This window comes from Lytechinus pictus, chromosome 15 (assembly GCF_037042905.1).
Source record: "Lytechinus pictus isolate F3 Inbred chromosome 15, Lp3.0, whole genome shotgun sequence".
NCBI lineage: Eukaryota > Metazoa > Echinodermata > Echinoidea > Temnopleuroida > Toxopneustidae > Lytechinus > Lytechinus pictus.
Window position 1 is genome coordinate 11,220,364 of NC_087259.1, and position 114,174 is coordinate 11,334,537.

The 114,174-nt window shown below is 36.0% G+C and overlaps 5 protein-coding genes and 1 long non-coding RNA gene across 14 annotated transcripts; 3 read left to right on the forward strand and 3 right to left on the reverse strand.

Annotated features, from left to right (window-relative positions):
* The first annotated feature begins 10,071 nt into the window (after positions 1-10,071).
* On the forward strand, positions 10,072-18,574 carry LOC135156787 (uncharacterized). Its single transcript, XR_010295815.1, has 4 exons — positions 10,072-10,164; positions 13,961-14,054; positions 15,248-15,328; positions 15,574-18,574. It is a non-coding gene; the product is annotated as an uncharacterized LOC135156787 (long non-coding RNA).
* Positions 18,575-18,578: 4 nt separating this feature from the next.
* On the reverse strand, positions 18,579-39,344 carry LOC129277747 (uncharacterized). Of its 2 annotated transcripts, none has more exons than XM_054913904.2 (8): positions 39,294-39,344; positions 33,576-33,756; positions 30,231-30,413; positions 29,014-29,126; positions 28,274-28,474; positions 27,084-27,186; positions 23,257-23,352; positions 18,579-22,836 (listed from the first exon to the last, which is right to left on the reverse strand). In XM_054913904.2, the coding sequence occupies exons 1-8, from the start codon at positions 39,324-39,326 to the stop codon at positions 20,717-20,719; spliced, it is 3,030 nt and encodes a 1,009-aa protein (XP_054769879.2). In that variant the 5' UTR covers positions 39,327-39,344; the 3' UTR covers positions 18,579-20,716. The 2 variants fall into 2 exon arrangements, with proteins under 2 accessions (XP_054769879.2, XP_054769878.2); XM_054913903.2 differs by lacking the exon at positions 39,294-39,344 and adding an exon at positions 35,777-35,926 and having other exon boundaries at positions 19,664-22,836.
* A 1,383-nt stretch (positions 39,345-40,727) lies between these two features.
* LOC129277748 (neuronal calcium sensor 1-like) lies at positions 40,728-59,072 on the reverse strand. Of its 5 annotated transcripts, XR_010295916.1 has the most exons (10): positions 58,979-59,059; positions 55,867-56,580; positions 51,220-51,297; positions 50,553-50,577; positions 50,011-50,059; positions 49,086-49,175; positions 47,203-47,281; positions 46,256-46,422; positions 41,289-44,250; positions 40,728-41,182 (listed from the first exon to the last, which is right to left on the reverse strand). XR_010295916.1 is itself a non-coding variant. In XM_064110627.1 (9 exons), exons 3-9 carry the CDS (start codon positions 51,281-51,283, stop codon positions 44,152-44,154), a joined length of 573 nt encoding a protein of 190 aa, XP_063966697.1. In that variant the 5' UTR covers positions 51,284-51,297; positions 55,867-56,580; positions 58,979-59,072; the 3' UTR covers positions 40,728-44,151. The 5 variants fall into 5 exon arrangements, 3 of the variants coding, with proteins under 3 accessions (XP_063966697.1, XP_063966695.1, XP_063966696.1); XR_010295917.1 differs by lacking the exons at positions 55,867-56,580; positions 58,979-59,059 and adding an exon at positions 51,843-52,136; XM_064110627.1 differs by having other exon boundaries at positions 40,728-44,250; positions 58,979-59,072.
* A 4,200-nt stretch (positions 59,073-63,272) lies between these two features.
* Positions 63,273-74,634, forward strand: LOC129278337 (sulfotransferase 1B1-like). Its single transcript, XM_064110353.1, has 7 exons — positions 63,273-63,542; positions 68,839-68,992; positions 69,328-69,584; positions 70,364-70,481; positions 71,241-71,338; positions 72,036-72,219; positions 73,082-74,634. The coding sequence occupies exons 2-7, from the start codon at positions 68,839-68,841 to the stop codon at positions 73,189-73,191; spliced, it is 921 nt and encodes a 306-aa protein (XP_063966423.1). The 5' UTR covers positions 63,273-63,542; the 3' UTR covers positions 73,192-74,634.
* A 711-nt stretch (positions 74,635-75,345) lies between these two features.
* Positions 75,346-97,563, forward strand: LOC129277749 (uncharacterized). Of its 2 annotated transcripts, XR_010295868.1 has the most exons (15): positions 75,346-75,433; positions 79,923-80,070; positions 81,080-82,588; positions 83,358-83,481; positions 84,199-84,296; positions 85,321-85,445; positions 85,801-85,853; positions 87,280-87,346; positions 88,288-88,395; positions 89,335-89,505; positions 89,923-90,038; positions 90,650-90,786; positions 91,359-91,405; positions 92,795-93,018; positions 93,148-97,563. XR_010295868.1 is itself a non-coding variant. In XM_064110430.1 (14 exons), the coding sequence occupies exons 2-14, from the start codon at positions 79,964-79,966 to the stop codon at positions 92,869-92,871; spliced, it is 2,739 nt and encodes a 912-aa protein (XP_063966500.1). In that variant the 5' UTR covers positions 75,346-75,433; positions 79,923-79,963; the 3' UTR covers positions 92,872-97,563. The 2 variants fall into 2 exon arrangements, 1 of the variants encoding a protein (XP_063966500.1); XM_064110430.1 differs by having other exon boundaries at positions 92,795-97,563.
* Positions 97,564-98,149: 586 nt separating this feature from the next.
* LOC129277750 (surfeit locus protein 1-like) lies at positions 98,150-111,901 on the reverse strand. 3 transcript variants are annotated; one of them, XR_010295893.1, is made up of 9 exons: positions 111,742-111,901; positions 109,268-109,500; positions 107,876-108,064; positions 106,821-106,893; positions 106,004-106,051; positions 103,114-103,228; positions 101,707-101,788; positions 99,895-100,691; positions 98,150-98,451 (listed from the first exon to the last, which is right to left on the reverse strand). XR_010295893.1 is itself a non-coding variant. In XM_064110513.1 (8 exons), exons 1-8 carry the CDS (start codon positions 111,799-111,801, stop codon positions 100,613-100,615), a joined length of 879 nt encoding a protein of 292 aa, XP_063966583.1. In that variant the 5' UTR covers positions 111,802-111,899; the 3' UTR covers positions 100,530-100,612. The 3 variants fall into 3 exon arrangements, 1 of the variants encoding a protein (XP_063966583.1); XR_010295892.1 differs by having other exon boundaries at positions 98,150-99,626; positions 99,852-100,691; XM_064110513.1 differs by lacking the exon at positions 98,150-98,451 and having other exon boundaries at positions 100,530-100,691; positions 111,742-111,899.
* Positions 111,902-114,174: the final 2,273 nt, after the last annotated feature.

A 114,174-nucleotide genomic window follows, 5' to 3' on the forward strand; every position in this document is an offset into this window, starting at 1 on the left:
GGTGGTCAGCATGGTCAGTGGGCCTTTACACATTTTAGGCCCACCTTATACTAGTCCTGGTCACTTCTTTCGGTTGGTGACAGTAAATGTCGGTCCCAGACGTAAATAATCATAATTTATCTGATTGATACAAGTCTGTTTAATAAGCTAAACACACACACACACCAATGTAATATCATTACATGGAAATGAAAGGTAGTTAAATTTAAAGCATAAGGCTTAATATCTGACCAAACCAGCAATGGTGATGTATCGATTATTGTTATACCGTTCAAGTTGAAATAACTATACCCTTGGCAAATATATATATATATAATGTTAGGATCATTATCATTATACAAAGTAGGGGCTTATGTTTATTACGCCATAAAAATTGATAGATCTCAGGTACATGTCAAGGTTAGTTTGAAAAGTATAATCTTTGTTTTAGATGAGAAAAGAAATGATGCATTGAATTTTTAGGTATACATATGATTAAACAACATTTATTTTTTTTGTCTATTTCGCTAATACGGTTTGAGGCCGCTACCCTAGTCAAGCACTGCTTATGGTAGCGGTCTCCAGCATTTTTTTTTGTCTACTCAACAAAGTACAACTTATAATATTGCAAACTAATACTATCTATATACATTTTTGCAAATGAATTATTATTTGTATTTTTTTTTTTGTAAAAAGAAATGTATCACTATTTTTTTCTTTATGTTGTACATTATGTTTGTTAATTATTTCTGTTGGAAAAATGCTGAAATAAAATCAAATCAAATCAAATTTCTACAAAAGTTAAATTGTAAATAAACCTGTTTGCATACTGTAGTGCAAAGAAAAAAATGATTCAGTATTTTGATGATGAGAAATATTATTTTAGTTTTACATTGGGTTTGTTTAACAAATTTAATACTAAATGGATGTCCCTTCATTCTTTATTTACTTGGGAGAGAAATGTGAAGTATTGTTATTGTTTGAGTTTATTTATTGACCGTGTAATGATTTTTTCTTTTGAATATTTTGAAATTATTTGACTTAACATGCTTAATAAAAGGCCTTTGAAGGGCTGAAAAACAAGACGCCACATTTTGCTTAAATCTTCGATTGCGTCCCCGATCTATTTCTGCTTATCTGGTCCTTTGCCAAAATACATTCCTCCCTTCTCCCCTTTCTAATGATCTAATTCACGCCCACAGACAGATTAGTCGAGTCATTTCATACTAAACTGAATATCAAAAGAAATATTAGTCGAATCCAATACAATAAATCAGCAGGTATTATTTACCCCGTCGAATATGAAGCTATCATTTTTGTTATGATTGTCATATTTGAATAGGAATTAACTCGAGCTATCAGGCGAATGATGGGCTTATTAACACCTGGCTCGGTCAAATCCCTTGTCAAAATAGACGAGTTTCGAAAACAACTTGATATTACGAAAACATTGCCAAGTTTAAAGCATCTACATTTTAATTCATTCCTAAACTGAAAGATAATTTTTATTGTAAGATATTACCTATAATTATGATAAGTTCGTAACTAAACTTTCTCCAAAGTAACCGAAAAAATATATCGTGATAATCTCCACACTCTGTATATCAAACCGATTTTTCTTTTGAAAGAATATTAAGATGCATTTATATAGTGGACAGGGGATGCATTGCCATGCGGTTTGGTTTACTATATAAATTGATGAAGAGTCTTTTTTATTTATACCAAAAAAGGCAATGTTTAATTTCGAAAACTTATTTATTTTAGGGATTTAATATTGCTTTGTAAATATTAAAACGTAGTTTAAAATGTGTTTGAACCCCTAAAGAATGTTAACCAAGCAGTTCATTTATAAAACTATAAGATGTATAAGGAAAAAAACAGATTGTTCGATTTTGTTAATGCTGTGAATTTGAATGAACCTATTAATCTAAGATACTAAAGAAAGAAGAACGACAATAGTAGAGAGAAAGAGAAATAGACCTATTATACTGATGCAAAATCCTGACCTTTTTGCCATGTATTTACAAGTAATTACAAAACGAAAAGAACAAAATCAATCAAATTTAAATAACAATCAATGAACAACGTATATATCAAAACCAGCAACGTATTCAGTGCTCTTAAAAGTGTTTTCAATGTCCCATTTCATACAAATCATTCTCACTAATATCTGACAAATTCTTTATTTTGAATAGTTTATACACGAAGTAGAATGAATTGACTATTAGCAGAGGTACATTAAAAAAAACATTTAAAGTAGTACATCAATTTGTCTATCAGCAATGACTCGGTAACGTTGCGATTTCAGAAAATTCGTTATAAAAAAAATGCCACGATCAATGTCATGGTATTTTGAATAAACTATTACAGAATATGGCTATACATGTAAAGTCCGGGGTTCGATCCCCGGCCGCGGCGGCACCAGCCCGTGAGCAAGGCTTTTAGTCTACATTGCTCTTTTATCCCGCTTTCAAATAATGGAAATGCTATATATGTGCCTTCTTTCTTACCAAAGATGACTGTGATGGAAGTAGTTGTGAAGGTTGTAACTGGCACTTTTTTTTAAACTATTACAGAAACTTTTACCATACGCCCTACGCCGGGCCCTACGTGTGCACTAATTAAAAAATCATATATAATTCATATTCTTCCATTTACAATGTACAAGTTAGAATTGAAAATATGATCGATGGGGGCGATATTCTACATTTCCAAATGGATCGGTTCGTCATCAAAGCGACGGATAACCGCAATTCGCAAATTTGTAGTTGACTTTTGCTTATTTGAATAGTCGCAGAACGGCTGAAGTAACAGCTGATTTCATAATTCCAGAATGCTATCATCTATAATTTTCAAGGGGATTAAACTCGCCCACTTTAATATTTAGGCAACTTTATGCAAAGCAACTCATCCAAAAGCGATCACCCGACAATAATTTCGACACCTTTTAGCGCAGCCTTTGTTGGCTCCTTTCCGACGGTTTCGCTTCAAACGGGGACTCATTCAAATCCGGAAACGAATGAACTCAGTCGAAAAATGAGCTGTTTAAAAGAGGAATTATTATTTAAAAAGCTGAGTAATTTGGCAACCACAACAAAAGATTAGTCCTATTCTCCACGTGATGCCTTTCCTTTTTATTCTTCATCTTCTTTAACACTCGAACCTGGTGGAATTTGGATAAATATAAAATGTTTGTCAAGAAATTTCACGGCTAATTGCAAGTTCAAGTTGATTTTCGTTCCTTGTTGATACCGGAGATAGGTCTATATAGGTATTTCATTATTGGCCTAAACAAATTTAGTGTTAATTCAGAAACCTTGAGTGATAGAACCACACCTTGGCCAAGATCAGGGCCAAGATAAAATGGACAATTTTATTTCAATTTCCTGCAAAAAAAACCGAAATCGATATTTTGACCAAATTTGACTGATACGACGGTTCCTAATGACCACCGACCATGTTGTGCATGGTGTATTTATTTATTATTAATTTTTTTTTTGGGGGGGGGTTAATCATTTAGTTTTGGAGGGAAAATGATATATTCTGTAATCTTTTAAAATATGTACCATGAATTGCAATTATAGATTTTGAAATTTGTTATTGAGTTCATTCATTCTTTCAGATTCTGGGGGTCAATTTCATCATAGATTTCCAATGCTGACAAATGTACATTATCCGACAGTTACCATAGTAACGACAAATGTGCTTCTCGGCCAATCAGAATCAGGAAAAGTTTTTATTTTGTCCTCTTTCTTTTAGATAGATAGATAGACAGATGGAAAACAATGCATTCTATCTCACGAAATTACAGCTTTTATAATCTCACCTATCCCTGAGTGTAATGTACAGCTGGAGGTCACAAAATTACAGATTTTATAATCTCACCTATCCCTGAGTATAATGTACAGAGGTCACGAAATAGTTTTGAAAGTGTGGGGGGCTGACCATGCAAAAAATCACAATCAGATGGACATTTTTAAGTTTTTTAACAAGGTTTTGGAAAAAGTGGGGGGTGATGCCCACACAGCCCCCCCCCCCTTCCTCTGGTCCCGCGGCCCCTGGTACACTGTTATAAAATTTAGATCATAATTACTTGCATTTCAGTGCTCAATTTTGTAAAAAATTAATTTTCCCCATTCATATTGTACAGGGGTCTATGATGGCGGCCATTTTGATATCAAGAAAATAAGTATTTTGACAAAAATCATTTTTTCAGATATTATTTCACTCCGGCAGCACAATTGCATGTATTTTATAGCCAATGTGTGGACAATTTTATGATTTTCATGGGTAATTTGAATATTTTGGCGGCCATATTGGATTTTGCCAATTTGCAGAAAATGCTCAAGGTTACACGAGTGGCATCATTCAGATTCGGAATCAGCACCCTCGAATTGACAAGAAACCATCAAAAAACATTGTATATTTAAAAAAACAAGGTTCGACCCCTTCTATCCTGGACTAGTAGAGAACCTTACAAATTTCCTTTAATAAAACACCCTTTCCCCTTTTTAAACAGACCTGTTCTGTTGAATTGCTGAAAAATTCCTATTTTATGAATTTACAGAATGATTCTGTTATTGCTTTCTGTAAAATCTTCTTCTTTTTTTTCCTGTAAAATCATTTTTTTTAAACAGTGTAGAGGCATTTGGTCAAACGATCCAGTTCACAGGTTGATCATGATAGGTGCCGTTGTGTAGGTGCCGTGGCCGAGTGGTCTAAGGCGCCTGGCTATACATAAAAAGTCCGGGGTTCGATCCCCGGCCGCGGCACCTATGCCCGTGAGCAAGGCATTTAATCTTCAATGCTCTTTTATCCTGCTTTCAAATAAATGGAAATGCTATATGCATTATTGGTAACTTGGTGTGCACTTGTTTGTTTAAAAAAAAAAAAAAAAAAAAAAAATGATAGGAGCCCCAATTACAAATAGAACATAAAAAAAAAAACGTAACAAGACATAACATATAAATAGTTCACATTACATTTTATATTTCCCGACGATATTCTCAATCGGCACAAAATATTGTTTGAAGTTTCATTTTGATTAGGCCTATAAAGTGGAATAGTCCTAAGAATTAAAGTCGAGGTTCACTTACTTCTCAAAGTCGAAAAGTATCCTATTCAATTATTTAATTTCATCATTCTCAATCATAACATTTAGGCCTACCTCATCGCAATAAAAAGTTATCTGAATCATGAAAAGGTGTAAAAATTGTCGGAAGGGGATTATCGGTGCACCCGCAGCTAGGACCGGTTTTCACGGGCCGTCGCCCCAATGGAAAGGCTTGACAATGGTCATCAAATTGGTGCCCCACGTCAGGATCATAACGGTTTTAGTATTATCTTGCTTTGCCAGTGAATTCATAGCCAATAATTTGCAACAACAAACAACGTATATCAGCACAAGGCTGGCTGGATTAAAGAAGGTGTGTGTTTGAGAAAACAGCGAGCTTTTGAAAGCGAGGAAAGGTGATAATTAATTACGCTCGAACCGACTTTGCTGAGCATTGTTCCCAATCAAACTTCCAAGCCAAGTTTCGTGCTGTTTTTCGCACCCCCGGAAAATAAGGGGTGTCAAACTCGACTCATATTTCGAGCAGAAAACTGTGAAATGTCCCAGCTAGGTTGTAGTAAACAATAGGCCCTTATGTGAGAAATTTAAGATTGAAAAATAATAGAGGAATAGCTCCTAGTATATGAAGAGCAATACTTTGCCCGAGGAAAAAATTAAGTGGGACTGTGTATACAGACGACAGGGGTTGGATCGGTTGTTTCCAGACCCCCCCCCCCTCCTTAAAAAAAAAAAGAATAATAATAATAAATAAATAATATAAAAAAACTGAGAAAAAATAGAAATGGATAAATATGAAATTGTTTTTTTTATGATGATGATATTAAAACCTGTCTCGAAAATAGATTTCCAATGTAAAATTTATTTTTTTACTGGCTTGCGACTACTTAGATTTTTTTTCCGTATACGCCCTCCACCCTCATTACGCCGCTGATTGTCTGGGCAAAATCATATGTCACCAATTCAGTACCATAACATAATGATATTCAGGGTGGGGTCAGGGTATTTTGAAAGGGGGGGGTCCCAAAATTTCAGATTTTTTTCCCCCATAGACCAAATAGGGGGAAACTAAAAGAAAGTGCACTTTTTCAAATCTCCTCTTTGCTCTGCTTTCTTCTTGTTTCCCATAACTTTCTCCTCTTTTATAGTCAGTGATCTTCAGTGCACTACGCACTTCTGGGGTCCGTTGCAGAAAGAGTTGCGTTTAAACGCAAGTCAAAAAAATCAATCGCAAGAGTCCCAAACATGCCAAATGGGCGCTGTTAATTGGTTGAAAATCAAGTTGCGCGTGATTTTTAGAATTGCGATTGATTGCAACACTTTCTGCAACGGGCCCCTGGTCTCATCGACTGTGAGAGAAATCCCTTCCTCTTTTAAAATCGTCATCAACATTGTATCAATTCAAACGAAATTAGAGAAGAGCTATGCCTACATATCCTCACGTATATGCACTATAGACTGTCCTTTATATACCTGGTAATTTGTATAATTATATTCAATTTCCTCTGCTGACCAGGGACCACTGGCGTACATATAGTGCGGGGGTGGGGTGGGGGCTTGCCGATTTTTAGGGACCACTGAGCTACCGAAAAGTAGTAGAGCTAGGTGCCATGGCCGAGTTGTCTAATTAACTGACGTGCAGGGCCTTACTATACATGGAAAGTCCGGGGTTCGATCCCCGGCCGCGGCACCTATGCCCGTGAGCAAGGCATTTAATCGACAATGCTCTTCTGTCCTGCATTCAAATAAATGTAAATGCTATAAACATTCTTGGTAGCTAGGTGTGCACTTGTTTAAAAAAAAAAGAAACAATAGCAAAAATAAGAAAGAAGCAAACGAAAAAATCACGGCCAAGAAAAAATGAAAACAAAAAAGAGAGAAATTAGATGTTTTTTCAATATTATGTCAAAATCATAAAATTAGATAGTTGATATAACGATAAGAAGTTTTGCTTGATTGCTTCGCTCCCTCGCAGCTTTTTTTTTCTTCATTATTATCATTTTTTGCCTAATTACGCCACTGAAAACGCTTTGTATCTCATGGAAAAGACGGTGAAAATATTAATAATTATTTTCTTTCATGTTTTATTACTTGACATGTTGGGAGGTCTCACCGTGGGTCATTTTAAAGAGATTTTTAAATCCTCCTAACTTAATGAATTGAAGATTAGGCGAATTGATGTAAAATTACTGTGCATAAAAAATGGTGATTAAAAATTAAGGTAAACCGTGGTAAAACTCGGCGAATCCTGATGAAATAACATGCTTTAACCATCATGGTAAAACGACAATCATTAAGCAATGATTGATCATGATAATTTACAGAGACAAAAAATAGACGATTGTTTATAAGCGCACCTTCACCGCTTATATTCTCCCACATTTCAAGAATTTTAGAAAACCAGTTCTAACAGATCGAAACCACAACATCGCTTTTTTTTTCATAATCACCTATTATATTATATCTCTTATTGAGATGTGATATACCGATGAAAATGGTTGTTTTGGTATTATGGCTACTGGTTCGAAGATTAAACGCCTTTGTGATAAACCGCATACCTCTTCAATTGGGGACAATTTGGACCTATTTAGCCGACGCTTTAGACCCATTTTCCGCTTATTACCTTCAAATGGTTACCTTTCTTTTCAAGTTTCATTCAGAGTCGGAAGTTTTGACGCGCACGGAATAACAGGTGTTGCCGGTGTTTTGGGACCCGGCCAGTGGGATATGAAGTTTGGTTTCTGTTATATGCAATGAAGCATCACAAATGGGTGTTCAAGGTAAATTATGACTTGTATCATAATTATGTACACAAATTATATAATGTAGAATCAGTTATGAAAAACAACCACCATTTGATAGGCGCGTTATTAGTAGCGATCCTATTTCCCCCCATCCACTTGGATATGCACCATTATATGAAGAGCAACCGACCCTATTGGTAGGACTATTATGAATAGCCATTATCTTACATTTTGAATTATAATTTTTTTTTTAAATGTTTGGGGGTATAATTATATTACTGCATTCTGCACTTTTATTTGTAAACATCTGTAAATCTATGTAATTCAGCTGCTTGGCTGCCAGTTGCAGTTTTTAATAATCCATTAATTTTCAATCACTTTTTTTCTAAAGTATGAATAGTCCTCGCCGTCTTTGCCAAGAAGCAGTTATATAAAAATAATCATATTATTTTCTGGATGGTATAGCTTATGCATTTTCTTTATCTCTCAGACTAAACAAATGTGGTAATAGTAGAATGTATTAGTGGTTGCGGGGCTTGGGTATATGGGGGTAGAACTTAAATTGAAGTCATTCTTTAAAATTTGTTATAGGTCTACATCTCTAACATGTCTAAGATCGACTTATCCCTCATAAAATCTTTCAATACTCTTCTTGGTTCATTCTTCGTCTGTTCTTCCTCTGCATGTTTTTTTTTTTTTTTCAATATCAAATGTTTCTTATATCTTGCAAAATAGATTGGGGTGATCGCCCCTGCCCCCCTTGTGTCGTAACCATTTGGCTATAGATTAAGGGCCAGCAAATATCGGTAGCATCAGCGGTCTTCATGGTCTTAGGCAGGGCACACTGGGTATCTTGATGGGGGGTGAGTCATGGCCTGGATGCCCAAAACATGAATTGTGTGAATTTATTCCACATTTTAATGAAGAAATTATGAAGCTGCTTAACGGGATTTGATTACAGAGCTTGATATTTTCTTCTCCTTCTTCTTCTTCTTCTTCTTCTTCTTCTCCTTCTTCTTCTTCTCTTTTCCGTCTTTCTTTCTTTCTTTCTTTTTTCTTTCCTTCTTTCTTTCTTTCTTAGTTTCTTTCCTATTTCTTCTCTTCCATTTCATCTGACACCGTTTCAACAGAATTAGGCCTACACCTGCGTCGAGAATGGCACATTGTGCTTAAAGTTTTGCCTTGGTGGGAATTAGAACCACGCGATGAGATGATGACGATATCATTCTGATTTCGACCAAGCTCATGATCTAAAACTGAACACATCGTCTTAATTCATTTTAACTCTACTCTACTTTAATCACAAGACACCAAACTGCTTGAATAGTATATAATCACTGCACGAACCGTGTTATTTAGTTAATATTAGCAATTGAAAACCAGGAAACGAAATTTTAATCCCTAAATGAATAAAAACATCCTCCATTTTGCCTCTGTGGTGGAATTAAAAGTACAAGTTCGTAAGAAACGCCGGAGGAGTACAACCCTATTCATGTACGTAAACTATAAAAAAAAAAGAATTGTCTTCCGACAGTTCCCTTTAGGCACTACACCCCTGACGATATTTTTCATATTTCTATTGTTCATCGCTTGACTATCGTTGTTATTAAACGATATACTCTGAAAAGTGCAGTCACTCTCTGCTTGTCAAAGATTTCGTTTGGGGGTCTAATTAACTAGAGCACCGGCAACGTTGATCTTGAATTTGCTCTAATTATAAATCTTAACTTTTACTTAGATATCGTACGATCAGGGCTAACTTTTCATATACAGTTTAAGTTTTAGGTATAGCATGTATAGCATGGCAGGACTTTTAAACTTTTGAAAATACTTTTTCAAAACAATGGTATTATTTTTTAACGCGAACCGAACATAGCTATCAGAATTTTTTAAGCATATGTAGTGACCAAACTAATTTCTTAATTTTTTTTGTTTGATTTATCTATTTTTGACCACCCTACGACCAATTCGGGTGTGGTAAAATTTTATCACAGACCGCGAAACCTAATCACTTTTGGGTCACGTGGGCCTAGTGTCATCCCGCCGAGGAAAAATAGTCCTCCCCTTTATTATTTTTAAAAACATGTATTATGATACAATTGTTGGACATAGATGCATGAATATAAATATGCATATATATATTACACATTAATGTCGATTTAAATTAATATTCACTAGCATATCATATTTTGATGCATTAGAGTGTGACGTCATTGATATCTAAATGCGGAGATATATTAGGCAAGGCCCGGTAGCTGGGCAGTGACATTATCCCGCGCACAACTCAAAACGAAGTCGTCGCGGCTTGTTGACCCTTTTAGAAGCTGCACATTAGCTTTTGACTGTAGGTTTGCAGTTGTTATTTACCAGGTATGTTAATTGAATTTTATCTGATGTATGTTTTACTTTACTGGAATTTATAGGATCTCGTTACTCGGAAAATATTCTTATTTCTATGGGATTGTTCATTTCTAGCCGGACAAAGTAGTGTTAGAAAACACACTGTTTTACATTTTGAATTGTGTCATTATGTATATCCAGCTTATAACTTTTGAATCTTTGAACACACCTTAATATTTACTATGTACCACGAAATAAACTGCTTAATATTTCATGCAGCTTATGTGATTGACAGTGATGATATTTAATCACTTTGCATTTTTTTTTATATGACATGTTTAAATTCATTCACCAAACGATGGAATGTATAATTATGTACGTAAGCGTACTCTTTGCGATCTTTGCTTACAATATTTAGATTGATGCTTAGTCTTAAATATCAGACCCGCTTTGGTCTTGCGAAATTAATTGTTGGGTTTTTGAAGTAACGATTTATATGTTGAAATACATAGTAGATAACGGATCTATTCCTTTTTATAGCCGCTGATATAGAGGCTGTTGAGTGTTCATGGCTGCTGACCATGGGCGCAGCTGACCAGGAGACATATATTCCTGGGACCTTATAATACTAGGGCGAGTTATTTAACCTAGTGATTTACGCTAAATTCTAACATATGACAATCCGAGTCAGAAATACTTTGATGTCATAATTTTAGGTGTTTTTCCTTTCCGGAAGATGAAATTTATAATATTATATGATAATCAATACTGTATTACGACAATCTATGATATTATATGATAATAATTTCTACATTGTTTGGTTAAATAACTACAATTGATATTCCATATCAATTTACTTTAATTGAACTACTTTGTACAGAAGTCTGATAACTGATGATACAACTTGTAACAATTTATGTTATTTTATACTCATGTTTTCTTTTGTCTTCTGTACAATGCAGGGGTTTTCCCGTTTTTCCGTTTTTTCTTCTGTTTACACTACACAACACATCTGCCTGTCCCTTCGCTCTCATCTGTCCTCTTGTCGCCCTTGATGAGTGAATGGTTGCGGCCGACTTCGGCCCCAACACATATATTTAAAAAGTATTATTGCCTGCTTTTAAACTAAAACGTCACTAAAATGTGTCGTTTTCGCTGAACTCAGGGCCCTGGGAACGACTATTTGGCTGGGGGTGCTGAAGTAGGCCTAAATTCAGGGGCAGATCCAGCTTCGCCAATAAGGTGGGGGGGGGGGGGGCGAAAAAAAATGTCACCCATATTTTCTCCGATCGGCCGGGCCACTCAAAGATGATTTCTGTTTCTTCGTAACAGTCACTTCTTTGCTTTATTCTTATAAAGCATAGTAATCTCATAAGCCATATTTAAATAGTGCGAGCGCGAAGCGCGAGCTAATTTTTTGGAAATTTCATGTAATATTTGTGATCCTAAACAAAATGCGTATATAACTGATTGAAAAGGGACTTGTTGAGGACTGTTTGTAGTTAGCCATAAAGCGATACATATTCAATAATCAAATAAAGCGAGCGCGGCGAAGCGCGAGCTTAGAATTTGTGACATTCCAACCTAAAAAATTGAAATTTTAAGCATATTTTATAATCATGGGAAGTATAGGCATATATCTAAACAATGCGAGCGTGAAGCGTGAGCACAAAAAAAAAAAATGAGATTTAGACCTAAAAACGGGTCACTCTGTTCATGTTTTGTAAATCATGAAAAGAATGGGTAATTGGGTATCCTAAATCAATAATGTGAGCGCGAAGCGCGAGCAGAAAATTTTAGTCTGAAAAATAAAGAACAAGCTGTGTATCTCAGTAAACATGCATGCGTGTGTTTAAGATTTGTGCCTAGTATCTGGGCATTTTAAATATATTTTTCATCATAAAAATCAATAATGTGATCGCGAAGCGCGAGCTGAAAATATTTGATATTCCTATCTGAAAAAGGGTCCAAATTAAAACACTAATTCAAGCACTATGTAGGAAAATTGTGGAGTGGATATTATGGATCGCTCTTAATAAATGATTTGAGCGCGAAGCGCAAGCTGATATTTTTATTTTGATCTAGGACCTGGACATTCTAAGGACATTTTGTCATCATATGAAAACAATGACTTTCTTTTATTCCCATTCCTAAGCGCTAGATATCCTTAATAAGCCTAATGCCAGCTCGAAATTTATTGATATTAATTCCCGAAAACTGGAAATTCTAAGCACTTTTGTAATTATGAATAGGATGCATGGATTAATATATTTTTAACAAATTAACGAGAGCGCAAATTGCGATGTCAAGAAAAGGGGATTTTAAGTAGTTTGTTATATAATTGCTTATTATTATAGAGGAAATTATTGAGGTATACATTACTCACCAATCAAAATGCGAGCGCGCAGCGCTGGCTGATAGGTTTTGACAATCAAACCTGAAAAGGGATATTTTAAGAACTTATGGAATACACGAAGAGAATAGGTACCTGACAAATCAAAAAATGCGAGCGAGCAGCGCGAGCTGAAAATGTTGATACTGAGACAATAAAACGGACATTTTACAGAGCACTTTTTGAAAATCAATTTATAAATCAAACAAAATGATGAAAGCTCGATGTCGGAGATGTAATATGTTTTGTATATTGACTTCAAAACTTAATATTTTAAGCTCCATATCAGCCTATTGAGTAAGAATCTCATGTAGGCCTATCTCATCAAACATGCAATGCGAACGCAAAGTGCGAGCGAAAGCTTTATATAGTGACGTTAAAGTTTTTTTTTTTTTTTCCAAGTCGTCCCTCACCTTATTTTATTCACTCTTCTTCATCCTCTTATTTTCTCGTCTCTTTTCCCTTCTTTATCTTTTTTAAACGCCTTCCCGCCAATAGGTCCCGGGCCCCTTGGGCCCTCTGGATCCGCCTATGTAAAATTGACAAGCAATAAAATGTTTCACTACAAAATGAAGGATTTCAACACAAGATGTTGGTCATTTTCCATACATTTCTCCTATGTGACACACCAACCATAATTCCAGGGGGTGCTGCCTATGGAAAATAATACACGCAGCACCCCCGGTTCCCAGGTCATTCCTACAAAAATAAGAACATAACGATCTTTTGAATAATTTTCAAGATCGACTAAGTAATAACTTTTTCGTTTCCATGTTCTCCGTTTCCGATCCCCTTGAATGAAACGAAATGTGGATCAGTGTTCCAGTAAAATTTACCTTTCTTGAATAAATACCAACATTTCTATGTTTCATTATCATATTGACGCCTCTTTCATGGAGCTAAAGAGTAAATTAAAAATAAAGCAAAGCATGTTTGCAACTAATACAATTGAGTAGCTACCATTGTCATAAATGAGAAAAAAAAACTTAGGGGGCCAAAATATGGTGTGTAGAGGGACATTTCCAAAAAGTTGCTAGCGAGCGAAGAAAAAAAAAAGATCACAAAAAGGATAATTTTGTGATGGATTTTTACTGGATCTTTCGAAAATGATATCATAGATTTCACTTTTTCCTTTCCATTTTCCCCTCATGTTTTCTTGATGGTGGATCTTTTGAGGTCATGGCGCCGACCCCCCCCCCCCCCCCCCCCATCTTTGCGCCATTGGTAGCTATACAGTTCAAGACTTTTTACGATGCCATCCAAAGTGGCGGTGTATTGTATGAAAATATCCTTTATAACGGCTCACATTCGCCTCACACACTCAATCCGTCCTTATTTCTACCTTCAGAAATAGGAGCTATATACATGAATTTTAGCGTAAATTTCATATGACCGTGATCTGATACGGGCAGAAATGTATGCTTTCCTTTTCAGAATTGTGAGGGCGGTATTTCACAAACAGGAACAGTCTAATTCTACCTCCATGGTCTAATCAGGAGCTTAACAATCAACATACAGGTAGAGAAAGGTTAGAAAACTAACTTTGTTTTTATAAGTTATAATCTCAGTGGAGCAGCATATTTCAGTATGGATTTGTTTAAACTTACCACGGAAGAAATGAATGAATGGATGAATGAATGAATGAGAGAAAATATATATATAGATGAATAAATCTTCAGGCAAATAAACAAAGAAATAAATAAATGTACATAAAAATAACACAAGTTTCAAAATGTGCGCTTCTGACTTCCGAAAAAAATGAAGTCGATTATATACAACGGACCCAACCATAACACCGATCAATCCCCTTCCCTCACTTTGGAATTTTTAAATCTATGTATCACTCTCCCTTATCTCTTCCTCCCTCTCTCACTCCTCCTTCCCAATCTCTTTCTCTTACCCCAACCCTCTTCCCTACTATAAAAATATATGTAATTTTCATCTTCCGTTCTTTAACTGTCTCTCACATCACATACTTTAATCGAAAAAAATAATAATAGAAAATAGGTCAAACCTCACCCCTTCATCCATGAGAGGAGGGCCTTTACCCCCCCCCCCCCCAACATTTTCCTCGAGTGGGGGAGGGGTTCATACTCTATCTCTACCTCAAAATACACTCACAAACTTCTCTCAAATATTATCTCACTCGTTAGGCACTATACTCAAAATGTTTGGAGGGGAAATGGCCGCCAGCATGAGAAAGGCCGTGCGCCCGAACTGGAATGGGGCAATATAAAGGCCATAATTTACCATATTTGAGCAAAATAATTGTTCAAAAGTCAGAGGGTTATTCTCATCACACTCATGGTAGAATTTTCAAGTATTTACTTAATTACATGACAACAGGAGAAATCTGACAGTATTCAAAGAAGTTATGGTGCATGATATATATATGTAGAAGACTCTTTAATTTCAGATAACATAATTACGAGATGTTCAGCATTATCATCAAAATAAAAATAAAAATGTACAAATATCAGCTAGTTACGCGGCAGTACCAAATATAAAAATGATTTGTCCTGTTTCCTACTGAAAAATATACAAACATCATCCAATGAACAAGATATTTAAGTAATATTTGCAAAATGTACTATGCAGCTTCAACGATTGTGACTAGTGCTGGTAGATAATTAGGCCTATAAATGTTTTCTAAAACTATATTAAAAATATTTACATTTATGAATGATGAAAATTCTGTTACATCACTGGAACATAATACAGGTTCAGGAAAGGTTTATAATTCACAAGCCGCTAATCACTGTCCATCACTGGAGCAAGTCTGAACAAGAGACTCTTTCACAGGTGAGTCAAGGGGCAACTCTCCCCCACCTCCCCCCTTCATCCTCCCATGATTTGTTTTCAAGCAAACTTTTAGAAAATGTCTACTTAAAAAAAAATCCTGCAGCAGAGTCTCGAGAACACCTGTAATCTTACTGCACTGTGTAATCTTACATGCATTTGTGAAAAATTACAGAAAATTGGTATGTGGTGTATGTAACCTTACAAATTTATTGTAATAAAACTGTTTCCCACTTTTTTCAAAACAGCCCTGTTCTGTAAAATTATGGAAAAGGAGAAAAAGGAGGACAGAATGAAGAGGAGGGAACGAGAGATCAGAGTCATCTATCTCTACATTAGGCTACTCGGTTATGGCAACTGAGAAATCATACATATGACGTCTCTACATGACTCTTATTCCTTAATTGATCTTCATCAAACCTTCATCAATATTTTTTACATTGCTTCTATTTTATTAAAATGAACTTATACCCCGGGGTGACCTTTCCGTTACTGTTAGTAGATGAACTGGTACTTGCAGACAAATAAGATAGTGGCCAATTGGAAAGTAGATGAAGACAAAGAGGCAAATGACCTATTTAAGTACTGTATGTGAGTCTTTGTATGCATCTTTAATAATAATGACGATGATGATGATGATGATAATAATAAGAATAATAGAATAATAGTAATAATAATAATGATGATGATGGTGATGATGGTGATAATGATGATGGTGATGACGATGGTGATGATGATGTTGGTGATAATGATGATGACGATGATAATGATGGTGATAAAGATGGTGATGATGATGATGGTGATGGTGATGGTGATGATGACGACGATGATGATGATGATAATGGTGATGATGATGACGGTGATAATGGTGATGGTGATGATGATGATAATGATGACGGTGATGATGATGATGATAACTTCAGTTCCCAAAAACTGTTCTCTCTGTATGGATCTTTCTGACTTGTTTTCAAAATCATTGATGCATACATACACCCTCATCAATAACATTTACATGTATAAATTTGCTGTTACCAATATAATACATAAATACAGTATGTGATGAAATGAGCTTTTATGCAATACACTACTTAATAATTTGACCATATAATACGCCTAGCACACAGAAAGCTCTTTGAAATATACATGTAATATACAACAATATTTTCCCAATCTAAAACTATGGTAATCTAGTACATGATGTTAATATATAATTTTTATAGCTACTAAATGTGATGAGTACTGAGTTGATGTGCTATTTTTCTAAATATAAGTACATAAAATAGAGTGATCAGCATTTGTAATTGATACAGTACTTGTCAGACTACAGGCATAAACAGTGTTTGATATGTAGTACATCTCTAATGATGGAATATAGTAAATGTCAATTTCATCATAGTTTACAATCTCAATCTACACGTACATTACAGTGTAGGTCACTGTCATTAAAGGTTTATACATCATTTACATATATATTTCTACACTACATCCATGTAGAGTGAAATTTATACAATCTATCAACACAAAATAGTCAAATATCTTTCTTTGGTACTTTTGATCTGCAATTAAGTCATTGCCAATTAGAACGGGGTGATGTTTGTACTAAGTCTACGTGACTCACAGAATGCAGTTGTCAATGGGTTAAAAATGCAGACATAATGTGGGGAACATATTCTAAATTCCCATCAAATAACATAGAGGGGGGAGAGGTGCATATAGCAGATAGAAGAAATAAGGAGAAAGGAAAAGAGGAAGAAGATAGAAATTTAGAATTCATTGCATCCATAGATAAAGTACCACTTTAGAGCACATAAATTTCAACCAAAGTTCAGAATTCAATCCTGTATTTGGACACTTGTAAGCTATGGTAACATTTTAAGTAATAATAAAAAACCACAACAATAGCAGGAAAATATCCCATTCAAACATTAAACAATGTTCTTAGGGAAGATGCTGATTTATATATATTTCATTCACTTTGTTAAGTATAGTGTATACTACACAAATAATTTATCTTGCAAAGGAGCAACGGAAAGACATGTAAATGAAATACATTATTGATTCATACACATACATGTATCATTGTATAGTCTTAAGTATAAGTACCTGTAATTTGTCAATTATTGCATTTCATACTCATACAAAAAAATATATATACAGCATATATCGAGATGTATGATTATCAAGAAAGATGAATATTAATGGCAGTAATTATAAAAATAAGAAACCTTTCTTGCATACAAAAGAAAGGTGAATCAATAAAAATATGATGTACATATGTAGAGAATAAGTAATAAGATTGTTCATTGTGGAGTTAAAAAAGACAAATTATTGAAACAAAATGACACAATATAAACCTATAATCTATAAACAATTTGTACAAAATATAAATAAAATTATAAGTCTTTAAAAAACATTGTTCTATTTTTATAGACATTTCTGAATCCTCATGATGAAATATTCATATCTTGTATCATGAGACAAGACAACATTGAGAAGATTTGCTGGTGTCACTTCTTTTAAAAAAGTGTTCTCTGAGCCATGTTTTATTTAAACGAATTACCTACAATGTTACCTAAGGGGCTCTGCTCTTCAAACATATTTTGTTCATGATTAGTTTCTAATATGTATTATTTTTTACAAATGTAATGCTTTTTTCAGTCAATGTGTATATTTGTTTCGATAAACAAACAAACAAAACGAGTTCAACCTTGAATAGTGTGTTTGCATACATATGTATCTTGACTTAATTTTATTACAAGTTTGAAATGATCATGTCTTTGTAGGGGACTTTTAAGTTGAAAATTACACACTTTCATTTCTGAATTATGAGTTCAGGGTGGATCTCTTGGAAGATTGACCAATTATTAAATGAGTTGACTTTGGACAAATGTATAGAATCTACATAAAAAAATATCAAACTGTATTTTGCAAAATATGAAGCATTTGGTGCAATACACATGGGCATCAAAGCAGCAGAGGATTATTTTTTTCTCATCTCATCTATTTTTTTTTTGGGGGGGACGCAACAATAGATGCCCCCCCCCAAAAAAAAGGAAGATAATCCTTTGCACCGACGCCCATGGTAATAACATACCATGTGTACATGTATGCAAATTAAATGACTGAGAAAAGCATAATAATTCAAAGTAAAATCAACTCATTTCATCAAAACTTTAAGACTGTACATCTGTCTGATATACTCCTATTAATTTGTCTCATTTTGACAAAATAAATATTTGTGTAACATGTACAAGTTTGAGGTGAATAATTTTTCCAATATCTGACATCTTGGCTAACAGTGTACATTCACCAAAAGTTTCAATGAAATACAATCAAAATATCATTAAGCAGTGAAATTCGGTAAGTACATTGTAGATGCATTTCTCTTTAAGCGAATTAATATAATTTTTTCTTTTGCACACATTTGGCAGTTTATGATTATGCAGTGAACCTTCAAAGTTGGCCAAAAAATTAATAAAGAAGAAAAGTATGACCTGGAAATGAAATTTCAGCCTTACAAAATTCACACAAATTTAGCAATAAGCAATGGGATGGACAACCCTTGATATAGCTCATCAAGACATTTTCAGAATTGTTCTCATCATATTCATTATTTAATTTTGATGAAGAAAGATAGCAGCGGCTTAGAAATATTAGTGGAAAATTATATTATTTAGAGAATAGAGATTTATAAAAACTGCTAGAAAATTCTTACTAATTTTTTCAAGGTCAAATCAGGGCCCCGTAACACAAAGGTTAGCGATCAATCGCAAATTTGAAAGAGCAATTCTGATTGGCTCCTTGTCAGTCTACTGAGCAAAATGCGCATGTAATGACGATCTTGATAGGCCATTTCATTTAGTGATTAATCGCTAACCTTTGTGTTACGGGGCCCTGGGCCCTGTCTCACTAAGAGTTGCAATGGATTTAAAAATAAAAAACAAACTCAAACTGAGAGTGATTTTGATCATTGCAACCCTTTGAAAACAGCGGCTCCAGACGAGGACTCTGAAAGGCAAGAGTACGTTTATTACACAAAATAATACTCGGAGCCATTCATTTATAGTCTGTAGACATACAAAAAAGAAAATACATACCCTGTTGTTTGCTGGATGTTACAGAAAGACAAAATATGAATCATTACTCATCTCTAAAACGTTGCTTTCCACTTGTCAAAAAGATCAAGTCTCACTATTAAAATCAATGCTTTCATGATTTGAGGTATAACTTAATGCTCAAAATGCTTGAAACTTTTTGAGAATTTGGATTGTTTGGCTTTAATTGACAAGCCTCAATTTCAGCAGTAATAAAAATAGCTGGATTTATAAAGCGCTTTTTGCCTGAGGATACAAAGCACTGCTATTAAAACCCAGGCTTTAGCTCGAGCTACCATCATAGGCGCTCAGTGCATGCAAGGAATTAATCCTGACGGGTACCCATTCACCTCACCTGGGTTGAGTGCAGCACAGTGTGGATAAATTTCTTGCGGAAGGAAAACATGCCATGGCTAGGATTCAAAACGACGACCCTCTGTTTTAAAGGCGAGAGTCAGAACCACTAGACCACGACACACCCAGTACCATCTCACAATCAAACAAATAAACTATTGGAAGCTAAGTAAGTCTACCTCTGAGTGGAGCAAAGGTTTTGCTGCTCCCAATAAGTCTTTTATCTACTGAGACTGGATCAACTAAACTGTTCAATCTATACTGTGTGTGGGGGGGGGGGGGTCCAAACAACCCCCATATATGTCTTGTAAGTTGTCTCCAAGAGAGAATCATTTCATCAACAGTTTTCTTCTGAAAAGTTGACAACTTCCTTGCTTGTGATTGGCTGAGCACAGATATCAGACTGTCACTATTAATGGCACAGTAATATTTCCACTACAGCGGCCGTACGGCAAGTTGAAAACAGCCTTTTTATCATTTTGTGTACCAGCTACATAAAGGTGGTTTGATTAAAAATGAATAAATTGGCTATTTTTTACTTGCCGTACTGCCACCAAACAGGATATGTGACTGCAACATTAACTGTCTGATAAAGCAGACTCTGTCAGATGTTTTATCAGACATCTCCCATCAACTGGGTACATTTAATACCTAGATAGAGAGTGGCAATGTGTAAATTGAAGATGTGCCAAAGGATGCTAGTGTACACCACAAACAGCCATCTGATGTCATGGCGAGATTCAGAACCCCTATACCATGATGATTCAAATGCATAACAGAAGGCAAAATATAGTCACTTGGTTAATTGAAAAAATATAATTAATTACATGATACATAACAATTTGAAATCGGAATAAGATCTATATCAAAACTAGTACATCAAAAATTATATTTAAAATTGAAGGTAGACAAAATTAGGGCATGATATTGTAAGAACCTGATATCAAAGCTCCCAAACCTGTGTGACCTTGGCATTTCTGACCTTCATGAGTGGTGCACTCTGTGAATGTGACGGAGGACTAGGTAGAGGGCGCTCTGGAAGTGGTCTATCACTCATATCCGCCTCCAGAGGGTCAGATATCCTCTTGACTGGAGACCCAATCTCTGTCGGTGAGAGGTAGCCCTGCTCATCCAGCTCAGGTCCTTCTGAAGACCCGGCAATTGACTGGGAACTGTACGCAAGTGGGTTGGAGATCATTCCGGTAGAGTTTGTTTGCTCGTTCAACATGGCCTGAACGGACACTGCAGACCCTGCTGATACTGCTCTTTGCCTCTTCCCCGCTGCCCCTTTGTCCTTTGCTTGTTTGATCTTTGCATCGACAGCCCTGTCAAGGGGTAGATCACTGAGCTGGCCTTGGGACCTTCGGGTGTAAGACTTTGTCTTGTCCGTTGTAGAGATGCCTTTGACATCAATTTTCTTCACTGTGGATTTCGGCAGAACTTTGGGTTTTCCTGTATTCTCCCCACCCTCCTCATCTTGACTCCGGCTCTTCTGCCTCATCATCTTCAGTCCAAGACCAAATTTCCTGCGGACTCCTGTCACCGGGGACTGTTTGTCCGAATCTTTCTTTGGTGAGATAAAATGAGGAGCAGCCTCCGGAGTTGAAGGATCCGGCTCTGACAGCAGGTTTGGATTTGATTGTGATTTCTTCATTTTCTTTGGTCGGCCTAAACTATTGAACAGCCTCTTATTATCCAGATCTTCAAGTGCAACTGATTTTGTCCCTTGCGGTTTGGCTGTATCGGAGAGATCTACGAGTGATTTTGCTTTTTTCATCTTGACTCGTTCTAGTGTCCTTTCTTTAAATGATTTCCTTTTCTCCTTTGACTCAAGTTCTGGCGCAGGCACGCTTGCTCGAACCTGCGTGTAAGTCACACTCGGCTCAACAATGGCTGAGTGATGTGCAACATTAGCAGATTCTTGCGTGACTATCATGGCAGTATTGGGATGAAAACTGTCTGTTGGTCTCACCGCAGCAAGATTGGAATCTACATATCCCTCTGAAAAGGTGCTATTCCGCATTACATGGTTCTGTACATTGATTTCTTCAGCTGATGTGTTGCTTACAGATCCATATTCAGTTTGTTGGGCACCCCGCGCAGGGGTGGGCGGGAAAATATTGTTCACTTCCTCATAGGCATACCTCGACTTCTTGGGGGACGTAACATAAGGGTTTTCTTCGGTTGGTGGCACTTCATCGCGAGGTAGAGATGGTAACTGCCTTTCGTTCATCCAATTTGGCATGTTGGTTGATGAGAAAAAAGCTAGGTCCAGAGACCCAAGGTTTGGCGAGCGGTCAATGTAAGAGTCGGTGATGGAGGTCGGGCTGCGGAGGTTTTCGAGGGAGAACGAACGAGAAAGTGAACGGGAGTAGGGATGGGAACCTTCCTTGCCGATGCCCTCGTAATCCACTCCTTGATACTGATGCTCCCTCTCTCCTGAGGAACCCTTGCTTCCCGAAAACTCTCCTTCAAAGTAGGTGTGCACCAGAGGACTCGGAGGACCTGATCCACCCCCTCCTGTAGCACCTTTGGTTGTTTCCACCATGTGATACTCATGATCCTGAATGTTCAACTCCTTCATCGTGTTTTGCAGCGGGGAGTTCACAAAACCACCGTTGGACAAGCCTCTTGCTGCAGGACTTGCAGCTATCAGTGGTGTGTTCTCATAGCTCTCTGTCAGGGTGTTTCGGTAAGATTGGGGCGTATACTCCATGAACTGGTAACTAGATCTGTCGCTGGCTGCAGTGCTCTGTGTCAGTGTACGAGGAATGGGTACATCCCAACTCATCCTGTCCTTGCTGTCGCGTCCCAGCCCTTGCCTGGTGAGTGTGTTGACCGCAGATCCAGATGCCATTTCGGTGTAAGGCAGGTTCTCCTCATCTGCTGGTCTTCCTCCCATGTCTGCGTAGGGAAGGTTATAGTCTGGTTCCGCAGAAGAAGCTGCACTTGGAGGCCGAGATGTCTTTGCGGGCAAGGATGGGGTACGGGCTGGTACCGGGGGAGCTGCCTGAGATTTCTTGACATTGTCGCTCTTGCTTCGGTCAATTCTGTGGTTGGATCCTGAAGAATTCAAAAGAAAATCAGAGATAAAAATCCATGAAGAGTAAAACAACATGCCAATGCAAACATGTCTGCTCTGATTCTAATTCCATCATTAATACTTCACAACCTACAAAGCATGTTCCAACCAGGCAAATAGTAGTGTTCAATTATAGAGTCAACAAACATTTACAGATTCTGTATATTTTGGCCCCAACAAGGAAAAGTGCAAAGTGCAAAGAAATTTATAAGCATAACAATACAAAATGGAATGCAACTTGCCATAACTACATGTATGTACCACTGCTAACAATGACATCACAAGTCTTCATACAATACCACATCATCACAACCCTTTTTTAACAATGTCTTTTTGACAAAGCAGTAACTATGACAGTTTGAATGGTTTTGACAAGGTCACAATATCAGTATGAAACTCACCATCCCTTGATCGGTTCAGCCGATCATAACTCTTAATTCGTCCGGGGACAGGTACGGCCTGGCTGTGCTGGGTGTGGTTCGGAGAGATCGGCCGACCTACATGGAGGAACAAACAATATACAAATAGCGAATAGGCATGAGTGCGATGGTGCGAGCTTTCGCATGAGGTGAAAGAAAGATGCTCTATTCAACGAGGCGTTAGCCGAGTTGAATAGAGTGTTTCTTTCTTTCACCGAATGCGAAATCTCGCACCATTGCACGAATAAGAATATTCGCTATTTGTGTTGTACAACGCCTCGGAGTTTAGCGAATTTATGAAAAAAACAAAGAGTTTTTCCTGCAGTAATCTATGAAAAGGGAGCAAAAATATGGAAAGCGAAAAGCAAAATCCCACAAGCGAACACCTCGGGCAGCATTGCGCATTTAGCCAGCAGGCTATACGCGTATTGCACCTGCATTTTTACTGAGCGCAATGAATAGAATCATATTGTGACGTCACCTCCTAAAGCCGTGCAACGGTACATTTTGGATGGTACGTCTTTTGTGCAACGGTACGAATGTTTGACATTCAGCCTCCCATTTACTCGCGTACAACAAGCTAAGTAGGCGTTGTACAACATGAAATGTGCACAGGTCAAATGATGTAAGAGTGATATGCTTAATTGCAATTAAAGTAAAACAACTGGTCTCTGTTGCATGAAAGTGACTATTATGACAACTTTGCCATCCAAAGATATCATTTATTCTGATAGGCCGTGAAGCATATACTCGTTGCCATTGGATAGTAAAGTTAGCATAATATCTACTTTTATCGAATGAAGAGCATAATGACAACAGCCAATCAAGAGCACTGTTGCATCTACATTTTGTCCCAAAGACTGAGAGGTAACCAATCAGATTTATTTTTTCAAACATACATTAGACAAAGTGGCAAGTCGCCCAAGAATAATAATCTTCTACTAAGGGTGACACGACATTTGCTCCTGTGAAAATTGCTCCGGGCTTAATATCATCTAAGATGTAGGGTAAGGGTTGGGGTTGCAGCAGGGTTTTATGTTAGGTTTAGGGTAGGGTATGTTGTCAAACCCAGGGTTCAAGTTGGTCATTTGATTAGTGTGATGTGGAATTTAGAGTGGAGCAATTGTCCCCGGAGCAAATGTCATGGAACCACTACTAGTACGACATAATAAAAGAGAAAAATCAGATAGTTATACACTAGTTACATAATATTTTTAGAGTCTTCACAGATCTTTAAACAATGCATGTTCTATTTTTATCCCAGTGTTAGTGATATAGATCTGCTAAACCAGGAAAGGCATCAGGAAATCTTTCCTGACTACTGATGAGAGTTCCTTCCAGATTTCCCCAAGGATTGCAAGATAAGATCTGGGCCCTGTCTTACAAAGAGTTACGATTGATCCAATCAATCTCAAACGTATGGAAATCCATCCATACCATATTTTTATCTACAGGAAATTTGCACAATCTCCTTAGTAAACAAAGAGAATCACACTGAATCTTCAAGACAATGATGAATGTATGAATATACATCATATCTAGAAAATATTTTGAACAAATTTGCATTTTAGATGTTGACGCTGCTAGCCGTCCATAGTTGTGGTTGATCGGATCAATTGCAACTCTTTGAAAGACAAGGCCCTGCTGATCACCAATACTGGCATTTTGTTCATTAATGTACAATGTATATCTCACTGACTTCCAAACTTGGTGAGCTATGACGTATCTGTGACAACCTGTGTTTGTGTTATGCTCGCACATGAAAATGATCAATGTCATGTCTTTCAATTCATTTCAAACTTTTAAAATCCAAACCAACTGACCTACCACAATTTTTCTAATTGACGAACGATTAATGCTGGTTTAATATAATTTGTATTATTTCTTGTCATGATACGTTATAACCAAGCTTTTATTTTGTTTCTCTTCTTCATATTAATTCATATTCAGAAGTTTGATTATAATTACATGTTTACCTGTGTAGGCACCAGCCAATGTGGAAAACCTCTTGACAGAATTTTAAATTGTTTTAAGTGATCTCCAGGCATTGGCTGTTGCTTAAATTGTATATTTCTCTTGTAATGTTTATATCAAATCTGTCAGGTCTGTTATTATCTTGCCTGGAAATAAGATAAGTAAACCTGACATTTCCTTCCTTGAAGTCCCTTCACTTATTAAATCAAAAGTTACTGACAGTTCTTTCTAAAGAACAAAATCTTCAATTCGCATCCAATTTGATGAAAGTATCTACTCATATGCTTGGTTAATTTTACTATTTTAATTCAAATCAACTTAAGTGGATTCCCTCCTGCAGTCAACAAATGAATCACTGGCCCCAAAGAATAAATTACTTGATGATCCTCCCTGCCTGTTCCCTATATGGCATCCACCCTACATGGCATTCAACACATATTCTTAATATGATTTTGATACCTATATTTATTGGAACAATTCATGACACACTGCCAATGAAAATATATGATTTCTATTTGTGCTACATGTAAGAATAAAAATTCCAAATCATAACCCCCGACAGTTACCATAGGAGCATTCACACACATACATGTATGTGCTCCTAAGCTAATCACAAACTACATAATGTAGGAAAGTTGTGAGATCAGAAAACTTGTCAGACAACAATGCTGATGGACTGCTCCCCAGAGTTTGCCCCGACATCGGACTTTCAAAGGTGCGGGAGGGGGGGGGGGATTTAACACTTGTCTTGGGAGCTTCCTTCCTAGATATGCCACTGGTCATACATACACTGGTCAAAGCACTGCATACTAATACCCCAGCTGTAGCATGGCTATCCTGAGCGGGCGTTCAAGCATTCAAGGATTTCCTTCCTACCGGGTACCCATTTACTACACTTGGGTGGAGAGTGGCAAATGTAGACATACGCCTTGCTACAGGATGCGAGTGCCATGGTGGGATTTGAACCCTGGAATTTGTGGTTTAACCCTATCTAGGCCGGGGGGGGGGCCTCGGAGGCCCCCCCCTCAACGATTCGCGCAATATTTTCGCCGCGCGAAATTTTTTGACCGCGCCGCTCGCTGACTTTTTACTTTCAAGTCTTGCGCAACTTTTGAGACCAATTTTGCGTTACCCGGGTACATGGTTCCGAAATTACGCAACATTATGTAAGTGCATGCCAGACCCAAAATTGCTCAAAAACGTGATTTTGTGTACAAAGTCAATGCAAATTATGTTTTCAACTAAAAATCATAAATGTAAGATTATTTTTAGTTTTGTTGGTCTAAATGTATTTATGTTATGCTTTTTATGATCTCAAAAGAGTCCCCAACAAATTTCATTGAAAAAACAATGAAAAACAAAAGGTGAAAAACAAGGAAATACTTAAGAATTTGCAAAAAACAATAAAATACATAAGAAAACGATTTGATATCGCAATTTTGTTCATGTACACTTGCTAAGTACACCACAAAGAGTTTCTATATCAAAAATTTGGAGCTTTATTTAGGGAGTTAGAGGAAAAAGTATGATTTCGCATACTAATTACGCATAAATTAGCATTATCACTTAATAGCAGTTTGCATGAAATAAAATGCTATACAATTTTGTAGATTATGTCCAAGACAACCCGCGTGCCAATTTTCGGCGCGACCGCGCGGTCGACGGCCGAGATCTCAAGGGGGGGCCTGGGAGGCCCCCCCCCCCCCCCCCCCCGGCCATAGGAACTCCCAAAATACCCTGGCCTAGATAGGGTTAAAGTCCGGAGGCTTATTCACTGAGCCACAACACCTTTACATTTTTGCCATGCCAACCTAAATGACCCAATCTTCTCTTACCTACTGAACCCCTTCTGGGAAGGAGACCAAATGTCGCTAACCTCAACCTCTCGTAATCCTGGTTTACAACTTCAGCAACTGCTGGACCGGACTGGTTCTGGGGCTGCACGATAATGAAAATATTGTTGCTGGGGTTTAAAAACCTTGTGTCTCAAAAAAAAAAAAAAAATGAGAGCAGCTCAGAAAAAGCTGTCTCACTACTGAGAACAAGAATAACAGTAAACCAACATTTTGTATACAACTCTACACTGTTATAAGGAAAGGTGACAAAGCTCCTAGAAGAATAGCAGGTCTAACTGAAGTACTTTCTTCCTTATTCTGCTGTTTTTTTTATCATTCATGTAAATTGTGATTATCTTTTTAATCCTTAATCAATCACTATTTGTAAATTCATTGTGATTTCTTTATGATAAAACACACAATTAAATAAGAATTAAGGAAGAAAAGCAAAGAAGTGAATACCGTATGGGTACTAGTATTCAACCCGGCATAATTCAAAGATTTTGACATATTCCCCAAAATATTTAGAAATGGGGAATTTATCTTAATTTCACACCTTTGTTATTTCCAGGGTAATCTGTTGTCGATATTTTCTTTGTCAATCTGTCGACTGTATGCGCGGAGGGTCGATTTATGCGGCGATGGCCTTTTGCACTGAATGGGTACTAGTATTCAACCTAGTGAGGATTGATAGCAAATCTCAAAAGGGTTTAGATTGCTAAATTAGATCTAGATCTATGTAAGTCTCTGGCTTTGATTAATTCCCTGTTTGGTCTCATCTCAATTGGTCTAGTCTATAGTCGGATGGGACACGGGCAGATTGAGAGACAGGGCCATCTTTCATCGCTAGGTTGAATACTAGTACCGACGGGTTGAATACTAGTACCAAAATCCGTCGCCGTATAATTCGATCGCCCGCGCACACAGTCAACTGGTTGAAGAAAAAAATAACGGAAAAAGAATAACCAGCATTTGCTCTTGGAAATAAGACGGGTCTGAAATTCAGGTAAATTCTATATTTCTATATATTTGAGGAAACTCTCCAAACGGGTTGAATACTAGTGCCCTTACGGTATTGTTACAATAAATTATTGGTATAACTCCTATTTTTCTGACTATTTGTCAATACAACCCCAAATAATTATATTTTTACAAAGAATTAAGGAAAATAAGGAAGTGAGTGAAGCTACCTGAGCACTCAGATCCTCTGTTGTATATGTATCCAGGAGATCGTATATTTCGCTATCCTGACCCGGCACCGTGGCGAAGACATACTCTGCTGCCCCCATTGGTGAGCTTCGTCCAGCCTTGAAGGAGAAGCGTCCAGTCTCCGAGCTCTCAAACTCTCGTACGGATTTCAGAGGCCACTGCCCCACCAGAGATCTGGTACGCTGTGACGAGGAAAGGATATTAAAGTGAGGGTGGGAGATTCAAAATATGTATGTATAGAGGGTATTAGAGGAATGAAGAGTGTGAGAAACAGAGGGAGAGAGAGAGAGAGGGAGAGGAAGGGGAAAGTGAAACAATGATAAGAAAATATGAACACAATATATACACCCGGCCCCATATATAAAGTATATAAAACTTTGTTAAAATAAACATATTTGCTAGCTCATCACATTGAACGTACAGTAGATGTAATGCAGAGTTACATGTGTACATGTAGGTGGAATTAAGCACTTTATTGAGGTTTCATAAACAAAGGCCCTGGTCGATAGCTCATTATGAAAACTTTGGTTTTTTCAAGAAATGAAAAACAAAGGAAAAGACAAGCAAAAAAGGGGGATTTTTTTTTTTTTTTAAGGGATAAATAAAAGTATAAAGAGTTCCATTACATTGAGAATTGAAGTGATCTCCCCCCCCCCCACACACACTTTAAAATACCCCAAGCTATCAAAGTATTAGATACTACAAACTGCAGACTGTCTACCTTTAGAGCTAGCGTAAGCCCCCATTTTGAGAGATGAAGCAGGCAGGTGGAGGCCCTGGCACCAATCCGTCTCATTGATTCTGAGTCGTCGGGAGTCACTTCGAAACACCGTCCTGTAAAAGGGAGGGAGAGGTATGATTTAAGAGGTAATGTTGGCCATTGAGGGGCGATTCATTAACATTTATCATCTGAAGAGTTGACAGATCTGACAACTTCACATGGTGTTGCTTGGCAAAGAAGCACAGGTGGATGTTTCATAAAACTGCTTGTAACTTACCAGCGACTTTAACGGATGACTGGTGCAGATGCAGGGTAAGTAATACTGTAATCCAGAAGCTAAAATCTATGATTGGCAATAAAGCTGTTTATTGCTTATGCAGCAAATGAAAGATACTACCATGTTCTCTTCACAAAATGTACATTAATACTCTCAGGAAGCAATTAAAATTATACATGGAAGAGGAAGTGAAGGAGAAAGTGAAATCATTAAGGTTTTTTTTGGTCTCCTATTGACTATGCTTTAAACTATCACTTTAAATAGTCTTAATCATGTCAAGATGGTCTAAATTCCACTTCGTCTATTTTTATATAATTTTGCACTTTTTCAAAAGAAAAATAACAGTTCAAATCATTTGGCCTATGGTGGTAGACTAAACATACCTTAACTAGAAATTAAACAAATTATTGGTAAATGAGCAAAAATGCAATTAGACCGCTTGGATGTATACAAATAAGAGAGGTGAGTTTTAACACCAACTACATTTTTTTCTATTTCACTCAAGCTATCTAAAATCCACCAAAGCCACCAACACCAAAGATATATCCCTAACATTATACATGTATTTACTTCCAGATCTGTATTCGATAATTAGATAACTTATGTGTATTGCATTATGCTATTCCTTCTCTATGTTAAATTTCAATTCGTCATTTCTCTCTGTATATAAATGTATATATGTATAATAATCAATTGAAAATCTATGGAAAATGTATTGATGTATTACTGATTTATATGACATACAGTTATGAATATTTTTGTTTGTGTTATCATTGTATATATTTTAAAACAAAATGTTCATGCCAAATGAATGAAGTTTGTTAATAAATTCAACCAAATTCAAACTGGTTGTGGACATACTAATTGGGATGGGTCAGAAAGAAGACAAGAGGGATGTATCCAAAAGGTAATTTAACTTAAATTTATCGTTAAACAGTACCTGGAAAATTTGTCCTCAGCTCAGTCTGGATCTGTAAGTAAAAGACCCAGAGGTCCATGACGGTCTGACTGTCCGCCAAGAACCGCCATGTCGATTTGGAAGTCCTGACCTCAAAGATGTGTTGCTTGCCCGTCGGATCGTACTTCTTATCTACTCGGTACCAGGGTGATAGCTTGAGGCTCGCTGGATGGGTTAGCATTAATAAAATTGAATATCATTATAAAAGAGAAGGTTTAATTTTTAAGGTAATTGTATAAAAAGTCACAATTCATGAAAGTCCTGACTCAACCATCTTTCTACCCAATGTCCCATTTGAATCAGAAGTATATAGGCTAATAATAATAGTAATAATAATAGTAATAATGATAATAACAATAACAATAATGATAACAACAACAACAACAATAATAATAATAATAATAATAATAATAATGATAATAATAATAATAAGTTTGCAATAATTGTGTAAGGTTGTAATGCACTATGCCTTTTAACACGCACAAGCCAAGATATAGCATTTGCATTTTTTAAGTGCAAACTTAAGGTTTCCTATTTAAAGAAAACCCTGATGGAGACACAGTAATCATAACAGCCTATAACTTCTAAAGTCTATTTCATCTTCCTTTCTCTCTTTGTCTAATTTCCTGAGAGCACAGAGACACTGAGAAAATGTGTATTATCATGTTATTCAATTACACTGCATATTTCCCTTTGCCTGATTTTTTGTTATTTCCTGAACACTATCAAAGGTATAAAACTATGGCCCATATTCTCGAAAGAGGTTTCAATTATACCATGATACAGAACCATGGACTACGCAGATTTTTGTCCATAATTACACTTGTATCATCACATACATTGAGAAAAATCCAATTAAATGTGTGCTTTAGGAAAAGGGCGCTATAAAAGGGAAGCCAGATGAGAAATCTGCATAATACACGGTTTTGTACCATTGTACAATTGAACCTCTTTTGAGAATGTAGGCTAATGTGTATTAAAGGGGAAGTTCACCCTGACATAAAGTTTATTGCAAAAATAGCAGAAAAAATAATTAAAAAATATTGCCGAAAGTTTGAGAAAAATCCATCTTTGAATTAAAAGTTATTAGAATCTTAATAATTTGATTTGTGACATCATTATGCGAGCAGCATTCCTACTTAGCAAGTCTGGTAAAAATCAATGATATGTCATATTCTCAGAAAACTGAAAATGGTTTTACTGTAACTTTTATATACCAATAGACAAATCATTTTCACGATCATGATCATGAAAAGAAAACAAAAACAAGTCATCAGGAACCATTAAAAAATTAAATTCATGCATTTTATATTACATAGCATATGGAGTAGCTGCTCGTTTATGACGTCACAAAATTTAAAAGGTCTAATCCTTTAAACAGATTTTCCTCAAATCTGCACCAATATATTATTTTTAATATTTATTTTTTTCTGCTATTTTTACAACAAACTTTTCTTCAGGGTGAACTTCCCCTTTAAACCCCTTTAAAGCAAGACAGCAGAAAACAAAAATAGACAAACAAAAGAAAACAGAAACCACAAGGTACTTTCACAAATGAAAGTATGTGTAATTGTGTAATACTGTGTCTTTTAAGAATTCACAGATAAGAATAGGCTCCAATGTCAAGAAAATATTTCCTTTTTTTATAATCACATGGCAATTGGCATTTTAAAAAAACACATACATACATGTACATGTATGCATCACATGATCACAAATTGTTGATTACAATGCTTATCAATAGAAATTGATATGAGAGTGACTGTGTGTACACAAATGGCTGTAAGTAACTAACAATGTCAGTTTTGATTTTCTTATTATAGAATCGGTTGAAAAGATAAAAATCATGTAATTTTTTTTAGAGAGGATATATTACAAAACACATCTTGGAAACAGGAGATTGTGAATGACGTTATTTTGTTTGAAGCATAAAAGGAGAAACGTAGATTTGAAGTTTATGAAAAAATTTGTTGAGCTTATACCTGTGGGAGGTTAGATTTACTATTTTTCTACTTATCGTGAAAGCAGTGCAAAAATGTAGAGATTCTAGTCACGTTTTTCGCTAAATTGTATTTTTGCATATTTTGCTTACATATTCAATTATCATTGTTTTCTTGGTCAACATTGAATTTACAACTTACAAGATAAAAAAATCTCAGGTTTTCTTTAGTACTAGCTGTACTTTGTTTTCAGTGCAAGAATAACATTTCGAATATCACTGAATACCAGAATTCCCCCCACCATCAAACTTGAACAGCATCTTTTTTATAATGAAATAACACAAAAAATGTATTACTGGTAGATTATCATTTTTTATTTTCTTCTATTTTTTAAAATCAATTTTGAAATTTATCAATCAAAAGTTGTACATGTACAGTGCGTCCCACAAAAAACGAAACCGAGATTTATCGATGATTTATCATAACTTAATCACAAACACAATAGACAAATGACCTACCATTGTAAAGCTTAGAATCTCCTCTTTCATCTGAAATTACCTAGATTATTTCTCATTCACGCATGAGTGAGCAAAAACAATTTGAAGAGGGGATACCAAAAAGTCATTTGGCGGGCTGTATCTGAGTTTCAAAAAGAAAATCACATGCCAAAGAGTTCAATATCTACTTTTTAATTTGATACCTCAATTACTGAAAATGGTCGAGAAATAACAAAGTTCTGGTTATTTAAAATAAGGCTTAATTTTCAATAATTTCATAAAATGAAGAGTTTTTACAGGCTAGCATTCAAACTTACTCGACACTCCGTTTTGTTGACGATCAGCCATGCATTAAGTCTTTTGTTAACCATGCGATAGCTTCTGTGGGAAACCGGTGAAAACACGTTTATTTCATGAAATTATGGAGATAGAAGCATTGTTTCGAGGGAACATAACTTTTTTAATTCTTGACCATTTTTTGTGATTAAGGTATCAAATGGAAGAGCAGATATTGAACTTTTTGGCATGTGATTTTCTTTTTGAAATTCAGATACCCCCCGCCGAATGAGTTTTTGGTATCCTTTCCTCAAATTGTTTTTTCTCACTCATGCGTGAATGAGGAATAATCTAAGTTATACATCAAATGAAAGAGGAGATTCTAAGCTTTACATTGGTAGGTCATTTGTCTATTGTATTTGTGATTAAGTTATGATAAATCGTCGCTTAATCTCGGTTTCGTTTTTTCTGGGACGCACTGTATAGTGGCAATCTTAAAATTTTTAGGACAAAAAATCCAGAACACAAATAATCACACTAAAGGTCATTTTATACTCGAACACAGCAAATTTCAATACAGCTTAATTCTATATAACAGTCAAAAGCCACCATACCTCGAGGTTTGTGGAAGTTACAGGCCACATCCTTGTCAAAGATGGCCAAAACAGCAACATCATGGTTGTCTTCGGTTTCCTTCAGTAAGACAACATAACGTTTCTTCCAACTTGGCGAGCGGTTTAAGAAATTCTTCTTCTTGGTGTTTGCCTCCGCTTCAGCAGCTTTTTTCAGCCAGCCCTGCAGTTGGACAAAGATTCAAAAAATTTTTTTAAATATCTCACAAGTGCTGTTACAATGAGAGAGGACCACCCAAACGGGACAAGGAAAGCAATCTTTGTGAGGAGGTGGTCCTTATGGATAGGTTCCTGTTATGCTTATGAAGAATGCAATTCAAAGGAAATTAAAAATCTAATAACATTATTCCACTTTAATATCTAGCACTTTAAAAGTGAAGTCTAGTTTAGGTGCTTTCCTTCTCATTCTTTCCCCGGCTTGCCAAGATTTCTCCATAAAAATGTATCCACTTTTTCCACTCCCAGAGGAGCATTCAATCAAGGGCGTGGTCTTTAAATATTACACAACAGGTGGTCCTAACATCTAGCATGGTCAGCAGCCCTCAAAAAATAGTAATAATACAGAGAAAGTAATATTGAATTATGCTCAGTAAACTATTCTACATTTATAAGTTGATCTTCTCTCTAGATGTTAAAGCTAAATTACAGTAGTTGCAGTAAAACACTAATTTCGTGAGAAAGTCTGTAAAACCAAGGTTAAGTATGACTATCATCGTGGATCTAGATCTGGTACAGTTACATAAACTGAACTTTGTGAAATCATAAAATCTAAGATGAAATACGATCACACTGAAGATCGCCAACACAGATAGGCACACGTGGGACAGTGTATTATTATTGCTGGAATAAAGACCCTACGGAAGTGACCGAATCCGCGCTTATTTTGCTTATTTCTCAGCAATTACACAATTTCTTCCAGAATCCTTTGGCACATATTTTTTATTCATACAAACAGACACTGGGGTGGTCGTTATATTAGATTCTGTAAAAAGTCATTTTGAGATCGTTACCAGAACTGGAATTTACCTTGAAGCCATTTTTTCAATCCATGGCCCAGTATTACGGAAAATGTAACTTTTCCATCCAAATATAATTTGAAATAAAAACATTATGCACATCCTTAAATTTGATTGGACATTGACCATCAATGTAGTTACCATTGATAGCTTACCATAAAATAACATTAATGCAAACAGCCCAGATAGTGCAAAGCATGTATTATTTACCTACTAATTGAAAATATTAATGCCGAAGAGATATCTAGTTACCCAACAGATTCTATTTAGGCAAGAATTAATATTGATTTTTTTTAACCTACAATGTACACCTGTACATGCAGTATGTTTACTTGCAATGAATTATATTTTGCAAGTTCCAATGTTCAACTACATGTATTATTATACCTTTCAGAAATGCAATAAAAATATACAACTGGAGACGTCATGTAGCGAGCTGCTATTGACACTGCTACAGTTCAATAAATACCAATTCAAAAAGAAGCCAGTGAATAAAAAAAACTTCCATTCAAGCTTAAGACTGCACTGACAAGAAACTGAAAGGAATCAAGTATGAACCAAGGATTTTATCAAACAATGTAAGGTGTAAGTCAAAACATGTACGAAGGAATAATCTACAATATTAAGGATATATGGTCGAATAAGAACAAGATTTGTTTGTACACACGAACAAAGTCACATAGGTTCAAGGATACATGGGAGGTACCCAACGTGTAACTATTCAAATATGTAGTGAAAGCTACTGTGCACACATACAGTATACACCTGTATGTACAATATGGCTACACATTTTCACAAAAAGTGTAAAACAATTAAAAATACCAACTGATTGTGTTTTATTTTGCATGGCCAGTCCCTGCACTTTGGCTTTATACAGTATGTAACCCCTCCCCCCCCCTTACAAAACTGTTCCACTGCCCCCTTACAGTATACTGCTTGGTTTGCAACTAAACAAGTGAGGATGTGCACACAAAGGAGCACCAACAAATTATCTTGAAGTAAAAGCAATAAAATGGTCAGCCCCAGCTGCACTTTGGCTTTGACTTTGCCCCCCCCCCCCTTAATACAAAACCATTTCATTGCCTGTTTTCTACTGCTTGGTTTGCATCCACTAAAACCAGTAAAGATGTGCACACAAATGTACCGGGTAGACCAAAAGTTGATTACCTTGAAGTAAAAGCAATTCGGATAGCAATTACACGGTTCATATTCACCATCCCTCTGATGTGGCGACATAGTACTACTCCTCCGTTTCAATTTCATCTTGCACAATAATAATTTTGAATAAAAATCCACAATAAATCCTCCACCAAAACTCATGTGAAGCTGGCTCGATGGGAACCGTTTGATCACTGCCAATATAAAACGTGTTTCCCCACCCCACCTGGTAGTAATTAGTCTAAAGATAGTACTTTGTTCACTTGTTTATTGTTTTCTTTATTCTTTCTTTACTGCATGCAAGTCGCGATCAAGGTTAATTCAGAATTATCTGGAAATTGACAATCGGAAACTGTATAGTGGGACGCAAGTTTGTGATCTCTTTCCTGCCTTTCCTGTTTATTGGTAGTACAATGCAGGTCATATAGTGAGTCAGTAGACCCATTTACACACAGAAAAAAAAGAAAATTCATTGACATTTTTATAGCTCCTGTTCACACATGCAAGAATTTAAAAACATATTACCTTTTAAAACAGTAAATTAACTAAATTTCGTGAAGTAAGACCAATCGGAAATGACCCAATGCTTTTAATACATTTCTTTGCTTCATTAACTTTAAAGCTTCAAAACATTGATGATATTGAAAGGCGTGTAAAGTAATGTATTCATTATCATATGGAACTATAATACTAACAATTCCTCCAAACATTGAAACAAGGTGCTTTATAGATATAACCTCAATCTTGGGATTCAGATTTGCCTGCACATGCACTATCTCTACTCCCTGGGAAGTGTTGCGGCAATGAATAGTCAAGTGATTCACAAACTGCACATCCCGATTGGAGATTGGCCAAGCAGATCGACACCTTGATGCTAGTAATGCAGTGGAATTTGAACACTGGCGGTTACAGTGTAAGAGTGAGAACCACTGAACAACATGTACATAATACTATAGGGTTGACCAAGTATGAAACAAAATTGTTACTTTTACAGAAATCATCTCCTTCACTAATAGTACCCATCCTCAAGAAATCTTTGGCAGAGGGTGCTTAATATATTCAAAATGAAAACAAATGGGAAAATACAAAAGTTTTATCGTCAAATATTTCCATGTGTGAACTCATCAGAACCTTGGTCTCTGTGGCTGCATTGTTTCTCATGACCTTGAATTACTGTTATAGGATCCAGGATATATGAAGACTAGACCATATTCACATCTGCCCATTCAGAAAAAAAATGCCAACTATTTTTTTTTTTTTCATCTTTATCTTATGAATTCACTTTAGCCTGAACAAGATTTGTTTTAATATTTTTTGTAAAGTATTTTTTTTTAATGTAACAGAACACTTTTCACAATGGTTCTTCTCGCATCACTGACATGTAAAAGGCTCTTGTAAATGTATAATCAGGAGAAATTCCTACAAAATTAGAGGCACAGTATCTGTATAAATTTTTAGGGGTATTACAAAAAAAAATGCCACTGCAAGGTCTTCTTTCTGGCTTTGGTAAGTGTGGATACATCCAAAAAATACACCAAACCAATCCCATACTGACTCATCAGTGACAGAATGCTTCAGATTCCCTTTTAGGGCAAGGAAATGTTTTGTTTGCTTTATTACTTGGCCAAAGTCAGTGCCACCACCATAACTAATTTTGTTTTGAAAATCTAAATATAATTCTTTTAAAATGTTCCTAAAACACTCTACGAGAAAAAAAAAGACTCCCTGTATTTATTAAATTTTGGCTTAATAGATTCACAAAGGAAAGGTAGTTTTTATAATAAGTTCAATAAAAGCATTTAGCTTTAACCAGTACATTTATAGTATGCATTGAAATTAAAATTCAAAATCATGACTATATTTATTTTTTTGTAGATCTACTTGTAAGTACTATTAATCTAACAGTCAAATTTGCTCTATTTATTCTAATATGTGCTTTAACATATTGCTTTCCATACTTTCTTGCTTATATTGAATTTGTTTATTTACCGGTACATCCCAAGTCATGGGCTGAAATGATATCAAAAGTTCTTACTATTACACTACTTATCATTTACATTTAGGCTATATTATTATAGAGAGCCCCCCCCCCCCCCCCACACACACACACTTTTTCAGTAGATATTAATGTGTACAAAATTGTGAATCATTGTAACGCACTTAGATCCTAAACATGTTCAGCTCCTGGCCACTCCCCCATCAATTTGACAAACCCATTCCACAGACCACACATCATCCTACCGGTGTGTTAGCTCAGTTGGTAGAGCGTCTGTCTCACAACCGGGAGGTCGGGGTTCAAACCCCGGTCGCGTCAGACCTAAAGACGTTAAAAGATGAGAGTTGCTGCTACCCTGTTTGGCATTCAGCGATCAAAGGGATAGAGAGCCTCGTCAATCTGGCGCTGCACAGTGGCTGCCGGGCCCACGATCAATTGGGTATCGCAAATTTTTGGAGTATTTCAGTTTATGTGTATTTCGAACAATAAAATATGGATTTTTTCATCTATTCACAGACACAGCCCCTGCTAAACTAGACCAAAAGCTTCGGTCTGACGGTCTCTATTTTTATTGGTCGTTCCGCTGAACACCGTTGGCTCCATTCACCAATTACAGAGACCGAAGTTCTAACTCGATAGGCCGAAACGGAATAATAATCCTTATTTTGGTCCGGTTCTTTTGATACATTTTAATGAAATAAAGACAAAAATCGATAAGCCCCATCGGGGGATTTTGCATTGTTAACCCCCTAAATAAAAATCAGCTAATGGTGGCTGCGTCACGAGCCGTCTGTGTACGAGGAGAATTACAAAACAAAATTTTAAAATGTTTAAAAACTCCTCGAAACAGATGGCCGCCAGCCATCTTATTTAGTCTTGAGGATGCAATGATGATGACTTAAAATCCTGTCATATATTTCTTCATATGAAAGGATTTTAAAAGTCATCATCATCTACTTAAGACTACGTCTAACTTGTCTTGTTACTGCTAAAAAAACCTAGGGCCGTACCGGTTCCGTATTGTCAAAGTCAGTCTAGTCAAAGTCTTTGATTTTATTTTTAATTTTATTCATTTATTGCACAGTGTCAGTCACTCAATGACTCAGTGATCCACAGCCGGCCCAGCCACAGGCCCAGTCACAACCAGGCAAAATAGTGTGACTGTGAGCATTAAACTTTTAAAGTTACAAGTTATACAACAAAAACCCTCGTTTCCACTAAATACACACTCCACGTCTTGTTTGACTCACTTCCGGGCATGCCGGGGCTTGTTTTCACCGCGCGATTAGTACGCAAGCACCGTATCCCAACAATTGCACTCGCCCGGCGCTCTGGGTGCACTTCCATGCACAAACACCCTCACACATCTCTCGAACTCCGAACGTAAACAATACACATTTCACATGATTCTTTTCTTGCAAAGCACTTACAGTTTAAGATATCCGTAGAAAATATATCATATTAATATAATTGTAATAGCTACAGATAAATCGATAACTTAATCACAGTATAAAATTAAGTGAAAATCACCTTGTAAATGACCTCCGGCTGGGCTGACGCCATTGTTTATGTTTCACCGGCCGGGTTTAGCGGGTTGAGCATAGACGGTTGGAAATTTGCATGCAACACAATTTATGGTATCGTTGAGAAAAAAAACCCATCTACAGACAATTTTCAGCCCATAGTAGAGGTGGGGGGTGGGGGCGGAGTGTCTTATAAGTTAGGCAGTGGTTTGTTTAACTATTTTCAATGGATCGAAATTGTATGAGACTAGCAAAGTTATTAGTAAAAAGAAGGAAAAGGGAAAAATAAGAACTAGAGAGGGAGAAAACATATATGAAGGGAATAAAGAAAGTACTAGGAATAAATGAGCAAAGAAAAAATGAAAAGGAAGAAAGTTATAAAGAACGGAAAAAATATAAAGAGAGAAATAAGTGAATATATATATATATATATAAGCAGCGAACACAATGTTCAAGATACCCATCATCATCATGGACAGTGCTATCTTCAACATCACCAACATCGATATAGCTTATCATCGTCGTTGTCGTTGATCATCATGATCATCACCACCACTTTGAATTGTCATGATTAACAAGAAACGTAGAGAAAAAAAGGACCAAAATAATAGAAGAGCGGAATAAAGAAAGAGGAAGGATCAAGAAATAAATAAACAAAGAAAAGAAATATGAAAGGGGGTATAAAGTAAAAGAACAAAGCCATTTTGATAAAGAAATATTTCAAGCAGCCAACATAAAAGATCTCCATCATCATCACCATGGACAGTGCTATCTTCAAAATAACCGACACCATTATCATCATCTCAGTGGCGTACAGATTTTTCACAACCAAGAAATATGAGGCTTTTTTCTGAATATTAATGTCAAAATCTATCACAAAAATTTACTTTTGTGTGTGATGTTGAAATTTTTGCTCGCTCGCAACTTTTTATAAATTTGCCGATACGCCATATGTCACCCCCTCATCACTATCACCATTACCATCATCACCATAATCATCATCACCAACATATTTATCATCCTAATCATCATTACCATCACCACCATCATTCTCATCACTATCATCACTTTCATCATTACTATTATCATCCTCATCATCACTATCATTACCATCATCATTATCATATCATCACCATCATTCTCATCACTTTCATTATCATCACCATCATTATCATCATCATTCGCATCATCATCCCCGTCATCATCATCATCATCACCATCATGTTAATCTTAACCGGCATGCTACTCTTGTATATCCTTTTCAGCATCATCACCCATCAACATTTCCTTTTTTATTTCCACTTTAACATCGCCATTCTTCTTGATATCATAATACACACCATTGTTGCCATAAATGTCATCTTCACCACCACCATCAATTTACTCTAAAAATAAAGCCATTACTCATAATAATTGTTCAATACAAACTTCTGTGACCAACTCAGTGTCATACTTTGTCATTTATTGATAAACAATAGACAGTAAATTGCACACAAATTTCACACTGTTATTACACACAAGTCATTTTGCTAATGTAAACTACACATAAATATGCATAATAACAATAGATGAGGTTAATGAATTCACATTCATAGAAGAGAGAAAAGAAAAAGAATATTAAGATCAAACTGTTATAAACCTTAGCCATCCACTGTGGGTGCTACTATCAAAAGTGATTTTGTCAAAATCTACATTTTCAGTTGAAACACATAAAATACAAGATGCAATAATAATTCATCTATGGATAAATTGGAAAATACAAAACGACCCTTAAATCATTCTGGGTTGTATTCATCTGTAAAACAAAGTCAAATGCATGTAGAAAAGTCGACAACATATTGGTAAAATTTGAAATAAATAAAAAGGCAAGATAAGGGGCCTGTTGCATAAAAGTTACTATTACGGTAACTTTGCCATCCAATGGTAACTACCATGGTAACGACACTTAACAGCCAATTAAAATCAAGGATTCCATGCAAGTTACCATTGCATGGCAAAGTACCACATTATGGTAACTTTTATGCAACAGGCCAACTATGAATTTGTTTGAGAGAGCAATGGAGATACCAATCTTGCTTCAAAGGAAGATAAATGTCACAAGTGTCTATTAGGGCACGACGTATGGATCAGGGTGCAATGGGCACCCCCCCCCCCCCCTCAAGAACAGTTCATTGAATTTCCCCTTTTTATGTGAAGCATCATCCTTTTAAAAGTGATGGTGCCCTGACCCTTTCAATGAAATGTATACTTCTATTTTTAGCTTTGTAATTTAGATGCAATTCAGTTTGTTAACTGCAATATGTGGAGAATTTTAATAAATACCATTTATTTATCTATCAATTGAGGGATACAATATCCATAAACTTTTGGAATGAAAACCCCCTATTGTCAAATAACCAAGTCCATCTAGAGATACAGCACCCCTCCTGTGGGAAATCGCCTGGGACCATTTCATTAAAAGTTGCTATGATAGCAAAACTTGCTGGAATGACAATTACCATGACAACAGCAAAAAGTCTGCTTTTTGATAGGCTCTTCCAATGAAAGCTGATATTCCAGCAAGAGTTGCTATCATATCCAATTTTGATGAAACGGGGCCCAGGTCTGCAGAAAACACTTCAATACAATAAAATTTTAAGGCCGTCGGAATGTTGATGGGGTAAAATTGATTTTCATAACTAACACTTTCTGGCATTAAAAATGAACATATAATAGTATCAAAATGACATACAAATATCATGGCATGTATGAAAACAGTTAGCCATTGACATAATAAGAATTTTTGGGGGAATACAATTATCAAAAACTGATGGTCTAAAATAGAGCAAAACAATGGCAGAAAGGCTGAGTAAAGGCAATATAGAAACACCTTGACTGCATTTTTGGAGTGGGTGGATGTAGCTATTACATAAATAACCAGTAAATAATATTACTATTGAACAGTAAAGAAAACAAAAGTACTGACTGACATAATAGTACTTCCAAGGCACTTGCTTCACATGTATCCTTCAGAATATTCAATCAGTAGATTGTTTGAGGACAAATGATAACCATCACAAGGAGAAGAGGAGGGAGGAATAGAAAGTACATAAGAATACAATTCATTATTGCAAAAGCAAAAGGAATGCAGACAAAAAACAATTCGACAATAAATATCAATAACCTACATGCATTTGTGTATATACATGTATGGATATGATTTGTGCAAGTTTGTGAATACTTTGATATACAATAAAATAAGTTATTATGTACATGTATATGAATGTCAATTTTGAGCAAGAATTATCTATACACGGTTTGTCTCCATGGGACATTAAACTCTTTGTTCTAATGGCTGTGGCTACGTGGACCAGTCTCTGGACTTTGAATGACAAGGTCTGGGGTTCAAATCCTATTAGCACCACTCGCGTCCTGTGGCAAGATGTTTCTCTACATTTGCCACTCGTCACCAGGTGCATCACATGGGTGCCAGGTAAGAATGCTCAAACACCTGGGGTCCATTTCATAAAGAGTTACAACTGTTGTAACTTGGCCATTATGGCAACTACCATGGCAACAGGGCTCAGCAGCCAATCAAAATCAAGGTTACCATGGTAGTTGTCATAATGGCAAAGTTACAACAGTTGTAACTCTTTATGAAACGGGCCCCTGATCAGGGTAGCCATGCTAAAGCAAGGGTAATACAGCACTTGCATGAAATTGTATTATTAAGTGCTGTAGAAATGCTGCATATTGTTATTAGCGTTTATACTATTAGTAGTATTTTTTAAATCACCAAATAAGATTAAAATTTGAGACTATAAAAGTGCAAAAACTATCAGGTCAGGATATGACTAATTTCCACGAATCTTACTATAATTTATATCATCACACAAAATTATCTGTTACCTGAAAAATTTGTGACTCATTTGCAGTGAACTGCAAGTATCATTCTCAAGTTGAAATTCACAATTGAAATATCAGTTGTATTTCAAGCAAATATTTTTCTTTACATTGCAACTAATTGCAAGGCTTATTTATGATCTTGGGACCTAAAATTGAAACTGCATGATAAGAGTCACAATAATGCAGTTGCATACCCTTCAAGATCATGTGTCATCATGATAATTTTCAGTTAAAAAGAAAAGTTGAACCTCATTCTACTCAATATCAAACATGATCCTGCGTTGAAGATTTTACCAAAACTTGGACCAGTGTTATTCCATAGCCACCACCTTGTGTCATAATACAGTATATAGTGGGTTCCACAAAAAGGACACCTATCTTTACATATAGATATCATTCACAATCATTAAATATGTTTTAACCAAAATTCTTCGCATGACAGACTACAAACAATACATTCTGAATCATGCCAGACATGACTACGCAGAAACTCAGACGTGTATCTGAATCTGCTCTCATTACTTCAATAAACTTTACAATGGATACAAAAGGTTTGGTAATGAGCCATCCATTCCTTATATAAGGCCAACGTATCCTACACAAATTTTGACCCATTTTTCTATGCAACTTGGTTTTAGGCAATGGCATTGAAATTTCAAGCTTGTTTTTGCTCATCTATGTATGAACTACATGTATTCATACCATATCACGTATCCCAATGCAGAAGAAAAAATATATCTCATGATGATGTAAATGAAAGACTATGTTGAAGAAAAAGAACTGAGAACCTGAGTTTCCTCTGTATGTGGGATGGCACTGTATAAAACCATTCAGTGACTTTTGACGAGTAGCACAACCCTTAAGTGACGATTATGCTTTTGAAATAGGAAGATAGCACCTTGTGATTTCCACTGATCTTGATGAACAAGGAATGTTAGCACACTATGTAAGACGCCCTCTTGTGACGAATGATGGTTGGTTCACACAAGGCCGTCGTAGAGCGATAGAGCTTGAACGATGGATGGATCTTTCCTGGAGCCATCTAAAAACTCCTCTTTAGATATCTGACTGTCATGATTCTGGAAATTTAAATCAGAAAATGAATGATACTATTAGAATTACTAGTGGGGTGTTGTAAGAAACTTACAATCAATTGTGGTCCCTAAATCAATCATAAGTCTTGCAATTAATTTCAAATTTGCAATTGATTTCTGATCTGCTTCTTCAATAAAGAGTAATCTTATTTGCTACAGCTGAAATTGATCTATAAATGGTACATTTGCAAAAGAAATTTGCAATTTGATCGCATACACAGTGGTGCTAAAATATTTAAAGGACAAGTCAACCCCAACAAAAAGTTGATTTGAATAAAAAGAGAAAAATCCAATTAGCATAAAACTGAAAATTTCATCAAATTCAGATGAAAAATATTAAATTTATGACATTTTTGAATTTTGCTTGATTTCAGAAAATAGTTATATGCACATATCGATCGGAATCCAAATGAGGGAACTGATGACGTCACTCCCTATTTCTTTTGTATTTTATTACATGAAATATGAAATATTCTAATTTTCTCCACATTGTTCTGTGAAAAAAAGGTTTTATTTCTCCCTGAACATGTGGAATTATCCTTGTTCATCATTTTATGGTTCAGTTAAGTTGGTCCTTCTTGTCAAATCTGTAAAAATTGAAACATTGTATAATTCAAACAATAAAAAACAAAAGAAATAGTGAGTGAGGGACATCATTGATTCTCTCCTTTGCATGTGACTAAATTGTGCACATAACTATTTTTTGAAAAATAAGCAAAACTTTAGAATGTCATAACTTTCTTATTTTTCATCTGATTTTGATGAAATTTCCAGCATCATGTTTGTCTGATTTTTCTCTGTTGATTCAAATCAACATTTTTCTGGGGTGGACTTGACCTTTCATAGTGAACCCCACCAGAGAATGAACATATCTAAAAATGTTCAAGTTCTGCCATTTTATAGATATTAAATTGTGAAGTCAGGTGATAAGATATTACAGTAATATAGTTTGTTTCTTTGGGCTCGCTGAACATTGTAGTGTTGTTGTCTACATTCAACACTTGGTGGGGTTCTACCACCACTGTATTTTCTTTCAACAACCATAAGACTTCCCGCCAGACAAGGTTGCTAACAAGACCTTCCAGGGGGGTGAGATTTAAATGCATTGTATTATTTGAAAGAAAAAAGAAGTAATTGAACGTAGCAACTAGCATTAGCAAGTCAGCCCCCAAAACCAATCCTTCTAGAACCACTGGTCAGATAGTCTACAAAATTTGATTAACATTCTGGTGAGAATATACTACAGTTTCTATTATTTTTTTGATCTTCGCCCCTCCCTTAAATCTTCTGCAACTCTATTGATATGATATTAAGGTAACAAATGTGTTTTTTTTTTCCTCAAATACACACAACCCAGGGACCAATTGGAATAAGCCATTATTTTGTAATCACGTCACTACTATTCTTGATTTTGTTCACTGGATGATACTATTTGTCGTTTATTAAAGTGGCCGGCAAAAACTGTTTCTCTTATTTTGGGGGGGCTCCTTCTTACAATCTACTCTCGAAATGTGCAACGTTGGGTAAGCTATAACAGTACAGTGAATAGAAAGTTTCTGGGGCCGTTTCGTCATTTTTCAGGGCTCTTTTGATAATTTAGGTGGCAAAATCACCCAATGCCACAGCATAATTGTTTCCCCTGGGCCCCGTGTTACAAAAGAGTTATGATTACTCTATAGAAATCCCTCAGTGTTATAATTTTTTCTACAGGAAATGCGTACAATGTCCTTTGAAAACAAAGAGAAGCACACTGAATTTTCAAGACAACAATGAATGCATGAATATACATCATAGCTAGAAAATATTTGAACAAACAAGCATAATTGATGTTGATATTGCTGGCCATCCATAGTTGCGATCGATCAGATCACTCGCAACTCTTTTTAAGACATGGTATACACAAATCAAAACTGAATAATTGATTCAAGATCATTATATTGATGGAAAAGAGGATGCAAACTGAGAGTCACTGCATAAAATCACATTTTACCTTGTCCATGAGGGCAAACATCTTGTCGACCCTCTTCTCAGGTGTATTCTCATCTTCAGGAAGCTGGACCATATTGCCCACCATCTGATAGATAGCCTCCACGATACAGAGCATCTCTCGTCTCGTGATCTTGCCATCGCCGTCAAGGTCATACAGACGAAAAGCCCCTGGGTAGAGAGAGGTTATCCATTAATGCTACGATGTCAGGTGGGTGTTTCGAAAAGCTGTTCATAAAGCTATGCACGGCTTCACACACAACTGGAACATATTCTTAGGTGCCAAAGTCAGATACACAGGGATATATCATATACATGTAGTGCAAGAAAGGGTCACCATTCACAATTTAAGTCATTTGTATCTTACAAACAGCTTTATGAAACACTCACCAGGTGGTGTAACGAAGAACAACATTCATTTAAATGACCACTCAAGTGTTAATACACAAAGTCTGGGAAAACGAGGGGGGGTATTCAGATTTGTATAAAATAATAATGACCATCAATTTGTGATTTTATGCATGCTAAGCCTTCCACTTTTGGCTCAGCTCCCCCCCCCCCCCTTCAAAATAAATCGTTCTAAAAAAGCCCTTGATACATTATATGCCACGTGATCCTGGTAAAAAGTGTTACTGACTTAAACCTGAAGTTAACTTCATTTTTGTAGAATGTGAGTGTTGCCAACTCATTCATTAGTTTAAAAAATATTATTTTAATCTTGCAGTAAGAATTTTTAAAAATTGTCCAAAATTAATTTTCAAAGGTTTTCTATTACTACTGTGCACACACGAAAGGAGACACTACATGTACATTATGAGAGTCATTTTGAGTTGCTCTCATTTTAAATCTTATATCTAGCATCTTGAAGTATTAAGGGGTGGAACTAAATAAATAAAAGGAGGAACGTGATGAAAGTAATTATAATTGATTAAAATTTCAATGTGAACTTACAATTTAGCTTTTCATCAATGTTCCCTCTGGATGTGACAGATAGAGCTTGAATAAATTCCTCAAATTCAATCTCCTCATCCTGAGCATGACAAACAAAGAAAAATTACAACAACAAAAACATTGTGTAATCAGGATAAATTGGATAAAAACAGTGAATATTTTAAATACTTAAAAGGGCAAGTCTGCCAACAAAATATCAATTTGAATCAAGAGAGAAAAAAATCTTAAAAATGAACATGTACTGTACATGCAATGATTAAAATCTTATGTAAAGTACATGTACATGTTAGAAAGTTACATGACAAGTCAAAATTTTGCTTATTTTTCACATGACAGTTACATGCACATCAAGCTGACATGCAAATGAGAGTCAAAACTATTGGTGTGACTCACTGTTTCTCTTGAATTTCATTTAGTATGTAGAAACTCAAATTTTAAGATATTCTACACATGTCGCTTTTGAATGAGTTACATGTATATTTCTTGCATAAATAAATGAGAAATTACATATAACATAACAGAATGCCTCTGAAACCTTTTCATGTTGCCTAACGCCGACATCATGCGAACAATTTATATTCTCACATAAATTTTCATATGATGCAACAGACTTCATTTCAAGACCAAATATCCAGTGCTATTAAAATCATTCTTCTGTTTAACCTTTGGAAATGCAATCACACCCACGCACACCACAAAGAGATCCTTGTGTAACGTTATGATTGGCTTTATAATCTATACACAGCCTCAAAAGAAAATTGACACTCAAGATGTGAAGTCTTCATTTACCTTGGCAAGATTTACAATAGATCCTGGTTGCCTAGCAACCAATTTAATTGTCCGTAAAGACACAATCTCATTATCTCCAGCTCAACCGAAGATTCTGTTAATGTCAATTGTGTGTCTCTGAAGTACTTTGTTTGTGTGACTATTATATTAATTCAAGGCAGTTTTCAATGGCTGGGTTTTGTTATCCGGGGGGGGGGGGTATCAAAACATATAGTGCAAAAATTATTATCTATTTCATGGAGCATACTTATAAGTCCACCTATTGTGTTGAGATAATGCAGTATGATTTAAGGGCAGGAATATGGGTTGGTGGCTCTTTTCTCATATATATGCATGTACATTTAGTGGCTATTTGAAGGGGCCAATTACCCTTTAATAGCCTCCGCTTAATTTTTTCTCTTTTAGAAACATACAATGTAGTACTTAACAAAATCTGGATATCCTTCATGAAAATACATGTCCATCTTTAATGACACTAAAAGACCTCAGGAAAATCATTAATCTTTGGATGAAGGTTGATCCACTATTGTGAAATCATGCCAGGCCCCACTTTCCAATAAAATCTGGGTTAAGTGCAGTGTACATGCAAATTAGACAACTATGCTGAAGTTAACACTCAGGGTTCTGTCAAGTATTATTTTTTCTGGACTACTTTTCCCCAACCTACATGTACTATATTTTCCATGTTTTTTTTTTTCATTTTCCAGGGATCTTTTGAGCATTTCAGGGGGAAAATTGCCAAGGTTGTGTCATACCACTCCAGAAACGATCAATTCAGCACAATTTGTGAAAAAACTCTGATAGAATTACAGGAAAAAAAGTGGAAATTGGAATTCAACTTAGTGGAAAACAGGCTTCAAAACAGAACAAAGCATAACTCTGCTGTTAAAAAAAAAAAAAAAAAACAGATAGAGCCGAATAAAATTACATAAAGACCCCGCCAAGAGGCTGTCTTTTAGTTGTTGAATCAGGTTTGCTGTTTGATTAATTTGTGAATTTTAAACCGATTTGCTTTTAAATATTTTTCTTCCTAAACCAACTTTACTTCATGGGAACTTCTTCTTCAAAGACTTGTATTGTGGATTAAGACATACCCCATTTTCGTCAAAGACATCAAAGACGTATGAAGCAAACTTGGTGGCATCCCCAAATGGAAAGAACTGCTTGTATATCTCCAGGAATTCCTGAGGAAAATAAAAGCAAACATAATAAATAAAATATATTGTATATTTTAAACAGTGTTCAATACATGTAAATGATGTTCTACAAAAGGTTTAAGTTAAGTCAAACAATGGGAATATTCAAATTAGACACAATAAGTAAGCATGAATACAATAAAATACATTAAATTCATGCAATACATACATGTATGCATACCTGCCAACTTTTGATGATAAAAAAAATCAGAATCAAAGCTACAAGGGTGCGGAGATCAAGAAGACCAAGAATTTATCTGTGATATGAAAAAAGTTGATTCTCTATATCCCGTATTTCTTCCCGGGAAACAAGCATTCATTTTTGGAGGGAATATCAAATGAATTCCATTCTAATTCTGCTTTAAAGCTTTTAAAGAATATAGTAGAAAGGATTAAGAATTTATATGTGATGTTATTTCATTTTATATTCACAGGCTAATTTTTGTATATGATTCAGGAAAAACAAGTAGAAACACGATAGCATTTTGCATTAGGCAATGGCATGCCCAAGAAAGCATTTGCAGACCTATGTTACTGCAAACTGTGAGTCAGTATGCAGTATTCTGTATATACATATATATATAAAAAATAATGCTGATGATAATGCTTTGATTGCCAATAAAGTTTTTATCATTCACTCAAATTTTCTTCGTCTTCTCCTCCTGAAGAAAACGGTGGAGCATCGAAAATTTGAGTGAATAATAAAAACTTTATTGGCAATCAAAGCATTATCATTAGCATTATTTTGTTACCTTACTGAAGCCAATACGTGAATATATATATATTCTCCACTAGGTTTTTTATTATATAATGTTCTACTGACCTGTCTGTTCAGGGTTCCATTTGGACAATCTCTGGTAAACCCTTCATGCCTACAATATGAATTTTTAAAAAATTAAAAAGATTTTTTTTATGCAAGCAAAATCATAGGGTGAAATAAAAACACTCATTCTGATAGTGGAAATGTCTCAGATGGTAATATATGTATCTAGGGAAAGAATTATTGAATCAAAATCTCAGCAAATTTGTGGCCTGGGAACAGTAGCTAATAACAATCAGATCTTATCACGTAATAAACCTCTGCCAGAATGCATCTTAACCAAGCAAATGAATTTCATCAAATTCTATGTTTTGTTGCTGGTATCTTTGTTTTTTTTTCAGTAAATAAGCTCCCCATATCTTGATTTGAATATGCCAACAATGTCACATCTATATCTCAAAGTTTTTTTAAGTTTTGGAAATTTAAAATCTGTGAACTAGGGCCCATTGCTAAAAGGAAAAAAATAGTGCAATGATAAACTATGAACACTGAGTAAATAACATTTTATCAATTTTATAAAAGTTGTTTAATAACTATTCACTCACCATTGTCTGATCTCTTTCTCACTGACTGTAGAAATATAGAAAGCAGAAATATCAATCTGTAATTCTCAAAATTATACATTACCCTGGGTGGGTATTCAAATTTACTTGGGTCACAAGTCACTGAATTTTTACCATTACATGTACCTTCTATAAATTAAGTATAAACAGTAAAGTTCTTGTTGATAAAATCCATCCACTCACAAAGTAATGATGAATTATTTATTGTTTCTATCAGGGACGGATCCAGGATTTTCTAAAAAGGGGGGGGGGCATTTTTGTAGAGGAAAAATTTGAAAAGCAAAAAAAAAAAAATCCCTAAGAAATCTGGAAACATTCCCATGAAAATTTACAAGCTAAAAATATTTTTTAGTAACAAATCGGAGCAATTTTGTTCTAGGAAAATTTTGACCAAAAAAAAAGGAGGGGGGGGACTTCAATTGCGTATGCATTAATACGTATTCCACTAAAAATATTATTGGTGTCTCTAAAGGAAGGCACGAGCCGACTTTGCCCCTACATGGATCCGGCACTGATTGCATAGTAAGAAAAAAGGTAGTGAATAGAAATGTTTTTTCTATGAGTGGATTTGAAGCATTTTGGAACGTAACTCTTCAATGGTGGCAATGAAACGAATATCAGTATTGAAAGTGGGCAAAAGTTGACTTACAATGAGTCGTTTCTGCCAAGTTATCTAGATTAGTTTTTGCTAGTTTACTGGTCTGCTTCCCCATGCTCAATAGTCCAGCTGCATTTTATAGAGAAAATATAAAACATTTTCAAGAATTACATGTCACATGGAAATACGGACTAAAGTATCAACTTCAAATCAAATAAATCATACTTAACGAGAAACAAGAGAAGAGAACAAGGTCATGAAGTTGGGTTAGGAGAGATTTCCAGAGACAAAAGACTTTCTGATAATTCTACACATGTATATATACAGGCATTTCCCAAGTTACATGTAGGTTTATAAATTAATTCAGGAAACAGGTTACTTGCTGATGTGAATGCAAAATTCTATTCTACACAATGTTTGTTGTTTTATTTTTTGAAGCATACACAAAAAAGAATAAAGATGTCTTACAAACTGCAAGGCATATCAAAGCTACATGTATAATGACATGCAATATAATACTATAAAATCGCAATCTCATTAACTCTTAAGAAAACACACATGACCACTGGCAAACAATTAAACCTCCCCCAAAGATAAATCTTGAAGATAACCGAACAAGCAAAAGCAAAGATGCTAAACAAATGACATTTTATAGCTACAGAGTAATATCTCACCAAATCTGCAAAAGCCGTCCTCACATACTAAGATAAATCAAACACAACAAGATCTCTTCTCTTTGCTGCTACAGACTCTTCATACTTTCTGCAAAGTACGATACTTCTACATGTAACTGTTGTCTGTTGCAGATCACTAAAAGCAGGGGTAAGCCTTTTGTACAATAGAACAAGTAATACCCAATAGGGATTCCTTGGTATTACAGTAGCAGCGAGATAGACAATTGTCTTGCGATCAATTGGTCTGTGTTAAGGATGAGAAGCCAGACAATGGTCGCTCCTGACTGCTCTGTGGAATATAATTGATCTTATCAAGTATGTGGGTACAGGGAATAGAAGGATGAGATTGGCTGGATGCTTGGCTACCCTGCTATGTGTACCTAAGATGTCTTTGGGAAGGGGCAGGCCCTAATTTGCATACATGAATTATTCATACCCTGTAGCTTGGCTGCATTCCATTACCTCAACACTGTGCTTCAGATATCTTTAGGAAGAGGGACTTTTTTGCATGTACATGAATTATTCATAGCTTTATACTGAATCATGGCTATCGTAAAATTCATGCTTTCGAGATTGTGGGAAGGTCCTCATTTGAATATATGAATTATTCATGGTTTGGCTAAACAGGGTCTGAGCCGCAAATAGGGAATCAAAACCTGATTTTTTTTTTATGTAGTTAAAAAATTTTGTATGATCTAAAGCTCAGAATTAAGTTTATGGAAATAAAAGATTCCAGTTGTAATCATGTCCTTGTTTTAAAGAAAACCTTTGAATGTGGAGAAAAAAAACCTCTCTAATAGTGTAACTGGACAGAATTTCATCAACCTTTACATATTAAATGCATGTCAAAGTAAAAAAAAAAAAGCTGTCAAAGATGAACTTTGGAAAAATGTCATCCGATCCTATAGTATTCCTAATTAAATTCAGTTTTGGGAGTTATCTGTGAAAAATCAAATATATTTCACATTCTTGAAAAAAAATGTACACTGTATTTTGGGGCACTCTGCTTTAATTTTTGGTCTTATAACATCACAGGCTTGCTCCCCATTAAGTTATTAAGAAGTACCTTAACCCTTCCTTTATTCAAAGCCAATATCCTACAATTTGGAGCAAAATTGTTTAACTTTTTTTGGGGGGGGGGTTCCCATCCTGAAAATTACAGTATTCTAATGTTAATAATGAAATAATATTCAGTTGTTCAATTTATCAATCTTTATTATTATTATTTAATTTTTTTTATTATAATTACTATTATTGTTTTTGTTGTTGTTGTTCACTGTGTGGGTATTTCCAGTAAACTTTCTTTTGTAGGCTATTGGAAATATATAACAAGAAATATGACCCAACATTGCATATACAGTAGTACTCTTCCTGAATTCATAGACTGGTGCATACATGTGTATACGAATTCCATATTAAAAAGAAAAGAATGAAATTTTTACATTACACTAGTCTAGATTACAAGACCCCATTAAACAAACAGGGGCACACTGTCTTTGTCTCGTTGGATAATTAGTTATAAATGTTTCTGCTGAAACCATGATATAAGAAAATGTGTGAAATCAAATACTCCTCCGGGTGCCGGGGGGGGGGGGGGAGGGGGCGCAGGAGGGCCATCCAAAAAAGTACCTTTTCAAATCTGTTCATGGCAATTTTCTCTTGCTCTTTTCCTAGTATGGGTAGAACCTCTTTCATTATTGTTACCCTTCTTAGCAGGCCAGTCCAAATATTGTTTTCACCTCAGAAAAATTGCCAATAGAATTTATTTTTCAGTGGAAATTTTTAAAAATGCATTTTTATTTAAAAGAATCATGTTTATTGTCTATTGCTCTCTCTCTCTTATGTACATGTATCCAAAATAAAGTGGTTGTTTGTGTTTCCAAGGCAAAAGTCTAGATGTATTGCCTATGAAAAGAGCAGTTGTTTGATTTTACCCAAAATGTACACTGTATGTACATGTATGCCTGCACATGTAATCATTAAATTAAACTAATAGATTTCATTGACTTTCCATTCATATTGCACGTACAGAACAGTTTTTCTGTCCCATTGTGTGACAGCAACTGACTAATAATTTTAGTAATTTTATCATACATGTAGCACTAATTGAAGGAAAAGACAACAGAATCAATCTCAGATTGGAACTTTCCTGGAATTTACACTGAACTTTGTTTATACAATCATGGTTCTGGTTTTTAACCATTATGCACATAAAAATTGCAATTGCCATAGTAACACATCTTTCTTCACTCTTGCCTTTGTTAATTGTTTAATTTTACTCTGTACAAATTAAATATCTAAGATAAGTATTTAACATAAGATACACTACAAATGTAAAAAAGTGAGGAGCCTAAATAAAAAGCAGAGCTTGTAGAAAATTAGGCTCCCATTGGGAGAAAACATAAGTTGTTACTTTGAACCAAACAAAAAAAAATACATACAGGTATTTCCCAAGTTAGGTTTTCAAATTAACTCAGGAAACAGCTGAATTGCTGATGTGCACAATCAATATGCAAAATTTTATTCTACACAATGTTTGCTGTTTTATTTTTTGAAGCATACACAAAAAAGAATTGCCATAGTAACACATCTTTCTTCACTCTTGCCTTTGTTAATTGTTTAATTTTACTCTGTACAAATTCATGTAATTCAGCCTTTCCCTGCTACTTGAATTTTTATCACAATAAATACCATTTATCTACATGTATCTATCTATCTATCAATCAATCTAATTGTCATATAATGAGAAACTGGTTAGAGGCCCGTTGCACTTTTATTTTTTGGATTGACACCAAAACAAATCAAAGTAAATTTTCATTAAATTCCCATATATCCAATACAAAACAGTATACGGTATCCACTACATCATTTGGGGCAAACAGCCACACACAATCATATATAATCTATTGTATAATGACTTGTACTTTTAGGATGATTCAAGGTCTCAAGAAGATGTCATACAATGACAATGAAGCAGGGTAGGCTCTCTGCCTATTAATGCTAACCAGGCCGGGCTTATCAGGGTGTGAGCTGACTGAGGGGGGGGGGGGGGTAATCAACCCGAGGGCAAGATTGAGACCATGGACTACCGGTACATCTTTTAGTAATCGTATCTTTATAACAGATTTTGAGGTCAGTCATGGCAATCGTTATGATTGTAAAAAAAAAATTTGGATGGCTGAAAATATTCTATCCCGACCCTCTTCTGCCCCTGACCATACATGCCCCCGGGGTGGCCCTCTCCTTCCTTCTCCTTTTCTGCCAGGGCTAGACTTGATAAGCTCTGCTTTTACTAGCCCTGGTCACATTATTTACCATTGTATTTCAATTTTATTGTATGTTCATCTCTTTATATGTACATGGAACAATTTTTATTCTTTCTTTTTGTAATTTGTGATTTTCTGTAATATTCTGTATGGTTTTTAATGTGAAAAAAATGAAATGAAATGAAAATGAAATATTCGCAATCAGCTAAAAAAAACCCAGATTGCACGAAAAATGTAACCATTATAAGGGCAAGTCCTCTCCAGAAAAAAGGCGTTAACGGACAAATCAAATTAGCATAACACCAAAAATTTATCAAAGGTGGATGTAAAATAAGAAAGCTATGATGTTTGAAAGTTTTGCTGTAATACGCACCCTGATCGGAATGCAAATGAGAGAACCGATGTCGTCACTGACTCACTACTCCTTTTGTATATGAAATTTATCCCTCATTATATTTATAATATTAAAGTTAAACATGGTTTGATTCTTTCCTGAAAATGAGGGGATTGTGCTTAGAGCAACCTATCGTGATTCATAAAGATGCTTCTTTTTGTCAAATTTCATTTGGATAACTGGGTTGTGCATTAATAACTGTTTTGTGAAAAATTAGCAAAACTTGAAAATGTTATAACTTTCATATGTCACATCCAATAAAATTTTCAGCATCAATTTTTGACGGGGGAACTTGCCCTTTAAGAAATGATTCTACAGTTCTACATTTCTATGTGTATGATACATTCACTAGAAAAATACCTACCAACTTTGGTTATTTTAGCCAGTACTAGTAGAAAAGTAATTAACCAATCTAATGTCAGGTCATCTCGTCCTCTGCAAAGGGCTCAGTTGTTATTTTTAGATAGACAGTTCCAGTTCATAAGTTGTTCAAAAAATATGACTTTGTAGCACTTTTATTGCACAGCTGTATCGAATTCCCAGCACGACTGTGTCAACTGTCGAAGTTTCTCTTCCATCCTCCCTTGCACGAGAGGCTGTCCATGATGTCTCGTCAAAAGCAAATGAAATAGAAGGCAAATAGTTCACAGTCCCTCGAAAATGTCCTAATGAGTTGTTAATTTATGGGCAGACAGCAGTCTACAACATGTTTCTCTTGAAATGTCCTAATAATTTACACAAAAATATAATAGGGCAGACGGCAATCAATCCCTGAATACGTTCTCACGTTCAATTTGCAAAAGAGCTCATGCAACAAAAATCTGAAGTGTTCCCGTACTAGTCAACACTCTTGATTGTGATGTTGCGAGAGAGGTAGTAAGCTAGAAGGAAGGTTGACAGCACAAAGACCAAGAATGTCCAGTAGAAGGTCTCTTCGTCAAAGATGTCAGCGAAGCCAGGGAATTGGTCTAGCAAATGTAGAAGAGCATGGTTGAAAGTCTCAGGGTGATCTTTATGCTTACCCATGGTGGCCGCAGCTGTCTTGATGAGGGCTACTTCACCCACTCTCACAATAATGCTACCGGAGAAAGACAAGAAAGAGAAGATAAATGATTTTAAAATATAATGCAGGTAAAACACTTTTTAACTTTTAAAACCTCAGTCTCAAATAACTACTGCATGCTACAATCAAATATGATTTAAATTTACATGTGACCAGCAGTGACTCAGTTCTGATACTTAACCATATTGAGTTTGCCTTCTGAAATTTGATTTTTTTTTCTTCCTTTTTTTTTTGTCAGTGTCAATAGCCTTTTGCATTCTCTATTCATCTGCAATTTAGCTTTTCGAATTATCTTTGAAAATCTCTGATCACTTTGTTTGGCATTTACAGAATTTTGGCGGCCCGACTCTCATTTTTGGTTACCCCGGGCCACTGCTAATGTTGAGCCCTGCAGTAATGATTGAAGAAATACAAAGAAATTTTTTCTTCCCTGTTTTGGGTTTCTTCTTAATGCACACAAAACTTTTTTGAGTAGGACTATCATGCCATGACATGGAATTCACGATGGGTCAGAAATCCATCAGGCATGCACCACTAAAAGAGCGAAGAACTTGGCATGAAAATATTTGAATACCTTAATAGCAAATAAAACTGTTTTTGTAAACAATTTTTTTTCAGAGAATATTTTTCTTAATCAGTCAACATATAAGATAAAATGATTCAACTAAAATTATTACCCAGAAGCCTTATAATTTGTGTTCTCTCTTCCCACACAGACTGTTTGATCAGATTGAGCTGATCAAGGGCTGGGGGTCGTTTCATGAAGCTGTTTGTAAACGACTGGTGATCCTTTCTTGTGGTAAATGATGTTCACCATTATATGTTCATTGGTGATTATTTAGCGCGTAAGGAAGGGTCACCAGTCGTTCTTTAAGTTGCTCTTAACTTACGAACAGCTTTATGAAACACCTACCACTACCACTACCAGGTGGATGTTTCATAAAGCTGTTCGTAAGTTAAGAACGACTTTAAGAATGACTGGTGATCCTTTCTTGTGGTAAATGGTATATACATTGGTCATGGTTTAGCGCGTAAGAAAGGTTCACCAGTCGTTCTTAAAGTTGCTCTTATCTTACGAACAGCTTTATGAAACGGCCCACAGGTCAGTTTTTATAATTGCAAGGACAAAATGATAAATACATAAAACAACAAAAATAATGATTTGATTGCCACTCAAATGTGATGAGATGAATGCCGGAGCGATAAGTGAAAGAAAACGAAATTAGGAAGGTGACTAAAAGAAAGTGTGAATAGGAAAGAGTGAAATGCATTTAATCTGGACTAATAATGTATGAGACTGAAAATGAAAACTTTGTTCATGCAATACATAGATCCTGAACATCCATTAAAACAATAATACATGTAGATTAAATGGTGGAAAAAATATTGAATTTCGTTTTCAGTCATTTTAATTAATGTTTTGCATGTATGTAGTATTTTAGAATTTATAATCTATATTTATTATACCTGCCTAACAGTAGAGGCGCACGGCCAATATTGGAGACTGTCTCCAATGTGGGAGATTATCTCCAGTATCAGAGACTTTTGTAAAGAATGTGGGTATCCAATTTCAGAGACAGTCTCCAGTTTGGGAGACCAATTTCTTTTGTTTACATTTGCTGCAAAAGGATTACCTTGGCGGCAAATAAAAATGTGATAAGCAGATTCCTCATGAAAAATTACCCCTTTTCACCGTCTACTTTAAAAATTCACCGTCTACTTTTGTTTTTATAAGGATTTTTGTTGTCAATCACACACAAAATAAATGGGCTTCTGACCTCAGACTCAGTGAGACAAAATTTTGGGTGGAAAAAATCATGCTTTTGTTGGTGTTTTTTTTTTTGTCCTTTTGCAAAGCAAGTCTCCAATGTGGGAGATTGTCTCCCCTATTGGAGAGAGTCTCCCATATTGGCCGTGCGCCTCTACTGCCTAAAATTAAAAATGCAGCCTTTTTCATCAAAATTTTTTATCAAAAAAGACAAAAGTGAATATTATCACTGCAATTTAGTAAAGACAGTTTAGTAAAGTGAATGATTGCACAGACGTAGGACATTATTCAATCAGAAAATGACTGCAGACTGGGTTATTGGACACATTTTGTTTCCAAATTCCAAGGACCAAGACCAAGTCCAAGCCCCCCTCCACATCGCGAAAATGCACAGTGCACATCGAACAGGACGCTCTGACTCAACCCTGCCGGAGCTCACCGGCCAGGACAACTACAATCTCCCTTCACACTGCACTGCAGACTGCAGCAGCTAGCAGCTAGCAGTAGCACTAGCACTTTAGCAGCAGCAGACGCGAGACTAGACGATTGGTGGTGGATTATCTAGCCATTTTCGAAAATATGGTCAACAGCTAATTGTGCAATTGCTCTGAAACTTCATAAAAGTCTTTAATTTGCATTTCTTACCCTAAACTTCTTCGGTTTTTAGGCCTCGTCAAAAGAAGACAGAACAAAGCTCTTTCTGCAATTTTTTATGCCTTAGAGGGCGCTCTTGAAATTTGCCGACAAAAAAAAGCTTCAAATGATCTTCAGATTATGGGGGGGGGGGGTCTTTTTATTATTTGGCAGCCGGTCAATTTGACTATTTTTGCCATAAGTTAAAGTTGTGTTCAAGTTTTGGTCAGAGGATCGGAGCGTGCCCCCATGGCCCTAAACTGCTGCCAAAGAGAAAGGAAGAGGGTCGAGAAATAGAGAGAATCAACAGAGAGGGAGTGAGAGAGAGGAACATATACATGTATATATAGTATATATATATGTATATATAGGCCTACATATCTCGCTCAATATGCTGATATGGAGATTAACATCAAGTTTTGAAATCAATATACAAAACATTTCTCAGAAATCGAACTAGCTTTCATTATTTTGTTTGTTTTGCAAATTGATTTTTCAAAACGTTTTCTGTCAAATGTCAATTTTATGGTATGAATATCAGTATTTTCAGTTGGTGCTGCGCGCTAGCATTATTTGATCTGTCAAGTATCTATATTCTCTTCGTGTATTCCATAAAGTTATCAAAATATTCCTGTTAGGCTGGTCTGATTGTCAAACCGTTAGCTAGCGCTGCGCGCTCGCATTTTTGATGGTCGAGTTATGTATACCTATTCATTATGCTAACAAACTCCTTAAAATTCCCCTTTCATGACAATTTATGTATAAAAAATAGGCTCGCGATTTGTGCTCGCATAATTTTTGTCAAATTTATATTACCCCATGCATCTTACTTATTACAAAAGTTTTTTAAATGTCAAATTTCTGGCCTTAATATTATTTTTGCGCTCTCACTAGGCTTTTTAGATTAATAAGTAAGCTTATAGCATCAGGTTATGAATTCCTAATCACATTGTCCCTTTTTCAGAATGCATGTAAAATCGACAAGTTTCATTTTGCGTTGAGGAAGAGGAATAGGAAGATTGTCATAATTTTCATTTGATGACTAATATCCTTAGAATGTCCCGATCCTATGTCAAAATAATACCCCGCACCCCCCCCCAAAAAAAAACTATCAGTTCGTGCTTCGCGCTCGCATCATTTATTGACTGCGATCCATATCCTCTTCAGAATTTTCCTACACAGTGCTAAATAGTACTTCAATTCAATTCTTTTCAGATCGGAATAAATATACTCAGCTCGCGCTTCGTGCTCGCACTATTGACTTTTTTATGATAAAAAATGTATTTGTAATTCACAGATTCTAGGTCTAAATCTAGACACGCGCACGCATGTTTATTGAGATAGCAGCTTGTTCTTTATTATTTTAATGTGCTTAATTCACCCTTTTTCAGATCGGAATATTAATTATTTCCAGCTCGCGCTTCGCGCTTGCATTATTAAAGTAGAAAGATTCCCAATTACTTATCATTTTCCTGATTTACAAAACATGAATAGAGTGTCCCGTTTTTAGATCTAAATCTCAGTTTTGTTTCTGTTCGCGCTTCGCGCTCGCATCAATTATTGTAGTTATGATCCTGTTCATGATTAGGCCTATACAGAAAGTACTTAGAATGTCTGGTTTTTAGATCGGAATTAAAAAGTTTTCAGCTCGCGCTTCGCGCACGCATTATTGCTTGTTGAAATTTGTATCGTCTAAATGGGTAACTGCAAACAGTCCTTAACAGGTCCCTTTTCGATAAAGCCAGAACGTAGGCCTATATCAGAAATTTCTGCTCGCCCTTCGCGCTCCCAATATTTGTTACATACGCATCTTGTTCAGGATCATAAACATTGCTCAGAATGTTCAATTTCCAGGACAAAATACATGAAATTTTCAACAACAAAAAAACATATCGTTCTATGAACATTCATTGTCCGAAATCATTCCGTGTTGAAAAAAAAAATACAATGATGGCCAAAAGTATCAAGAAGGCAACGTCGATCGACCCTGTCCAGGTGATGACCAATAGTTCGCCTATGGCACATTAACATAATTATGTCAATACACACGGTTCCATATGCAATACTGCATGTTCAAGTTCAAGTTCAAGTTCAAGTTTATTTTCCATTTCCATTATCAGCATAAGCAAATACAAATCAAACATACATTATAAATATAAACAAATACAAAAAAAAAATATGATATCAATGATTACAAATCAATTGCAAGTTTCAAAATATTTGTAAAATAGTTTTAACACAATCTGATATGGAAATGAGGGGATCCACTAAAAAGCATTGCTTGTAGAGCGTGGATCCCCTAAGAAAGTATATTAAACATTTGAGAAATCGGACTCATTTGCAGGTGTAAATACAATAGGTTGAAATAGAATATTGGAAATAATAAAAAGATGGTGAGTAATAGCGAGAAATGATAAAAAGATTACAGAGATATGGGACGATACTAAAAACTAAAAAGAAAACGAAGACATGATGAAGAATAGAGGGCAGAGAAAAGGAATAAAGTACTGAAAGGGGAGCGAGAGAGAGAGAGGGCAAATATAAGTGGGGAGAGAGAGAGAGAGGGGGAGAGAGGGAGGTACACAAACACACACAGACACAGATTATGTGGAGAGAAAGGGTCGGAAAGAGAGAGATAAGGGGGGGGGGCAAGAACGAGAGTGCAAACGTGGATCAAAGAGAGTGTGACTTAATAGCGTGCTTAGACAATACTAAAAAATATACAAACTAATTAATTACTTTGGTAAGACAGTAACATAATTTTTTTTAGTTTTCTCTTAAAGGAGTGGATAGAGGGGGCCTGTTGAACATCTGTATGGAGTGAATTCCAAAATTTGGGGGCGGTGAAAATAAAAGTATTTTGCGCAAAACGAGTTCTTAAGATAGGCAGATGAAAGTTATCGGCTTGTCTGGTAGGATACCTATGAAAATTGTTATTTTGAGAAAAAAAATGATTAAATGCCAAAGGAACCATACTGTTTTTATACATGAACATAAACTGCCCAAGCTGAAATTGGTATAAGTCTTGAACCTTTAAAATTTTGTAATCAAGGAAAAGCGGATCAGTGTGAGAACGGGGGTGTGAGAATGAAATAATACGAAGGGCTTTTTTTTTGTAATAATAATATTTTGTTAAGTAAGTTTTGGTGGGTATTGCCCCAAACAAGGATCCCATAGTTGATATATGGTAATATAAGAGAAGAATATAATGTAAGTAGAGAAGTTACAGGAATAAACGTTTTCAACCTATTTATGATGCCTATATTTCGGGATATTGTTTTACAAATATTATCAATATGGCATTTCCAGGAGAGTTTGTTATCTACATGAACTCCCAAAAATTTAATTGAGGAGACACTTTCCAGTTGAAAATCTTCAATAAAAATGTCAAAAGGTAAGGAATCTATGGTATTACTGAATAAAATGTATTTAGTTTTTTGATAATTGATAATTTGTTAGCTCTGATCCAATTCAAAATATTAGTTAATTCAGAGTTTATTATGTTAACAAGTGTAAGCGGATCATTGTGAGAGAAGAATAGATTCGTGTCATCAGCAAAAATGATGAAAGATAAAATGTCAGATGCTTTGCAAAAATCATTTATATATAAAATAAACAAGAGGGGTCCCAGAATACTTCCTTGTGGCACACCACAACTAATATTACACAAATTGGAGGAATGGTCATTAAGAAAAACAAATTGTTTTCTGTTAGAGAGGTAATTCCTGAACCACTCCAAGGCCTTCCCACGCATGCCATAGTGCGATAATTTATGAAGTAGGATGTCATGATTAATAGTGTCGAAGGCCTTGGAGAAGTCCAGGAAAATACCGACCATGTGTGAAGATTTATCGACAGCATGAGCAACTTTTTCAACAAAGGATAATAAGGCGTGAATTGTACTGTGCTTTTCTCTAAATCCAAACTGGAAATTTGAAAAAATGTTATTATCATTCAAAAATTTAATCGTTCGGGTATATATGAGTTTCTCTAGAGTTTTAGAAAGACATGGTAGTAGGGAGATAGGTCGATAATTGTTAATATTCAGTCTATCTCCTTTCTTATAAATGGGAATGACTTTTGCAATTTTCATGGAGTCAGGAATTTGTCCATGAAGTAAAGACAAATTGAAAATGTAAGCAAGAGGATCAACAATATATGGAATTATAGTTTTAAGTATAACGTTATTGATATCATCATAACCAGAGCTTCTTTTATTATCAAGATTAGAGACAATATCCATAATTTCATAAGGGGATGTCGGGGTAAAAAATATTGAATTTGGATTGGGTGTGCCAAGAAATTCGGTATGGCGTAATAGTGTTTCATAAATCAGCGCAGGCCTAGATCGATGATCATATTTTCTTATGTACTCTTCTTCGGTAATTTTTGTCTACAATGATGCAAACAAATCAAGGTCTTTGAACTTTGATAGTTCAAAGTCTGTTTGTATAAGCAGGATCGGAAAGCCCATAAAGGTCCGCGATCTACATTTTTTGTCTTTGGACTTGTCGAAATGTGCACAATTCTATATTATACGGCAGAATTTCAATAGCACAAACTCAAAAGAAATAAGGTAGGCCACAATAAGCTTGAATACTCGATTTTAAGAATTGCATTTGTTTTTCATCCAGCTCAATTTCAAACGCATTCTCATAAATGGTCCTAGTTCAAATTTTCGCATTCGCTTTTTTAACTTTTTCTCCACCGCCCTTCATCTTTATATTGATATTGTGGTCCTCCCATAATAATAATAATAATCCGCTTTTATAAAGCGCTACATCGGAACAACGTGTCTATATAAGCACTTTACAGATATATTATTACCCCGATCATCGGATTCAATCAGTCATTCCCTCACACAATGTGTGCACATTGCCCATATAAAGACATCCAAAAATGTTAATGACCCGCCCCCCCCCCTAGCTCTCTTTCTTTTTGGCCGATTACATGACGTATTCAAGATCAAAAAATGTATTGTCATGCGCTTCATGACAATGAACAACTGAGAAGTCTTTGTAAAAAATTGGTGAATCAAACAGCACATTCGTCCTAGAATCTGGACAAACGAAATATTTGCTAATTGTCCTTAAAATGTCCCTTTTTTGGTCTGAATATCAAAAGTTTTCAGCTCGCCCTTCGCGCTCGCCTCATTTGGTTAGTGAAATACGTATGGTCTTAGTAAATTCATACAAACAAGCCTTAGAATGCCCCTCTTATCAGTTGTGAAATTCAAAAATTAAGCTCGCGCTTCGCGCTCGCAATATTTGATTAGTGAGATACGTATCATGTTCATGATTACAATGACTACAAAAAATGCTTCATGTGTTTAGGTGTAATCCTAACAAAATCAGCAAGCGCTTGGCGCTCGCATTAGATGACCATGGTGAGATATGTATGCTCTTCATGATTTCCTAAAAAAATAATCCTTAAAATTTCCTTAGTTGGGGTCAATATACACAAATTTCAGCTCGCCCTTCGCGCTCGCATTGATTGTTTAGTGAGACAGGTACGTATCATTAAAAAAATTGCTTATAATGTCCTTTTTTTTAGGTCCGAATATCAAAAATTTTCAGCTCGCGCTTCGCGCTCGCATTATTTCATTTCATTTCATTTTGTTTATTTCCATTTTCAACAATTACAGTTTCAGTTTATTTTGTACATTTTAACATATAAATAACAAAACATATATCAAGTATTCCTGTACAAAAATTATATTCAAGATTATTACATATCAGGTTGGAAATGGAGGAGGCTGCTAAAAAGCGGAGCTTGTAGAGTGCAGCCTCCTAATAAATATACTTGTAGTTGCATAACATATAAAAATCAAAATAACAACTAGAGCATGAACCAGTTAAATTAAAAGGAAATAGGGGAAATTAAAATAGAAAAGGAAATAAGAAAAAAGAGAGATTAAAGGTCTCCAGAATCCAGCCCCAGCACTCACAGACGGACCTCGTTGGTCAACAGGAAAACGAAAGAGATGGAAAAGCGTACGTGACATGATAATCATGTTTGATTTTAAAAATGAATACAAGAGTTTGAGTGATGAAGAGTTAAATTCAATGGTTATCTTGGAGAAATTTTTTGAACTTATATTTGAAAGAATTAAGGCTTGGTGATTCTTTGATGTTTTTATTAATAGTTCCCCAGCGTCTAGGGCCTTCAAAAGTAAAAATAGATTTTGCAAGGATGGTCCGGGGTAGTGGTAAATGGAATTCATCTGATTGACGTGTGGGATATTTGTGAAGAGTTTTGTTTTTGTTAAATGAAGAATTAAATATGAATGGTAACGTATTATTGTTTAACTGATACATGAATTGACCTAAGTTATATTGGTACAGTGTTTTTATTTTTAGAATGTTATTGTTAAAAAACAACTCATCTGTGTGAGATCTCCAGGACAAGTTGAAAATAACACGCAATGCCTTCTTTTGTAAAAGTAATATTCTATCAAGGTAGGTTGAGTGCTTATTTCCCCAAACAATTGCTCCATAATTTAAATATGGTAAAATTAATGTTGAATAAAGCATTTTTAGGGAGGAAGTTGGAAGAAAAAACTTAACTTTGTTAATAACACCAATATTGCGTGAAATTGTACGACATATAAAGTCAATGTGTGTTTTCCAAGATAATTTGTTGTCTATTATGAGACCTAAAAATTTTGTTGTAGTAACAACTTCAATGTCTTTATTGTCCAATTTGATATTAAATGGCAATTGTTCTAAAGAATTGCTAAAAAGCATGCATTTCGTTTTTTGTACATTAATTGACAATTTGTTAGCCCTAATCCATTGTACCAATTTATCCAGTTCAGTGTTCAGTGCATTTATTAAAATATCGGGGTTAGGATGAGAGTATAGTACATTTGAATCATCTGCAAAAAGAACATAAGATAATATTTCAGAGGAGTTCTGGATGTCATTTATATAGATTATAAATAAAAGAGGGCCCAGAAGGCTGCCTTGGGGAACACCCCAGTTAATATTTTGTAGAGAAGAATTTTGTTCATTTATGCTTACGAATTGTTTACGATTTACGAGGTAGTTTCTGAACCACTCCAAGGCCTTCCCACGAACTCCGTAATTTTCAAGTTTGTAGAGCAGTATTTCATGATTTATAGTGTCAAAGGCCTTGGAGAGGTCCAGAAAAACACCTATTGTATGTTCAAAGTTGTCAATAGCTTTTGTGATTTTGTCAATAAATGAGAGAGTGGCATGAGATGTACTATGTTTTTGGCGAAATCCAAATTGAAAATCAGAGATTATATTATATTTATTCAAAAAATTTAATAATCTTGTGTAGATCACCCTTTCCATAACTTTAGACAAAGTAGGTAATAAAGCTATCGGTCTATAGTTACATACATTAATCTTTTCTCCTTTTTTGTGCACTGGTATTATCTTTGATATTTTCATATTGTCAGGCACGACGCCATTACTTAAAGAAAGGTTGAATATGTATACTAATGGATCAACAATATATTCTATAACATTCTTTAATAAAATATTGTCAATACCATCGTGACCACAGCTTTTTTTGTTTTTTAAGTTGTTCACTATATCTATTATTTCATTTCTATGTTCTGGTACTAAAAATAAAGAATTAGGGTTTGGTTGGTGAATGAAATCCGTAAATTTTGTTTGTGTTAATGGTATATTGTCTGCAAGACTTTTTCCAATTTGTGTAAAGTATTGATTAAATATATCAGCTATACAAAAGGAATCATGAATTTCAACATTATTGTGCTTTATTGTTTTTATGCGTGCTTTTGTGCTTTGTTTATTAATGGCAGTGTTGATTGTTTTCCATGTTTTATTGATGTCGTGTTTGAAACGAATTAATTGATTTGTGTAATATTTTCGTTTTTCACTCCGCAATAATTTAGTGAGGGTATTTTTATATGTAGTATATTTACGATGTGACTTTTCTGAGCGATGAATTTTATCGGCATAGTATAAGTTATTTTTGCGATTTATTGATCGTAATATTGATTTCGATATCCAAGGAAGTCTTGGACTCTTTTTATAATTATTACATTTACTGACCAATGGTACATGTCTATCTAAATTTGAAGTAAAAATTTTCATAAATATATTATATGCTGTATTTGTATCTTGAGAATTGAATGCCTCAGACCAATCCGCGTCTTCAAGACCATCTTTTAAGCTCTGTAAATTATTTGGTGTTAGTCGTCGGAATTTATGTTGCGGGGTATCTTTTTTTGCTAACCTAAACGGAGTTCTTGAAAATATCGGGAAATGGTCAGTAATATCAGATAAAATTATTTCAGACTCGGGTAAAGGAGAAACATTACAAAAAATATTATCAATAAGGGTTGCAGATTGGTTAGTAACCCTATAGTGGGTTTTGTTATCAATGGTAAAAAGGATGATGAAAGCATGATATCCAAAAATTAATGTGACCTATTGTGATTAGATTTAGATATGTCTATATTAAAGTCACCTACCACATAACAATCTTTATTACAAAAAACCGGATTTTGTAGAAAGTCTTGCAAGTATTCAAAAAATTATTTGTGTTGGAGTTAGGAGGTCTATAAAATACTGCGATCATTATGTTTTTAGAGTTTGGTACCCGAAGTTCAATGATAAGAGATTCAGCAATTTCATTCATACAATTAAGATCATTGTGAGTAAAATATTCTAGTTGTTCATTGATATAGATACCTACCCCTCCTCCCCGTCTATTACCCCTATGGTTTTCTACAAATGTGTAACCAGGAAGTGAGTATAAACCATCAGATTCCTGTGATAACCATGTCTCAGTTAGCGCGATTATGGACATTTTGGTTTGTGAAGGTGAATCGGATAAAAGGCGTAAATTGTCGAAATTAGAGCTCAAGCTCCTTATATTCATGTGCATTATTGAAAGTGTATTTGTAGATTTATCAAGAGAATTAAATTGATTTATTGTAAAGTAATTCGAACTTGGATAATTATTGTCGTTATTTTCATTTAAATCTGCAGCTAAATTCATCTCCATTGATACGAGATTTTCAAAAGAAGAATTGTTGTTAGTATTTTGGGTTTCGTTGTTCGGCCTAAAGCATTACTCGATCAGTGAGATAGACTACAAATAAATTTAATGGCACAATCCTTAAAATGTCTCTATTAGATCAGTATACCTGGCAATTGAGAGCGCATCTCGCTTCCACTAAGTGACTCAAAAATTTTGCTGGTGCACCCCCCCATGCCTTGACCCACTGTACGACAATGGAGTACCAGTGTCATACAGGGTAGGGGCGCGGCAGCGACCTCGTGCTTCATTTATATCATTAATAAATTAAAGAAGAAAAGGGAGAAAAGATGAAGAAAATCAAAGAAAATCACATAATGGAGGGGTTTCAGACGTTTTAACCTATGCCCCAGGGGCGGCGGAAGTCGAAAGTGGGGGGGAGGGGGGCACAAGGAAAAAAGGGGCACGTTTTTCATAGGACATAGACATACAGTCTGTTTTATCAGACAGTACCATTGTAATAGTGCTTCTTAGCCAATCAATAAAAATCCAAGACAGTTGTCAAACATTAACATCGGGGCCCTGTCTGACAAAGAGTTGCGATTGATCCGATCATCTATGGAAAGCCAACAACGTCAATATATAAAATGCATGTTAATTCAAAATATATTATATCGTTTACATGAAAAAATCGTTTTCTTGAAAAAAAAATAATTGTGCTTCTCTTTGTTTACAAAATATTGCAAATTTCATGTAGACAAAAATATGACATAGCTGGATTTCCATAGAAAAGTTGAGGTTGACCAGATTAATCGTAGCTCTTTGTAAAACAGGGCCCTGGTCTCAGTGACCAATCTATCCTAAGCTCGATTTCCACATTTCCGCCCATGTAGATGACTGAGAACCAGAATCTTCCTTTCATTCGGTCAAGGCATGAATACAAAGGAGTTATGTATCCGAACTTTGTCCTCGATTCTAGCATCGAACGCCTAAGGACCTTCCAAGTTCGACCAGATGATGTTTGGCTCTTATCCTTTCCCAAAGCAGGTTAGAATTAGTTGTGTGACCGCTTCTTCGTCTTGTTGAATTTAGGATATAAGCTAAATTGATAATAATGAAAACAAAATACATGTCCCTTTAAGAGATTATTGCTCATTATGGGAGTTACCTTGACAGAGCATAGGAATGATGTTTCAATTAAAGACAGGGATCATACTCTGAAATAAATGTTTGAAATTATTCGTGTTTAATATTAAATTGTATCTTTGTCGAGGCGTATAAGTAAACAATTTCGATCTAATTTTTAATGCTCACATGCAAGTGATGCAATGTTCACCCAAAATTTTGATAGACTGAAGATTATACTCTTTTTATCCGTTCAGGGACACACTGGATGATGGAGATTGTTGGTCTGATTCTTAGCGACGGTGACCCAGGCCGCATCGACAGATCGCTTTACTCATCCACAGTGGAGATGATCAACATGGATCAACCTTTTCCTGCCACAAGAGAAGCGGAGATCGCACATCCGGTGGACATGAGTCCATTCCTGGACGTTGTCGAGGAAGCGCCCTCACCTCGGGTGATGATAGATCATCTGACCCTGGACCTTCTTCCAGAGGATATCCTCAAGTCAAAGGTTCGTTTGGTTGCCATGCGTATATGATCATGAAGTAGGCCTTATTTACGGCAGACCCACACTCAAAATTGTCTTGGTTGCCCTCCATTTCCCGTTCCCACTTAAAAAGCTCTGCATCGCCACTATATATAACTGGACCTATATAGGGTCCCGTCACACCGAAGCTCCTTAGTTACACCAATAGATGTGATATCGATATTTTCGAGTGTCGACATGGTTGTGCTGTGACTTGGTGTGACTACAGGGTAGGATGCTTCGAACCTGCAGAAGATAAAAACAAAGAACAAAGGAACGAGAAAAGGGTATACATGGGCAGCGATTGTGATTGTGATTTTTTTCCATGGCAAGGCCCCCCCCCCCCCCTCCTTTCAAAACCGTTCTGCGGCCCCATTTGGAATATTATAACATACATAATTATATTTTTGTATTGAAAAGTCAAAATTTTTGCTCGCTTTCATCACTCTCTCGCAGCTTTTTTGAAATTTTGCACCATATACGCCATGTTTAACCCTCTCATAATGTTTTACTTATTGCGCTACTGTTTGTAAGTATGGAATGACGTAGTCACATTTCCCCTACGGCCGTATGGCAAGTCGAAAACAGCCGTTTTAACATTTTGTGTAACAGCTTAGCAGGTGGTTTGAAGAAAAATGAATAAAACGGCTGTTTTCGACTCGCCGTATGGCCGCCGCATAGGGGAAATGTGACTGAAGCATATAAACATTAAGTATATAGGACTTTCTTATTTCTCTGTTCTTTTTTCCTCTGTCTAAATCCAGATCGTCTATACCGCACGCAATCCAAAGGATTCCATTTTATCTTGGTATGAGTTTGTCAAAGACGACCCAGTATATTCACTCACCATGGATAAAGCCATAGAGGAATTTATGAATTACAGTGAAGTATAGAATAATTTTGATACAGTTTTCAATACCAGTGCAGGCCGGGGCCGCGGAAAGGGGGGGGGGGGGGCTGGGTGAGCTTCAGCCCGGCCCCCTCCCCCACTTTTTTCCCCAAAACCACTGTGTACAAAAATCTGTAAAAATGACCATCTGATTTTGATTTTTGCATGATCAGCACCCCCTCAATTTGAAAGCCTTTCCGCGGCAGTGGGACCGGGGGGGGGGGGCACATGCCTCTCTAATAAGCAATTGCATATTTTAAAAAAAAATGCACCCTGGGTGGGATGTATGAAAATGTCATGTTTATCTGATATAAAAATTGAATTACTTGAGAATATAATGTGCTTATCTCAGGGGGCGTGGAACGGTTTTGAAAGTGGGGGGGGGGGGGGTGGGCTGAGCCAAATGTGTGGGGGCTGACCATGCAAAAAATCACAATCAGATGGTAATTTTTACGTTTTTGCACACGGTTTTTCAAAAAGATGGGAGGGGGGCTGAAGCCCCCCAGTCCCCCCCCCCCCCCCCCGGTTCCGCGGTCTCTGTTTTACTGGCAGGAGTTTGATTCCGCTGATTGAAAAATCTCTGTAAAAAATAGAAAAAATACAAATAACGATTATAAACAAATGTATTATTTCCGATTCTCTACAAAGATAGAAAACTGAAAAATGGATGACATCTAATCGGTTATCGGTATAGACATACCGATGACATCAATTTTTTTCTTCATTTTTCTTTCTTTTTCAACTTTGATCAGCAATGAACTGGGGTTGTTGGCCGAACCACGTTCGTCAGTTCTGGCAGCGACGAGACCACGAAAATGTGACATTCATCTTCTATGAAGATCTCATAAGGGTATGAATATTTTGAGAACAATTACATTTTTTTAGATATCATTAAAATCACAAGTATATGTTTCGAAATATAGTATCCAAATGTATGACTCATATGCCAGGAATCATGGCATAACTTTTGCTTGTTAAATTCAGGTAAACCCAGGGCGGTCATGTCGGGATATTTTTGGAAGGAGCAAGACGACTTTCGACCTAAATATGAGGCAATTTTTCTCTCAATTACTGTTTTATTTATGTTTTTATTAATAAATTATCAACATACAACTCCTTTACATCTAAGTTTACTATAAAGGTTACATAAACAAATCAATGATAATTCATAATATTTATACAAAAGTTAAATTTTGATATTTTGATTGGGATGTTACAAGGTTTAGACCTTTTTATCCTCTTCTTTTCATATTCGCCTTTAATACACCCCTCCCCTTTTTAAAATTAGGGGGGGGGCTACTTGAAAATCATATGGGTATTCACTTCCTGTCCCCAGTGACACCGCCACTGCATAATGTATTCAAATACCCTTCTAATTAAATAATCCAACCGACGACCACCCCCTGCCCCCCCTCTCTCTCTCTCTGTCTTCCTCCTACTCCCCTCTCCCTGGTCCCTATACTCTCGACCGTCTCTCTCCCTCTCCCCCCTCTCCACCTCTCTTCCACTCACCCCTCCCTCCGCGATCTCTCTTTTTTTTTCAACAGGACCCTGCTAAGAACATCCGGAAGATTGCTTCCGGTATAGGTCATCCTCTCTCAGAAGAGATCCTACAACGAGTTGTCAAGCTCAGTCATATAGATTCACAGAGACAACGATTTCAAGAGATGGCCGAGAGTGGGCAAGAGAATCTTGTGGGAAATGCCGGCCAGTATACATTCCTTAACAAAGGTTAATATTTTACCATAAACCTATATCTAATACTCCTTAGATCCAGCCACCAGGGATGTCTGATCGGTGCCACATCCTCCCTTTTTTCAAATTAAGATCCACCATTTTCTGATAGTTATCTAGACTTTGACACTCCTCAATTAACCTATAACGAGCTCATGCATTAAATTTCGCCCCTGGCCTATATCAGGCTTATTTCAACATCCTTTTCCCCAAATGTGAAATCAAAAGTCGCTTATTTATTTTTCAATTTCTTGCAACATGGGCAATAAAGACTTTGATTAATTAAAAAAGATGTTCATCAATAAATTATGACTTTGTCAAAGCACCAAATGTGACCAACATATACTAGAATTATAGTTTACCTTTGTAATTCTTTCCACCTGTGGAGAACTTACTATGTATTTATTCTTATTGCTATATTGATTTACAGGCGATCATAATGATCATATATATCAATGAAGAATATCGAACTCAAGAGTTTTACAGTACATTTGCATTTCAGTGAAACAGAAAATGCATGTCCTCATCATGAGTATGCAATGATGAAATTGATGTCGCCCCTCTAATTTGTCTTTTCTAAGTAAACTTCATTAAATCATATTCATTTCATTCATATCTTTGTATGCAGAATATTTCCCTTTTCATGGTAAGAAAGAAGGGGGGGAGTTACCAAGGGGTGGCGCCAGGTTATTTTGATGGGGGGTGGGGTACGACGACATTTTCTCTCTAAATGGAAGGAATACTTGTAGCTATGGTGTTTCTTTTAGTTTCGTTTAGCCTTCTTGATTTTGAGTGAGATACGTGATCAGTGGTGACGATTTTTAAAAATCGTTTTCTTATTCATTTCTTTCAAATACAGGAATAGCCGGCCGTTGGAAGGAACACTTTACTGTTGCACAGAACGAAGCTTTCGATAAATGGTATCAACATGAAATGGCTGACACTGATCTTTTATTTACGTTTGAATAGTTAAATCAAAAGATGTATTATAGACCGTTTTTCCCAGTGTTTTTTTTTTTTTTTTTTTTTTTTGGGGGGGGGGGGCACTGGATATAAAAACGCTGTCAAAATAGCAGTCTTTAAAGTTGCATTGGTCGTAGTTGTTGAGAGTTTATGGTCCAATTTGCGAGGGTATACAAATACTAAAATACTTTATAAAGGATGTACTTTTTGCACCAACACTATACGTGTTTAGGGTCCTGAAGGAGATGGGGCGGTCCCAGGAAACTTACTCATATAAGTTGTTTGTTGTTTGCTTCTCTGATGTAATTGTAACTCAAACGTGTATACACACATTGGAAAAAGGATTGCTGCTAATGCTGGGGCTATCGCTGTTCTTGTTAGGGGGTCAAAGTAAGTCGAGGGTACCGAATTATGTTTCCAATAATTTTAAGGGTAGGGTTTCACATGCCAGTACTTGTTAAGGGGTGCATTTTCAGAACATGGAAAAAACTTATTGTGCTTTTCGAAACCCCATGTTCACGCATATATTGACCCTCCGGGGGGGGGGGGGGTGATGAGAATGAAAAGAGAAGAATCCAACAAGTAAAAAAATGCTATTTTTTTTAAAATAAAAAACAGATGAGAAAAGAAGGTTATATGACATTTTGAAAAGTAACGGTTGATTATTATCACAAAACAGTTATTTTGTGACAACACAATGTTATGTAATGAAATAATCGATTGCATGTGTAATTTAAAGTACTCACTACTCGATCATTATTTATTTAATATTTCATTTTTGCAGATTTAACATTCAGGGAACTCCTCAATGACAAAATGTTACAATAAAGCAGTCCCACATTGAGCGAGCAATCAGTTTCGAATTGCAAGAAAAGAAATCGTGAATGGGTGATGGCATCGGTTCACATTTGTATACTGACTAGGATGTGCATGTTTAGTTGTGAAATTAAGCGAAACCTTAAAATGTCATAATTCTATTCAGTTACATCAAATTTTAATAAAGTGTTCAGTGTTATCCTTGTTTGATCATAATGCCAGGGGTGGACTTGACTTAATATAAAAACAATGCTAATAAAGTCATCATGATAAGGTAGAAAACGCTATCTTGTAGATTTATTTAATTATTGTTTCTCTACATATCGCTTAATGAACTGATAACTCTTTTCATATGTTTTTTTTCTCAGTCTGTAAAGCTTTTGCAGAAAATGCTTATAAGTATATATATATATATATATTCGGTAGATATTCCACGTGTTGGAGTAATATTAAGAAAAACAAGGTTGAAACTTTCATGCTTTAATCCAACAAAATTTATTTTTCAAGTTGTTGGATTAAAGCATGAAAGTTTCAACCTTATTTCTCTCTCTCTCTATACATACATATATACATATATACATACATGTATTGGCATTTGGTATGTGCATGTTGATTAAAATCTTTTGAATATATAATTCATCATTGTTTTTACTCTTTTTGATGTTAAGAAAAAATTGTTAGTTCTACACGTATTTATCAAACTTTTGCACTAATGGAAATTAGAAACCGTTTTATGTAAATTCTACTTTACGTTTGTTTGTATATATATATATATGCCGAACAAATTACAGTGGCGTAATGAGCCAAAAATATTGTTGAGGGGCTATATATGTCGTAATGGGCACAATTTATATAAAAAGTTACGAACCGAGCAAGCAATAATTTCGACATTTTTTAATTATAAAATATCAAATTTTGTGATAGATTTTGACGTAACATTTAGAAGATATTATCATATTCCACCCTTAATTATTTCTTTTCTTTTATTTTCTCCCCCCCCCCAAGCACCCCAACCCCACCCCCCCCCCCCCCCCCCCCCCCCCCCCCCCCCCCCGCTGTGACGCCCCTGAGCTAGATATTATAATAAACAAAATAAATTATTTTCTGTTGATGAAGAATTAAGAAGAAGAAGGAGAAGAAGGAGGTGGGGTGGATGGGGGTGAGATGAAGGAGCAGAGAGAGGAGGAGGAGGAGAAGAAGGAGAAGTAAAGCCTAAAGGGAAAAGAGATTTCTTGCGCTTGTAATTTTGTGAGCCGAGCAATCTGTGCGTGTATGTACCGTCCGCAGGTCCGATTTCTTTTTCCTGTTTTTTTTCTCTTTTTTTCACTTCAAGCTACCATAAATAGTTTGGTATCGCTAGCAACAATCCAAATCAGATGTCGTTAAGCGGATGAAAACCTGAATATTTAGCGGTATATTTTGAATATTATCTGTAAGTACATGTATTGGTGGATTATAATTAAATGTGTTCATGACTTAACTATTCTAGTCAGCGTGAAAGAAACGTGATTGCTGTAATTTGAAACCTGTGAAATCGGACTGCAGACTGAGTGCAACGCGACTGAGCTGAGTGAGAGACGCTTCGCGAGCTTGAACTGCTACCGGCCAGTCAGTCCGCAGCCCGTCCGAAAGTGCTCTATTTTATTCAGCGGTATGCATAGCCGTCCGTGGTTATGCATACGTAATCCGCTGTGAAGACGAACTTTCCGATCGGTGTTTTTTGCTCTTAGAATCGTTTATTCCTCACAAAATTGGTCTTATTTTATAGATAAGGCTTTGGAATTTCTGATCAGTTAAATAAAATGCGGCCTAAAATGCACATTTAACGTATTTTGAAGACCGATATTTAGCTTAGAAAAAAGGATTTTTTTCAAGAAATATATGTGAATAAACGGAGCGTATTTTTGCATAGAAATCACACTTGCATCAAATTGATATTATCATCAATATAAAGTGTAGACATTCTTCTTTATGACTGAAAAAGAATTATGAAATTACATGATGTAGCAAAGTCAGGAACCACAAAAAACCACGGCAATGTCCATCGCGAAATGATTGGAATTGCAGTAGAATTGCCGACGCGTTCTGATTCTGATTGGTCAACAACGGCGCACAGACTTACAAACTACAACATTTTATATAGCATTAAAAACCCAGAAGTAGTACGAATGCGATCTATGCCGACTTGCGTAAGCACAATGTTTTGACGTGTGCAGGGACCCTGGATCGAACCCGCCGGTATGTGGTTTTTTTTTTTTTTTTGGGGGGGGGGGGGGGGTGGTGGGGATATATTTTTGCTTTTTCTTTAAATCATATTCCTTCCCCGTTCCTACCCAGCTTTATTCTCTTTTTACTTTCATGTGAATTTCTATTTAGGCCTGTGTTATTAAATCATGGAGCTATTACTAACTATATGATTAAATCTTCTTCTTAATCACTTTTGATTTTTAAGTTCTTGATTACAATTATTTGGGCAGGGGTGGGAAGGGAAGTGAGTTAAAGGTCAAGTGCACATCAACAAAAAATTCTTTGAATAAATAGAGAAATTTCCCTTTTTAACACAAAACAGTTATATACACAAAACAATGGTATGCAAATAGAGTTGATTATGTCACATCACATTACTTTCTAAATTTTGGTTGCATTTTATTATATCAATTTTAGCAAATTTGATATAAAAACTCTTCGTCGCATCACAATAGGTTACATTCATGGAAACTACGAATGTTAAAGGAGGAATTAAAATCCCTCTCAAAATTTGTCAAAGAAAATGAGAAAATCAAAATAAAATATACCGTACATGTCATGAACATGTATCAAACAAAAAAATACACAAGAAATTAGAGTGTGTGTGACATAATCAGTTCTGTAATTTGCACATTGACCAAGATGAGCATATAATTGTTTTATAAAATTAGGCAAATTTCTCAATGTCAAAATAGTAATTTTTTAAATTTTGAATCATAGTTTTTATTAAATTTTCTGCAATACTTTATTTTTCTTTAAATTCAAATTAATTTTTTGGTGGGGTGGACTTCTCCTTATTCTATGCATGGAATGTAGGGAATGCACATTAATATTTATCCACGAACAAAATTGTATAAACATATGCAAATCAGTAATTGGACACATGTTCACTTTCCTTTCATCCAGGCCACTCCCTCACATCCACCAGGTTTACAGTCTTATAACAAAAATGATGAATTAATTATAATACCATCACACCATAGCTCCATGATCACACAACATTCACTCAGTGCTTCACAACAAATATTTCACTTCTGTTCATACATGCAATAATTACTGTGGAAAACAAAAACAAGGCGTAACCACATTCGAATACAGTTTAAAAGGACAAATATATTATACCTTTCGAGAAAAAAAAATTGTGAACATACATAACACTTAACTTTCAGCACATTAGATAACATTTAACAGAGTTGCTTGAGAACAAAATATAATTATGGGGCATTGCAAGAAACTTATGTTCAATCGCAAATCAACTACATGTTTGTGTTTAATCAAATGACTTACCCTTGATTTTGGAATGTGTGATTGAGTAGAAAGTTTCTTGCAAAGCACTATTTAGTAACATTAAAAATGTTCTTTGGTTTTAAATTGTGTATTCTTAGTTTTGTCAAGCTGTATTCCTGTCCAAGTCAGTATTCTTAGTCCTCCCCAAAACTGTGCTCTAATTTTTTTGTTTCCAATATCGATAAAGATCAATTTTCTGTTGTATCATTATCAATTCAAAATTTGCAAACGAAAAAATGGCTTTGTCCAAATCAGTCTGACCGGTATAGTACATGATGGAATCTCCCAGAATGAAGAAGCGAGCAGAGACCAGAGTCAGCAAGTGTGCAGATCTGTGTGTAGAAGAGACCAAAAAAAAGAGAGAAATAGTCTAAATTACTAAATAATCATTCAAAGTACATGTATGAATTATTTGACATGTAAGTCAAGAGACTAATAATAGTACTGTCTGCGACAGCCACAATTTTTTTATTTGAACAAAATGGTTTATAAATACTACTGAGTACGGTAGTACCAGACTTGTTTGTTTGACTTTAAACTGTTTATAGTCTATAGAGTAGACTGTCTAAGCTAATCATCATTTTATTCTTAACCGCAGCCTGGGGCAAAAGTCATTGTGGGACTCAACTTCGACTAATTAAGAAAAAAAGGTTTAGTTAACATTTTCAACATAAATCAAGAAATATCTCAATCTATAAAAACTTGATGGAATTCGGAAACCTAATAATCATTAAATAAAACTTTAGAAGAGATCTACTTATTGAGCTTCGTTTATATTAAGTCTTAATTACCAAAAAAAAAACAGGTCTACCGTCCACAGTCACATAAATAATGCGAGCCATCTGTCATCATTACAGAAGTTTCAACGTATGGGACCAAAGGCGAAATCCTACCAACCCGCGACGAACGTAATTTTTGCATTATTTCGCGCCATCGTAGAGTGAACGGGAAGGTTACTTCCGGGTAAAACGTAAATTTCTTGATTTTTAGGGTATCATTTTCTCTAAGATAAAAATATAAGGTGAGTTTGCGTCAAATTGGTTCTGACATATTTTGAACACTGACTTTTCTTCTTTATAAAAAACCCCCATCGAAACAATTTGGTTATGTAGCAAAGTCAGGAACCAAAAGTGAAATTCCGACTACAAAATCGCAGTTAAAATATTACTAAAATAAGCATCAATTAAAGAGGTAAAAATGGTAGGTTGAAAATGTCGAAATATGAAAAATTATATATCAAAATGTAGATGAAGGCCTTGAGAATAACTTACCACAATTTGTTTTGACGTAAACTGAAGTTAGCGACCAGTGCAGAGCTATAACTTCAGCCCCTCCAATTCACTGGGAAAATCAAGCCAAATTGATCGCACGTTTTCCTTCGGAGACCGCTAGAGGGCCGCTGAATAAATCTTCGTGAATATGCTCATTACCGCGCGAGCTGCGGTCTGACTGGCACGGTACGCGTAGTCCGGTGCCTGCCCTTCCTGCCCAAGGTTTCCTGGCCTGCCTGCCTGGCCTGGCTTGGGTACACGTAGATCCTGGGCTGCCAACAATTGTTGAGAGTGAGATTTTACGAGAAGCGAAGTGCAAGGGAGCGAAGCGACCAAGCCCGGCCGAGCGAAGCGATGGTGTGGGTTTGGGGGGTGACCTACCCCTCCCATGGTCACAGCTGGCAGCCATCTGTTTCAAGGAGGTTTTTAACAACATTTTTTTTTTTTTTCTCGTACACAGATCGTGCAGCCGCCATTAATGCAAAATCCCCCGACGGGGCTCATCGATTTTTGTTTAGAGTTAGACTCTATTTCAGAAAAGTTTGTAAAAAGAACTGGACCAAAATACAGACTATTATTATTATTCCGTTTTGGCCTGAAATGCGCCACCATAACAGGAAAAAATAAACTTAAAAGGAAAAAAAAAAGTGACTTACATTGCCATGGCTGTCGCGCAACTCCCTTTATTTTACATATTTCACATTATTTCCTCCTGACCTTGCCTTGACATATGTAATGTGAATTATATTTTCCCATGACATGTGTTGTGCTCAGAAGGAGGCAAAATGCAATTTGAAAGATAATGAGGAAAATTTGAAAATTTGTGTACAAAACAAATGGAGACTTGTCCACTAATTCATCCCTTTTGCAGCACGTTTGCCAATTTGAGGATCCCCATAGAAAGTATGAGACTTTTTAAACGTCCATAACTTGCTTATTTCATAACCGATTTTGATAAATTTTTTTTTTAATTTTTCCTCTCATTTTACTTACAATAAGATTGCTTCTCTTCTTGGGTTTGGTTTCCTTTAATATATTCAATATGATTTTCCTTGAATCGCATCACTATCTTTCAATAGTAGGCCTGCAGTGATATATCTATTTTAATTTTTGTAGGTAATGGCGTTCTTGTAAAGATTCCTGATCTCTAGAACAAGATGGATATAGGGGATTTAGAGCCCCTCTCTGCTCGATCCACCTCATCAGTTGAAGATGGATTTAGCAGTACCAGGAGCAAGAAATCAAAGACCCTTGCACGACTCAGGTAATGTATGCATATTTGGAAGATGAGCTGTTTTAAAGAGAATCCAACACAAATTGAAAGTTGATTATAAGAGAATAATTGGAGAAGTGGATAGGTGAAAGTTTGAACAAAATTGGACAAACAATAAGAAAGTTGGGATCTTTTTCAAAATTAGTTCTCATTTGTATTTGAAATCAGCCACAAAGGTAATATGATTGCGATGTAGTGAAGGGACCGCCCTGTCGACTTTGTCCAAACTTTTACTCTGAATGATATATCACATTCATGAGGTTATGTGTCAATATACTGTCTATGGTATTGGTACATGTATTTACTTTTTGCCCAAGGCGGAAAGGCACTTAGAGGGGGAAAAACACATAAATTCCTTCTAATCTAGTCCACCCTTTTAACCACCATGTTGCCAATTTGAGAGTTTCAACATATCCCCTTAAGATTTTTCAAAGGAACAAAAGTAAATCGATGATCCTTTGTGTGTGTGTGTGTTCCCTTATGTATTGGCAGAAAGGGTGGGGGGGAACCTCATCTTTGAGTAAGTCTCTACTTTTCAGACTGTTTTGCAAACTATAGGAAATGTTTAAGACTGTGTACTGAAAGATTATGACCAGGAAAGAGTACAGTTTAAAAGCCTTATGGGGCGTTGCAAGAAACTTGCGATCAATTGCAAGTCAATTTCTGTTCCCGAAATCAAGCATATGCCGTGCAATTAATTGTAAATTTGCGATTAATTGCTAATCTGCTTCATGAAACAAGGAGTGTAATCTCATTTGCTGTAGATAAAAGTGATCAATCAATTATAAAATTGCAACAGAATATTGCGATTGATTGCAAATATTTTCTTGCAACACCCCCTTTACTTAGTGTATAATGGGCATCATCATCTTGGTACAATAGGAATGGGTCATGTAGCTCATAGTGTCTGATTCTCTATATTGCTCTCTTTATTTCTCTTTATATTTTATTTGTTATTCTGTTGGTTATCTAACGTCAATTTAACGTCAATGTATTACAGGAAATTAAAGAAATCTGACAGCTCACTACGTGACTCTTCGAAGGATGCTCTGTTACCTCATCCACCCGATAGTCAGTCAAAAGATGATCTAACTGATAGGAAGTTGTCCAATGGCTTACTTGATGGTGGCTCTGCCCTTCCTGATGATATCAAGCAGTCAGCCAAGGTAGAAGGAGACAGGATCAGTGATGCCATCGCTGGGGACAGTCAGGGAATGGCCACCAGCCACGACCCATCGCGGCCCAAGCCATTGGATTGGGGAGAGAAGTCAACCTTGAAATCCCCCCTCTTCCCTTCATCTCTAGATCCTGTGAAACCGACGAGTCGAGGGTTAGGAGCTCTCGAACCCCTTGCTCCACGTGGAGCGCTGGAACCGCTGGAGAAACCTAAGAGAACGTTCAGTGTGAAGCCGGAAGAAAGCATAGGTAGAGTTGGTATTGGAACAAATGGGGTTTCAAAGTACGACACCAGTGAAATCAAGGAAACTGTGTATGATGCACCTACACAGAGGGGAGATGTGTTTAGGATAGATGGTGTTGTAGAGACAGAAACTAGTGATTCACAGAAATTCAGTGCATTTGCAGACAAAAACTCTGTTCAGGGAAATGAGTTTGGAAGTTTGTCGAGTGGAAAGAAACACCTACCATCTGAACCGAAGCAGATGGAAGATGTCCTTTCAAAGCCAAGTGATGTTTTAGAAGATGATGATGATGGTGATGCGCTTGATATATTACCAGATGAAGGGAAATCAAATGAACTCAGAAGTGATGTTTTAGTTCCTAGTGCAATGAAAGACAGGACTGGATTTAGAACTACATTTAGTAACTCGGCAAACAAACATGCTTTAACTGGGGAGAACCATGAAAGTAGTGTGAGTAGGAGACTGCAGGATAATGATGCATTTAATATAGTTGAAGAACATACGGTGAAGCCAAAGACGACTGTCACTTTAATTGAAGAGGATGATGATGACAGTGATGATGAGTTAATCGTTGTCAGTCCACTGGTACCCTCGTCTAAACCTCGAACAGACAATGTTCCTCCAAGAATCGAAGGAACTTTGATGGGTGATCATTTAGAGGAAAGTGAGGGAGAAGTTGAGTTGCCAAATAGAACGGTTCCTGATCAGAGTGATGGCGATGAAGACATAGATGATGATAAAGAAGATGAAGAAAACCTGAAGCAATATCTAAAAGACAAACTACAGCATATAGAGGATAGTGAGGACAGTGATGCCCTTGTTGCGAGTCCAAGCCATTCCTTGAGGGCTGGACGTCTCTCCCCTATAACCAATGCCGGTGTTCCTCCTCCACTTCCTAACACCATCATGTCTCCTTCCTTGAGGACCAGTTACAAGAGGGATAATGATCTTGAGGATAGTTTCGGAAACTCGGAGATATCCGATGCAGTTCTTAGCAGTGGGTCCATGTCTGAAACCAACAGGTCTATGGCATCCAGCTCCCTGCTACTGAACACGCTCACCAATAAGGGGGCAAGAAGTGGAAACATGTAAGTCATTTATAATGTTTTGAAATCTACATTTTTGACATATATTTTTCAGCGTAGTGTGATAATGAAAGATAATACTGTAGTTTTAATAAATTGACAGTTGATACAATCCCTGGCTTAGGTTACAAGACATTCTTAGGGGCTTGTGAACTACATGGTGATCAGTTTTCTTTTCTGTTCTAATATCTAGTATATCAAGGTTCAGGAGTGTTGGTAGAGATGTATACATGTATTGTAACTTTGGGAAGTTCCATTGACAATAAAGACAAATTTAAGAAGGATTTTGAAGACTACATTAAGTGTCCCTTCAGTCATGCTATCATATGACTGAATACTGCCGTGATTATCGTTCTCCATGATTTCAATGGCGATTATCTTTGTTCTTAGTTTTTATGACATGTTTATATTTCACTCATTTATTGTTTCTTCTTAGCTTCTATGACATGATTATCATTGTCTTTCGCAGTTTCTACGACCTGATTATTTTTCACTCATTCATTGTTTCTGCAACTTTTAAAATATCAAATATCAAAGAAAATATGTAGTACATAACAAAAAAAAAAAAAAAAAAATATATGAACAAGGTCATAATTTCTGTATAACGTTTGAAGAAGGTTGCAGGGGTTGCCACATGTTGTTGTTCTTAGTTTCTATGACAAGATTATTATTGTTCTCCTTTGTTTCTATGGCATAATTATTATTGTTCTCCTTGGTTTCTATGGCATAATTATTATTGTTCTCCTTGGTTTCTATGACATTGTTTCTGTAGGAGTTACCTGAGTGGAGGGGTGCGCAATTCAGGGTCCCTGGTCGGCAAGGATGAACTGGATTCCCATCTTCCAGAGCGAAGGCTACGTATCTTTGTTGCAACCTGGAACATGCACGAAGACAAGGTGAGATTTCAAGTTGAGTTCTGGGGATCGTTTCCTGAAACAGATGATTTGACTGACCATTTTTATAAGTTACCGAAATCCTTGCATTCGATTGGCTCGGAACAATTCTGTCAGTGATAATCACTAATTGTTGTTTCATTAAATACTACACTGGTCTGGGTATGATTTTAAAACACCCACAACCCTGGTGGGAATCGGTCCATGCGGGGGGGGGGGGCTCAAGATATGACCTCATGGATACATCATAGTACATTGATTTCATTGGGGCCTATGAGGTACTCATGAGGTCATATCTTGGGCCTCGTCCAGACTGGTTCCCACCAAATTTTAGTTACCGAGGTATTTTATCATGCTCAACTGAAATATAGTAACGAAAATGCTGAAATACAAAAAGACAAATTTATGATGTCACATTTTGGTAGAGTGCAAGGAACCCTTGTTTAGATTGAGGGTCTAATTCATAAGAAAAAAATGTGAAAATACTTTGATAGGGGAATTTTTACTAACAAAATCAAGTTACGACGAAAACCTGGGATTGCATTCTTAAACAACAATATAGTTGAATTGCCTCCACCTACCCTATGATCCAGCTACAACCATTTCTTTTAACCTGTTGACTACTGAGTTCTGTAATTCCCTCAGGCTCAGTATAGGGACTACCGGGTTTCAGTAGCCATTGGGTTAATTGATCTCAAATCTCTACTATCTCTATTGCAGGAAATACCTGAGAACCTTGATGATCTGCTTCTACCTGAAGACATTGAGTACATGCAGGATGTCTATGTCATTGGCACGCAAGAATCTTCTCCCGATATGTGAGTTTAGACAAGAATGATAGATTCAAACCTGTCTACAGAGACCACTGAAGGGGCACCATTTCATGAAATTTGTCAGCATCAACTAATAGTCATTCTCTTGACAGTTGCCATAGTAACAGTCAAAGGCCATAGCTTCTCGGCCAATCAAATATCTTGAATTTAGTCATCATTGACAGTTGTCGGTGGACAAATTTTGATGAAACACTCCTGTGGCGTTTATGAGAATTAGGACTTTATGGGCAGGTTCCAGTAATACGTGTTTAAATATGAATACTCTGAGAGAAGCTGAACTTGTGGTTTCTATAGATGAATGGTCCATCTTTACAGATCATTGCTAAAGTGGGTCTGACTGTAATATGTAACATTTATACAGTGCATCCCACCAAAAAAGAAAACCGAGATTCATAGTTATATTTTTTCAAAATAGCAATACGATTTATAGTCTTTCATCTATACAGTCATAAAGTTTTCTTCTTCACTTTGATACCAAATGATCTAGATGATCTTGAACAGTTTGAAAATTCAATGTCAAATCCAAGAAGCACAGAAAAAAAAGGTCGAGATTTGTCAAGGATGCAACAACCTTGCGTGAAGAAAGGGGACTAGGCTAATTAGCATATCTTAAGTATTTTTTTCCCCTATTAAATCTCTAAATGGGAGTGGATGCAGATTTACATGCAAGTTTCTGTGCAAATCATTTCTGACCTGTCTCCGCATTTATTGCTTTACTCTGCAAGACACGAACAATTCACTAAGTGTTTGTTCTTAAACCAAAGAAGAGATATCATTCTTACTATTTATGTTAAAATTTATAATCTAAACACATTCAACGATTGTGATATGTAGCTCTAAAGACGGTTTGCTTTTTTTTTGTGGGACGCACTGTCTAGTGCTTAATAAAATGTTACTAAGTGCTGCATATTACCCCGGCTGTAATCTGAAAGTTGCGATGTAGCTCAAGATTAAGTATACACAACTCAAAATAAATAAAATCCGATGTGACTCTTGTTTGTTTTGACAGAACGGAATGGGAGATACGTCTACAGGAAACCCTTGGTCCATCACACGTTCTACTCCACTCGGCAGCGCACGGTGTCCTTCAATGTGTGGTGTTCATAAGGAGAGATCTCATTTGGTTCTGCTCTCGTAAGTGTGATTTTATGACATTGTATAATTAAAACAAAGATGGAATTCAAAAGCAGTAAATTCCTCCTTGCACTAATAGATGCGGTTTGGCTAATCATTCCCTAAAACTATATCAAATTGCCTGAAGAGCAATCCTATAAAAACTGTTCTTATTTTGTTGAAATTTTGCATTTCAAAGACTATGAAACGTCTTTGTAAAGAATAAATCAAAATCTAATGATATTGTAAAATCCTTCAGTGAACATACCAATGTACTCTCCGGATGACACATTCTACAGAATTAACAAATAATATGCAAATATTTTTGTGTTGGAAATGTGCTTTAGTATGAGTAATTCTCGTTGCTTTTTTACAGCTGTGGAAGAATCCAGAGTATCCACTCGACCAGGATCGATGATTAAAACAAAGGTTTGTTGATTGGTTTATACTGTAGCCATTTGCTTTGGTTTAACATTAGTTGGTTGAAATCTTCAAGGCTGTTTTGAGATGAGTTCAATGAAATTGGCCCGAATTCACAATGGTGGTTTAGAAAACCGTTGGTTGAACCCATCATGGTTTTTTAAGATATCATGTATAAAGTATGCTTAATTTACCGCATACAAAAAAATGTTCAATGCTGATGCATGCTTTTGTCACAGTTCGCAAAATTGACGCCTGTTGCTATGGTCGAGCATGCTATTTTATTTATGAGTCCACTGTCTTGAAGAGTAGATTAAAAAACAGTGGAATCATTAATAAAATAGCATGCTCAACCATGGCAACAGGCATCATTTTGGCACACTGTGAGAAAAGCACTCATCAACAGTGGACATTTTTTAATATACGTGGTAAATTAAGCCTAATTTATACATGTACATGAAATCGGCATAAAACATGGTTTCAACTGACGGTTTTCAAAACCACCTTTGTGGATTTAGACCATTAAGTTTGACTTTAATTTCTGTGGGGTTTTGTATTATATTATGTTACCAAACACCACCACATTGGTCAGATTATACCGAAAGACATGTCTTACGTAAAGCAAGAAATTATATTACGCGTTTCATACCATTGCGCACGTTGACATAATAAACTCGACTTTAAGTGACACTTATGTCTATGTGGAACATTTTCATGATTCTCTTGTAAATTGGTTTGATCTTATCTATTTGATCTAATACTAGGGTAGTGCTTCACAAAATTGTTCATAAGTTATGCACAACTTTGTGCATGGCTGTGACTGAAACATGTTATTGTACTAATTAAAGATACCCCAATTTACCCTGGGGAGTACTTCACAAAGATTTAAGTTATGCTTAAATGCCGACACACACATGATGTGCAACACCCAATATTATTGCAGAAGTGCGCATCCTCGTAGCTGCATGATTTGACCAATGTGGTGATGCGTTTTATACCACATGTATGCAAATGGGAATTTAAGAGTGACTCTAAGTTGCTCTTAAATCTTTGTGAAACATGCCCATTGGTGTGCTAGTTTCTGTTTCAGTTTATGTTCATTTGATGTATTTCTGGTTTCCCTATTACCAAGTGGTGCTACACGAAACATATTAGTTCAAATTGGGAGGGCCATGGGAATGATAAAATGGTGTGGTAAATGTGCAATTTGCATTTATAGATAATATGATTAATTATTGCACAAACTGGTTGTAGATGACCATGTAAAAGTGTGTACTGGCCATCATTTACATCACTGTAGTGTTCTCAATTGACAATAATTACAAGAAGTATGATGAATATGAAATAGATGGTGTAATCGTGTGCATGATGATTAGGATTATTTTGAAATATTAAGTACAAATCCATCTTTCTACTCCTTGTTCTTGTATTACAGGGTGCAATAGCTGTCAGTTTCAACTTCTTTGGGACTTCATTTATCTTCATTGTTTCTCATTTTACCTGTAAGTATTGGATATTCCTTTTATGCTAGTTGACAGAGATATTTTGTTTTATGGTTGTCCGTCTTTCCATCCCGTTTTTGTTCTCGCGATATCTAATTAAAAGTTTGACAGATCAACTTCAGATTTGGTCCAAATATGCATAGAGGAGTGAAAATGATCTTATTGGATTTTAGGTCATGAAATTAAAAGTCAAAGGCCACATACATGTATGTCATTACATACATTGAAATATCTTGTCCTCATGATAACTAAAAAATTGTTTTGAGTGTTCATGTTGAGTCTTCATAAATATGAATATATATGTGACAGATCATGATCTGATTAGATTTTGGGGTCATGGGGGTCAACAGTCAAGGTCACAAATGGTCATTATAGACCTGAAAACATCTCTTTCTCATGACAACTGAAGAACCATTTTAAAGGGGTCAGTTTCAAACTTGGCTTGTGTAAGCACATTTGAGTGAAGATATTGTGATTGGATTTCTGGCCACGTGGTCAAAGTTCAAAGGTCAGAGATCATTATTGGAAAGTTGTAATTGTGTATTGAATGTATTCTTGGTCTGGCATTGGATGAGGCATGAATTTCAACTGCCTGTAGTTTATTTATTTATTTATTTAAAAACAGGGAAGCCCATTCAACAATGTGTTGGTCTCCCATGGGGCCCTGTGACAATGTACATAGCATAACATAACAATTATAACAATTCATTTACATAGCAACATCATAAGAGAGGCATAAATAAATTAGTAAATACATGTGAAGGAAATAAGGAAACATACAATTAACAATAAAATTGCAATGATTTAAAAAGCAGATGACGTGAAAGTATTAAGACATGTATTATTACAATTACAATTAGCCAAAATCTGTAAAAATAAGAAGTTGAGAATCTATCTATTTATATTTGCCCATAATATTGTTTATCAATCTGTAAACATAGCTGGAGATGAGAATATGAAGGAGAGACTGTTTGATTATGAGAAGATCCTGAAAGGCATCAGTCTACCAGAGAAAGTCCCACCAACCAGGAAGTTTAATATACTTACAAGTAAGATCATCTTAGTTATTCCAGTACGATATTACAGATGTACAGTTTGTAGAGCTGTAGGACATCATGATGCTTTGAATGTGAAGAAGGACTCTTGTAATAAAAAAGTTTTAAAAAATATGCCACTCCATAAGGCTTATTTACAAGACAAATGCAGAGCTGAGTGACTGTTACAAAATATTTGTATTTATCATGAAAATCCAACAAGAACATGATGATAATAAAGTCCCTATTATTGCTGCATTGGCTTTCCATATGCAACATTATGGAAGCATGTATATGTGCATCTGTTAAGACCTGGGCCCCTTACAAAGAGTTACGATTGATCCGATCAACCTCAACTAGATGGAAATCCATCAATGTCATAATTTTTCACATAGAAAATTTGCACAATGTCCTGTGGAAATACAGAGGATCACACTGAATGTTCAAGACAACAAAGAGTGTATGAATATACAACATATCTAGAAAACATGTGGAACTAACATGCTTTTTAGATGATGATGTTGCTAACTTTCCATAGTTGTGGTTGATTGGATCAATCGTAACTCTTTGTAAGATGGGGCCCTGAACCGTAACCCTTCTCTTACCCACACCATCTAAGCTTGTAGGGAAAAGAATGTCTGAAAATTAGCCGGAAGAGTGTTATCCATAGCTCCAATTAATTGCACAGTCAAGTGCTCACCAGCAGCGCTTTATATCTTTTTATTCTGTCCATGTTTGCTTTCCATATGTATAAAAGATGCAGAAAGCATGCGCATGTCCCGGGCTTCTTGTAGGAGCTACAGTCAAGCATGCCTAGCAGAGCTTCTGACTAAGGATCCCAGAACTTTGGCTCTCTGGCATGGTCCTACATCAGGTACCAAGCATGCATATTGCTACTGCTGCTATTATGTGAGAACTGTTTCCATGACAAATTAAAATTTGATATCGTTTTAGGTGATGTGACAACCCGCTTTGACTGCGTTTTCTGGTGTGGAGACTTCAACTTCCGGTTGGCCGAGAACAAGGCTCGGGTCGAGGGCTGGATTGATCAACTGAAAAGAGGCAATAAAAATGATTATGATATCCTACTGCAACATGATCAACTCAATAAAGCAATGCAAAGAAGTAAGATTTGAATTTTATTCCTCCATAAAGTCTTTATTTTTCTGTTAAATACTCTACTAACTTTCTTGTTTCCCTTGCATTCTTCTTCCCACACTCCCTTCTCTCTCTTTCTCTGCCACTGCCTCTCAGCTTTTTATTTTTCCTCAGTTCAGTTTTATTTCTGTCTCTCTACATTCTCTCTTGTTATTGATTAAGCTCCTAAGAAAGGGTTGCGTGTCATTCTTAAAGTTGCTTGTAACATACAAACTGGTTCATGATACAATCATAAGTTTATGTAAAACATATCATGTGGTATATTAAAGACTATCAAGAAGTATACCAACTGCTTATAGACCAAGTGAAATAAATCATTTCAATGACTTTAAAATTTGTTTTGATTTTTTCGTTATAATGAATTCAATATTCCTTGTTACGCAGATGAGATATTTCAGGGCTTCCATGAGGGTAAAATCAACTTTCTGCCATCGTACAAATTTGACATCGGAGAGGATATATACGACACATCAACCAAAGCCAGGGTACCATCCTATACTGTAAGTTATGTTGATGTTCGTTACCATGATTTCAGTCTTTGCCAATATTGTGAATAGTCAAATCTGACAACTTTTGTCTCTGCTGTTATGTTCTATATTTTACTTGACTTGAGTGGTATAATGAGGCAAAAATAAAAACAAACAAGCAAACAAAATTTAATGGGCTGAGGATTGGATAAATTGAAATATTTCTAATAATTTTCAAGCTAGTTAAAGAAGCAAACCCTTAAAAATCAATACTTTAACGAATGTTATGTTCTCTGTGTTTACTTGACTTACCGTAAATGGTTTAATGAGGCAATAAAAGAGAACTTTAAAGGGGGCAGTCTTGGATATACAGCACTATTTCTGAAAATGTTCAAGCAAACCAAGGGAGCAAAGAAGAATCTGTACTAGTCATAGATTTGGATTATAAAAAAAATTGGTCATCAATTTAATTTTGATGAAACATATGATGTTAAAAAACACATTTTTTTTTAATATGTAAAAATATAACAAATACTAATTATCTCTGGTTATAGCAAACTCAAGTTGGAAAGTACTTATTACGTATGAAACATATTGTACATGTAAACTGATTTTTGTATTGGTTTATTTTCATTTGCACACAGGATCGGGTATTGTATAAGAGTCGCAGGGTAACTGACATCTCATTAATTCACTACAGCAGCTGTGAAGAAATCAAGACATCAGATCATCGGCCGGTCTATGGGGTCTTTGAGGCTGGAATCAGACCTGGAAAAGAAAAGTAAGTTGTCTCCCTACCAAGTCCATTCTGTTTTTTTTTTTGGAGGGGTAGGGGTGAGGAGGAACAGGAAAAAGGGGAAGAACAAGAAGGAGAAGATGAAGAAGAAATCGGAGGAGAGAGAAGAAAGTGAAAGAAAGAAGGGGAGGAGAAGAGTATCAAAGTTATGTAGATGGATGTAGAGTTGATGTCTCTGTGAAAAGGATTAAAACTCCATTATTATTCTGTTTATCAGATTCTTGTGTACTGTACTCAGATATGAATTTCATAAAGTGATAACAACGTACCTGTAGCAAGACTATTATGGGCATATAGCTGGACACAAACGCTATTGACTACTACTAACAAGTTGGACAACTCCTCATAAAGCCACTTTGCCCTGTATATACCTGAGATAACTTCTTCTAAAGCAGGGTCAAAATGGGGGAAAAAACCCCACCAATAACCATGTCTATTCTACGACACCAAGAGCTTCGTCATGAATTTAACATGAAAATGTTATTCTCAGTTAGATTTCCATTCTCTGTTGTGAGAAACATATAATTTATTTGCATTTTTTTTCTTTGTTTTTACAGCTCAGTCATGGGAGGTGGAATGTTTGTTCGCGAGGTCTACATAGAAGGTATGTTTATAAACCAGGGGAATGTTTCATGAAACAGGGAGCCAGTGATTTCCAATGACTATTTGTTATAAGCTACTGAAATCCTTGCATCTTATTGGCTGAGAGCAAACTTGTCGATGACATTCACTGGCAAGCTGCTTCATGAAATATTCCCCAGATAAACCATTGCCTACTGGAATGGTTAGTCCCTGTACAAAGTCTGAGGGAATTTATAGAATTCCGTAGCCATTGGGTTAATCGTTCTGTCTTGAACTCATATAAGGAGTTGATTATTATTTGCTGACATTAGAATCTACAAAAGACACTGGAAATACTGAAGGCAATGAAGATTTTCATAGCTAGATCCACAAGAGATATAAAATTATTATAATATGAAAAATATCTGGTATGAGATTTTTTATGCGATATAGCAGCTTTACTGTACTTTGCCTTGTTGAATTTAAGGTCAACCCCCCCCCCCCCCCCCCCCCGCTTCATAAAATGTACCACAAGTTACAAATGATCACGGTATGTGTTGTACAAACCCTCAGAACTTTGGAAAATAACAAAATTTACCAGACAAGTAGAAGTAGAGTTTAGACATGGGGTTGTAGAAGTTGTGGCCGCCAATACTGGGATTTTTCTTAAAATTTTTAAGGTTACATGTGACTGGCAATGGCCAGTGGTATAAGACCAAGTGATAATCAGTCCAAATTGTAATATACAGTAGACCACCTGACATGAACTCTTCTGAACTCAGATTTAATTCCAACTCTGGTCATAAGTAGTGGTTTTACTATGATTAGCCAAATGTACAACAAACAGAGTTTCAATTTTTCAGCAAATTTTGCACTTGAATCATTAATTAATTAATCACTGTCTGGGAATAATAAAGTAGTTTTTCACCATTGAAGGATGGGGACTACCGGTAAGCAATATACACATAATAAACATGAAAATGTAAACCAAGTTTTTGACATTTTAGGCTCCCCATAATTTTAGCACAGATTTTCGACATTTGCCTATAAACCAGACTCCAAGAATAAAGGCCAGGCGCGGATCCAGGGGGGGGGGGACACGTGCCCCCCCTTTTGAGAAGAAAAATTAAAATTTGTAATGTAAAAATGCCATTGAAATCGAGGTGTGCCCCCTCTTTTGAAGCTTTTTTTTTTTTTTTTGCTTGCTTGTCAATTTTTTTTGGGTTCGAAATATCCTTCATTTGTGGTTGAAAACCTTTTTTTTTTTGGGGGGGGGGGGGGGCTTGTCAAAATTTTCCTCCGAAAAATTTGCCCCCCCTTTTGAAAAATCCTGGATCCGCCCCTGATAAAGGCCAAAGTAAAAATCAGATTTAAACCAACTGGGTTTGGATCAATTGGCTATAAACCCTTGTTATCTCTTATTTTCCTGCAGGTATCAAGAGAAGGGTGGCGAAGTCTGGAATGTCAAAAAGGACACAAGCAGGGAGTTCTGTCTGCTCCGTCATGTGATCATAAGGTATCAGGCGACTGCTTGTCATGTGACATATGTGTGTAGGTATCAAGATCAGAGGTGACAAGTTTGGAGTGTCAATGAGAGAGGATACAAGCAGATTGAGTTCTGTCTGTTCTGTCATGTGATCATTAGGTATCTATCAGGTGACACCTTGTCATGTGATATTGTGACTGTAGGAATCAAGAGAAGAGTGGCCAGATAAGGAAGGTCAAGGAGGACACAAGCAGGTTGCGTTCTGTCTGCTGTCATGTGATCAAATAGGCATCTATCAGGTGACTTCCTTTGTCATGTGACATCGTGACTGTAGGAATCAAGAGAAGAGTGGCCAAGTCTGGATATCAAAGAGTGATTTCACTGTTCATATAAATTAACTGACATAAACAGTGGGCTAAATAATGCTATCACCTTCGACAGCATGCATGAATGTAGTGTGACAATGTCAGCTTATATATTAAGAAAAGGTTCATTTTCAAAAGCACACATTCATTATATCAGCTGAATTGAACATCATTAATGCATTAATCTGCATAAACCATCAATAGCTTCAGACCACTGACCCAAAACCCTTTTCATGAAATTGGGCCATGGTGTGTTTTCCCAATGCAGCAGTGACATGTGATTGCTCTTCCTCATTTAATCTCATGAATTTATCATTGAATGTGAGGCCAGTCATTCCATTAAAAGAAATGTTTAAAGGACAAGTTCACCCCAATGAAAAAATGATTTGAATAAAAAGTGAAAAATCCAACAAGAATAATACTGAAAATTTCATCAAAATCGGATGTAAAATAAGAAAGTTATGATATTTAAAAGTTTCTCTTAATTTCACAAAACGACTATATTTGCACATCCCAGTCGATATGCAAATGAGGAGACTGATGACATCACTCACTCTTTCTTTTGTATTTTATTATACAAAATATGAAATATTCTAATTTTCTCCTCATTGTCCTGTGAAACTAAGTTTCATTTCTCCCTGAACATGTGGAATTACCATTGTTTAACATTTAATGGTTCAGTCAGGTTGGTCCTTATTGTCAAATCTGTAAAAATTGAAACATTGTATAATTCAACAATAAAAAATATGAGAAATAGTGAGTGAGGAACATCATCGACTCTGCATTTGCATGCAACTAAATTGTGCATATAACTTTAAAATGTCATAACTTTCTAATTTTACATGTACATCCAATTTTGATGAAATTTTCAGCATTATGCTTGTCTGATTTTTCTCTATCAATTAATTCAAATGAACATTTTTCGGGGGGTGGACTATACCTTTAAAGATAAACTTGTGCAATGACCGCTGATTGTGTGTTTTACATTTGGTGGATGATAGCTTTAATAAAAAAATATATATATAAGAATATATAATGTTGAAAAAATTGTGGAAATCATAGCATTTTTCATTGTGCTGCATATTGATATTGCGCACTTCATATATCTTACAATTATATACATTTCAGTGTATAGATCATACTTTCGCATGGTAGTATCTATCCTCCGCCTGTACACCTGCCAAATGTCATATATACCTCTAGATTATTAGGATGAATAGATCATGTAGGGGAGAATGAAGAAATAAGTTAAAATTGCATGTGTATTGGTATGTGTATGAAAAGTATTATCTTCACTACTATAAAAGACCTTGAGAACTTAGTGTGTATTGTCATTTTCTATTCATACTTAAATCATTTTGATGAATTTTTGTTGTTGAGAAATATAATGTAGATATTCACCTCAGTATTGAACATAAAGTCATTGTGTGTTTTATAGCAGATATAAAACCTTTTAATTCAATTCGATTCAATGTCTTTATTTCCAAATTCTTTGAAAAATTATGAATTTACAACACATAAGATCATATAACTGCATTTCAAATCATTAAAAATATACATTTATAAGTACAGTAGATGATGAATCCATTCCATAATTTATTCATGTACAATAAAGTAGATGAGGAAAAGGAAGGGGGACGGACTAAAAAAGCAAAGCAAAGCTTGTGGGTAAAAACGTTCCCCAGTAAGAAAATAGGTAACTGTATGTACAAAAGTCAAGTGCGTAACAGCTGTTCTGCCAAACCCAGAGTAATTATGCTGCACTTCTGTGGATAGAGCGTTTAGAGAATTCTTTATAAAGCTTCTGTACATGACAAACAGTATATAAGCAAGAATAACAAACAGTATATAAGCAAGAATAATGATGATAATTATTTTTTATTGTGCAGTTTCTTTGGTGAGCTTTTGACAAGATTAAATCTTTTTATAAGTACAGAGAGAGAAGTACATGTTGGCATACTTTGTCATTTACTACATGTACAGTGCATACTTGCCAACTGTCCCTATTTACATCCCTATTTTGGGGGACAAACCTAGCAGTTTTCACCCGAAATGACCTTGTGTCCATATTTCTGTGAAAGTTTGTCCATTGGGTGGCATTGAAGAGTTTGCAAAGTCCCCATTTTTCTTTCTTTTTGTAATCCTTTGTCCTTGTTTATGAACTTGCAATGTTGGTACGGATGACAAAGCTGTATAACAGTAATTTCTGTTCAATTTTGTTTAGATCATGTGAATTACTTTTGGATGAAATTATCTTGAAAAAGTGAGCATTTGCTGTGCTTGTTTTGTTTTCACAACATTCCATTATTGTCTTACTTTTTTCATGTCAATGGACTGCTTCTATACCCTGACTTGTTAAGAAATAAAATCAATCTTACAATTAATTGTAAGTCATACTACATGATTTGCCATAGATGTACAATTGATATCAGTCATATGATTGCTTGTATCTTTTTTATGTGGCATGGTATTGGTCTTTCAAAGATCAGAAAGCCCCTTTCTTAAAGGACAAGTCCACCCCAATAAAAAGTTGATTTGAATAAAAAGAGAAAAATCCAACAAGCATAACATTGAAAATTTCATCAAAATCGGATGTAAAATAAGAAAGTTATGACATTTTAAAGTTTTGCTTAATTTCACAAAACAGTTATATGCACATCCTGGTCAGTATGCAAATGAGGAGACTGATGACATCATCCATTCACTATTTCTTTTGTATTTTATGATATGAAATATTCTAATTTTCTCCTCATTGTCAAGTGATACTACGACTAATTCCTCCATGAACATGTGGAATTAGCATTGTTTAATACTATATGATTCAGTCAAGTTGGTCCTTGTCAAATCTATAAAAAATGAAATATTGTATACTTCAAAAAATAAAAAACAAAAGAAATAGTGAGTGATGGACATCATCGATTGACTCACCTAGTTGTGCATATCACTGTTTTGTGAAAAATAAGCGAAACTTTAAAATGTCATAACTTTCTTATTTTACATCCGATTTTGATGACATTTTCAGCACTATGCTAGTTTGGTTTTTCTCTATTTATTCAAATCAGCATTTTCCTGGGGTGGACTTGACCTTTAAAGAACTTACAATTATGGAAATATTTCCATTCTAGATAACTACATGTATCATGGCAACATGGCTCAACAGCTGTAAAAAAGAGGCTCCCATGGCAGCAGATACATGTAAATCTTGTTGGTCAAATATCTGATCCAGTCAGGGTGACATAATACAGGGAATCATTTATATCATTCTTAGTACAGTTTACCCCAAAGATAATATGCTGTCTCTATTGTTCAGTATTCCACTTATTCAGGGTTGTATTTTGGTAAAATTATACTCGATATTTATATTACTCGCTGAACTATCGTATTGAAAGGGTATTATAGATCTTATTCACCCTGTTAACTTTTTCTTTAGGTACTATTGCATTGGAGATTTTTGCAAATGAAATTAGATTTGAATATCTCAATTTTCGAATTCCAGGAACTGTATAAATTGTTTAATTAAGTACACTGTCCCATTGAAATGTTTGAATATAAATCTGAATTCTATACATGTCTAAAACAGTCACTTCTAATTCAGCTTTTAGTACATCGTGAGATATATTTACACTTTTCCACAACATAAAAACGTCTTATGTTCCTTGAAAAATGTTATTTTTAAGAGACTGGAACACTTTAAAGCTTGATTATTAACCCATGTATGTATTTATTTATTAGATATCATGATGCAACTGAAAGTATGTATTTTCTTTGTTTTGTGCGTAGTAGCTTGAGATTGACAAATGTGCCTGTTTTGAAATATGTATATAATAGATTCTATGCATTACTGCTCTATTGTACAGTTGGTCAAAGCTTATATTTATAATTTATTCAAATATCTGTATAATTTTCACTTTAGTTTGCTCTGTGTGTGTTTTTTTTTTCAATAACGTACAGTATTCATGGACTATCTACTTATAAAACTAATGCCTTGAATGCTTTCTACATGTGCAAAGCATCTCGATAATGTTACTTATTTGAGAATGAATACTCGAAGTAGTATTTTTATACAGCTTTGGTTTTTATCAAGACTTTCATCTTTTGCAATCCAAAAAATGATTTTGTTGCCTTGAGCCCCATTAATTTTGAATTCTTAAATTGATATTAATGACCAGAACCTGGGGAACCGTTTGTATAGCACTTTATTTTTAAGTGTCACCAGAGAAATCTTTGAAAAGGGTAGTTTTTGCTTCGACCCTTTTATTATTCATTATGCATATAAAGAAAAGCATTTGTCTTGCATTTTCTATTTTCCAACTTATGAAATGAATAAACCCTTATTTATTGAACTATCAATACCATATTGGTTCCTGCACTTTTTATTTTGAAATCATACAATAGTTCAACTTTGATATCTATCAAGTGATATTAGTTAGTGTGATCTGCATTATTCTCTCTCATACCCTATCTATTTCTCTATTTATTTTGTGTGTACCTATCATCTTCATATCTTTCTTTCTACCAATTTTTTAGCCTTTTCCCTCCTGTGTTAATTTATCAATCCATTCATCTTTCCATGTATCCATCCACCCACCCATCCATCATCCATCCACCCACCAACCCAACCATCCTATTCTGTCCATCTAATCATCCATCTTTCTTTTGATCCATCCATTCATCCTCATGTTAAACTATACATCTCAGCATCATCTGAAAAAAGCTGAACTAGGGTGTTCTCACCAATAAAAAGCATGCAGCCTCTGATCATTAATTGACCAATGCAATGGTGTACTTATAGCATATACTGCTGGGAAGTTTAGTTAGACTATGTGAGACACCCCCTCCCAGCAATCAATTGCAATTGATATTGGACCCTAACATTGATTTTAAATCAATTTTGATTATTTTTTCACTGCCCACTAGAGTAAGAAATGAAAAGTAATTACAAGATGAAGCATCAAAATTTATTACACAATAATAGATTTTACATAGAAAATAATTTACAAATTACTTACTATAATTATTACTTTTCTATTGATTGATTTCTACAAATGAATCACACACATCTCTCTATTCATGAAATGAATAGTGAATATCATTTTACTTTTTATAAACTGGGGCCCTGCAGGGACTAGAAAAAGGATTAAGTACATGGGCCCCATTTAATAAAAAGTTGCTATGATAGCAACTCTTGCTGGAATGTCAATTTTCGTTGGAAGAGCCAATCAGGAAGTAGGGTATTCACTGTTGTCATGGTAGTTGAAATGGGGCCCTGGGCCCCATTTCATAAACAGTTTATATGATAGCGAGTCTTGCTGGAATGTCAACTACCATGACAACAGTGAATACCCTACTTCCTGATTGGCTCTTCCAATGAAAGTTGACATTCCAGCAAGAGTTGCTATCATAGCAACTATGATAGCCATGTACTTAATCCTTTTTCTAGTCCCTGCAAACCACATTTACTCAATCTTGCAAGAAAGATAATCTTGAAAGAAAGGATAGATACATGTACATAAAAGTAAAGTCTCTTTGGAGCTCAAAATATTGGCCACCTTCAAAGAGAATGTACTTCTGCGATGCTTTGCACCACAGGGCTCTGATGTGATTTTGTGGGACAATGACATCAAAAATAGACCTTTATAATTTGGCAGAAAAAAGCTGCCGAAAACTGCTTATCTAATAAAAGAGCCAATGGAGTAAATTAGAGAGTCAAAAGGGGCCTAAGCTTTCGATCCTGGCAGAATCTTCGTCGGAGGCAAAATGACCTTTATAATTTAGCAGCTTACATGCAACGGAGCATCAATCAATTAAAAATTGGAAATTTGCGTTTGATTACAAATACACGTGATGCAACACCCCTAGTTCTTCCAAATCAACATTTATTCGAATCATGTTGGTTATTGTGATTAATAGTTTTCGCATTTACTACAGGGAAACTCGAGAAAACGCACTGATTCCTTTGAAAATGCAATTAAAGTCACAATGGAGAGCTGAGAGGCTTTTGTCTAAAGTGGGTGGACTGGGACAGCAGATCATACGAAGATTTGCAAATATGTCGTCCAGAGTCGAGATTCCGATGCTGTCCTGGTCCACCAACTTTCGACAAAAGCCTCTTGGCTCTCCATTGTGATTTGACTTTTATTTCCATAGGAATTGGTGCGTTGTAGAGGTTTCCCCGTAGTAAATGCGAAAAGTCCGGAATAACAGCAGGGAAGAGGAATGACCATACAATCTTCTAAGAACAATTTATCCTCTATCGTCACTTTGATGACTTTCACCAAATAAAATAATAATAATAATAGCCAATTTTTATATAGCGCTTTTCCCAGAATGGCTCAAAGCGCGTTACAGCATATTATTACCCTGGTCATTGGATTTATTTCAATCCCGCACGAAAAGTGCACAATTTCCACTCCCTGGGGAGCATTCCTTGCATTCATCGCAGCCTCATAATGGCGCTGGCAAATTCAAACGTACAATATCTTTCGCATCCTACCGGGTACCCATTTAGCACCTGGGTCGAGAGTGGCAAAGTGTGGATTAACGCCTTGCCAAAGGACGCTAGACCGCGGTGGGATTCGAACACACGACCCTCTGTTTACAAGGCGAGAGTCAGAACCACTACACCACGGCTCTTCTACATGAGACGATATACATTTAGAGTACAAACATATGAACTGATACAATATGCATTCATTAGAATTTTGAATTTTCAATAAGTCTCGGTGAAGAATTCTACTCATAACTGTTACAGTCAAATAGTAGAAACTAAAGAATTTGAACTAATGATGATATTGAAAACAATCTACATAAAAAAAAAACTTTTCAGTGGTCCGAGAATGTGTGATTGTTTAATGGGTCTCATCCACACACACATTCCATGATTTACAAAGGATAAAAATTACAGTTTCCATGACAACTTGGTATCCAGCAAATGGGTCCAGATTTTACCAAAAACAATTTGTGGACAGTAGGATAGTTTTCTCCACGGATGATTCACAGTTGAGAGAAAATAAATCCTGAATAATTAACTTTTTCATGCCTTTCCGGAAAATTGCATAAATAGTAGCAATATTGACTCTCAGGAGTGTGCAGTCAGCTCGATACTTGATTGGATCGGATACTTGGACCCTTCGGTTCTACGCGACCATGAGTTTGTAAAGAATTCCTAGACAGCATCAATCGAGACATGTACAGTTGTGCAAATCTGCAATCTCAGCAAATCGATTTCATGTTGCAGCCCTCAAAATAAGCCCTCAGGAGTACAGCTATTTGTTGAAAAACTGCCTCAGTACCAGCGTTTGTACAAGGGGAATTTTGAGAGCAGCAATGCAGTTTATATGGTCACCCAAGAGAACTTCCTTCATCATCACAAGCTGACGCAAGCCCTTCAATGTTGAATCTAGATCCTCGGTGCAACAATTCGCTTTTTGTAGACACCATAGTACCACATCAGACTCGTGAAGAGGGACAAACTATACCTGTAGGTACAAAATAAAGGCAGGATGCAAGCACGATATCAGCATCAAAACCATTTTTTTTTTCAAATTCAAATTCAATGAAGTTTTAAAAGAGTGTAAGTTCACAATAAATATACTAACAGAAACAATGAATTTGTAAAATACATGATACATGTGTCTGTCTTCAAGGAATGTTGTTGGCATGAAGTATTACTAAAATGTACACCTACATTGTAATTAACCCTAAATAGACTGGGCTATTTCAACGCCGAAGAAGACGGGGGGGGGGGGGGGCTGATTCAGCCCTCCCTTAAGATCTTGGCTGTCGATCGCAACGAAAATTGGCATGCACGTTACCCATGGCATAATCTACAAAACTATAAGATCAAATTCCGTGAAAAATGTCATTGCTAATTAATTATGCTAATTTATGCGTAAAACCAAAAATTTGCTCTAATTAAGTAAATAAATGCCCCTAAAATACTAATTTTTGATTCACAGACTCATTATAGGAATGTGATCAAATGTACTGAACAAAAATTTCAACATCACATTTATTTTCTTATGTATTTTATTGTTTTCTACATTTCTTATGTATTTCTTTGTTTTTTGTTGTTGTTTTGTCTCTTGTTTTTTCAATGGAAATTGTCAGGGACTTTATTTTGACCTTAAACAAGATGAAATTAATTGATTTCAATCATTAAAAGGAAAAATAATGATACATTTATGAATTATGACTAAAAACACTTTTTGCATTGGATTTGTACACAAATTCACATTTTTGAGCAATTTGGGGTCTGCATGCACTTATGAAAAGTTGCGCAATTTCGAATGAACAAACGGAAGACCACTCTTCCTAGGCGTCGAAATAGCCCAGTCTATTTAGGGTTAAGAGTAAAGTACACAAAAATCAATTACAAGCTCTTCTAGTCAAACGTATTAAGAAATATATAAATAAATTTTGGAAAACAAATCATTGCATCACATGAACTGAATGTTTTAGCATAAAGGAAAATATAATCAAACAACATATTACCATGTAAATATATACTGCATGTGTTCGTTCCTAAGACTGATTCTTGTCTGTCCTCCTATAGGTCCACCAGGCACTGTGCTAGCTGTAGAAGAAAAAAACATCCCATAACATACATGTATCATTGTCTTGATGAATATGTTCTTCTCAATTTGTACATTGTTTGTACTTCTTACATGTATGTACAGTATTTTTTTTTTTTTTACTTGTTTGCAGCGCCCCAAGAAAAACAGTACTTAGTCCACTGACGGGGGTTACCCTGGGTATATAAAAAACAAGCAAATTGGTATAACATATAACATGATATCAGTAAAGCTGCCCTCCCCCTAATCCTTATCTGTCCTTCTATTAGGCCATCAAGCATTTTGTGCTAGCTGTAACACTAATTCGAAAAAAAAAAGTCATACAACATATCAGTAGTATAAAATTACATCAGTATTTAAAAGCCCCCCCCCCCCCGAAAAAAATAAATAAAAAATGCAGTAGTTCTACCTCTATGGTACAAAACCCCACTGTAGAATAATTAAAGAAGTAAAATGTAATTACAATGGATGATTTCAAGTACGGTGTTCAGTGTTAGTGTTGGTGTTGAGAGCGTGAAAAGGCTGCTGAACCGAGCTCCAACACCGAGCTGAGTTCAGAGGAGCGATACCGATCGCGTTATCGATATCCTATGACGTCACGCCTCTGCCCTTCTGATCATCTCAACTTTACTCGAGAAATTCTCGACGACGAAAGTGAAATCAGGAAGAAATTGCAATAAAATCTGATCGTACAGGTTATAAAAATCACTGCAATAATCAGAAAGCATAAATATTATTTTTCATTAAAATGTGTAAAACTCTAATGACTCGCGCTCATCTTAACTGTAAAAGATAATTTTACAGGGATGTTTCATCGTGTTCGTCGCCTGTTCAGGAGCTACAATTCATCAACACCAACACCGAACTTGAAATCACAATTTTCCCAATCCATGGGGGTTGGTGTTGGTGAATAGGGAAATTGCACGTAGATCGTCAAAACCAGCTGTAATGCTCAGTTCAGCAGACGACATTCAACCCCAGCGCTCAACACAAACTGCCGGAAATACGTCACATTTTCCGAGGTCAATCCCAACACCAGCGTGATTTCAAGTACGGTGTTGTGGCTGGTGTTGGTGTTGTCACAACACCAACACCAGATTTCAACACCATACTTGAAATCACCCAATGTAACAGAATTTTATGCCTTTGTATAGATAAAAGGCCATGTACCCGTTTCATAAAACTTGTTACAATAATAAATTTTCAATAACAGTTAAAAGCTACTGAAATCCTTCTATCTGATTGGCTGATGGTAAATTTGTTATAGAAATTGGACTTTTGCTACAATAACAAGTCTCCATGAAGCGGGATTCTAATTTGTTCTCACCTGAATCAGCATCGATCATTATAGGTAGCGTATTGGCAACTCTCGACATGGCTTCAAGATCACGATAGTGCCATCTGTTCTTCACTTCATCGTTGTTAGGCATGAATTGCGCCCTCTGTAGGCAGGAAGACAAAACACGAATTCAAATTGAATATCATTACAGCAAACTTTCTCACTCAGAATGCGTCACAGGAGTGGAGGAATTTTAGTGGGGTTCTGTTTCAGAAAGCTGCTAATAGAGCCCAAGTCACATATAGACACAGGACCTGCTTGGACCTGATCCGGGGTGGTCCAGGGAGAGCTCTATGGAGACGGCTCAGGCATCCTTGGAGGTCCATGAATGCCTGGGTTGCCAACGTGGTAGTTTTGGGAGGTAATAGACAACTTCATCCGTGGACTGCCATATCGGCAGAGCAATCTGAGATGGTCCGTTTAGCTGCCGTGTTGGTCCATGTGGCTGCCTGGAACGATTGTTAAGACACCATGAGTGCCCTTGGCATTCTGTGACGTCTTCCTCACATCAAGGACCATCACAGATCATCAAGATAGTTAACCGGACATACGCGGCACATTAAAGGTTAATACACGATCATCAAGGACCCCCATGATTTTCTTCTAGGGGGAGATTTCAACATCATCTCACTGCATCAACTTGGTCATAGAGATGAGATTGAAGGTGATGAACTCTCAAGTTGTAATGCCTCAAAAATCAAATTGCAAACAGTATCCTGAATGCAAATGGCAAACTTGCAGAAAATAGGAAAAGAAATCCTAGGGTTAATGCTACACCTGTCAAGAAAGTGTTAACGAAGAGACGAATGTGGGTTCATCAATCAATGGCTTGCATGAACACCGCACCTGGGACAATATGCATGGCCGATGAAAGAACTGGAGAATGAAGATTCAACAGGCTTCACTTATTCAACTTATGCATGGAACAAAAAATACCAATAAATCCTGGCAAGTATTGAGCACAGAATAATAATATATATAAATTTATAGAGCGCAGAAACTATTCCATAAAGTATATATTCTACTGCACTTTATGGGACTCCTCAAATGCTTGTTATTAATTAAATAGATGTGTTTTGAGTTTTGATTAAAAGTTGTTTATGGATGGTGCTTTCCTAACTTCCAGGAGTAAGCTATTCCAGAGCTTGGGGGCTACACAAGCAAATGCTCGATCAGGCCCAAGAATTCAAAGAACATAGAATCTCTATCACCGGGAATCAAGTTGGCATTAAGGTTGAGATATCTGGCAGCAAGGGACAGTTCCTACTCTCTGATGTACCTATGCTACTCCTTGGTCATCCGTCAAGAGTGTGGTGCTTTGGAAGGGAAAGACATCACCATCCAGTGTCCTCCTGATGGTGGATCAATGTACTACAACTACAAAGGGTTTCATTTCTTGATTCTGATAGCCTTGGTAGACGCTGACTATAAGTTCATCTGGGCAAAAGTAGACAGCAATGTATCAGCTGGGGATGCACAAGTCTTTGACAGCAGTTAACTGAAAGAAGCAATCTACAAAGGAGTTTTGGGTCTGCCAGATCCTGAGCAAATGATGACACATTAGTGTCCTTCTACACAGCAGCAGATCATGCTTTCACTCTTAAAAACATACATCATGAAGCCATTCTCCAAGAAAACATGTCAAAGTAAGAGAGAGTACACAATTACAGCCTATCCAGAGGCCAAGTAATTGCAGAGAATGCCTTTGGGATTCTTGCTCATCGCATGTGGTGCTTGCTGTGCTGACAATCATGCTCTGAAAACCAGAGACAATGACAGAGATTGTGCATGCTCGCCTCTGCTTGCATAACCTGTCAAGTCAAGCATATTGGTGTTGCCAACCAGAAGGACAACGACCACAATAACGTTGCAGGAGAATGGAGGAAGAACGACCCTCTCATGGATGGAGTCTCAGAGCTGCTTTGAAATTCCTCTACAATGGCTGCTTAGAGCCCGGGGGGGGGGGGATATCTCCCAGCTTACTTCAACTCAGAAACTGGATGGCATGATTTAAACTTTTATGATTATTTTGCTTATCATTGTATATTACGAGAAATTACATGATAAAAGAATGATGGAAACTCTTTTAAAGTTTAAAATGACTACAATTACACAGATGATTAGAATATGGTAGGCCCAAATGAATTTCACACATAAATTTTAATACATAATTCATCCAGATTCAATGTTTTTCTTTTCTCATGCAGGTTTGTAGCTGATATTGTAAAATTGTAAAGAATGTGAGTGCAAAAATTTGTCATGTCACATAGATGATGACCAAGTTCAGGAGGGGGGGGGGTGTCATCATCTCCCACCCCCAGTCATCAATACTTCAAAATATATATGTATTATGTATATGTTAATGAGTTATCTGGTGCGATTTTACTGGTACCTTGATGTCCTGTATGTGAAGTTATTTATCAGTTTATGATTGTATAGTATTTCATTGCTGTTTGTAAATGTTGATGTCACTGGACGGATCAAATAAAATAATACTTGAAAATAAAACAAGATTTTTTTTTTTTTCAATTCAATTCATTTCTTCTTTTCCATTAAGAAACAACAAAATATGTACATATGAAATACACATGTATATACAAAAAAATAGATCGAATACATAAGCATAGTAAATTAACATTGTAAGTGATAGAAATAAATGGAAAATGGAACACCTGTAGAAAGCTTTTTTAAAAAAGCTTGTAAATGGCAGGAGTCCAAAAGTTCATTTGGAAAAGAAGTTGCCCAGTCCATTTCTATTTAAGTCAAATGTTAACTGTAAACTGTTTAACTCAAAGGATTCTTATAAAAACACATTTTTCTAACAGTTTGATATACTCAATAACACCTCTGAAATGGGTTTCAGAAATGAGATTCTTACCTTTTCTGTCAATCTAACACAACCCACCAAGTCAACTTCACCGGTTTGCTGCAAAGGAAAAAGAGGAAAGATTAAAGTTACCAAAGTTAACACAGATAATGTATTTATATAAAAAAAGAATCAAATGTCATCTATTTTTTCATTCATTTGCTCATTTTATTTTATTTTAAAGTAGGGTAGTGAACATCAGTAATTGAACTACTCTCTTACATAAGGGACCTGCATAACATAAAAACCTAAGGAAATAAAAATATAAAATCTACATTTATATTACATTATGGGGCATTCACAGAAAATACTAAGTAATACAAATGAATAAGAAATCAAACAATCTAAATGCTATGAACGACAAAGAAATTGATTGCACAAATAAGAAATCATTTGATGGCAATATGACACAAGGCACACTTCAAATTTATCTCGTGAAAAAGTTAAGAACTCTGTATGATACAAGTATGAACATTTACATGAAATAATGATAATATTAAGAGCTTTGAAAGTTTGAACAAAGGAAAGAAAGAGAGAGAGAAAAAAGGGGTTTTAATAAAAAAAGAATGAAAGATCATGAAAATATAACTCGTAAATGAATGTGAAAGAAATCTTATAACTGGAATAAAAATTAAAAGGTGGCATAACACCTAAAATGTATTTCTCAAAACTCTGAGACAATGCTTTATGATTTCAATGCTGTGAAGTCGAGTTTCTCTATAATCTGCACATATTAATTTCTTGTTGTTGCAATTATATCTCTAGATAAATATATCTAAAATCAACTTTGAAAAAAACAAAATCAAATAAAATTGTCCAACACTTTTACCTGCCCAGCAAGTCTTTTCTGTGGATCCTGGTTTTTCCTTGTAACCCAGCCTCTGTTCACAAGAATATCAACACTGAAATCAAAGAAAAAACAGAAAAAAGTCATGAGTTAAACATAAATTTTGTAAGACAAAGAATATTAATTCAACAATGCATTGATAATGAGGGGACTCCAATCAGACAAGATAAATGGTCTCAGAGCTTTGTATAAACTCAAGGTTTAATTCCAATTTAGCCCATTTGCCAGTTTGTCTCATATCCAGTAAGGCTACATGTATATTCACTTTGTATTATATCTACTTGGTCAATCAATACTACTTTATCTACAAGATTAAATTAACTATTTATTAAGCAAATTTTCATCTTGAAAATTGCAAAAGAATAAGACAAAATTGTGGAGATTAGACTATGATTATGTGACATTTAGACCAAATGAGTGTTAGACCAGTTGCTGATTAAACCTGATTGCACTTTGACCAAATTGAGATTCATGTAGCCAATGTGATAGTATACAAATATACCAGGCTTTGAGTAAGTATAGCGGGAATTATTCGTCCGAGGTTGGACTGGCATCACTATTTTTTTCCGAAAAATAGTGATTTTGCCAGTACAACTGAGGATGAATAATTCCCTCCATACTTTTGAAATAAAGGCCTGGTATATTTGTTTTATATCCTGATTTAATAAGTTAGAGCAATAGATCTTGATAATCTAGTTCTTGTACTTGTAGTTCATCCTTTATTAATCTGAACCAAACCTGCTGCGCTGACTGACCTACTTTTCCTGAAGTGCTCAGCCACGCGCTCAGCGCGCAGAACGCGTATTAGCGCTTGCGCCATCATGATCTGTGATGTCAGTCGACTATTCCATCATTGACGTCACGGAATAGCACATTTTCTTCGGTGGGCGTTTCGTTTTCTACATCATCGCATAATAGTGAGAATATGTTTGGTCACATGATGCTATTTAAACCAATCAGCATACATGTTTTAATTTATGTAGGATATAATAGACTATATGAGAATTAGACCAATTGAAAAGAAATGCCCTTCTTACCCTAGGTCTGAGCAGTGGAATGGGGTGACGACGTGGACACCAGTATCTCCGCTGCCCATCAGACTACCAGAATGACCGCCCTCGTCTGCTTTCAATAGACTCCTTGGAAGAATGTACATCTCTCTACTATGGTCAAACGATCCTCGCACACTGACCCTCTTGTACTCCAGTTCATTCAATTCTGTGGAACTAAGGGGAAAAAATACAGGCTACCCTGCTTTAACAACAAGCGGTACAGAGAGAGAACACACATTTTGGCCCTTAAAAGGTATTTTCTGTATTTTATATTAATGTGAAAAACAATAAGATTATCATTGTACCATTCATATTTCTTTTAGGGACCTAGTAAACTACAAGAACCGATTTTAATTTAGATTCCACCACTGTTTTTTTTTTTTTGCAGAAACCTCTTTTCCAACTTATTGTACTTATTCATTGAATACTTCATTTTTCTAGACATGTTCACTTTTTCTACTTTATACTATGTACCGGTAATTCAATTATTCTTTATTTATCATGTAGGTATTATTATATGAACTGTAAAATAAAAGGAGAGTGGAATTATAATTTCAAATCAAAATCACATCACATTTCTCATTGAGAGGAACTTGTCCATAAAGACCACCTGGGGAGCGTTTCATCAATATTTTCATCCGACAAGTTGTCAGATCTGACATCTTTTCATGATTTTGATTGGCAGAGAGGCACTGTTCCTATGGTAACTGTCGGATAAAATGGGACTTGTCGGATAAAACGTCCGACAAGTCCTTTCATGAAACGCCCCCCTGGAGGGTGTTTCATAAAGCTATTCGTAAGTTAAGTGCGACTTTAAGAACGACTGGTGAACCTTTCTTACGCGCTAACCTATCACCAATGAACATTGAATGGTGCATATTTACCACAAGAAAGGATCACCAGTCGTTCTTAAAGTCGCTCTTTAACTTACGAACAGCTTTATGAAACACCCACCTGGGCCCCTAACACAAAGGTTAGTATTTAATCGCTAAATGAAATGGCCTATCAAGATCATCTTTGCATGCGCATTTTGCTCAGTAGACTGACGGGGAACCAATCAGAAGTGTTCTTTCAAATCGGCAATTAATCGCTAAACCTTTGTGTTACAGGGCCTGATCATAGAGATTGCTTTTTTTACCCTTGGATGGCTTGTATTCGTAAAGATGGAATTTACTTTACTACCCCCCCATCCTCTCTTAAAATCTTTAAGCCCTCCATAGGCTGTTTCATAGCGCAAAAGCAAATATTTAACATGATCTCTAGATGCAAAAGACACATGCACTGTGCAGTACCACTGGCTCATCTGGACATTGGGGAGCAGAAAAATTAACCACCTTTTTCCAGCATATCCAACAAGAAGGGTAATCAAGAACTCACTCTAGAGGCAAGGGTACAGGAGGGGCATTAGACCTCTCTTGCAGATCCTTGATGAGTCCTAGTTTCCATTTACGTCTCTGCACTTGCCACGTACCGAGACCAAAGGCGGCTACTGGTATGACTAGAAGGAGATTGCTCATGAAAGAAGACCCTCCTTCGTTTGCTTGGGAGGAGCAGAGGCGATGACAGATAGATGACGTTTGAGACAGACCTCTCTTTCGGAATAACATCCTCTGTGGAGTATTAAAAATGATAATTTGGGCCTTAAAGAAGAAGTCCACCCTGATGAAAAGTTTGTTGTAAAAATACCAAGTACATTCCAACTATTTAAAAATTTACTTGCACGACCGGGCAAGTGCTTCTAAAAAGTTTGTAGCACTCTGTATACAAGCATCTGCCCCATATGTTATATGATATAAAATGTATTAATTTTCATTTTTAAAAGCTTCTTCTTCTACAATCTTCAAAGGGCTCTGCAGCCTATCTAGAAGATAAAATTAAACTTGGATGTACGTTAGGAGGAGGGGTAAAGGGTATTTTTAAAGTGAATTTGCAGGAGATTTCGGAAGCTGTCAAGCGAAACTGCATTTACTATAAGGGAGTTTAATCGATTCAGGGACAGATCGCTTATGGTTAAACAGGTTAACATTTCAAGATCGTTAATGGTTCATGATGACTGATATATCCTTTTCCTTCAGTAGTGGTTGTGAAATAATTTGTGAGGAAATGACATTTCATTGCTTTTTTACAATGGGAAGCTGTTCACATGTGTCATGACAAAAAATACAATGAAATTTTAATAACATGGAGGTTTACGGTTCACAATGTGTAATATCAGATGCCAACCGAAGAGGGAATATGTGAAGTCAAACCAGAAGATAGAGAGAGAGATTTAGGAGTCGTGTTCGACAAATCCCTCTCCTTCAGTGAACATGTTGCTGATATTACAAAAAGAGCCAATACCAAGCTTGGCATAATTAAGAGATCCTTCACGGCTCTAAATGAGAAGGGCTGGCTCAAACTCTACAAAGCTATTGTACGTCCTACCCTAGAATATTGTAATCCTGCTTGGGCTCCAGTCTTCAAAAAAGATGAAGATCAACTAGAAAAGATACAGCAACGAGCAGCGAGACTACTTCCCAACATTCGTCATTTAGATTACCCTGAAAGGTTGAGAATTTTGGGACTCCCTACTCTTTCATACAGAAGGCAAAGAGCAGAATTAATTCAAATCTTCAAAATCACAAGAGGTACTGATCGGATAGATCTGAGTAGTCTGTTCCATCTTGATGATAATAAAAGGACCAGAGGTCATAGTATGAAATTCAGGAAATACGGATGTAGATTACAGACACGGCAATATGCTTTTACAGTTAGAAGCATAAATAACTGGAATGCTTTGCCTGAAGTAGCAGTTTCTGCTAATAGTGTAAATGCATTCAAATCTGCAATCGAGAGGCACTGGAAATCCCATCCATTAAAATATTCACCATACCAGAGACAATCCTACGTGACGAGGGACAAATAAGCTTTATAGCTTTATGTCTCTACATCCAAGTAAATCCAAGTAAGTAAATGAAGAAGGGAAAGGAAATTAATACAGGCAGAAAGATTGAAATGGAAAGACGAGAAAGGATGAAAAGAGGAAATTGTAAGTATTCTTTTGTTGAAAGTGAGTGAAGTCCTGAAAAGGACTGTAAACCATCTGGTTTACAGTCCTTTTCAGGACTTCACTGGGATGAGCTGATAGCTGAATATGGCTTGAGTAGCGATGATTTGAGTAGTACTAGTACTTTTTAGTAGCAGGTTGAAGTGAAGAGACGTTACTCAATGTTTCGGGCAGGTTGACTGGCCGTCTTCATGAAGACGGCCAGTCAACCTGCCCGAAAAATCGTCATCAAGTAACCTGTCTCTTCACTTCAACCTGAACCTGCTACTAGTAGTAGTAGCAGTTAGTTAGTAATAATAGTACTCAAGTCATCGCTACTCAAGCCATATTTAGCTCATCCCATCTGGTTTACAGTCCTTTTCAGGACTTCACTCACTTTTAAGAAAAGAATACCTGTTGTAGATAAGGGAAATAATGAAAATTTCGCTTTTATTTTTATCCATATCCAGTTATGTTTGTGAATCAAAGTTTAAGTTTAAGTTTAACAATAACATGTTTAAAGTATTTTCTTTTTCCTTCATAAAGTAAGCTCCACATCAATTCTACAATCAGTAATAAATACAATATTATTTGATCTCCATTTATTGAAATATAGATCTAACGGTAACGTTAGGCCCTATGGTTTTATGAAAAGTCGTCATTCTGAAATAAGAAGGTTACCGCATCGGATAACTCAACTGTTCTAATTGAGATCGAGATTGAAACTACACCGAATGCAATACATGGGACTATGATTTAGAGAATTGCATAATATTGACCTTGCCGAAAATAGATAAAGAGAATCGTTAAACATGGTTTTATTTACCTGAAATACAAAAGTTCTGGTAGAAATATCCATTATTTTTATCCTGATCCTATTCATCATGAAGCGTTGTTGTAATTTGAAGCACGAAGGAGAAAATGATTAGGCCGTCAGCACTCACTGCTCAGCATGCAGTGGATGGTGAATAATGAATCCAGATCCAGTCGAAAGTACCGTTTGTGAGTTATGAAGAGATAATTTAGAGGGGGGTGGTAAGAGAGCTAGAATGTGGGAAGTAGGAACAAAAGGGGTGGAAGAGAAATAAGACGAGACTTATGGACACCAGGAGACAGATAACAAGTGGGAAAAGAAGAAGGAAATATATGATAGGTTTAGTTGCAAAAGGGGTTAGGGCGCCACTTCGACCATTCCGAGAAAAACCATGTTTTTATTTTCACTTATTGCAATATTCTTATGAGAAACTAAATTGTCATGATGTACTACCATATCATGTGAACATATAAAATTGGGTATAAAAGAAATCGACCTGTCTTCATTTTTTTTCTATATATTTAAAAAAAAAAACATCATTGTGGACCCTAACCCCTTTGGCAAGTAAACTGAAATGAATCCAATCTCTTTTGATTAAAAAATAGATTTTTCTTTGCCACTTTCATTCACGTTTTCATTTGAATTTCAAATTTTCTTTGGTATCACCAGAGTATGACTAAAGATTTTGAGGTTTGGAGACAGAAAACAATAAAATTTATGAAATATGGACCTAACCCCTTTTGACAAATGAGTTCTTCAGAAGAGTTTGGTTGCAAAAGGGGTTAGGTCCACTCCCGGGGGGGGGGGGGCACTCAGTATATAATGCATAGTGGGTATATGTGCCGCGGAGGGGACCCCCATTTTTACACTCAAATTTCCGTTCCGAGGCATAGCATTTTTGTCTTATTGAGAAAAAGAACAAAGAAAGCCGCTCCAGAGCATAGCATTTTCTTCTTCTCGAGAAAAAAGAAGAAAAAAATCCGCTCCAGGGCTTCGCATATTTTCCGTTACGCCGTTCCGGTCGCAATTTTGGTGAAAAGCGGCCGCAGCTCGCTGTCCGACCATCGCCTCTGCGCTAGCGCGCCCGTCAGTCGTGCCGCCGGGCTAGCTGCAAGTACGTTCCATAGGGATGCATACGCACTCGCACGCAGGCGACCCGTTCCAAGGACCCCCGTTTTCACAAACATTTGTAGTTCCGAAGACCCTCCTTTTTACAATGAGCCCGCTCCAAGGCCCCCGTTTTTTGTCTCGCCCGCGGCACACCCCTACCACTTTTTTGGTCGAGTGCCCCCCGGGGGTCCACTCCAAGAAAATCATGCATTTTTTAATTCTTCCATATTGCAATATTCTTATGCGAAACTGAATTTTCATGATACCCTATACCATGAGAACATAAAATTGGGTATAAAAGAAATCTACCTGTCTTCAAATTTTTAAAGATATTCTTTTCCAAAAAAATTATGTGTGGACCTAACCCCTTTTGCAACTAAACTGAAATGGACCTTACCCCTTTTGAAAAAAAAAAGGTGATTTTTCTTTGCCATTTTAGTTCACTTTTTAATAGGAATTTCAACTTTTCTTTGGTATCATCTTATAGAGCTACTAAAAATCTATACATTGCGTTTCTGAAAAGTGTTTGGGTTCTTCCCGATTGTGGGTTTTTTAACCTTGACCCTATAACTGCACTGGGGGCATGCAATACCGGTACCCATGAATATAGTTTTCTCTATTTAGACTTATTGTTAGCAATTAGTAGACAAAACTTGTCATATTCTGGCAACAACTTTTTTAGGGCCCAACATTTGAAGGCCCAATTAAATAAAGTCCGCTAAAAACTTATGTTTAGGGGGTTATTTTGCAAAAAGAGTAAAACTCGTTTAGGGGATGTTGGAATAATTTGGTCACGCTACATTCGACTGCCCCCCCCCCCCCCGGTTCAAATTCATCTTCACGAGTTGTCCGTTGATGTAGATTATTGGTCGACAAAGGTTATATAGGAAAGGATAGTCTTGCCGATTGGAGAAATACACAGTAAAAAAAAATTATACAACACTGTTTACTATGAACCTTACAGTAATTGTTCAAACAAGTGTTTAAATTTTAAGCAACAAGTTTAATTTTCAATATCTAATCTTCAAAAAATTAAACATGATTGTTTCACGGTTAAACAAATACTGTAAGGTTCATATAGTAAACAGCGTTGTATAAAATCTTAAACAGCGTTTTTACTGTGATATATAGCGCGATTGTGCCTCCATGGCTCCATGGATTAGCTACAGCCACAGACAGTGGTCATTATCAGGGACGACTCGGGACTTTCCAAAATGGGGCATGTTTGTTTTGTATACTCTAACAAGCAAACAATCATTTTCTCCTGAATGAGGGTTATATATGTCACGAAAAAAAAAATGATGGCAAAAAAAACTTGCGTATACATCCGATATT

What these genes read in the sequence shown, in the direction of transcription:
- LOC129277747 (XM_054913903.2), bottom strand. Translation starts at nt 35,872, where the DNA reads ATGAAATTGAAACGGAGGAGTAGTACTATGTCGCCACATCAGAGGGAT. An exon ending in TAACTTCCACAAACCTCGAG is followed by an intron (nt 30,414 to 33,575) that starts GTATGGTGGCTT and finishes TAACCCATCCAG; the next exon opens with CGAGCCTCAAGCTATCACCC. An exon ending in CAGAGGATCTGAGTGCTCAG is followed by an intron (nt 27,187 to 28,273) that starts GTAGCTTCACTC and finishes ATTATCGTGCAG; the next exon opens with CCCCAGAACCAGTCCGGTCC.
- LOC129277748 (XM_064110625.1), bottom strand. An exon ending in ATGGAACCCTGAACAGACAG is followed by an intron (nt 49,176 to 50,010) that starts GTCAGTAGAACA and finishes TATTTTCCTCAG; the next exon opens with GAATTCCTGGAGATATACAA. An exon ending in TGTTTGCCCTCATGGACAAG is followed by an intron (nt 44,251 to 46,255) that starts GTAAAATGTGAT and finishes TTAAATTTCCAG; the next exon opens with AATCATGACAGTCAGATATC.
- LOC129278337 (XM_064110353.1), top strand. Translation starts at nt 68,839, where the DNA reads ATGACTGAGAACCAGAATCTTCCTTTCATTCGGTCAAGGCATGAATAC. An exon ending in CTTATCCTTTCCCAAAGCAG is followed by an intron (nt 68,993 to 69,327) that starts GTTAGAATTAGT and finishes TTATCCGTTCAG; the next exon opens with GGACACACTGGATGATGGAG. An exon ending in AGGATATCCTCAAGTCAAAG is followed by an intron (nt 69,585 to 70,363) that starts GTTCGTTTGGTT and finishes GTCTAAATCCAG; the next exon opens with ATCGTCTATACCGCACGCAA.
- LOC129277749 (XM_064110430.1), top strand. Translation starts at nt 79,964, where the DNA reads ATGGATATAGGGGATTTAGAGCCCCTCTCTGCTCGATCCACCTCATCA. An exon ending in CAAGAATCTTCTCCCGATAT is followed by an intron (nt 84,297 to 85,320) that starts GTGAGTTTAGAC and finishes TTGTTTTGACAG; the next exon opens with AACGGAATGGGAGATACGTC. An exon ending in CATTGTTTCTCATTTTACCT is followed by an intron (nt 87,347 to 88,287) that starts GTAAGTATTGGA and finishes CTGTAAACATAG; the next exon opens with CTGGAGATGAGAATATGAAG.
- LOC129277750 (XM_064110513.1), bottom strand. Translation starts at nt 111,801, where the DNA reads ATGATGAATAGGATCAGGATAAAAATAATGGATATTTCTACCAGAACT. An exon ending in GTGTTAGATTGACAGAAAAG is followed by an intron (nt 103,229 to 106,003) that starts GTAAGAATCTCA and finishes TCCTGCCTACAG; the next exon opens with AGGGCGCAATTCATGCCTAA. An exon ending in ATGCAGTATATATTTACATG is followed by an intron (nt 100,692 to 101,706) that starts GTAATATGTTGT and finishes TTGTACCTACAG; the next exon opens with GTATAGTTTGTCCCTCTTCA.